General features: G+C 38.0%; 1 protein-coding gene and 2 long non-coding RNA genes across 20 annotated transcripts; 2 read left to right on the top strand and 1 right to left on the bottom strand.

The window, feature by feature from the left end:
• Positions 1–34,980: 34,980 nt before the first annotated feature.
• ZEB1 (zinc finger E-box binding homeobox 1) lies at positions 34,981–106,664 on the bottom strand. 7 transcript variants are annotated; one of them, XM_058184330.1, is made up of 9 exons: positions 106,569–106,664; positions 59,504–59,698; positions 58,678–58,740; positions 54,434–54,592; positions 50,147–50,349; positions 45,373–45,478; positions 42,601–44,405; positions 39,875–40,055; positions 34,981–37,441 (listed from the first exon to the last, which is right to left on the bottom strand). In XM_058184330.1, exons 1-9 carry the CDS (start codon positions 106,624–106,626, stop codon positions 36,894–36,896), a joined length of 3,318 nt encoding a protein of 1,105 aa, XP_058040313.1. In that variant the 5' UTR covers positions 106,627–106,664; the 3' UTR covers positions 34,981–36,893. The 7 variants fall into 7 exon arrangements, with proteins under 7 accessions (XP_058040313.1, XP_058040310.1, XP_058040311.1 ...); XM_058184327.1 differs by lacking the exon at positions 106,569–106,664 and adding an exon at positions 105,182–105,204; XM_058184328.1 differs by lacking the exon at positions 106,569–106,664 and adding an exon at positions 105,182–105,204 and having other exon boundaries at positions 54,434–54,565.
• Positions 62,581–100,160, top strand: LOC131198958 (uncharacterized). Of its 4 annotated transcripts, XR_009155219.1 has the most exons (4): positions 62,581–63,398; positions 64,876–64,965; positions 85,094–85,155; positions 85,250–87,539. It is a non-coding gene; the product is annotated as an uncharacterized LOC131198958 (long non-coding RNA). The 4 variants fall into 4 exon arrangements; XR_009155217.1 differs by lacking the exons at positions 85,094–85,155; positions 85,250–87,539 and adding an exon at positions 94,596–100,160; XR_009155218.1 differs by having other exon boundaries at positions 85,094–87,539.
• LOC131198957 (uncharacterized) lies at positions 105,528–130,720 on the top strand. 9 transcript variants are annotated; one of them, XR_009155215.1, is made up of 7 exons: positions 105,528–106,315; positions 106,825–106,927; positions 111,533–111,667; positions 115,260–115,373; positions 125,683–125,761; positions 126,683–126,740; positions 128,600–130,720. It is a non-coding gene; the product is annotated as an uncharacterized LOC131198957 (long non-coding RNA). The 9 variants fall into 9 exon arrangements; XR_009155213.1 differs by lacking the exon at positions 126,683–126,740; XR_009155212.1 differs by having other exon boundaries at positions 125,683–126,740.
• The last annotated feature ends 13,459 nt before the right edge of the window (positions 130,721–144,179 follow it).

Raw genomic sequence — 144,179 nt, 5'->3', positions numbered from 1 at the left:
CAAAGCGAGATGACACCTCCGCCTACCAGCCATTTGGAAACCGCCTTATTGACAAACGAGTCCCTAACACGAGGAATGACACCAGACCCACACTCACAAGGTCCACACAGGATGTCACCACTGCACATCCACCCAGAAAGCAGACCCAAACCACACTGATCATGAAGCACGACCAGGACCAGAAGCCAGACCGCAGCTGCAACATTAGCCATTTCAAACCCCTCAATCCATTCATGCAGCAGACCCACTATGAAGATGTACGACCACAAAGCCAAACAACAGCTATGCAGCTCACCAGCTCAAATCCCCTGCAGCACAGACTAGACTGAGCACAACCAAGCCCCACCAACACAGGACACACCCCAGCCAATCAGAGCACAGAAAAACCCCATCCAATCAGAGCACAATAGCTCCCACCCAATCAGTTCAAACCCCACTAGCAGTTAAAAGGAAGAAACAGCTGCGATCACATTGCTCCCAAACCTGAAGCTGAAGCCTGAAGATGACGAATGAGACTTCGTCGAAACGTCGCCAAGACACTTCCAATTTTACACGGGAGAAAACCCGAACAACCAAAGACCTATATACAAACACCCGTGAAAACCTCAGAAAACAAATATATATATATATATATATATACACACACACACACACACACACACACACATACATACATACATATATGTAGGTCTTTGGTTATTCGGGTTTTCTCCCGCGTAAAATTGGAAGTGTCTTGGCGACGTTTCAACGAAGTCTCATTCGTCATTTTCAGGCTTCAGCTTCGTGCTTCTGGGAGCAATGTGTGATTGCAGCTGTTTCTTCCTTTTTAACTGCTAGTGGGGGTTTGAACTGATTGGGTGGGAGCTTGGCTGTGCTCTGATTGGATGGGTTTTTTTGTGCTCTGATTGGGGGGGGTGTCCTGTTTGGGTGGGGGCTTGGTTGTGCTCAGATTAGTCTGAGTTGCAGGGGGATGATACCTCCCGCCTACCAGCCATTTGGAAACCCGCCCTTATTGACAAATGAGTCCCTAACATGAGGAATGACACCAGACCCACATTCACAAGGTCCACACAGGATGTCACCACCACATCCACCCAGAAAGCAGACCCAAACCCACACTGATCATGAAGCACGACCAAGGACCAGAAGCCAGACCGCAGCTGCAACATTAGCCATTTCAAACCCCTCCAATACATACATACAGCAGACTGACACCCACTATGAAGATGTAGCACGACCACAAACGCAAAGCCAAACAACAGCAATGCAGCTCACCAGCTCAAATCCCCCTGCAACTCAGACTAATCTGAGCACAACCAAGCCCCCACCCAAACAGGACACCCCCCCCAATCAGAGCACAAAAAAACCCCATCCAATCAGAGTACAGCCAAGCTCCCACCCAATCAGTTCAAACCCCCACTAGCAGTTAAAAAGGAAGAAACAGCTGCAGTCACACATTGCTCCCAGAAGCACAAAACTGAAGCCTGAAGATGATGAATGAGACTTCGTTGAAACGTCGCCAAGACACTTCCAATTTTACGCGGGAGAAAACCCGAATAACCAAAGACCTACACACACACACACACACACACATAGCCGAAGAGCAGATTTTAGAAACTAACTGGGAATGAATCTGATGTTAGAGCATTTGGCTCAACCTCTAAGAATGGCAATACTGTAATACAATTTATCTAAGCTCTTAGCCCAATTAATCCTTAGAACCACTTCTTTCTATTGCTTGTGAGATACTAAGACATACTGGTTTGTCTAAGCTAAATTAGGAAATTCAGAGCAGAGATAGATCTTATCTAGGGATTATACCCTTCACAATTATAAATAAGTAGATAAATGTTTTACTTCTTGTCTGGCATTACCTCTAAAGTATTAAATGCAAGCAAGTCACTCTCCCTATCAATTCAGAACAGGCTTGTGAAGCCTAAGGAGGGAGAGGTTTTTTAACAACGTTCTCTATACTGTTTCCTAGAAATGGACTCTATAGATGAGTTGATTATGGTGACTGAAAGAATGACTAGAAGACGTATAACTGTGGAAGAAATCACTATGTCTCAAGAATTCCATTGGACTAGGATTTACATTTTGGGTGAATGTAGCAGGGATCCTGTATGAGTTTAGCCATTCCAAGCATCTAATGAAGTCATTTGTACTTCCCAAGAATGTATGATTTAATAAAATATGCTGGCTTGAAAAAGATATTTTTAGAATCCTTTTGATTTTGGCTACTATAGGTTATGTGGCTTTCCTTCTGCAAAGATTTACTTTGTGTCCTCTCTTAGACTACACACTCCTACTGGGGTAGAATTCGACCAGATTGGACCGGATTGCATGTACTGGTAGTGGTGATTTTAAATGGTTCGCTGAACCAGTAAAAATCACTCCTTGTTGGCCTTGCCCCTGCCCGCTCGCTCACCTGCCCACGCAGGCCCTTGACTCCCTTTGCAAGATGGCCATGGGCACCGCCGGGAAGGCCACATGGAAGGCAGGCAAGCAAGCATGTCAGGGCCCCCCAGCCATGGGGAAGGGAGCTAGAAGCCTATTTCCTTCCCCACGGACCTGCCATGCTTGCCTGCCTTCCATGCGGCCTTCCCAGTGGTCCCCCATGCCTGCTTGCCTTCCGAGGCCCGGTCCCATATCCAGCCCATGACAGGAGACACGCCACTTTTGGGTCGGGCCAGCAGTGGGTGGGTGGCCGCTCCTTGGGAGAGACACAGCCACTGTGCTGGGACTGAGAGGGGGGGTTTGCATGTGCAACCCTGGGACATCTACTCTCCCTTCCCGGAGCGCCGCTGCCACCCTGGAGCTTGTCTTTGCCTATGCAGTCCACCGACCCCTTGGGGCAGTGCAAATACCACTTTTGCCCTTCTCTTTCTGGGCACAGCACTTTTGCTTGTTGAGCCGCTTTCCCAAAACCGGCATTTCTGCAGCCAGTTGCTTTGCTTTTTCCTCTTTTTCGGAGGCTTACGGGAGGCTTGCGCAGCAGCACCGGCACCGGTATGGGGGAGGCAGGAAATCCAGGTGCCCTGTGCTGGTGCTTGTTTGGTGCAGCTGCAGGCAAGCCAAGAGACAGTGGGATGAAGGGGCTGGTACAGGGGTGAAATGTTCCCGGTTCGGACCGGGTCAGCTGGTCCAGTAGCAATGGCAGCAGGTGGTTTGGAGAACCGGTAGCAAAAATCCCTGGGCCCCCCATGCCTAGCTGAGCCACGCGATCATCAGAGTTTTTTTTTATTTTTAAAAGCATTTTTTCTTCGGCTGAACAAATGCTTTTAAAAGTAAAACAAAAAAGCCTTTGATGATCACATGGCTCAGCTGGGATCACCAGATCCTTTTAAAACCTTTTTTTTACAACCTCTTAGGCCGAAGAGGCTGTAAAAATGCTTTTAAAAGGCTCTGACGATCCCACTTGAGTTGCCTGATCGCTAGAGCCTTTTAAAAGCATTTTTTTACAACCTCTTGCCTGATTGTCAGAGGCTTTTTTTCTTTTAAAGGCAAAAAAATTTTTTTTAAAGAAAACAAAAGCCTCTGACGATCAGGCAACTCAGCTGGGATTGTCAGAGCCTTTTAAAAGCATTTTTTACTTTTCAGCTGAGTAAAAAAAAAGCTGGCCACACCCACTTAGTCACAAGCCACGCCCACAGAACCGGTAGTAACTAATTTTACATTTCACCACTGGGCTGGTGCATTGGGATCGCCTCTGCCTCCACCTTCTGCTGGTGCCACCATGCAAGCTTTCCATGAGGAAAAAGAAGGAAAAAGCAAAGCCGTGGGTGGCTCAGGCTGTAAGATAGCCTGTTATTAAAACACAGCTGCTTGCAATTACTGCAGGCTTGAGTCCCACCAGGCCCAAGGTTGACTCAGCCTTCCATCCTTTATAAGGTAGGTAAAATGAGGACCCAGATTGTTGGGTGGGCAATAAGTTGACTTTGTAAATATACAAATAGAACGAGACTATTGCCCTACACACTGTAAGCCACCCTGAGTCTTCGGAGAAGGGCGGGATATAAATGTAAATTTAAAAAAAAAGTGCCTGGCTGCAGAGCTGCCAGCTTTGGGCCCAACAGGAAGAAGCTCTGCGCCCAGAAAGAGACAGGGGAAAGTCATTCTGCGCTGAAGCAGAGGCATTCCGAGCCTTCAGCGTATCCCAGGATTGCAACACTCAAATCTCGGAATGGAGCTGTTTTCGTGAAAGGCAGGAAAATGAGAAAGGGGATTTTCCTGCCTGTCATCCATTCCTGAAGCGCAGCACAGACTGAGGGAAGGATGGTAGGCAGGAAAATTCCCCTCCCCATTTTCCTGCCATTCTACTGATTGTATGCATCTCTAATTTATGAAGAAATTAATGGGTTTGTCTAATTGCTGAAGATATGGTGTTTGAAATTCAATATTCACCATAGGATGAATGCTTTAGTGTCTTTTGTTGCACTGCAGTAATTTCACTATTAGTTTTGTTTAGGAAAACAAACACTGATCTTTGAAGATGCCCATGTCTTGGTATTGTTTGGAAATGAAAATAGTTTGGAAATTTAGGGGAAGACAGTGAAAATGTATACTGCACAGTTTTATAGTTGCAAAAACTTGTCCTGAAAGAATACTCCTATTCTGTCATGAATTGTGTCTGAAGAACTCACTTCTTTATTATATCCAAAGAAGGGTTTTAATTTTTAGAAGTCCTTTCTGAGGATTATTTTGAAATGTGGACTCCAAATACTAATGCACATGCTTAAGTGTATGACATGAACATTCATGTAATACAGTGGTGAAATTCAAAAATTTTCCCTACCGGTTCTGTGGGCATGGCTTGGTGGGCATGTGACCGGGAAAACAACTATCACACTTTACAGAAAAATAACACAAAAGCTACACAACTGACTCACAGACAATGCAAAAGCAGCTAGGCTTCACACAACAAGCAGAAACCTAGCAGAGTCACAGAGCGTTCAAAAACAAACCATCACACTTTACATAAAAATACCGGTTCGGGCAATAGGTAGTAAAAAAAATGCTTTAAAAAGTAAAAAAAAAAGTTCCAACAATCGCGTGGCACAGCTGATTGTCACAGCTGATCGTGGGAACTTTTTTTAAACTTTTTATTTATTCGCCCAAACTAGTAGTAAAAAAATGCTTTAAAAAAGTAAAAAAAAAAAAAGTTCTGAGGATCAGCTGTGCCGGAGAAATTATTTGAAAAACCTCTTTCTATGACCCTCTTCGAGCTTGGTGGACAACTGAGGTGACTAGCAGACAGTCCTTCAAATAGACAGGCAAAGATTGGAAGCTATGTGAAGCTAATATATGACTGACAACTGTAAGGCAGAAGGACCATGTCAAACGTCTTGGTGACATTTCCTAAAGCATTGCTACCACCAAAGAAATAACCAAGGCCATGTAGCTGGGCTTTGAGAATATGTAGCGAGATTTTGTGTTTTATGCATAGAATACCCAACTGGTCAACAGCTGATAGTGTTAGTTTCAGTCCCGTTCATAGTGTAATGATTGGCTGAATGCCCAGAACTAGCTAAGCAAAAATCTAGTCATTTAACTCTGGCATACAGTTTTTCTGTCAACCCCTGATGATATATGAATGGCTTTAGCGTGTCCTGTCACCTTTATGATGCTTTGCCAAATAATATAATTAATTCTGATTCTGTTCCACGTGCATAGAAAGTGAGTGGTTTGTATTGATGATGGGCCAAGCAGAAAGTGCAGATTAGCTCTATGTCAGCCCAGGTGGAATCTAAAGCAGCTTCTCAACATGGAGAAGTGAGAAATAAACTTTTAAAATGCCATAGTTAAGCTTTGTTGAACTTGTTGAACGTACTAGTTTCCAAAAATTGATGGAAACTAATAAAGGAGAGAAGCAACCTAGAACTAAGGAGAAATTTCCTAACAGTGAGAACAATTAACCAGTGGAACAGCTTTGCCTTCAGAAGTTGTGGGTGCTGCATCACTGGAGGCTTTTAAGAAGAAACCAGACAGCACTTGTCTGGAATGGTATAGGGCAGCATTGGCGAACCTATGGCACACATGCCAGAAGCGGCACGTGAAACCGTCCTGAGACAAACGCGCATCTTCGCCGGCTCCTCGTCGCGTTCCTGTGGTCACATGTGTGCCGGTCAGCTGGCCATTGTGCGTGCATGGTGCCGGCAGACCGTGCATGTGCAAGGCGGCATGTGTGCCGGAGGTACGCCATCACCAATGCGCAAGGCGACACACGTGCTGGAGGTTTGCCAACAAACATGCGCGATTGACCACCCCACTTCCGGGGTCGCCAGCACTGCGTGCATGACAGCCAGCTGGCTGGCACGTGTTTGACCACAGGAATACGATGGCAGCTGGCGAGGCCGCGTATTTATCTCAGGACATTTTTGCATGCCACTTCCGGCACGCGTGCCATAGGTTCGCCAACGCTGCCCTATACCATTCCAGACAAGTGCTGTCTGGTTTCTTCTTAAAAGCCTCCAGTGATGCAGCACCCACAACTTCTGAAGGCAAAGCTGTTCCACTGGTTAATTGTTCTCACTGTTAGGAAATTTCTCCTTAGTTCTAGGTTGCTTCTCTCCTTTATTAGTTTCCATCAATTTTTGGGCGGCACGTGAGAACGTGAAAGGTTCGCCAACCCTGGTATAGGGTCTCCTGCTTGAGGAGACCGCCAAGGTCCCTTCCAACTCTGTTATTCTGTACCATACAGCTAAATGTTTCTATATACAAAAAGAGGAACCTTTGAAGATGGTTATATCTCCCCTCAGTCATCTTTTCTGTAGATTAAACATTCCCAGGTCCTTTAAGCATTCCTCATAGGGTTTGTTTTTAAACTTGTTCCTTCATTAGTTGGCCTAATTTCTGACTGTCTGGTTTGAATTAGGCACTGCAGGTAATTCTCTACAGGTAAGTGTTTTTGTCTGGTGAGACTGTCTATCAGGGCAACCCGGTCTATCCAAATATGGGACAGAGCTGCTTCTGCTTTCGCCTTTCAGCCCCAATCCAGGAGCCTTTTCTGACAAACTATAGTTGTGTTGAATTTATATTTTACCGACAAAGAAATAAAGGGAGGCTAGTATAGATCTATTTCAAGCTATTTAATTCTCATCAGCTAGCCATACCCTTACTGGGATTTGAACCCAGGATACTTGCATATTAGGTAGATGTATTAACCTCTAAGCCACAGGCTCTCCTCGCTTTGTTGGCCATACCAGGGGAGAGATTAATACTAATTCTCTATAGGTAGTTCTTAATCTATGACCACAATTGAGCCCAAAATTTCTGTTGCTGAGAAAGGTAGCTGTTAAGCGATTTTGCCATTTTACAATATTTTTTTGCCATAGTTGTTGAGGAAATCACAAAAGTTCTTAAGTGAATCATGAGGTTGTTAAGAGAATCTGGCTCCCCTCCACCTTGCCTACTTTTTCAGAAGCTAATTTGTAAATGGCAACCCCAGGACCGCAGGATGCTTCAACTATTGTAAATACATGCTGGCTGACAAGCACCTGAATTCTGATCACCTGATTGTGGGGATGTTGCAACTGTCATAAGTATGAGAACAGGTCATAAATCACTTTTTTCAGTGCAGTTGTAATTTTGAATGGCCATTAAATGAATGGTTGTAAGTTGAGCAGGACAGAGTAAATAGTTATTATCTGCCTCTGCCTGATTGCCTAATTTGTTTCTCCACCGTCCCTTGTATTGTCTCCTTCCTTTCCCACAATCCCACAGTTTCTTCCCTTGTAGGAGGAAAGATGGTTTGGACAAGATAACTCTTCCTAAAAGGGACATGGTGGCTCAGTGGCTAAGATGCTGAGCTTGTTGATCAGAAAGTCAGCAGTTCAGTGGTTCGAATCCCTAGTGACACATAACAGAGTGAGCTCCTGTTACTTGTCCCAGCTTCTGCCAATCTAGCAGTTCGAAAGCACGTAAAAAATGCAAACAGAAAAATAGGGACCATTTTGGTGGGAAGGTAACAGCACTCTGTGAGCCTTCGGTGTTTAATCATGCCAGCCACATGACCATGAAAATATCTTTGGACAGCACTGGCTCTTTGGCTTAGAAATGGAGATGAGCATCGCCCCCTAGAGTCGGGAACGACTAGCACATTAGTAGTGTGCGGGAATCTTTACCTTTACCTTACTTATCTCTTCCTAACCTGCTTTTCTTTGCTGTCCTTCTCAAAAGGTTTTAACTGCAAGTGAACTCATTTCTGCAACTTTGCTTAGTTCATTAGCACCCAGACGCAGTTTGCCTTGCTCTCTGAAATTGGCACGATCTTAAATCAATTTCACCCCAAAGGGAGGGCTGGGAGCAGGGGCCAAGGGATTCTTTTCAGTGTGTGTTCTCCATTTTGTGCTTGCTCACTCTCTTCTAATATCTTCCTTTCCATGAGTGTAAAAACAAATATTGATTTCCCCTTGCCAATTATTCAGAACCAAGGTAATGATTCTAAAGGGTGAAGGAGTGGGTAAAAGGGCTTTAAGATTTGCCATCTTACTCAGCTTCCTCTGGGGTCAAACATAAACCTCCCCCGGTGTTCAGACTCACCCCAACTGATTGGGGTTGCATGTATTTTCTGACCTTGTAAATATTTGTGAGTAATTCCTAAACTTTTTAAAGCTTTATTCAAGTTCTGGCATCTCTCTTGGTTCTCCTTCTTTGGTATCCATCCTGCAATTCTAAATTAAGTGTCAACACAGAGATTAGCAGAAATACTCCCCTTGAACTCTATATTCTTGTTAATCTGCCCCAAAATAGAATTTGCCCTTTTAGCAGCTACATCACTCTGATTACCTGATATCTAACTTTAGCAAGGACACCCAGATCCCTTTCATGTACACTGCTACTAAGCCAAGTCTTCTCCAGCCTATACTTATGCCTGCATTGTTTCTGTCCAGATGCAAAATGTAATTTTTTCCCCTGCTAAATTCCACCCTACTCCTTTCACCCTGCTTGGGCCTTTTGATAACTTTTCGAACCTTCTTTCTTGGATCTATAGATAATGTTCACCTTACAGCCACAACTGAGCCCAAAATTTCTGTTGCTAAGCAAGGCAGTTGTTGAGTGAATTTTGTCCCATTTTTACGAGCTTTCTTGCCACAGTTGTTACGTGAACCCCTGCAGTTGCTAAGTTAGTAACACAGTTCTTAAGTGAATCTGGCTTCCCCATTGACCTTGCTTGTCAAAAGGTCACAAAAACTGATCACATGACCCTGGAACACTGCAACCATCATAGTTATGAGTCAGTTGGCAAGCTTCCAAATTTTGATCACGTGACCATAGGGAAGCTGCAAAGACTGTGTGAAAAACAGTTACAAGTCAGTGCTGTTGTAACTTTGAAAAGTCAGTAAATGAATGGTTGTAAATCAAGGACTACTTGTACTGCAGTAGTTGCTCCTTCACGCTTGGTATACTCTGCAAAATTTAATAATGATAAAAATAACAGAGTTGGAAAGGACCTTGGAGGTCTTCTAGTCCAACCCCCTGCCGAGACAGGAAACCCTACACCATTTCAGACAAATGGTTATGCAACATCTTCTTAAAAATTTCCAGTGTTGGAGCATTTATAACTTCTGCAGGCAAGTTGTTCTATGTTTATTTATTTATTTATTTATTTATTTATTTATTTATTTATTTATTTATTTATTTGTCGTAATAATATATACAAGCATTGCATAAAGGATTATATAATATATAAACATATATATGAGGAGAAACAAGGTACTATAAACATATATATATATATAGGGGAAGAAACAATAGGACAGGAACGGTAGGCACGTTTGTGCTGTTATGCATGCCCCTTAGAGTCCTCTTAGGAAAGTGGTGAGGTCAACCGTGGATAGATTTTGAGTAAAGCTTTTGGGGTTATGAGAAGAAACCACAGAGTCAGGTAATGCATTCCAAGCATATATAATTCTGTTACAGAAATTGTGTTTTCTGCAATCTAAACTGGAGCGGTTGACATTGAGTTTAAATCTGTTGGTAGCTCTTGTGATATTGTTATTGAAACTAAAGAAGTAATTGACAGGAAGGACATTACAACAGATGATTTTATGCGCTATGTTGCTTCTCTCCTTGATTAATATCCACCCATTGCTTCTTGTTCTACCCTTAGGTGCTTTGGAGAATAATTTGACTTCCTCTTCTTTGTGGTAACCCCTGAGATATTGGAACACATGTCTCCCCTAGTCCTTCTTTTCATCAGACTAGGCATACCAAGTTCCTGCAACCGTTCTTCATATGTTTTAGTCTCCAGTCCCCTAATCATCTTTTTGCTCTTCTCTGCACTCTTTCTAGAGTCTCAGCATCTTTTTTACATTGCAGCAACCAAAACTGAATGCAGTATTCCAAGTGTGGCCTTACCAAGGCATTATAAAGTGGTACTTGTTAGATTCGGGCAATAACGAGGCAGGAGACCAGGGTAGTGACAACAGCTCTTTACTATATGGTGAACCCAGCAACCGGGCTGGGGAAAAACCTCTCCTTATATACAGTTTAACCGGCGGCTTCAACCAATCAGCAACGTGCTTGTTTCCCGCCAAAATATTTAAAGATACATTACACTCCTTCCCTCCCAGAAAACACTTTACCTATATATTTACATTATATTTACATATTACTTTTCAACGTAATCACGTAAATAGACTGGGCGTCTCCTGACTCTTTCGGACCTGCGCAGTACAGTCTCTGGGAGTGGGTTGAGTCGACCGGAGGGGCTGTTTGCTCCTCTCGGCTCCTCCTCTAGGCCATCCGGCCCTGGATTATTTGCCGAGTCGTCCCTGCTGTTTTCTAAAGGGACCTGTGGCGTCGCTGGACCTCCGGAGTTCAGTTAAGTCCTGCGATTTTCCCGGGTTTGAGTCAGCTGTTGGTTCAAACATTGTATAGTCAGGGCCTGTTTCGTCTGACTCGGGTTGTTCGCTACGTTTTCAATTGGTCTATATGTCGCCTCCATACTCGGCCATCCTTTAATTCTACCAAGTATGATTTGGGACCTGTTATGTTTAGAATTTTTCCTGCTACCCAGGTCAGGCCTTCACCATAGTAGTGTGCCCATACCCGGTCGCCTTTATTCATTCCTCTTGTTTTTCGAGTCCCCTTGTAACCCTCTCTGGTGTATAGTTGGGATTTAAACGGTCTAGTGGGCACCTGAGTTTCCTGCCCATTAGTAATTCGGCAGGGCTTCTGCCGGTGGTGGCACAGGGGGTTCGGTGTTGGACGGCTAGGAAACTATCTATTTTGGATTGCCAGTCGCCTGGCTTGAGTCTGGACAATGCCTCTTTCGCGCTTCGGACGAAACGCTCTGCAAGGCCATTCGTCGCAGGGTGGAAAGGCGCCGAGAGGGCATGCCGGATGCCCTCCTCTGCCAAGTATTCCTCAAACTGTGTTGCCGTGAATTGCGGGCCGTTATCGGAAACCAATGTGTCGGGCAACCCATGTGTTGCAAATAGGTGCCGTAGGACTGAGATCACGGCTTCGGCTGTCATGGATCTCATGAGAATGATTTCCAGCCATTTGGAGTAGGCATCGACTACTACCAGGAAGGTTTGGCCGTGGAAGGGGCCGGCAAAATCAATGTGGATTCTAGACCAGGGCCCTTGGGGTCTTTCCCATTCCCGAACCGGGGCCGTTGGGGGTAGAGGTCTGGACTCTTGGCAGGCCTGGCATTTCCCTACCCTTTCAGCAATTTCTGAGTCCATTAAGGGCCACCACACATAGCTTCTCGCTAGACCCTTCATCCTAACGATCCCTGGGTGACCCTCGTGCAGGAGGTCCAACACCCTCTTTCTCAATTTTTCTGGGATCACCACTCTATCCCCCCATAGTAGGCATCCCCCTTGAGCCGAAAGTTCCCCACGTTTTTTTACAAATTCTTTAAACGCTCGCCCGGCGCAGCGGCCACCCTCTTGTACCCAACCAGTACAGTCCTCACAATAATGTCCGGTATGATGCCCGAGCCACTTCCTTAGATGTGACTGGGCCAGAGTCCAGAGAGTCAATTAGCAGGATGGGCGTCCCGGGTGGGGTCTTCGATCGCCCCTGGTAGTGGGCATCTGCTTAACGCGTCCGCATGCCCCAACTCTTTTCCGGTCGATGCTGCAGCTTGTAGGAATAGCGGCTAAGAAGATAGTCCATCGGGTCAATCGTGGCGAAAGTGCCACAGGCGTTGGTGATCGCCAGCCAGTATCCCTAACAGTGGTCTATGGTCTGTAACAATTTCAAAGTTTCTACCAAAAACGTATTCGTGAAACTTTTTTACCCCTGACACAATGGCTAGCGCTTCCTTATCCAACTGGCTATAGTTCCTCTCTGTCGAGGACATCGTTCTGGAGTAAAAGGCTATTGGGGCTTCTGTGCCATTTGGAAGTCTGTGGCTGAGCACAGCCCCCACCCCGTAAGGGGAAGCATCGCAAACCAATAATAATGGCAATGAGCTATGATACTGAATCAGTAAGCTATCGCTCGAGAGTAGGTTTTTTACTGCTTCGAAAGCCCTAGCTTCCGACTTTCCCCAAGACCAAACAGTATTCTTTCCCAGAAGCTTATGTAGCGGCTCGGCAACGGTTGCCTTGTTTTTTAAAAAGACCGCGTAAAAATTCACTAGCCCCAGGAATGCCTGTAGCTCTGTTTTGTTTTTGGGCGCTGGAGCCTTTCGTATTGCCTTGACCTTGCTTTCAGTGGGGTGAATTCCCTCCTTGTCTATTCTGTAGCCCAAGAACTCTACGGATTCTACCCCAATCTGGCATTTGTTCACTTTAACCTTTAGACCGCTGACCGAAAATGCCCAGAACTTTTCTCAAACGCTCCCCAATTCTTCTAAATTTTCGGCTGATATCAATACATCATCGAAATAGGGACTACCCTGGGAGCCCTTGCAGAAGTCGCTCCATTAAATTTTGAATAGACCAGGTGCCACACTCACCCCAAATTGTAATCGGGTACACTTGAAAGCACCTCTGTGAGTCACAATCGTTTGGGCTTCGCTGTGTTGGCGCTCACGGGCAGTTGTTGATAGGCTTGAGCCAAGTCTAACTTTGCAAAGACTTGCCCTTGCCCCAGCGAGTGCAGCAAGTGTTGCACCACGGAACCGGTAAGCGCTTTTCTGTAAGGCTTTGTTTAACGTTGCCTTGTAGTCAGCGCAGATTCTAACTGACCCATCTGGTTTCACTGGGGTGACGATTGGCGTCTCCCACTTTGCGTGATCGACTGGCACCAGAATCCCTGATTTATGAGCTTGTCTATCTCCTTGTCAATCTTAGGTTTAAGGGCAAAGGACTCTCCTTGCCTTTAACCTAATGGGGCTACCTGGGGTCTAAGTTGAAGGAAATAGGGGTCCCTTGTACTTGCCCAGGCAGTCCTTGAAGACATCTTGAACTCGTTCATGAGTGTGTCTTTAGGTTACAGTCACTTCTGTAGATGCCAGTCACTCCCATGCCCAATGCACGGAACCAGTCTAGTCCCAACAGACTTGGCAGGGTCCCTTCGACTATCGTGATGGGCAGGGTCTTCTTGTGTGGTCCGTACTCGGCGGACGGAGGTGGTCCTCGAACAGGGATGCGATTCCCTTGGTAGTCGTGCACTCGTAGCCGTTGTGTTTGCAGTTTGCGCTTATTTTTTCGCGCAAAGCTTTGCAAAAGTGTCCCAGGACATGATTGTGATCGCTGACCCTGTGTCCACTTCTAGTCGGCACGGCACTCCTTCGATCTTCGGTCTGGTGAAGATTTTCTTCTCGACGCGGGTTGCTGCACGGCCTATTACAACGGTCGCTCGATTTGAATTCGCGCCTTTTGTTTTGACCAATCGCGGTCGCCTTGCCGATCCTGCGCTCTGATTGGTCGATTTGAATTTTCGGCGGGAAGGTTGGGGTGCTCGACAGACTTGAGCCAGGTGCCCTTCTTCTCGCACCGCCGACATGTAGCGTCCTTGAACTTTCATCGTTGACGCTGGTGTTGCCCTCCGCAACTTCCGCATTCATCCCGGTCTTCTTTGCCCCTTCTCTCGGTGAGGCAAACTCCTTCCTCATCCTCGCCGTCTGATTCGATCTGGATTTCTTCGTTGTGCACCGGGGTTTCTTTTGCACTCGCCGTTGGCGTGAGTGGCTTTTGTAGGGTTTCCGCCGCTTGGGTGGACATCTCATGGGCTCTGGCTTCGTCCAGGGCGTTTGCCAGCGTTAGATTGCTTTTTGATAGCAGCCGCCTCCGCAAACGCATGTCTCTGACCCCACGGATGAGTTGCTCTAGTAGCTCCTCGTCCAAATCGCGGTACCCACAGTCTTTGGAGGCTTTCCTCAGGGAGGCCATGTACTCGCTGATGGATTCGCCCTCTTGCTGTCTGCGCTCTCCAAACTCAAAATGCCGTACGTACTTGGACGGTGTTGGCGCGAAATGGTTTTTTAAGAGATTTTGCAGAGTTTGCCACGATACCGATTGTACCGGCATTGGCTCTGCCAGGGCTTCCGCGATGTCGATGACCTCGGGACCGCAGTGGCTCAAGAAATATGCCCTTTTGCGGTTGTCTGGGACTCCTTGCAGCTCATTTGCCTCCAGGAAGCTCTCGAAACGGGTCATGTACGTTCCCCATTTCTCCCTGGATGGGTCAAACGGTGCGGGCGGAGTGTAGCTGGCCATCGTTGCAATTCTGCCCTGAGCTTTGCTGGGTTCGGTTCTTTCGTGCGTTCAGCTCGTTCCTGGTACTCTTAACCTCGATATCCCATCCTCGTCGCCAGTGTTAGATTCGGGCAATAACGAGGCAGGAGACCAGGGTAGTGACAACAGCTCTTTACTATATGGTGAACCCAGCAACCGGGCTGGGGAAAAACCTCTCCTTATATACAGTTTAACCGGCGGCTTCAACCAATCAGCAACGTGCTTGTTTCCCGCCAAAATATTTAAAGATACATTACAGTACTAACACATCACGTGATCTTGATTCTATCCCTCTGTTTATGCAGCCCAGAACTGTGTTGGATTTTTTGGCAGCTGCTGCACACTGCTGGCTCATATCTAAATGGTTGTCCACTAGGACTTCAAGATCCCTCTCACAGTTACTAACATTGAGCAAGGTACCACATATACAGTAGTATCTGTGCATTTTGGTGTTTGTTTGTTTTTTGCCTAAAAATAGAACCTTACTTTTTTCAGTGTTGACTTTCATTTTGTTAGGTAGCACCCAATGTTCAATTTGTAAGGTTTCATTTTCATGGAATATCTGAAAGACTGTATCTTTTCATTTTCCTTTTGTGTCAGGTATACTTAAAAAAAAGCTTTTTTCAGTTGTTTCACCAATTGGGTCTTATTGTATGAGTAACATTTTTTGTTGTTTGAGCATAAGCCTCCACTGCCCTATGCTACCTCTATCCTTCGTTGCCAACATGTCATCTTTCGAAGAGTCACTATGCCTTAAGTCAAGCCATTGTGGCTTTGACAGATTTTCTTCTTCTTTTTGCTATTCGGAATTCTGTTATTTTGTTTTAGGAGGCAGATGATGCTTGTATTGTGAATAGAAGGATAATATTAGATGCACCATATTTCACAAAAGCAATATGGTTATGTTGTCTCTGCCTTCATCTACAGGGATGGTGTCTAGCTACAAATCCTTCTTCCTTAATGTACATCCTTCCTGCTTGCCAGAGAGAGGCACTCAATTTCCATTGCTTTCAGAGCTGCTATAGTGTCTAATGGATTAAGCCTTGTTTTCTAAAAGCTTGCGCTCCTGAGTTAAGATGCACTCACCCTTTATTTATAAAAAAATAAATAAATCCACAGGGGCTTTCTCTGGAGAAAAAGAAGAGTTTATAACTTGATTTCACACACATCCCCAGACAAGATAGAGCACTGTGTTTCCTTGATTGCAATTTAGCTGTAGGTAATGAATTATCAGTGTGTGGGAGGACAACATAGAGCCAATAGTAATTTGATTGCTGAGCCTGGCACTCAAGCATCTATCTTCCAGGACTTAATTTTACCTGCATGTTTTATTTGCAAGTTTTCCTGAGCCCAATTGTTTCAGATATGTCAAGGATCAGCAGGAAAGCTCTCTGTAACCTTATGACCACGTAGAAGGGTTTCTTTAAGCACTTTCTCCAGCTTTGAAATGTTAGCCTATAACAGGGGTGTCAAACTCGATTTTATTGAGTGTGGCATCAGGGTTGTGTTTGACCTCGGGGATGGGTGGGCGTGGCCAGCTCAACATCACTTGTGTCAGGTGCACTTGTGGTGGCCAGCAAAAACGGACTCCCGAGTTCGGTTTTTGGCTGCGACGGCCTCCTGCAACCCTCTGCCAGCTAAAATAAAGCTCAGGAAAGCCGCATGCAGCCTTCTTGAGCTCTGTTTTTGCTGGCAGAGGCACCGCAGGGCTGGTCCTTCACTGTTTCCAGAGTGGACCCGTGGGCCAGATTTAAGTACCCCGCAGGCTGGATCTGGCCCATGGGCCTGGAGGTGGACACCTCTGAATTAGATAGTTAGCTTTCATGATTGCTAGACAAGGGCAGAACTGAAGTACACCAAATTATCAGGAAAAATAGAGAAAGGGCACGGATGAATGATGAGAAGTGAAGGAAAACAAGGTTTACACATCCTGTCTCAAATCCCACATAATCATGAAATAGGACAAAAGATGGCTGCCATCTATATAGGTACTCCTGGACTTATGACCACAATTGGAAACCGAATTCCCATTGCTAAGCAGTGTTGTTTGTTAAGTGAGTCACACCAGCGGTGAAATCCAGCCGGATCTATCCGCCTCGTGCGAACCGGTAGCACTAGCTGCGGGAGGCTCCAGCCACTCGCCAGGACATTTTGACTCTCTGTGCATGTGCAGAAAGCTCTGCACATGCGCAGAAGAGGTGTGCGTGCGCGTAGTACGTGCGCGCTCCCGCATGCTTCCGTTCCCAAACCAGTAGCGAAGTTAAGTGGATTTCATCACTGAGTCACACCCTTAAAAGTGCCACCTTTTAAGCCATCGAATCACTGCAGTTATTTAGTGAATCATGTGGATATTAAGCAAATCCGACTTCCCAACTGAGTTTTCTTGTGGAAACCAGCTGGGAAAGTCACAAATGCAATCATATAACTCGATGATTCTGCAATTTTGGTCACGTGACCATAGGGATGCCTCACCAGTCATAAATGGAAGAACAGGCCGTAAGCCACTTTTTCAGTACTGTCCTCAAACAAATGCTTGTAAATCGAAAACTACAAGCATTAATACATTAATTTTCTTCTCAGTTGTTGCCTCCATACCTCTACTGCAAGGATGTCAAACTCGATTTCATTGAGGGCTGCATCAGGGTTGTTTTTGACCTTTGGGGAGGCTGGAGGTGTGCATGGCCAGGGTGGGGGGCGGCCAGCTTGATGTCACTCATGTCAGGGACACCTGTGGTGGCCTGAGCGTTCTGCCAGTGAAAACAGGCTTCCGAGCTCCGTTTTTGGTTGCTACAGCCTCCTACAACCCTCTGCCAGTGAAAACAGAGCTCGGGAGGGCCGTGTGCAGCTCTTGCAAGCTCCATTTTGGCTGGCAGAGGCACCGCGGGCTGGTCCTTTGCTGTTTCCAGGGCAGCCCCATGGGCCAGATCTAAGCATCCTGCGGGCTGGATCCAGCCCCTGGGCCTTGGGTTTGACACCCCTGCTCTACTGTAATAAGCAGCTTTCAGAAAGGCTAATTGTGGGAAATCTATATGCTTCTGTATATCACATGGATATTATATTTATTTGTTTACTCCTATTATTTAAACGATCAACCATTAAGCATAGCTGCTTCTCTCACAGCAGATTTGTATGTACGGCTCTATCTGTGATAGGAGTACCCCACATGATGTTGCAGTGCCCATTTGAAAGCATATTTTCTGTGTTTTCACAGTATTAGCATGGTTGGACTGTTGAACCAACTAATTTCCAGCTCAGCCCCAAGATATTCCAAACAGCAGCAAAGCTAATATTTTCTTTTGGCCCATTTTGAAATTCAGAGGTTTCAGGGGATCAGGAATGGCTGACCCTCTTGATTTTCTTGACTCCAAACTTTTCTCTTTCTCTTCTTTTGCCATTGGAGTTTCTATTTAAAACTGTCTCTGGGAAATGACTTTACATTTGCAGAGGTCCTTCCAAAAAGAATCAGGACTCAGACAAAAACTGCACACCTCTTTGATTCTCTTTATTCTTTGATGCTTCCAGAATGATATGCAAAGATCTGAAAATGTTTTGGCTCCATTTCTGGTTAGTACAATTGTGGAAGGCACCTGGCAGTCAACATGTTTTCCTGTTGGTTTCACAGCTTGCAATGGCCTTTAAATAGAAACCGGAGGAGTAGCATGTTTGCAACAAAGTCACTCCCTTTCTGCAACTGCTCCAGGTGCTTTGCAAACAGCCAAAGAAATGTTTACAACTTAGAGTAAAAAACATAGATAATGTGACTATCGCCTTCTCCTCCCCTTTTTGTATGAAAAGGCTGGGCAGGGGAAAATATTTTTGTTATTCTAAGAGTTGTTAGGAAGCGCAGACTGAAGTGAGAATAACTTTGGAGGACAATAATGCTGATGTATAGAAATGCTCCGGGAATATATGAACATGTACAGGTAGTCCTTGATTTATGACTAGTTGCTTAGCAACCATTCAAATTTATAATCAATCTGAAAAAAGGAGCTTACGAACCTTCCTGCATATCATGTGACCACATATCAGCAACACAGCTGCATTTACATCCTTTTACAGTGTCCCACAGTCACATGATCAGGTTTTACAACAGTTTTGCTGAAAACCTGTGCTTCCAGTTTAAGCCAGAACTGCACCCATAGTAAGCAATGGGTTCCCACTTATTACTACTGCAAAACAATGCTATAGAACACTGCTCACCAGAAACAACTAGACACAAGAACAGTTTTTTCCCAAAGGCCATCACTCTGCTAAACAAATAATTCCCTCAACACGGTCAACTATTTACTAAATCTGCACTACTGTTAATCTTCTCATTGTTCCCATCATCCATCTCCTTCCACTTATGACTGTAACTTTGTTGCTTGTATCCTTACAATTTATACTGATATTGTTTCCTGATTGCTTATTTGTAGCCTATGACTATTATTAAGTGTTGTATCATTAAGTGTTAAATATGTATCTTATGACTATCATTAAGTGTTGTAAATGTTGTACCTTGATGAACATATCTTTTCTTTTATGTACACTGAGAGCATATGCACCAAGATTGTGTGTCCAATCATGGCCAATAAAATTCTATTCTATTCTATTCTATTCTATTCTATTCTATTCTATTCTATTCTATTCTATTCTATTCTATTCTATTCTATTCTCTTAACAATCTCTGCAAAAAATGTTATAAAATTAGGTTGGTAACGTAACTGATCTGTTTTATGACCGTTATGACTTACGACCATAATGAATGGGCTCCATTATGGTTGTGACATGAAGACTACTTATGTTTGTAAAAGTAGGACTGAAAAATGGAAGGGCATGATGATTCTGGCCCCATCCATTCTTGGCATGAACCAGGACAGTGAATACGTACTGTGCTCTGTTTATAACATTCTGCTGGATGGCTTCAAGATAAATTAAAATACTTCTTATGATGAATGTCGCAAAACACAGAAGCACCAATTAGGTGCCCTGAAATAGCAATATCAGCCTACTGTCGTGTTTTCCTGTGAGCATAATCTATCAAATACATATTTGATTTTGGCTTCCATGGTCCCTACAGAAAAAGGATTTGGACAAGTGATGGGGTAGAGCAAGGGTGCCAAACTCGTGGCCGGCGTGCCCACCCCCATTTTAGCAAGGTGGGAAAGTTGCGATATGTCACATGATGACAACCGCAGGCAAGTTTGACACCCTGGGGTAAAGGCCTTTGGGTGTAATTCAGAAAAAAGGCAAACTGAGCTGCATTGCATGGTCAGGCAAGAGTCAGTTTACTCATATGCTGATTTTAAAATAGATACATACACAAATCCACAAAGGCACTTATCTAAGGAGGATACTGATCTGCGCATAAATATGTGCTTCACACAGGAGTGTTCATTGTTTGCATGCTTGTGTGTGTCAAAAAATCAGGATAATAACTTGGTACAGTAGTTTTTGACTTACAACTATTAATTTAGTGACCATTCAAAATTACAGTGGCGTTGGAAAAAGTGACTTATAACCATCCTGGCATCCGCACACTCACATGAACAAAATTCAGATGCAACAGGCAACAAGCATGCATTTTTAATGACTGCAATATCCTCAAGTCATGTGATCACCATTTGCAACCTTTCCAACAAATAAAATCAATGGGTGAAACTAAATTTGCTTAATGACCATCTGGTTCACTTAACAACTGTACTGGCAATTGTTTGGTTATAAAATTGGGTGCAACTCACTTAACAACTGCCTTGCTTACCAGTAGCAATTCTTGTACCAATTGTGGTCATAAGTTGAGAACTTCCTGTAATGTCTATTGCATGTGTGAAAGGTATGGGAAAAATAAGGACAGGATTTCAATTGCCATCTTAATATTTTAAACTTCCCTACTGGATGGCTCTGCCTTCATTGTTCATCTTGGAACAACTTCATGAAAAGCCAAGAGACAATTAAAAACATAATGACAAAATTATATATGTAATAAAAGATTGTGACTCCATAAATTCTACACAAATATCACCAATTGCAGGGGTGGGTTCTAAATTTTTTTACTACCGGTTCTGTGGGCATGGCTTGGTGGTCATGTGACTGGGTGGGCGTGGCCAACTTGATGTCACACACATCAAAAGTTAGGGTTAGGGTGCCTGGCCTCTGCTCGCCTCAAAGTCTCAATGAGATACAATTTCCCTGTCTATTTATTTACTACTACTGAACATCCAAAATACACTATTTAATACTATGTATATATGCCATATGTGTACATACATATTACATAGTATAGTGTGTATAGGCACACAAAAAGATACATTATCTACTATATATACTGTATGCACACACACACACCTCTTCTAAAACTACACACATTCAACCTCACTTACTACATTTGGAAAAGCACACCCTGAGTCCACTTTCTGCCACATTTAATTATAACTTCTGTACATTTAGAACATTGCACATACCTTCAGATGTTCTTCCCTAACTTGCACATGACTGTTAGAGACAGGAGAGATCATGGATTGAATAAAATGTGGTGAAACTCATTTAATAATGCTCTTGCTTAGCAACCAAAATTCTGGTCATAAATCAAGGACTATCTCTGCCTTCCTTTATATGTCAGTCTTGTCCTAGTAAACTCCTTCTCCTTTCTGGCAATTTCCTTTCTGTTAGAGGCACTAAAATAATCCAGAAAATGTAAGGTTTCCTGCTGGAGAAGTGGGTTGGACTAGATGGCCTCTAAGGTCCCTTTCAGCCCTAGATTGTTGTCTGTTTCAAAGCATCTTCTGAAGTCTAGTGTCAGGGTTTGTGGTCCTTCCTTCCTATTCTCTCCCTCTCTTTCTCTCTCTCTCTCTCTCCCTCCCTCCCTCTCTCTCTCCCCCTCTCTCTCTCCCCTTCCTTCCTCTTTTTTCCTCTTTCTTCTTTCTTTCTTTCTCTCTCTCTTTTTCTCTGTCTCCCTTCCTCTCTCTTTCTTTCTTTCTTTCTTTCTTTCTTTCTTTCTTTCTTTCTTTCTTTCTTTCTTTCTCTTCCTCTTTCTTTCTTATTTCTTTGTCTCTCTCTCTCCCTTCCTCTTTCTTTGTCTTTCTTTGTCTTTTCTTTCTGTCTCTTATCTCTCTCCTTCTTCTTTCTTTCTTTCTTTCTTTCTTTCTTTCTTTCTTTCTTTCTTTCTTTCTTCTTCTTCCTTCCTTCCTTCCTTCCTTCCTTCCTTCCTTTCTTTTTTTCTCTTTTTTTCTCTTTTTTCTCTCTCTTTGTCTCTTTCTCTCCTCTCTCCCTCCTTCTTTCCTTCTTTCTCTTTCTTTCTTCATCTCTTTCTTTCTCTCTTTTTCTATTTCTCTCTCTCTCTCTCTCTCTTCCTCCCCTTCCTCCTGAAATGCTAGCAAAACTTTGCTCCTAAAGTGGGCTAAGTCAGGGGTCTCCAACAGGGATGAAATGTAAAATTTGTTACTACAAGATCTGTGGCATGGCTGGGTGGGGGAATAATGTGACTGGGTGAGCTTGGCCAACTTTTTTTTTAACTTTTAAAAGCATTTTTCTACAACCTCTTCAGCTGAAGAGGTTGTAAAAAAATGCTTTTAAAGGGTTCAGACGATCCCAGCTGAGCCGCGCGACTATCAGAGGCTTAATTTTAACTTTTAAAAGCATTTTTTTGGCTAAACAAAAAATGCTTTTAAAAGTAAAAAAAAAAAAAACTCTGATGATCGCGCGGCTCAGCTGGGCATGCGGGGGCAGGGATTTTTGCTACCGGCTGAGGCTTTTTCCTTCTTTTCCCCCTCCTGCAGCCGCTTTGAGGGCTTTGCAGCGTGGAGAACACCACCTTCCAAGGTTTGGGAAGGGAAGCGGGGCTCGTTAAAGGTAAAAGGGAAGCGGGGTGGTGGTGGGTGGCAAGCTGGCCACTGAGACGACAGCATGGAAGGTAGGCAAGCATGGCAGGGCTTCAGGGAAGGGAGAAACCTGCTAGCTCTCTTCCCCACAGCCGGGTGGCCCTGCCATGCTTGCCTGCCTTCCTGGCAGTCCCCATGGCCGGGTCTGCTTGCCTGCCTTCGCAAGCTGGTCTCAGGGACACTGGGAAGGCTGCATGGAAGTCAGGGAAGCATGCCAGAGCTACAGGCTGTGGAGAAGGGAGTAGGGGAGGCAGGCTGGGATGGTTGGGGGGGGCAGCTAGGTAGGCTGCAACTCACAGGCTTACATGGCAGTCAGATCAGGGCCTCTCAGTTGGGGTGTAGTGCTTCAGGCAGGCAAGCTGCAAGCAAGGACTCACACAGTGTATGTGAGGAGTGTCTGGGTGGAGGGGGGTGAGGCGAGCAAGTGTCGGGTGGCTGGGGTGAGTGAGCGGGACCGGTTTGGGGGCATGGCCAGCCAGCAATTACTAATGGTTCTCCGAACTAGCCAAAATTACCGCTAACGGTCCTCCCGAACCAGTGTGAACCGGTAGCAACCCCTCCATTGCCCCATTGTATTCATGAAAATTTCCTGCTTTTGGTTACTTGTCCACCATAGTAACTGTTATAGAGTTGAACTATGATTTTTATACTATGTTCAAGAAAACCTAACAAATGTCAGAGAAACTGATATGGGAAAATATGAGATGAAAATAGCACATTGGATCCTGCTTTAAATATAGTCAAAATAGATCCATTGGAGTATTTATTGACTTAAGTATCATTAATCTCAGTAGATTCAATAAGCATATCTCAAGCTAATCCTGAATTAATTAATTATGTCCCCCAAGTATGGAAAACTTGGATGGCTTACAAAATTCATAAAAAGATCAAAACAACTAAAGCCCACGAAAAATAGGCAGCCTGAACTAAAACAATTACATAGAACAAAAATGCAGAAAACAATATGATGGGGACTTGAACAATAAATCACACCCACATAAATCCCAGGCCTGGCATCTCTTAAAAGAAATAGCATCTTAAAAATATTTTTCTGAAGTACTAGTTATATTTCCCACCTGTTTTCTCTCATTTAATATCCAGAGTGCACTTCCTCCAAGAAAAGTTTTCTTTGAAGAATTCATATTTTTTTCACCATGTCATAAAAGATTACTTCTCTTACTCTTTGTGTTAAGATGAGTGACTTGTGTGAAGCAGATAAATGTAGGTAATTCTTGAGTTGATACAAGATTAGAAAATTCTGACTCAAGTTATACAGCTCATTGAAGACATGATGGGTTAATCCAAGCAGTGTATTTAATTTATGATTCAGTAAATAATATGATCTCTGAAAACTGCAAGAGAGATTAGGGCAAGATTATAAAACTTGTTCTTCCATTAGGATAAACAATAGGAGTGACAGACGTATCTGAATGGTCTATCTAGAATAGTGTTTCCCAAATTTGGGAACTTTTAAGAAGTGTGGACTTCAGCTCTCAGAATTCCCCATCGAGCATTGCTGGCTCAAGAATTTTAAGTTGATGTCCACAAACCTTAAAGTTTCCAAGATTGGGAAACACTGATCTAAAACTACTCTAGGTATCACTGCCTATATTCAAGTGAAAATAAATAGATTGGGGAAAATCAGGTTTGATAGCAGTAACTGTGAGAGGGATCTTGGAGTCTTAGTGGACAACCAATTTAATATAATTAACAATGTGCAGTGGCAGCCAAAAAAGCCAATCCTAAATTGCATTAGCAGAGGAATTCAGTCAAGATCACGTGAGAGACTAATACCATTCTATAAAGCCATAGTAAGATCACACCTAGAGTACTGCATCCAGTTTTGGTCATCACACTATAAAAAAGATGTTGAGACTCTAGAAAGAGTGCAGAGAAGAGCAACCAAGATGATTAGGGGACTGTAGGCTAAAACATATGGTTACAGAACTGGACATGGCTAGTCTAGCGAAGAGAAGGACCAGGGAAGACATAATAGCAGTGTGTCAATATTTGAGGGGCTGACAACCTCCAAAGCACGTGAAAGCCAGACAAGAAATAATGGATGGAAACTGATCAAGGAGAGATTCAAACTAAAAATAAGGAAAAAATTCCTAACAGAACAATCAAATAATAGAACAGAAGTTGCCTTCAGAAGTTGTGGGAGTTTCATCACTGGAAGCTTTCAAGAAGAGACTGGACTGCCATCTGTTAGAAATGGTGAAGGGTCTTGTGCTTGGGCAGTGGGGGGGTAGAGGGTTTGGACTAGATAACTTACAAGGTCCCATCCAACTCTGTTCTTCTGTTATTGTTCTGTTACTGAAAACATCTCAGCAGCTGCGTCTCCTTATAGAGGTTTTCAAGAAAGATCAGAGCCAGCCAGATCATAGATGTGGTTCCCATCCAATTTAAGTTCCCATCCTTTTGAAATGTGCTGATAAGATGTTCAAAAGGGACAGAGCGTGTATTGCTAGACTCTGCCATCTGGCTGATTTTGACTCCCTCAGTAGATGTGATGCTTCTGTTGAAAGTTTACTGAAAATAGGGAATAGTTCTTCTCATCTCCAACTGAACAACTTTTTAGGCACTTGTGCTGATATCACCACAAACTATCTCTTTCTGCTGCCTTATTGAATTAAGTAACAAATGGATATATTCAGAAGTCACAGAGCTCACAGTGGAAACCATTAAATGCAGCTAATAAATACGATCTGCCTTAGTTTTCACTAACAAGCTGCAAAAATTCCATAGATCATGTACATTTCTACTTTATGTGCTATATGTGCACATATAGCACACAATGTGCTATAAAGTAAAACTGCAGCTAATTCCCTTGCAATTCAATAAGGATTTTTTTTAAAAAAAATACTCATGTATATTTCTTGGGGGGAGCATTGTTTTAAAAAAATCAGGTTTGGCAGCTGAATTGTGGTATTATTGAGGCTGCGTATTTTAAAACCATCCAATAAAGTCTGATTTAACATGAAGAAACTATGTTGAAGACTTTGCTATGAAAACTTTGTGGCTTGTGGCTTTTACTCTGGAATTTATTTGTTTCATTCAGTATTGCAGTATTTTTCAAGTTTCATGCATTCAGCTTAATTTCCGTGCATTTAGCTTCGGGGAATGGTGCAATTACTTGGCAGAGTTTAAAAGATGCAATTAAAGCTCTGTTTAGAGGTATGTCACATCTGGGGTGAATATCCTGGCCCGGAGAAGCAGCCTTTTCTGTTAATACATTGTAATGATATCAAAGTCCTTGGGCAAAGATGTTATGCTAAATTTTTAAATTTAAGAATCATCAGGAGGATGTTACAGAAATAATCCCAAACAAATAACAATGCAGCTAGAAGCAATTATTTACATATCACTGGTTACACTCTACAATTAACCCAGCTTACATCCTATCTGATTATTGCAAATTGCATTTTTTATCACTGCATTTGCAGCCCTGAAAGGACATAGACTATGGAATCTTCCTCTTTATCATAACATAGTGTATCCCATTGGCTTACTAACATTTTAAGCCAAGCTCCATAATATTTCTTCTGTGCAGATGAAATATTGCCATGCATATGCTAGCATTGGACTGTACAACTAATTAAAATTAATTTTCTATATAAAGATATAATGAAGCATACAAGCATCTCTTTGATTTATAGACTTCTCTTGTGATGACAAGAGTAATGCTTCTAATGTGATGCAACAATTGACATTGAGAAAACACCATGGCTTTGATAAAACTCCATCCTCGGTAAAATGGGATAAATATCCTTCCTTACAATTGTAGGAGTTCTTATATGAGAGATCTTGGAAGTGCTTGATCATTACAGCTCCTATTTTTGATGGGTGAAAGCTTGTTTTGTGGAACATGAGCAGAATCCACAACAATAAGCAAATAAAAGCATTAGTTGCTGTTATGAGTTGCTGTTATTAGTTGCATTAGTTGCATGCTTTATCAAAGGGATTTTGGAGCATTAATGTCAATGTATTATTTCCTTTCTAGACTGGAAAGTCACATTTTCTGTATGCAGATAGTGTAGCATTGATATCATACTGTTATGCAATGCCTTTCTCTAATTTGCAATGTATCGAGAATTCTGAGAATTCTGTACCTACCAAATGTGGTGTGGGGGAGGGGAAATGCATTTGAAAGAAGGCAAAACCAACTTGTACCTGTTAAATGCAATGTGGATGGCTGGCAAATTGCAACTGAGAAAGCAACAACCTCAGTGGTCTTTTTTTGTTTTTAAGCAGGATTGGATTATTCATATGAGAGAGAATTCACAGCCGTAAGATTTTGCATTTTTAGTGTGATTGTAATAACAAATGTGATAGACAAATTAGCTTATTATATCACATTATGGTGTATTTCAATAAACACTGCATTTGGATAAAGATACAGAATGGCAAAACACTCTTTAAAACAGAATGTTAAAACAGGAAAAAATGATGAAAAGAAGATCTAGGGGTGACATGTCAGCAGTGTTGTGATATCTCAGGGGTTGCCACAAAGAAGAGGAATCAAGCTATTCTCTAAAGCACCTGAGGGCAGGACAAGAAGCAATGGGTGGAAACTAATCAAGGAGAGAAGCAACCTAGAACTAAGGAGAAATTTCCTGACAGAACAATTAACCAGTGGAACAACCTACCTCCAGAAGTTGTGAATGTTCCAACACTGGAAGTTTTTAAGAAGAGATTGGACAACCATTTGTCTGAAATGGTATAGGGTTTCCTGTCCAAGCAGGAGGTTGGACTAGAATACCTTTCAACTCTGTTATTATTCTATTCTATTGCATGAATGAATTAATACATGCATGCATGAATGACTAAATCAACAATCAATCAATCAATTTGAACTTTTGGATTGCTATTCTCTTTTGGCCTGTGATGTTGGGGAAAAGAAGAAAAGTATATTTTTATCTGAAGGCAAGGCAAATTTGCAGTTATTGAGTTCACTGCTCTTTTTAATCTCAAATGCTAAAATAGTTGACATTAAGGTCTAGTTTGGATGGGCCGCATAGTTGTAGAATGATACATCAACTGAATTATTTGATTGGAAGAAATTAATAAAGAAGGGTCTGAATTTTGATCAGGTGACCATGGGAATGCTATGACAGCATAAATTCAAAGACCAGTTGTAAGTCATTTTTTTCAGTCTGTTGTAACTTTGAATGTTCACTAAACAAATGCTTCTAAATTGTATCTGTATATATATATATATTTTGGATTTAAACAGACACCTACAACTTTTCTTTCCTGTCTCAAAGGAGCTGCATCCAATGTGTTTGAAAACTTGTACTGATAATAAAACATAAAATATATATTTATTTTGCCAAGTAAATGTTATTGTAGTTGGGAATTTGGACTGTGTGTTTTCTAATCTGAAAAAGAGAAATAGTTAACATAACGTAACATAACATAATAACAGAGTTGGAAGGGACCTTGGAGGTCTTCTAGTCCAACCCCCTGCCGAGGCAGTAAACCTACACCATTTCAGACAAATGGTTATCCAACATTTTCTTAAAAATTTCCAGTGTTGGAGCATCCACAATTTCTGGAGGCAAGTTGTTCCACTGGTTAATTGTTCTAACTGTCAGAAAATTTCTCCTTAGTTCTAAGTTGCTTTTCTCCTTGATTAGTTTCCATTCATTGCTTCTTGTTCTACCCTCAGGTGCTTTGGAGAATAGTTTGACTCCCTCTTCTTTGTGGCAACCCCTGAGATATTAGAACACTGCTATCATGTCTCCCCTAGTTCTTCTTTTCATCAAACTAGGCATACCCAGTTCCTGCAACCGTTCTTCATATGTTTTAGCCTCCAGTCCCCTAATCATCTTTGTTGCTCTTCTCTGCACTCTTTCTAGAGTTTCAACATCTTTTTTACATCGTGGCGACCAAAACTGAATGCAATATTCCAAGTGTGACCTTACCAAGGCATTATAATGTGGTATTAACACTTCACGTGTTCTTGATTCTATCCCTCTGTTTATGCAGCCCAGAACTGTGTTGGTTTTTTTGGCACACTGCTGGCTCATATCTAAATGGTTGTCCACTAGGACTCCAAGATCGCTCTCACAGGTACTACTATTGAGCAAGGTACCACATATACGGTACCTGTGCATTTTGTTTTGCATATTACTTTTTGGTATGGGTGGAAAAACATCAGTTATCTGTCTATGAAGATTTTATTTTATTTATTTATATATTTGTCAAATAATTATAAGATAACATATATAAGTATAAACATGATTAAGAATACAGGATAAGGATACGAATAAATGAGGACAGTAGGATGGCGATGATAGGCATATTTGTGCTCTTATGCACGCCCCTTACAGACCTCTTAGGAATGGGGTGAGGTTAACAGTAGACAGTCTAAGGTTAAAGTTATGGGGTTTTGGCGATGTAACCAGAGTCAGGTAGTGCATTCCAGGCATTGACCACTCTGTTCTTGAAGTCGTATTTTCTGCAATCGAGTTTGTATCGGTTTACCTTAAGTTTGTATCTATTGTGTGCTCGTGTATTATTGCGGTTGAAGCTGAAGTAGTCATTGACAGATAGGACATTGTAGCAGATAATTTTGTGTACTACTCTTAGGTCAGACTGAAGGCGGTGGAGTTCTAAATTGTCTAAAGCAAAGATTTTAAGCCTGGTGGCATACGGTATTCTGTTGTGAGCAGAGGAGTGGAGTACTCTTCTTGTGAAATATTTCTGGACTCGCTCAGTTGTATTAATGTCCGATATACAGTGTTGGTTCCAGGCAGATGAGCTGTATTTGAGAATTGGTCTAGCAAATAATTTTGCTGAGATGAGCTCAAATAATTTTGTATGCCCTAGTTTACAATACAATATTACCGGAAAAGAAGCTTCGCAAGATTAGGTTAATAACTCTTAATGCCATTTTGGCAATGTTGCTGCAATGAGCTCTGGCACTTAGATCATTTGAGATGAGTACTCCAAGGTTCTTGATAGAGTGAGGATCGTCTGTGAGGTTGTATCCAACCAGCATGCAATGTTGTCATTCATAGATTTAAGCACCAAAGGTGCTTTTTTTCAAAAGGCAACTAGACTTTGTTTTTCTTGAAGACATTTTGCTTCAGAATTGAAGAAACTACTTGGATGAAACATGAAATGTCGTAAAGGAAAAACAAAGAAAGTCCAGTTGCCTTTTCAAAAAGTACCTTCGTACGTCAAAGCTATCACTCTCAAATAAATAATGACAGCTTGACTATTTCCTCTGTGCAACTAATTTTTAATAAGAAAATGCAATTATCATCTTTTTTGTTCTCTGCAATTCTGTTTCTTTGGAACTTTGTCTAAAGTTTAAGAAAGGGAGTTTTTTGAAACAATAAAGAATGGCTGTCATTAGTTTTCCTTCTTTTTTTCCCCTTTAAACTTTCAGATTGGATAAAATGTCTGTACGCTTGTAAATGAAAATATATGAAGAATGGCAACTGTGATTAAACTTTTAGTTATTAATATTCTTCATATCAGGAACAAATCACAGCAAACTCCAAGATTGGAATAAACCTTTGCGTAAATGTAACCTTACTTAGAATGGTATGTTCTTAAATTTAATTATCAATATATCTACCTAACAAGAAAGTTACTATGACCAAATTAATGTAATGAGAAAGAATAGTATTTTTTATTTTACTTTGTATTATTCGACCAAATATTAAAAAGTTTCTACACCATAGAAATATTAATTTTTAACTCTATCAAACCTTGTTAATATTTTCCTTTGAGAAAATACCATATAATTAGATCTTATTACTTCAACATTCTTTTATTTAAATCTTATTTTCCTTTTTTTTACAAGCTTTTTATTTTTTACAAATATATCAATGCATGAACAGTCTGGCACCTGGGTGTCCAACATTCTAATACAAATAAAACTAGTAGAATTAATCATGGTTATTACATTCAATCAACTTATATATTTCTACTAATGATACACATTTATATTAGGTTGCAATCTGTCATTATTCAATTATTCCACATTTTCTCGTTATTACTTTTATTTTATTATACAAAAGTGTCTATACTAATATTTCCCCTTCTTATTTCTATCATTATTCTAACTTTTAAGCATGTCACCCTTTACTAAAAGATGTTTTTTTTCTATCCTAACTTCGAGTCATGTCACCTATCTAAAAAAAGAAAAGAATGAGAGAGAAAAAGAAGAGCAAATCAGAACAATGACAAAAAAGAGAAATCATCTATCAATTGTCTCTTGCCCGCTTCAATACATTAATTGCTATGCCTTTTTTGACTTGCCTCCCAAATTCCCTTCTTGTCTGCATCTCTGTCTGCATCAGCTTCTTGGCTATTCAATTTAGGTATTTCTCCTACCTCTACCTTCTTCCACTGCTTAGTTTCCAAAATTTCTTCCTAGGGCCCTATCTCCCTTTTAAAAGTATCTTCCAACTCTCTTAATATATTTTCCCCTTGATTTAATTCATTGGTCACTGTTATTTTCATTGTTGCCTCCTCTTTGTCTTTTTCTTCCTTCATTTCATCTGTTGACTCCTCTCCTTCCTGGGCTTCTTGGTCTTTACTCATCATCCCTCATATGGTATTTTCCATTTTTTCCGTAATCTCCTTAAATCCTTTCTCCATGGTATCTTTTGTTTTGAAAAAGTAATGCCATCTCCTTCAAAATTCCACACATTTCTTCGTTATAAAGCATCTTATTTTGTTTTAAAATCTTATTTTCCTAATAACTATGTTGCCTGATACAATTAAAAGCATTACAGATAGTCCTCGACTTACAACCGTTCGTTAATGATCATTCAAAGTTACAACAGTACTGAAAAAAAAAGTAACATGACAATTTTTTACACTTATGATCGTTGCAGCATCTTCATGATCACATAATACACCAACTTTTCAGATGCTTGGCAACTGGCATGTGTTTGACAGTTGCAGTGCCCAATGCTTCTATAAGACTAAATGTAGGAAAATTATTCAAATACAAGTAGTTTGATGTTAGGCATAGCATCAAAGCACCAGTAAAGCATCAGTTAGTGAATGAGAGTGGAATACGACAATTTAGTTAGAAAAGTTCAATGATTGTTCTTTTTTTTATCCTTTAAAAGAAAAGCAACCAAGAAAAATTTTTAGGAGAAAAAGAGAAAACACTAACAAGGAGTATTTAAGTCCCAATAGTATTTGTCTAAAAAAAAATGGAGCCTAAATGTTCTTAGATTTGCCGAGTTCGAATTGCTTTGGTTGATTTAGAACAATTGTAGAAAATTTGGACAGATTAAGAAAGATGTTAGGAAAAGTAAATTAGAGCTTTTGGAATAGTGTTTGTTATTTTTACAGGAGGAGGAGGAAGGTGAAGTCAACTAGATTCTGCTTTGCTCCTGAAAATAATATACTGAGCTGCTGCTGTTAAAGATGGGGAACAGCTGCTGGCCTGTCATAGCAGGACAATGAAACAATGAGGAGGCCACCATTATAGCACAGGTGACTATTAGTGAAGAGATGATGAGATAGAACAGCTTACATCCAAGCCAATAGTGGTGGGTCCTCAGAAAAGGGAGGTGGAAGCAGAGACAATGATATGGAAATGGAATCTTGGAAAGTGGTGGTGTACAGATGACAAAGAGTGACTATATGTAGTCCTTGACTTATGATCATTTGTTCAACCATTTGAAGTAATGATACTTTTGAATGAATGGTGGTTATGACCAGTTCTGGCTGTTCCATGGTCACATGATGATGATCTGAGGACTTGGCAACTGGATCATAGTCATGACTCATTGCAGTGCCCCATGATCACGTAAATCAGTTTGCAAACTTCCTTGAAGGCTTCTCCAGAAAATCATTGGGAAGCCGTGAAATTTGCATGTCATTGGAGTAAGTCTGCCCCCCACCAGCACATCTTCCACCAACCCATCATGTTATCTTCTTGTTGGACCTTCTTCATATCCCCGCACATCCCCTTGTATCCTCCTGACCCTTGCAAATACCCTCTTGCTCCCCACACCCAGCAATAGCTGCTTACCTGCTTGGCAGACTTCTTGCAAACTACCTGGAACTTGCAAATTACTACTGGTTTCCCTATGGATTTGATTGTAGGAAGCTGGCAGGAAGTTGCCTCATCTAATTACTATGGGATTCAGTTAACAACTGCAACCAGATTGTGGTTTTGCCTTATCGCTGCATTGCATAGCAATAGAAACTCCAGTCCCAATTGCCCATTGTGGTTGAGGATTATGTATAAGCGGTCATAAAAGAATGCTTTGGAAGTGCCCACTGAAACAGTTGGTGCTGGTGAAAAAAATGGATGGTGAAGTCCAATGAGATGGTGGAGGACAGATGACTAGAATGAGATTCTGGGGATGGACTAGTGAAGGTTTTTATTGAGACCAGGAAAGTACAGTGGGGCTTAGTTTCCAGGAAAAGGGAACCAAGTATTAGTATGGCTCTCTTAATACCTATTGGCCCAATTCTGGAACATCATGGACTCAAGTGGCTCTTGATATATGGCATGTCTGCTCTCAGTAAGACTGTTTCCATCCATAATATAATGTGAGGTTGGATAGATCTGGCATGTAGTACTGACACTAGGCTGGGCAACTATGGGGTACCTTCCTGAATTTCAGGGGCCTGTAATTGTTACTCTATGTAGCCCCATAAAACCCAGATACTCCAATTGTACAGCATATACATTTTCTAATAATAGGTCGCCTTCTATTTCAGCTTAGTTAATTGTATCTTTCAGGACAGTGAAATTTTAGCCATGTTTTGCTGTATATCCATTATTATTGATGCATAGATTCTTGACTGCCATGATTTTAGCACTGTGTGCAAACTGTTATGAGCTTGAAAGGCTTTTTGTACATTGCACCAGTGGTGGGCTGCTGCCAGTTAGCACTGGTTCAGGTGAACTGGTAGTTCTGATGATCAACTGTTGACCCACCCACCCCTGCTCTATCCTGTCCTATATTTATTTCTTTCTGGCTCAGCTGCTTCATGAAAAACTCTGATTTCCATGCCTCCGCTGTTCTATTTTTCAGGGCTGCCTTAGACGGTAAGCAGCTGAGCTTCAAATTGCTGTGTTTTGAATGCTGCGTGAAACATGTTAGGCGCACACGTGTGCAAAGCGTGCGCTCACAGAACCGGTTGTTAAACAGGTTGAAGCCCATCACTGCATAGAACCCCATTTCAACCCAAGTTCAAAGTAATGGCTTCAGATTCACTGATTGTTTTGATTATGCTTGAAACAATTATTTCATATTTGAAGTACTACTGTTTTGAACTCTGAACAATTCTGGAATGATGATGTTTCTGGCAGGATCAGTACCGCCTACTTTTATGTATTAATACATTTCTACTACTCTTAGCATTTGAAATTAACAAAATTTCTGAAGTATGCAAAGTAAGCTAATAGAAGGTTATATACATTCCAATGGCAGAGAATATTTGTAACTCAGGATTGGATGTGGGGTCCTTGGTATTTACTGAGCTCGGTTGGTTTTTTTTGCAGATGTTTCATTATCCAACTAGGTAATATCATCTGTGCTAGTAGGAAGTGAAGTTTGCTTTCTGTTTATATATGTCAAAGATACCCAGACAAACAATTAAACTGTAAACAACAGCCTAATCAAGAAATTACGAAGAAAACTCCCAATACTGATAGGGCAAACCATTTTGTATATAAACATGGACCAAACCCGGTGGGATTTAGCCAGTTCGCACCACTTTGGGAGAACCAATTGTTAACTTTCTGAACAGTTTGGTGAACTGGTTGTTGGAAGAAATCATTAGGGCAAAGAACCGGTTGTTAAATTATTTGAATCCCACCACTGACCAAACCCCACTCCCTTCTAGTAATGAAAATGTTAACTAGTTAGGTAATGAAACATCTGCAAGAAAACATCCAAATTCAGAGAGTATCAAGGACCCCATAATATACATTTTTGGAGGATGCAGAATTACTTGTAACACAAGTCCCATCTCTGCAGCATCTATGGAATTGCTTTTTACTATTTCAAAATATGACCAATCCATAGCTGCATGCTGTATAGGACAGTTTTGTTATTCTAGGGTGGCAAAAATCAGGATGACTAGTAGCAAATTCTCTAACTAATAAAATGTTTTAAACGGAGTAAGCTGTAGCTCAAAAAAACTTATGCCTTTTTATTCTATAAGACACCACCATACTCTTTAATTTATAGCAATATGCACACACACTATATTTCCTCTGGTATAAACCAGTGTGGCTGATTATGCACTTGTTTTACTTTTGTGGAATTCAATGAAAATGTTCTCATTAGGAAGAAAACCTGATACTTTTCTCTTAGGACACCTTCTCCATATCCATTATAGCCCCTAGGTCAGGCAGGAGAGTACTTTGAGAGCAGTAAAGGGGGAAAGAAATTTGGTGATTATTGTTTGGATAAAACCTCAGTGATATCCCATAGAAATATATTAAAGGATAAACTTCATTACCACAATAATGACAGTAAATCAGGCTTATTGATGATTTTTATTGTGAGATGGGGAGTCTGGTAAAAAACTAGAAAATGACCATGATATAACAAGGAACTTAAAAAAAATGAAGCTTCAGATTTGTAACTCACATATATGAATACAGGAACAAATTGGCACAGAAATGTTAAACATTGTTCCCACACTGTTTAGAAGATTACTCTAGCTCGGTTTCCTTAAAGAAATGAGTGTTTTATGGTAAGGTTAATAAAACTGCAGAGCATCATGCTATTTAGTCATACAGTGAATTTCAAAATGTAAGAGCTTTATAGTAAAAACTGGGAAAAGGTGAAATGAATTGATTGCAATTGTAAATTGATACATTCCCATTTTAATTCTCCTCTTCTACAGTCCAAGGCAAGTATAAATGTTAACATAACACTGTTAAATCAATCTCAATGCAAGAGAACCAATTGCCTCTCTACTTTAAATCTTATCAACTTTCCAAATTTTCATACTAAAATATATTATTGTATTAATACAAACTACTGTATTATATACTACTGTGTAATAAATAAAGAAATATAAAAATAAGACACATAAATATAAAAGTTTTCTAAACCTAAAAGGTACATATGTCAGTAAGAAGGGTATTAATACTGCCAGATTTGAAAACATACAGTACAAAATGTTGCACAGATCTAAAACTAAAAGAAAGAAAATAATACTGATAGGTTAAATCAGCTAACATTGTCAATAAATGGGGTCCAGAATAACTAACATTTGGAAACATATGAGCCCAATAATATATCATGTATTTGTCTGAAATAAAGTGAGCCAATATAATAGATTAGAAATTTCCCTTCATAATTATTGTAGAGAAATTCTCCAGATAAGTAATGAAAAAGCAACAACTAAGAGTGAAGAATTACTTTATGAAATGTACCAGTGCTTTTACTTCTCTGATGGCTGGGTTTTTTTGTCCCATGATTTAGTTTACTGAAATTTAATACAAATCAACAAATGCTAGTTATTTAGGCCACACATTGGAGAAAGGCTGGTCAAAGCCTTTTAAAAATACTGAGAAATGGCACTTACAGCACACAGGGTCTTGCATAAGGCCAAAAGAGATTCAAAGCTTCATGTCATATCCTTCATATTTTTTACTACACACTCCAGACACAATTATAAACACTGATTTTGACAACTTGGCTGTCCTCACCAGTATTAACACTGTTAATCCCTGCAATCAGAAACCCACCACAATCTTTCTTTTCAAACTATATTTTCAAGCACATGAGTAAACTTCAGTCCTTCTATCAGCTGCTCCCTTAAGGCTAACAATACACTTTAAATGAGAACATGTTCTACTAACAACATCTAAATGTTATAAACTGCTACCTTCTAAGCTGAATTTACAAAGGTAGTCAAATACTGTTTGGAACTGTGTCATGTCTTTCTGCTTAAGGGAAGTCTGTAGTGCAGAAATTCTCACATTTTAAACCTATAATACTGAATATTGAATACTGAAGCGGAATTAGCAGAATTGTTTCACTGATAGAAAAAAAAAGGAACATAAAATATCTCCCAATTGTACAATCAAAATATTAAACAAAAAAGAATACTGATGGTAACAAATTGATGTCCAACACATACCGAATGTTTCCTGTAACATGTTAATCTATTTGCTTCCAGAGTCATCATTTTCTTCCAATCTGTTTCAGGTCACAAACTTGTTTCTAAATTTGAAAACTGTGAAAAATTACGAGATTTGAGATTCAGGCACACCTGGATATATATATATATTTTATACTTTCTGTTTTTTAAATTTTTGTTACACAGTAGTGAACAGGAATCACAGTGCACAGACTACTGTGCTTCCATAAAAAGCATGTAGAGTATAGAACAACTTTCATTACTAATTGAGATTCTTTCTCTGTGTACAAAATCTCATCCGTTAAACTTTACTTGTTGCTGCCTCTGACATTAGCTCTTCTTTTAATATAACTTCTGGCTGAATAATGTTTCCTTCATCTACAGCTTCTTCATCCTTCATGCTTTCTTCAGTTATTTCTTCCTCTTCCTCCTCCTCTTCTTCCTCCTCCTCTTCTTCCTCTTGTAATTTTCCACATTCTTTTTCTTTTTCCTTCATCTCTTTGTCTTCATCTTCTTCCTCTTTTTCACTGTCTTCCTCCCCTCTTGTGAAGCTTTCTCTCTCATCTAAGTCAAGCTGTGAGGGAGAAGCTCCTGCCCCTGCATTCTCATTCCCCAGGTGCTCCTGTGCGACTCCTTCTATTTCTGTGCTGTCACGTTCCTCAGCTTCCCTTTTACAATAGGAGTAGCGATGATTCATGTGCTGAGAGTAAGACCCCGAGTGAGAAAAGCGTTTGCCACATTTGTCACATTGATAGGGCTTCTCTCCAGAGTGCAGTCGCATATGTTCAATTAAATGATGCTTATGTTTAAATGCCTTTTTGCAGATTCCGCACTCATGAGGTCTTTTACCTGAAAAATAAAAATGAAATTATTTCCCTGGAGTATATTTTGCTAGAATGTGGACTTGCTCATTGCACCTACACTGCTGAATTTTTTTTAAGGGAATCTCAAACAAAAATTAGTTCATCAGAAGTTAAAAGTGGGGTACTGTTCTCAACAACCATTACAAGAGGCCCCTTTCTAACTTCTCATCACAAACATCAGGAGAGAGTGAGAATTGTTGGATTTGTTCTTTTATAATGTAAGTAGGAATTGGTGATTTGTAATTCTATCATAGTATTATAGGTACCACACTGAAATTTGCAGGCTCTTAAGTTTTCCAAAAGTTCTAAATAAGGATCTGTAATGGGGCATATGTTATATGAACAGATATGTAATTCCTAAGGAAAAAAGTATGGGTTTTTAAAGTGGAAAATTAATGGCATTTTATGGCATCTTAGTAGTTAGATGGAGATAATAATAATGATGGAAAATACTAGTTCATAAAATCAAACAACTGTTAGTAAGTTATTGACTCTGTTTTCAGACAAATCTACAGACTTAGTAAGTTAAGGATTCCATGTCTTTTAAAAATGTGAATAGCTGACAATCTCTTATAATTAATATTGGCATAAACTTCATCCCCATGCTTCCCTTCTCAGTCTGATTTTTCGTATAGTTTTAAAATTTTAATGTGTATGGTTTTAATATTTTAATTATTTTTCTATTTGTCTTTTTATTTATCTCTAAGCTGCAGAGTTACCTGATAGGGAAATGGGTGGCATAAAAATATAATTAAATAAATACATAAATAAACTAATTATTGGGAACTAATGATAAAAGCTATTTTAATATCTAATATGAAACTGGAAATTACACTACATATTTTATTTCTATGCAGGATTCCTATCAAACAGACTATCTTTCTTATCAAACAGACAACAAGTGGTCAAAATAGGCAATGCTCTATCAAATCCTGTTCCTGTCAAGAGTGGCGTTCCCCAAGGCAGCATTCTTGGACCAACACTCTTCATATTATACATTAATGATCTCTGTGACCATATCACAAGTAACTGTGTTCTCTCTGATGACGATGTCAAACTATTTAACACCACCAACAATACAACTCTCAACTCTCTCCAAATCTCAACCAGCAAATGCTCAGTCTTACATATTGGAAAGAACCCAAACACTAAGTACAAGCTTGATGGACATTACCTTACAGATGACCCCCACCCTGTTAAAGACCTTGGAGTTTTAATATCAAATGATCTAAGTGCCAGCCCACTGTAACTACATCGTAAAAAAGGCTCTAAGAGTTGTAAATCTTGCGTAGCTTCTTCTCCAAAAACACTACACTACTAACCAGAGCATATAAAACATTTGCTAGGCCAATTCTTGAATACAGCTCGCCTGTCTGGAACCCATACCACATTTCTGATATCAACACAATTGAACGTGTCCAGAAATACTTTACAAGAAGAGTTCTCCACTCCTCTGAAAACAACAAAATATCTTATACCACCAGACTTGAAATCCTAGGTTTAGAAAACTTAGAACTCCGCCATCTCCAACAGACCTGGGCTTAACTCATAGAATCATCTATTGCAATGTCCTTCCTGTTGAAAACTACTTCAGCTTCAATTGCAACAATACAAGAGCAAACAATAGATTTAAACTTAATGTTAACCGCTTCAAACTTGACTGCAGAAAATATGATTTCTGTAACAGAGTCATTAACACTTGGAACACACTACCTGACTGTGGTCTCTTCTCAAAATCCCAAAATCTTTAACCAAAATCTTTAACCAAATACTATCTACTATTGACCTTACCCCATTCCTAAGAGGACTGTAAGAGCACAAAAGTGCCTACCGTTCCTGTTCTATTGTTTATTTTCATTATATTCAATTAATATAGTTATTACATACTTATGTTAATATATATGCTTATTTATTATATAGCTATTTCATTTCATGTTAATGCCTATATATACTGATATGACAAAATAAATAAACAAATAAATAAATAAATTAGAGTTGTACCATGATCCATCTTTTACAAAAGGAAGTTTATGTTAGCAATAACTTATTTTTTCACTTTTTTTGTTTCTTCTGACATTTTTAGCTCATTTTCCTAATCCTTTTCTTGCTCTAGATGTAAATGGGTCAGACATATGAGCCACAAATGTGGGTATCCCAATCACATCTCAATTATCTACAACAGCTCAAGAGTTACTTCCTAAATTTTAGCTTCCTTAATGGAGAAAATATTTGCAATATTCTATCTCTAAAGTAGAATTTAAATTAATAAATTAGTTACAACTTGTTCCATTTTTCAAAAATGTTCCAGACTAGCAAGGAAAATGTCCTTACAATTCTCTGAATCTATGATCGGTACCAAGGTGTATCTGGTAAAGTCCCGAATTAAAAATTGTGATAATTTCATTTTGTGTTCACATACCTGTATGTTCATATTTATGTCTTAAAAGTGAACTACTCTTCTGGAATATTTTGTCACACAAATCACATGCATACATTCCATTTTCTGATTTTCTCATCTTTTTCTTCGGGGGTGTAGAATCAGAATCATTTGGATCCTCTATATTTGATATTCCTTCTGAGCTAATCTCTTGCTTTTCATCCTAAAAAAAATCAAGGGACAGAATTCTTAATCTGTTAAAATATAAATTGGTAATAGGCTATACAATAAAAAGCAGTATCAATGTTTACTGCACTTTGGTAACTAATTTAATCTCAACTATGTCATAATCATAAATACTGTTCTGTTAATAGCTAGAAGGCCATGAATATATGCATCTTAGCATAAGAGATATTTATGTTCAAGACTGGCCCAATAGACAGACTGTTGGTTAATCTAGGGAATGCTAGTATAAAATAAAAGTTTTTTAAGAAAAATATATAGATTGAAAAATGCTGAAGGCAGTTTCATTAGTATTTTGTAAACATTCATAATATTTATGCTATAAAGATCATTAGTATGACAGGTAGTCCTCATTTAGTAATACCCTTTTAAATGACTATTCACAAATATCATGGTGATAAATGGTAATAATTCCCCCACCACCAATATGTGCAATTATGTTCAAATTTGTGTCTGACAATGCATACCAGAGTAAGAGTAATGCTAGTGCTGCTGCACAATAGAGCTTTATCTAAATGAGATGGTTTAGAGATGATTGATCTAAACCAAATATCTTTGTAGCCTCCATCACACTGTTTGCTTAGCTACCATGCAATCATTTTGCCAGAACCAATTTTGATTGTCTGTTCTGTTCTAACAATACCAACAAGCTTAAAAAAGAACTTTGTTAACAGTTTTTAAAATAATATGACCACAGCAATTTACAAAGTGAATTTTCCTTAGTAATTAAGTTTACATTTAGATTTGTATCAATTACATAATTATTGTTGCACTAGGTCTGGATGGGTGGAAAATCTGAGTAATTTTGTGATGACATTAAGAATTTCCCAATCAGAGAACATGAAATACGAAGTCATTAGGAATGTTTCACATGTATACATGAAGAACGAAAGACAACAGCTCCATGTATACAGAATATGCCATGAGTTTGTAAGATTACTAACAACATCACTCCACATCAAACCATTATATGGAAATAGGCACCTCTCTTTTTGTCTTTTAGCAAAACAAGTGTTCCGGTCTGCTTTGTTTTTATACAGCAGAACAGATTGGAGAAACAGGTGGACCCGAATTTCCATTGACCTGAGGTAGCAAGTGAATTTAGTTCTCAGCATTTGAAAGGCCACAGATTTCTCACCAGGCTATAGAGATTTCATGTAAGCAGCAGCTTAACGGTTTCCATAAGTCAGTCTAAAAGGAGGGGTGGGGGAGAGGGAAGGCATATTAATGGAGACTTCACCAACTTACTCCATATTGGGATGTCCAGGGCACATCTTACCAGGGGTGAAATGCTACCGGTTTGGACCAGTTTGGGTGAATTGGTAGTAAAAAATGCTACCGTTCGGATGAACTGGTATTTCTGACGATCAGCTTGGCGATGATCAGCTGCAGCGCGCAATTTATATTAGCTAGACTCATCAGATTTCCTGCTTTCTAGCTAATCTAAATCGCATGGCACAGCGGATTACCCCTCCCTCCGCTTTTCTACTTACCTCTGCAGACTCAGATGCTTCAAAATGTTCCTTTTTAAACGCTGTGCGCCTCAGGTGTACATATACGCAAAGCGTGCGCTCGATAGCAGACTCACAGAACCGGTAGCAGACTTCAGAGTATTTCACCCCTGCATCTTACCAATCATCTTGCCACATTGCATTTAATACAATTACATTTGCTGTTCCCTACATTTGATTTAATTCAGCCTTATTGATATTTTTTTATCTAATTGGTAAGACAAGAAGACAATGTTGTGGATAAAATCAGAATGCTATACCTACTGTGAAAACTTCAGGAATACTTTTAAGGTACACTTTAAGGTGTGCTGAAAACTATTAAAGGAAAATACATGATGCATATAACAACTGAAGCAGAGAACAACAAAGGGGAAGATGAAGAACAGAACTCTAGGTAGACAAAAAAAGCAACTAAAGGATTATTGCAGTACCCAAAAGGTGGTAATATATTGCAACTATTTAAAGGAAACATTTTTCAATCATATGTTCCGATAGGCCAAATAAGCAATACTTTTGATAAATATCCATCTTCAAAAATATTTGACATAGTATTAACTTGTCAATTGTTTTCATAGGTTCAAAAACAATAACATGCATCTTCAAAATTTTATTTATATCTTTTCAGAAATATACTATAATGTAAAAATGCATGCTAGACATGTGTATTACACTATTAAACATCACAATTTAGCCAGGTTTATAGAGAAAACCGAAGCAATGGCAGCATCACTCACGAAGTTTTGATTTGAGCTGTTCACTCTTGGTTGTAGGCTATGTGATACAATTAAACATCCAGGAAGTGATATGAAAGATCCTTGTTTATAAAGTATTCAGCATAAAGTACTTACAGAGGAAGTAAAAAAATGTTTTGAACTTTATCAGCCATATGTGATTACTCAAAGTATCATATAATATTAGCAAAACTAAGATTACGTTTTCCATATCATGTCTGGTATTTTTTTGATAACATTGCTAATAAGATGAGCAGATATAAATGGATATAAATTTAAATACCTGATTTCCGCTGACCTGCATCTGTTTTGGTGTTTCTTGAACTGTAGGGTTGTTAACTGTGGTTGAATAAGTATAAGCTACCTGTGGGATCAGAATGGTTTGCTTATTGGAAGCAAGAGCTCTTAAGCATGGAATGCTGTTCTGGTCAGCAATGGCAACAATTGTAGGTAGCTGGGCAGTAACTGTAGGGATAGCAATATTAACGGGATTGGCACTTGGTGGGATTACATTTACAACTGGTTCAGAGTCTATAATACTGCTGTCTTTTTGTGGTTCTTTTTTTGCACAAGTTAAGTTCAAAGGTTCTTCCTGAACAGAATATGCACTGTTCTGGTAAACACTAGTGGATCGTTCCAATGATTCTCCATGTTGCTTTGGTAATGAAAGGTCAAGAGGTTCTATTTGTGGCTCTTCCTGGGCACTCTCGTTAAGGTACAAGAAACCCTGTGCATTTCTAGATGAAGAGAGGTTAAGGGGTGACAGGGATGGTGTGTTATGCTGCGAGCCATTATGAGCTGATCCTGTTGATATAGTCTGTGGTTTATTGGTTTGAAGAGGACTTACAGCATTAGACTGGCTGTCCTGGTGATCATTTTCAGCTGTAGGTACAATGTGGTCATCATTATTAACAGAGGTTTCTAAATCGTCAGGTTCAGGGGAAGACTGGCCAGATATTGGAAGACAAAACTGGCCAGCTGCCATTTTTCTAAACCACCTTCTAACAACATTCAATGGCAAATTGACTGAATCAGCAATTTTGGAGAGCTCTTCTAAGGTTGGTTGTGCATTTAATGCATGATAGGCTTTAAGGAGAGATAAAAGGTTTCTTAAAGGAGAGTTAACAGGAGGTGGTTTAAGCTGCCATGCATCTGATAAAACAGTGAGTCCAGATCTTGCAACTTCTGCACCACTGAACTGAGGTGGCTGAATGGAATTTTTGATATCATAGTGCTTTGATTCTTGAAGTGCATTAGGTTTCTCTGGACAGTTATCATGAAAAAGGCAAGTGCTATCATTGGTTTTTCTTTCAAAACTTTTTTCTTTTTCAGACTTCATTCTGAGATCTTCTGGTAGTTTCTCAGTTTTGCAGTTGTTATTTGGGGCAGAATTTTCTTTTTTCAGATTCTGTGGTATTACCTGAAGAGGGCTAGGTTGCTCCAAACTGTAATTAATAATAATTTTGGTTGTCCCATCTTGATCAACCAAAGGAAGACTGATAGCTGAAATAAGGGAATGTCCAGCTTGTTGTATGGGTGCAGTGTTGATTGTTTCTTGTTCTTTGGATGTAAGATTGGTGTGACTATTCTCCAATACTTGCCTTATTACATTACCATCAACTGCAACTTTAAGTACATTCTGAATGTCACTTAAGTTGATGCTTATTGGAGATACCAGACCAACAGTTGGCAAAACAACAGCTTGCACCATGCCCTGAGAAGAACTGGTTGCCTGCAATTGGCTACCACCACTAAATACCCCATTTTGCAAAGGGGCTGAACAGTTGATTCCTGATGCAACCACTATAGGTTTGAATTCATAATCCACAGGTTCAGTTTTAATTTGGTTTACAGGGAGCTGTTCTTGTAAGGGCTTATTTTCTATATTTTGTCGTACTTGTGGTCTTGTTGGGCTACCCGGGGATGCAGAAAGAGAAGGAGAAGAGCACTGAGATGTCTTGATCCCTGATCGTGCTCGGCCATTCACAGGCACCATTCCAATACATTTCTTACTGCTTATATGGGAGCTGTAGGAACCAGAATGGGAAAAACGTTTCTTGCAGTTTGGGCATTCATATGGCTTCTCTCCTGGATACATACATATATAAAAAAGAAACATTATAATATAGAAATGTTACTTAGAGTTATAGGATGGATTTACAAAATTAATACTTAAAATATTCTACGAATAAAAGATGCATTCCTGATGAGCAAAGAAGCCTCTAATCTCCCTGATACCTATATAGCAACACCTTCAGTTTTCCAGATATAGAATTAACATAAGTTGATTGATATGTTATTCAAACGTTGTAGTGGATGCAACACAACTCCTACCCTCTCAAAGGAATAGTATTTACACATTCACAGTTTGCTTTCTTTCTACTGCTAACAAAAATATTCCCATTTTTTCTGCAAAGGATCCCTGTTTCTTGTGTTTATACAATATGTACATTGCATAAAATGCTTTCAAAAGCAACAATTTATTCACTGGCCTTTTGAATATCAGTAGTTCAACTGAACCACTAATATAGTATGGTATACAGTATATGTGTCAAAACATTTAAATGGTAATCTCTAAGACAAATGAATGATACAAAGAAGGCATAGTACGCATTCTGTGTTGGAGGCAAAGAACTCATTGGGAGGAAAATTATGTCAAAGCATTTTACATCATGTAAATGCTTATACATGGAGTAATTCTAATCATTTTGACAAGAAAGTAAAAAAACTGGTGTATATGAAATTTCTGGGAATTAATATAACTTTTCTTGAAACAGATTAGAGTGGAAATATAAAATAGCCCATGCATAGACAATATATTTTGATTCAATCCAAATATTAAATGTAAAACCAATAACAGCTTAACCCATAAAGTAATAAGATTAAACTACTTCAATATTATTTGAACACTAACTGCCTATTTAATTTTATTTATATAATTTTATTTTATTTTAACTATTCGCTGAAAAAATCATATTCAAAACAGACAAAATTTATGCTATGGCACAAAAGTTAAAAATATGTACAGTGACAAACAAAATACCAGGATATTTACCACTGTGAATTCTTAAGTGTTCCTTTAAGTGATGTTTATATTTGAAAGCTTTTCCACATTCAGTGCACTTGAATTTTCGATTACCACTAGATTGTGTCACATGTCTCTGTAAAACAAAATATGAAAATTAATCAGAAGACTAAATAAGAATAATGAAGTTTGCATGTGCGAGAAATCTCTTATTTATAATAAAATATAGTGAATTTTAACTGAATTAAAAAATCATTAAATGATTGAGGATATTGCTTGTGAAAAAAGGACAAGGAAAGCAGATGAGCCATATTAAATAAACAAGCCACAAAATCACTTTATCCTCTATATGAATTTCAGGCAGAGATGGTGTTTCCATTTTACATCGCTAGGAAATAGGCATTCTGTTATCTATAAAGAATCTGAATAAAGAACATTATTTTTAATTATTGGGATTGATTTTTCTATTTACATGCTTCTTAATCTTACTCTTGGCCTTGAATTCCTTTATGCATCCACATCATCCACCTGTTCTAGAGAAGATGGTCCAGTCACAAATATATTCAGTCACAAATTATTCTCCAAATAAATGCACATAAATCTTATTTCAAAAGTTAGCATAATTCAAAATTTAATAATCAGTATTCCCAAACAACATTAAAATGACTTTAGTATAATTTTATAGTTACTATAATTACTGTAATTTTTAAAAAGAACTTTTTTGCAATAAATATAATGTAAGTTTTTGTGACCTTCCTGTCTTCTGCAGGAAATGGGAGAATCACATAGAAAAAGTTGAACAAAAACCTATTACATAAAGTAGATTACACAGATGAGTGTCATGAATGCCAAAAAAGACTTGCAGGCAGTAGAAACAAACCTGCAGAGAAGGAATCTAGGGAATGTAGTTTGGCATCTTGTTAGTTCTCCCAGGAGTTGCAAAACCCTCCTCCTAAAATATGCTGTCCCCTCCCTTCCCACAGCTTGTGGGGCAAGTTGACTATAGAGGTTGTCATCAGCCACTTCACTTGAGAAAACTCCTCTCTGCCAGATTTACCAGGAGATTAAATGGCAATCCCTTAGCCAGAACCAGAATCTGGACTACTATCTCATTAAGAATTGAAATCTGTGGTACATCACAGTAACACTGAACGATTAAAAAAAAAAAGGAAAAAGAAAGAACTACTTTCTCAAGAGGATGATCTTAATCCTCCATTCAGAAGCTGCTCCATTAAAGCAGGATTTCTCAAAAACACAACGCATGTGAGAACAACTCTACCAGCTTAGATTGCAGTTCTTGAAATAAAATAGATTCTATAGTGCAAATTACCGTATTTTTCACTCCATAAAACACAACTAGGTTTAGAAAGTGTACTAGGGTGTACAGATTAATAAACGTCTCTTTAAAAATTAGCAATAGTTGATTGATTACAGCTATCGAGCAAGAGCCTTCCTAATTTATCTTCCATAGAATATCTAAAATGATTTCTCAGCAAATTTGACAGGTAAGGCTGAAAATAATTCTACCATTAATATTCAGTTTTAGACTGAATTTATTATGTCCTTCATATTCATATTTGTACTGGCTGACTCATATCAATATAAATATTGATATTAAGCATACTTTTTATTATCATGTGAAAATGTAATTATCTTATGCTTCAAGATATTTTTTTAAACATATATTGGACTAAATTCATTGTATTCTAAGAATTATTTCATAAACCATCCTGATTCTTAGCGTCTGAAGAAAATAACAACAACCATGCATCAAGGGGCTTTCCAGCTCAATAGTTCATCATTATTTGAATCAATAAACTTAGCATTTCTCCAAATTCAAAGATTCCTAGGGATCAGATAGGCATTTTTATGGTCTGACTGTATTTAAAATGAAGGACTGCATGAAATTCTGTCTATGCATTGGATGCAGTTTTATTTTCCAGTGTATGGCAATTAATTACATTCCAACTGCAGGATATAATAAAAAAAAATCTATTTGTGGAACAGAAGAAAGTAATTGAGTACTATATAAATAAATGCTATTCAATTCATGTCAGTATTCAGAAAGATTGTGTTCATAAAGGGAAATAATATGTATTAATAAGTGTTGGTTACAGTAGTTACTCTTATTTTGCAGATAAATTTAGTTAATCTAATTAATGTTTTATAGAAGTTCAAATTGATTTGACAAGTTAACTGATTAGTTATTCTCTTGAATGAAACTTGTCAATCCTTCTGATGATTTCAAGCTACGGATCGTATTTGAAAAACTCTACATTTGAAGTATTTGCTTCTACCAGTCCTGGCTAGGATTTGTATACAAATCTGGATATTGGGGCCAGAGACCAGTGGCAAGGCTATAATAAGGTAGAAGAAGCAGCAATGAAATGGAACCAGGAACACGGAGGCTTTGGAGACTGGTGATAAATTGGGAAAGAAATGAAGAAGGTATGTTGGATCAGTGATTGTTGTCATTTTGAGGATGAGGCTGGAATTTGGAAGGGAAGGCAGGGTTCAGGTATTCAAGGGGAAGCTGTGGTAGAATGAATAAGAACATTGAAGCTAGGAATTTAGGAAAAAATGAAGAAAGTATGAGGTTGGAGCAGGAAAGGCAGATAGATGGAGGAATGTGGAAGAAAGTTTTGCAAACTGTAGAAAGTAGTATAGGAAGATTAGGGTGTAGGATTCATTGGATTAAATGGGGCAGTATAAGTATAAAAGTGTAGTGAGGGGGTACAGTAATGAAGGAGAAACCAGCTTAGAGGTAAATGCAAATGTGGTTTTTGGAAATGACTTTATCTTGGAATATAACTGGATGGTGAGCAGAGTTAGAGCCTAACCATTTCTCCAGACAGATACTGGTTAATGGCTGTAGTCCAAAAGGTTCCTAATGAGAGTTTTGATGACTGCATATGGTATAGTGCAGCCTCATGAGATCTGCCTGGGTTATTGCCTTGGACCAGATCTGAGTCATGCACTGGCTTTACCCTCAGTGAGTTTCAGCTACTCTAGATCAGGAGGGTCAAACTGGCGACCTGCGGGCCAGATGTTTCACATGCAGGCCATGCCCACCCCAGTTCCGCAAAGGTGAAAAATGTACACATCACATGATGGCAATGCGAGTTCTACAACCATGCTCTAGATGGACTAGATGAGGAGCCCTGAAACTATTTTTTATTGAGATTGGTTATAATAACACACTATAGCACACTTAATTTTTATCATATGATCTCTATGGCTGAGAGCAAGTCAAGGATTCCAAATCAACAATCACTACCATACGTGCCTTATAAAGATGGACATACTAATGTCTTTGACCATAATTCTCCTTGAACTCTGAACTATACAGCCAGCAAGCCAATTGAAAGTGTCAATGAAGTAGAGACAAGTCACTAAATCATCAGCTACTTTGCTATTTTCTTGCCCTTTCCATACCTATCCCCCCCAGTATGGAGAAAGCCATGCCATGTGCATGTATTGCATTTTAGACATGCTCTTTTAATATATCATTACAGAAACAATATACAATATTATTCAGATTATATAAATTTATATACACTGATATCTATTCAACATTTTACCTGTTTATTAAAATAGTCATATTTTAAAGAGGCAAAGCCTCTTTAGGGGACATTTCCCTTCTAAAAGCTAATAGTTCGGAACAATTATAAAATATATGCAGATTATTGGACTTCTGTAACAAGACATATGAACTTCTATACTCATAATTACAAGAAATATTACAGGCCATTATAATCTAATTATTCTTCATCTTGCAGTTTTCGGTGTATGAAGTAAACATATCATTCCAGCTTTACAAAATGTAAACTTCTAACTGAAAAATAAAATTTATCAATACTTAAAATGGGACATGAAATAATTGTTCCAAAATATTTCATCAGTAAGTAAATACAAAATGTAATATTTAAAGTTATGGGAAGTGCCAAAATACCTGGTTTTATGCTAGAGTTATATCCTAGAGTTATAGAGTTATATAGAGTTTTGGGATATAATGTCAAGTTTTAAAATCTAAATGCTTCGACAATTGTGCTCATACATTTTTAGAATCTTACTCTGAAACACTACATTATTCAAACATGTTTTCTTCCTAGTTTCATGTCCTATTGTATGAACAATAGCATTTTCTCCATATTTTCTCCATCTGGATTTATAGTATTATTATAGTAAACAAAGAAGTAGAGGTACCTCAGCACTACAAAATTTAGCATTCTTTATAATGTTGCACATATTAAGAATGTTCCCAAGTTAACAATTATTTTAGCGCTGGGAATCCTTGACTAGTCTTAGTACAACATAATATGCTGTTATGAGGTCTTTTTTCCTTTTGGATAAAAAGATTGGACAAGATCTTAATGGTCATTTTAGTCCCATAGTATCAGTGATAAATAGAAGTAAAGTAGATAAAAGTAGAGGATAGATAAAAGTACATGAAGGAATGAGGACAGAAAGGGATTTTGGTGGGAACTGTTCAAATAGTTTTGATCGCAAGAAGAACTGGAATGTTTCCAGATCTTTAATACAGATTGATTAAGCTGGGATAACTCTTCTTGGATGAATATGATTAATCACAGAATACAGATTCACAGAAAGCAAGGGGAATATTTATAAAGCTTGGAAGCTGAAAAAGTTAGCATAACACTATCTGAAAAACCTGTGCTTGAAACATAAAATAGTGCAAGAAAAAACATTTGTGCACAAAGTCAGATTCAAATTCAAACAAAATGAAATCCATCTAAAACAATTACTAATATGGAACAGAATGACCGTGGAATTCATTACTCACTTGATCTCTTCCTGATTTATGTGATGTCATATGGCGTTCAAGTTGTGTTCTGTATGCAAATGTGTAACTGCATAAGGAGCAACTAAAGTTATCTTCATTTTTTTCATGGCGATATTTTATGTGTTCTTTCAGAGAGGTAAAGCGTTTATACCCTCTATCACAGTAAGGGCATGTGAGTAACTGCGAAAATGCATCTGGTGTGCCTGAATGAGAATAACAAAGGATTATTTTGTTGATCATTATTACAGTCACTCTATTTCAGAATTGGCTTTTCATTTTCATCAATTCACCTCTAGTCAGGACCAAGTGGTGGTAAAAATCTATCTATGCTTCACAGATATATTCAAGTTTCCTGTCATTTAACTCAGTGTAAAAGCATAAAACAATCTTTTGCAGATCAAATAGCAAAATTAGAGATAGTCTATATCTGCAGGAGTGATGACAGCTGAATTATTACCTGTTCCTGATCAACCTTATACCATTCTCTATTATGTATTTCTTCTCTAACAGCTGGACAGATTGATTTGAACTACTGTCACACTTCCAAGCTATTGTGAAAAAAAGCATAAGGACACCTTATTGAACAACTGTGGTGGCACAGTGGTTAGAATGCAGTATTGCAGGCTAATTCTGCTCACTGCCAGCAGTTTGAGTCTCACCAGCTCAAGGTTGACTAAACCTTCTGTCCTTCCAAGGCCAGTAAAATGAGAACTTATATACCGCTTCACAGTGCTTTACAGCCCCCTCTAAGTGGTTTACAGAGTCAGCATATTGCCCCCAACAATCTGGATCCTCATTTTACTCACCTTGGAAGGATGGAAGGCTGAATCAACCTTGAGCCTGGTGAGATACAAAGTGCCAATCTGCAGGCAAGTGACAGTCAGCAGAGGTAGCCTGCAGTACTGCATTCTAACCCCTGCACCACCACAGTAGGTTTCAAGTAATTTACCACAGGTAGTTCTTATTTAATGGCAACTTTTTCAGCGACTGTTTGAAGTTACAACGCTGAATAAAGTTCAGCTCATGTAGTCATGAGATTGTGATCCAGGTGTTTGGCAACTGACTCATGCTTATGATGGTTGCAGCGCCCCACTTGCGTGATTGTCAGTCAATGGGAACCAGCAGGGAAGATTGCACGTGATCTGATAAGGTCCTTGCATTCTTCCCTATCCCTGCCCTGATGTACTTGTGAAGTGCTTTGCGGGTTCCCCATGCATCCTCCCCTGTCTGGCAACAGACACCTACCTCTTAGCCTGTTTGCAAACTGCCTGGTATTTAACAACTTATTGTTAAGCCTGGTACTTAACAACAACAATTCTCGCTCTAATGGCAATGAGGAGTGCTGCAATTGATTGTTATTAAGTACTGTAGTCATGATATGCTTTATGACCATATCACTTAGCAACATTGCAGTCTCAATTACCATCATTAAACTATCTGTGTTGTACTCTTATATAATGTTTCTTTATGTAATGTTACTTTTATAATACCTCATGACAATTAATTACTATTTCATTATGACATCCATACAAGTGCTGAATTTTTAGTGAAATGTACTACTGCAACAAATCATTAATTTTAACAATATCCAAAATATAGTAAATACAGCATTTGACAAGGATTATGCCTATAATCTTATAAAACCCAAAAGATATGACATTGAAATGCCTAATATTGCTTAACACAGTGTAAGCCGCCCTGAGTCTTCGGACAAGGGCGGGATATAAATGCAAATTAAAAAAAAATCTCTCTCCTTAAAGTAGCCAAGGGAAATAAGGGCCTAATTTTCACAAATTTTTTTGGCATTGATATACATAGTGTTTCCAAAGCTAATTTCTCAAATTAAAATATCTATCAAATCTGCAATTTATTACTCAGTGGAGTGTAAAACAGTTTCATTGGAGCAAATAAGTGAAGTAGTTGGTACAAACAAAGAGCTAAGCACTGAAGCAAGAATGCTAGTACATAGATTTAAAGAGACAAAAAAATCTAAAGTTATGATTATTAATTTTCTACATTATGACTTGACTTAGCCCAAAGTTGGATATTAAACAAGAAGAAAATGGGAATGGAATGGCAGAAATAGAGTGTTCTAGTAAACGTGGTGGGGTTTTTTTCCCATTTCTTCTTCTGTCAAACTTGATTCTTGCTTTTCAGAAAAGATCTTTTTCTTTTCCAGATACTTACCAGATCATTTCCATCTGATTTTACTCTATCCAATTTTCACTAACTGAATTCCTCATCAATTCTTTCACCAGTGTTTTTTGTTTAAGGAAAATTTTGAGTCCTCTGGGGATTCTATGACTTCAATATTTTAGGCATGGGTAAAGTATGTTTTTTCCCCAAAGCTAGCTGCCTTTTTGTTTTTTTTGCTTTTCTGGAATGAGCACTGTAATAGAAACAGTATATATATATTTGAAACATGTGTGTTTTATTTTTATTTATATATTTATTTATTTTGTCAAGCATGTATTAGATAACAGATATAAGTATAAACATGATTATGAATACATGAAATGGATACGAATAAATGGGGACATTAGGACAGGGACGGTAGGCATGTTGGTGCACTTATGCATGCCCCTTACAGACCTCTTAGGAATGGGGTGAGTTAACAGTAGACAGTCTAAGGTTAAAGTTTTGGGGGTTTGGGGAAGAAACCAAAGAATCAGGTAGTGCATTCCAGGCATTGACCACTGTGTTCCTGAAGTTGTATTTTCTGCAATCAAGTTTGGATCGGTTTACCATGAGTTTGTATCTATTGTGTGCTCGTGTATTGTTGTGGTTGAATCTGAAGTAGTCATTGACAGGTAGGACATTGTAGCAGATAATTTTATGTACTATTCTTAGGTCAGACTGAAGGCGGCATATTTCTAAGTTGTCTAAGGTCAAAATGTCAAGCCTGGTGGCAAAAGGTATTCTGTTGTGAGCAAAGGAGTGGAGGATTCTTCTCATGAAATATCTCTGGACTTGCTCAATTTATTAATGTCTGATATGCAGTGCGGGTTCCAGGCAGATCAGCTGTATTTGAGAATTGGTCTAGCAAATGTTTTTTATGTTCTAGTTAGCAGTACAATATTACCAGAGAAGACGCAATGCAAGATTAGGTTAACAACTCTTAATGCCTTTTTGGCAATGTTGTTACAGTGGGCTCTGGCACTGAGATCATTAGAGATGAGTACTCCAAGGTCCTTGACAGAGTGAGGGTCGTCTACGAAGTCATGTCCACCCAGCTGGTATTTTGTGTTCTGATTTTTTTTTGCCAATGTGTAAGACAGAGCATTTGTTGTTTGAAATTTGAAGTTGCCAATTGTTTGACCATTCTGACACATAGTCAAGTCTTTTTGAAGGGTAACAGCATTGTCGGTGGTGTTGAATAGTTTTACATCATCAGCAGAAAGAAAACAGTTGCTTATAATATGATCGCAAAGGACATTTATGTAAAGTATAAAGAGTGTTGGTTCTAAAATGCTGCCTTGGACTGCTGTTAACAAGTGCAGGATTTGATAGGGCGCTCCCTATTTTGACCATTTGTTGCCTGTTTGACAGGAATGCAGCTATCCAATTATGTAGGGGTCCAGAAATGCCATAGTATTTTAATTTTAGAAGTAGTTTGTCATGTACCACTGAATCAAAGGCTTTACAGAAGTCTATGTAAATTGCATTTATCGCTTTGCCCTGATTGAGTTGTGTAGTCCATATGTTTTTGCAGTGTAATAGTTGCAGATTACAGGACAAATTTTTCCTAAAACCAAATTGTCTGTTAGAGAGTAGGTTGTTTGTCTCTAAGTGGAGGGTAATGAATTGGTTTATGATTGATTCCATGGCTCTCTCTCTCTCTCTCTCTCTCTCTCTCTGTGTGTGTGTGTGTATATATGTGTGCATGTAGAAGGGAATTTGATTCAAGTCTGTGTATGTTCACTTATTTATGTATTATTTTACAGAAACTTCTTTTCTGTACAGTGTTGATTGTTGCTGGAATTGAAAACATGACCTCAAAGGATTGCTTGTTAGATATTATAGAGATGCAATGCTCTCACAGATAGGTTATATAGCTTTAGATCAGTTTTTTTTCAAACCTTGCAACTTTAAAATATGTGGCATGCTGGCTTGTGTGGGAATTCTGGGGGGTTGAGGTCCAGACATTTTAAAATGGCTAAGTTTGAAAAACACTGCTTTAGATCAACTTATTCAGCTCTTGCTTCTAATTTCCATCATTTTAGAAATTACAGACTTGCTTCTAATTACACAATTTGAAAAATTTACATAAAGTCAAACAGGGCTTACCATTTTCATCCTGACCACTAGCCTCAGGTGTACCTTGGTGTTGTTCCTCCTCAGGTGCTTCAGGGTAAATAACTGCTGTATCTTCTTGTTGCAAAAATTCTTCAACAATCGGGTCATGATTTTGTTCATTTTCTGCATCAGAATCACATTCATCTTTTACTAGAAACGAGGATTGATAATATTCTGTAATTCTTTTTATTATGTCTTTATAAGCTGACTCCTCAAGATCAGGGCGGGTTCCAAATCCCATTGCCACTGGTTGGCTTGCACGCGCTCACGTACAATAGGGGGCACTTCTGCGCATGCGCAGAAGCATCCAGGCGGGTGGGTGGAGCCTCCCGCTGCCACCGTTACCGGTTCGCCCAATCCCGTGCAAACCGGTAGCAACCCACCACTGCTCAAGATGATCAATAAAAAATAAGGTAAAGAAACAACAAAAGAGTAATTTAACATTAAGCAAGGGTGGCTGTGTGTTGTGTGTCAAAAAAGTGAAGATAGTGGTCGCAATAATGCAGTCAAAGGGCTGCCCCTTTTTAATTATACCCTTGATAAAATACTGAAATTTTAACACTGGTTACCAGAATCTACCTCTGTATTTTTATCTCAGTGTTTACACGTATCAAACTTGTCCAAGATTGGAAAAAGCTATCATATTTACTATTGGGTATCCACAATGAAGGTAAAAACCATGCAAGTGAAGCCCCTCCCCCTTTTAACATGTGTTGGGTATAATTAAAAATACAGAGGTGGATTCTGGTAACCAGTGTTAAAATTTCAGTATTTTACCAAGGTTTATTTTAACATGCTATAGTTGGATGTACAGATCACTCTATACAATCCCCATCATATTCTCTACTTACACCATCTTAATCTTTCCTTTGACATTTGAAACATTTTAAGAACTACAGATGCAATACTTTATGTAGAGCTCTGGATGAAGTTCCCCATCCAAAAATACCTTTTATTTTTGGACAAATATGATCCTTCTACCCTGAATATCTTATATTTTGGAATTATTCCGTGATATTTAATAGTTCAGATAGCAGTTAGTTGAAATTCCAGATGAAAAAAGGGAAAAGTCTGAGTTTAAATTCTTATTTTAGCTTTATAAATAAGAACATTTCAAAAAGAATAGAAAAACACAAAATGACTCAGTAGCATAAATTTAGCAAAAAAGAAAAAAGAAAGAAAAAGAAAAGAAAAAGGAGGCAGATTGAAGAAGGATCTTAGTTAATGTTGAAAACTAACTAAAATTGATGCCAAACTGGGAAGGAAAATAATTGCTTTATCAATTATGTATAAAAAGTATTATATTTTCATAAAAGTATGCTTCTTGACCAGTTTGCCTCACTCTGAACAGGGCTTTATTCGATAACATTATTATCATCCACCAAATTTAATTGGCTATGTCAATTAAGTTTTATCACATTTTCCAGCAATATGATTTACATTGTTTTTTTTTAAAGTCAAAGTAGCACCTGGATGGAGTACATGGCTAAGGATATGATAAAAAAATGGAAACGGTGAGAAATTATTTTAGGCTGTTCCAAAGTGTAGTATTTGTCTTCAAAATTTAAACAACTTTCAGCAAGTTCTGTATTTTAGACATATATTATAGCATTCACAATTTCATTTTGGAATGGAAGTTTCAGTATATTTTCCATTTTAAAACATGTATATTTAAATTAAACAGGGTTTTCCCTTTAAATTGCACTTCCAGAGGATAGAATTATTTTTAAAAAGCATTTATTTGGACACAGTGAAAATTGCAAAAGGATCTAATAAAGTGGTCCATAAGCTGATTTGATAGGATTTTTGTTCTTGGAGGTATCAGTCAAGTGGGAAAGGAATCTCTGGAATATGGAAAACCAACCTGTCAAAAGGAAAGCAAATTCTCTTGCCCCACCATAAACTCTAACTAGATACTAATTTCCACCTCCTCTATTTCTTTTCTCCTATTACTTGTTCCTTGTCACCTTCCTTTTTTTTCCAGACTGTTGGACAAACTTCCAAAAACAAACAAAACAAAGCCAAAAAAGTAGAGTTGCACATCAACTTTTTTTCTAAAAAAAACTTATAATAGTGATGGTTAACCTTTTCCAGACCGAGTGCCAAAAGGGCACCCGAATCACCAAAATGCAATGCACATGCGGGCCCTGTGCGTGCACCTCACCACCCATGCATGCGCGCACGGCCCCCTGCATGTGCCCCGCTCCCTGTGCATGCACACCCCATCCCCCGCACATGCATGGCAGAGACCTGAAGAGCAGTTAGCTGGCGGGAAGCATGTGCACATGCGTGGCGGAGCTGAACTGGGGCGATGGCTTACGCACTCATAGAGAGGGCGCTGTGTGCCATTTGTGGCTCGCGTGCCATAGGTTCGCCATCACGGGCTTATAAGGTTCATTTGGCACTTTGAGTAATTCTTTGAAATAAAGGTGATGCCTCACTTGTATACACACACACATATATGTATGTATTGCACTTATACTGTTTTCCCCCAAATAAGACATCCCCTGATAATAAGTTCAATCAGGCTTTTGAGCACATGGCAATAAGGCCAAGAGCTTATTTCAAGGTTAAAAGAAAATATAAGAAAAGATCTCATTTTTAGGAAAACATGGTACAAGTGAGGCATCACCAGTATCAAAGGGGATTTCTACAGGAAGAATTTACTGTCTTCTTCCTGCCTCTATCCTGGATACAGGTTGCTGTTGTTGTTAGTTGCGAAGTTGTGCCCGACCCATCACGACCCCATGGACAATGTTCCTCCAGGCCTTCCTATCCTCTACCATCCTCTGGAGTTCATTTAAGCTCATGCCAACTGCTTCAATGACTCCATCTAGCCACCTCATTCTCTGTCGTCCCATTCTTCTTTTGCCCTCAATCTTTCCCAGCATTAGACTCTTCTCCAGTGAGTCCTTCCTTCTCATTAGGTGGCCAAAGTATTTCAATTTCATCTTCAGGATCTGGACTTCTAAAAAGCAGTCAGGGTTGATCTCCTCTAGGACTGACTGGTTGATCGTCTTGCAGTCCAAGGGACTCGCAGGAGTCTTCTCCAGCACCAGAGTTCAAAGGCTTCAATTCTTTGGCGCTCAGCCTTTCTTATGGTCCAACTGGATACAGATATCCCTTGCTTATAGTAGCACAAACTAGAAACAAACTTTTAAATTTGCCACTTGAGAGTTTCTTTTGATTTCCCCAAAATGTCATCTATATTGTAATGCAAATGTAATCTAAATTGACTTGAATATATTTTGTTGACATATAACTTTTAAATGATATTTGTATTTACTGTTTTATTGCCATATATTTTAAAAGAAGATAGTTTGAAAGTTGGCAAAATAGTTTTGTTGCTTCCTTATTGTCAGAAATGGCTATTGAAAATTTACAATTACTCTTAGCATCTGCCATTACATCTATAGAAATTATGAAAGGCATCATAGTATCGTAATGCAAAATCTATGTTCATTTACACAGCATTTTCTGTGTAAACGTGTACAAATTTGCACAATGGTAAAATAATTTCGTTTTTTTTTGTTCTTTATTTTTCATTCTTTAAGCTTGTTCATTGAACTTTTAAATGCACATGTTATAGGGCTATGACAGTAACAAGAGGTTTCAAGATGCACAGAAATTCTAGGTGATCACATATATCAAAGACATGTCACTTACTCCAGAACTATGATATGCTGCCAGTATAAAATCTTATACTGTACAAAGTAATATTTTTTCATGTGATTAAAATATGAATTGCAATGTTTAAAACATCTTCTTGTTATATCATCAATCATATCAACTGATTTTAAATACATGGCTGAAGACAAATCTAAATGAAAAGGGTAACTGTTACCCTTGCTGTGACTCATAATCTTGCATTATAATCTTACAACAGAACCCAAATAAATTCTTTATCCACTGTTCTGCTAAGAATAACAGCCAAGAAATTGCAGAGATACTGCAATCAGGGGAAGTAGCTGTTGTGCATAATTTATCAGCAACACTTTTAAATTGCACTATTGGGAGCCTAATCTGGTCATTTTCAGTAACTGGATATCCATAGTTTAAAGCATTAAGTGCAGTGCATGTAGAAAGGTGCCAGACAGGGGGAAAAAAAGATTAGAAGGAGAAGATACAGTAGTGGAAAATAAATAATTTCCTTTTTCAAAAATGCATAGTTCTACTAACTTGAAGAATATTCTAAAATATATATATAAAAAAATTAAGGAATCTGATGACAATACCTGGACATCCAGATTCATCTATCTGAGCTTCAGGCCCCAGGATTTCCTTTGCTTCTTTTTTACCTGCAATATAATAGGATACAAATGAAGACCAATTATTTACTTAACTTATTTACTTCTAATCATCTGAATCACATTAATAAATATTTATAATACTGTAATATGATATTGTTGCTTTTAATTATTCCAATGTAGTTCCTACTGTAATTAAGCAATTATTATTTCAAAGAGATTATTATCTTGCAATGGGTGGCTATTTGGTAAATAAAGTACTATATGCATTCACTGGGAGTAGAAAGCCTATGGTACCTAAAAATTTGAGTTAAAAAAAATAACTAATGATAATAATCTTCAAGGCCAATTCTTCCCAAATGCACAATTTTAAAACTTCTAACAGGACTCCTATATTTTAAAAGCCAGATAGCAGATAGAAGATAAGTTACTGAAGTTCTATGAATAAGGACAATGCAATGAATAAAGAGAGTGAGAAAACTTCATAGGGTCTGCATTTTGCCATCTTTCTTGCCACTAAAGTATTAGTTGGAAAGGGAGGCACACTTGCATGTTTAGCGAGTTCCATATTCTCACTACTGATTACTGATATTGTAATATTTGTGAATGTGTGTTGAGAAACAATTATCATTAAGCTGAATGATAAAAGTTCCATAAACAAAGCTTGTGCAATCAACTTATGAACTATAAGAGTTTGAAAGATTAAATGACAATGATACTTTCCTAGGGTATAAATGTCTGCGGTACGCTGTTTCTAAAAGAGATTAATGCTTTATTTCTAAGTTTACGAAGAGATACATTTCTTGATTCCTACCTTCATCTTCCCAGTTTGTACTTCCTTCTTTTTCATTATGTTCTGGTAATACTGCATTGTCTTTTGGCAATTCATCGTCTGGCACGCTATTATCACAATCTGTTCCATCTACTACACTTTCTTCTTCAACAATGTGCAATTTGTCTTCATCATCCGAATCTGAATTCGTTTCTACAGCATTATTGTAATTGGTAACTGTGGAGATACAAGGAAAAAAGATCAATGCATCTACAGTTTAAGAATGATTCATTGTTAATAAAAATACTGATAGTAAGGTATAACTACTATACCAAATTCAGCTCTCATTTTTAAAAATACTGAAACATACTATAACTCTTATTGAGATAAATAGTAAAAACTATTGTGTAATGTACAGTAGTTTAATGTCTTACAGGTCTGGTAAATAAATAAATAACTTTGTCATTTTGTCTAGAAATGAGACCATTCATTCAAACATAACTCCATACTAGCTATTCTTATAATCTGTCCTTTATTAATACATGCTTCTTATAAGTTCATAACTTTATACTTGAACTCCAGGAAATAATATTCCTAGAAAAAATAAAATACACTCAACTCTGTCTGTGAGTTTACTCTGGCAACATCAATACTGGATTAGATTTTGTTTATTTTACTTTTTTTAATGACTGTCTACTCAGTATATTCTAGGCAGTTTACAATGCAGTTAAACATAAACACAGGTATCCCAGACTAAAAACAAATCAGTAATAGAAATACGCCTGCTCTTCCACTCAAAAGCCTGGGATCTGACTGCATCACTAATCAAGGAAACTTCCACTTTGTAGCATTGAAGGTAATGAAATGTCTGCAAGAAAACTACTAAACTCAGAGAGCACCAAGAGCTCCACAGTTTAATCCTCAGCTATAAATATTCTCTTCTATCAAAATTTTCACCTAGTCATTCCATAATGTACTCTATGCTACAATATCTCAGCAATGTATGTTCCACCATACAAGTGAGACCTTGGTACCCAACCTCTTTGAAACTCATCAAACTTGGTACTCAATGCATTTTGGTGTGAAAATTTTGTCCCAGCATTCATTGTTTGTTTGGTACTCAATGCACAAACTAGAATTTGTCATGTTGGCTGACTACATTATTCCCTATCGGAAAAAATGGTTTGGTACTTATCATTTTTGGTACTCAATTTGCCTCTTGTAACCAACTAACAAGTACCACTATACCACTGTATTTTACATTGGACTAATTGATCAATGACTACATAACAGCAAACACAGATATCAATTCTAAATTGGAAATACCAAAACATAGTGATATTTTGATTCCCCTGGATATTCTGTAATTGATTTCAAAGTATTCCTCTTTAGAAAAAGAATCAGAAATTCTAATTTCATTGAAAACTGAACTAGATTATAAGATCTAACATCATTTCTTATTGATTAAACAGTAGCCAAATTTTATTATCACAGCATGTAATCTTATAAATCTCAAAGAACACATGTACTGTATCAATCCCTAACTACTTCAGTGTTAATGATAAAGTCATCACCTGGCATCTTTCTCTTTATCATTCAGCTCCCTCTCTATTCCCCTTCTCAGCAGACACACACGTACACATCATATTCCCAGAAATGAATATATAAAACTTGATATCACAACAACTTTATTAAAAAAATAAAGTAAAAGGTAAAGGTTTTCCTGTCCAGTCACGTCCAACTCTAGGGCGCAGTGCTCAAACTCTGTTTCTTAGCCAAGGAAGCCAGCATTGTATGATGATATTTTCCGTGGTCCTGTGGCCAGCATGGCTATATGGCAAAGGTGCATGGAACGCTCTTACCTTTCCACCAAAGTGATATCTATTTATCTACTTGCATTTGCATGCTTTCAAACTTGGTTTGGTGAAGAGCTGGGACAAGAACGGGAACTCACTCCATTGCACAGTATTCAGGTCTCAAACATGGGCTCTCAGCTTTCCAGCTGACAAGCTCAGTCTTTAACCACTGAGCCTTCATGCTTCTTTTAAAAAAAAGTACCAGCAAGATTTTCACTGTGCTAGCAATGATGTAACTGTCAAGTTAAGTTTACTTTATTGTCATTGCACCTTCTGCAACAAAATTAAATGCCATCTTCAGTGTACATTATAACTATAAAAATAAAACACAAACACACATACTTCACATTCTATACAGTTGAATTGAAAACCTGATATTGCATTAGTATTGCACTATACAGTAGAATTCAATATAGTTACTGCCCTGGGATAGAAGCTGTTTTTCAGCCTGTTTGTCTTTGTTTTATTATCCTGTACTATCTGCCAGATGGTAAAAGTTCAAAAAAAGGGTGCCCAGGATGAGATGGATCTAATATGTCCTGCTCTATTTGTCTTTACTATTGGCTATACAAATGTTGAATGTCTGTATGTGGAAAGTAGTTGGGTGAAGTCCAATTCATACTGTAGAAGCTGAATTTTGAGAAGACAGAAAAACTTTGAGTCAGTGTTCTTATTAGTTCTTGGAAACTGCTGTTAAAACTATTTTGGAGCACCATATACTTGATCTCAAACTATAGTACACATGCTATTGTCTCTTATCAGTTTTGATTACTTTGTTAATTGCTACCGTATAGTGCAGGAGTGTCTAACTCAAGGCTCGCTTAGATTTTGGCCTGTGGGGCCACCATGGAAACAGCAAAGGACTGGCCCGTGGTGCCTTTGGCAGCAAAAATAGAGCTTGCGAGGGCCGCGCACAGCCCCCCTGAACTCTGTTTTTGCTGGCAGAGGGTTGTAGGAGGCTGTCTCGGTAAAAAATGGAGCTCGCGAGGGGTGTACGTAGCCCCTCCACCCCCGAGCTCCATTTTTGCTGGCAGATGGCTGCAAGAGGCCTTCCCAGTTGCAAACAGAGCTTGGAAGCCCGTTTTTGCTGGCAGAGTGCTTCGGCCACCACAGGTGCTCCCCGACATGAGTGATGTCATGCTGGCCACACCCACCCCACCATCTGAGGTCAAACACAACCCTGATTCGGCCCTCAATGAAATTGAGTTTGACACCCCTTATATAGTGGCAAGCTTTATTATAGTCGCCCATTCCTTTGATATGGTTGGACTGCATGAGGGTCTCTTGTAAGATACTAAAGGTAGAAAAATCAAAATTCAGGCTGTGGGTTAGCTAAGTGAAACTTAGCATGAAGCAATGGACAACTACTGACGATCCAGCAACCATACAGTTATTAAACTGCAACTTTCAGGATCTGTCACCATTAGCCATGTTATAAACTGCAATTAGTAACATCAGAGTTACATGTATGGTTCCTATCCTACATTCTATTTAATGTAGTAATCCTTGAAATAAAACCCCTGGGAAGTTCTGGGATTCCAGTAACCTCTTTTGATGCCGAATAACCTGGGATTAAAATCTTTTAATGATGCTTTGAGTCAGCCAGCAATAGAAATGCATTATATATGCATAAAGCAAAAAGACCTTTTCTGTGGTGGACCGCAGCTGGAATACACTGTATTTTTTAAGGAATTTGGATAGGCAACTTCATTGCAATCTTTTCAATACTGGATCAAAATATTTTTAATTGCCTGGTTTGAGGTAATGAAGTTGGGGTTGCTATCTGCTCTTTTCAAAAGTAGTTGCACTGAGGCAAACAAGCTCCCTCCCCCTTCCTCAAGCATTCATCCATTCCATCAATCAACTGCCCTCACATACCAGCCGGTGTTCCAGCTGCTGGCTAATTAAGCCACACCCTTGTGTTTGCAAGCACCTGCAGAAATCCAGAGGCAGCCTTATCCCACACAATCTTTAACCTTACAAAGCAAAAGTTAAGTCAAAGGGGAAATGTGTAGTAGGAAAGGTGAAAGCAAACAGCTTACAGATGAGGAAGTGGATGCAACATCAGGCAGAGATTACAGGTAGGCAAGGGACTTTCATTCAACTGCCAGGGCAACAATCTATGGTGACCAGCATATCCTGGTAGCAGTCCTGTTTGGAGCTTTGGCTGGAGCTCAGCAGCAACTAAAAAAGGGGCAACCACACTGAAATAGCACCTCATCCCATCCCAGTGCAAGAATGTTGGGAGAAAAGCAAAGGTTGTATGCTATTTTAAACCTTTGAGACTTTTCTTTGAATGGAGTATTAACAGACTTAGTATTAAAAACATAGTCCTGTGGTCACAGAAACTTGCAAAATCTAGAAAGGTAAAGTTAAGATAAAGTGATAGCCTATTGTTGGGAGGAAGATATGTGCGTTGCAGTAAAGCATGGTGTAGATTTGCTACACTGTGTTGCGTCCAGTCCCTGTAAAGCAAAGAACGCTACATATTTAATTTATTTAAATCATTTCTATGGTCTCTTAATTTGAACAACACAACTCTGAGTGGTGTAGAAAAACAATTAAATAAAAATGCAAAAAACCAAAAACAAACACCAAGCAAGTAAATAGAAATAAAACTATTAACTGGTCCTTAGAAACTCAAATGTAATATTCCACTAGAGGGAACTCTATTTATCCTGTCCCAAGTAAAACAGTTCTAGTGTCTAATTCCTCAGACTTCCTGCTGCTACAAGTCTGCTTATTATACTGCTACACTGTATTTATTAAAATGCTTTAATGCCTTATATATTGCCAGAATGTTTTTGAATTGCAATTGTAAAAAAAAAAAATCAGAATTGCAAAAATCATTTTCAGATGATTAAACTGGTGTGGTGGCATATAAAAGAATTAGTCCAAAGTTAATATCTGGGAGTTTTAGAACTGCTTTAGGCATGAAAGCCAGCTATGTGAACTTGGATCAATCATTCTCAGTCTTGGGAAGAAGATATTGGAAATCACTTCCAAGAAAATATTGGAAGCAATATTAGCCTCCCAAAAAATAATAATGATAATGTATGAATTTGTTCCTATGGTCACCAGGAGTCAAAGCTGAATTGATGGACCACTGCAACAACAAAGTTGCTCTCAGCAGATGAGGAAAAACTACTCTTCAGAACCATACATCTTTTAAAAAAACTAGACACTGTTAGAAACTTCTGGCCTTAACATATTTATAAAGCTCAGTCTATATCCAGAGAAAGATGTAATGTCAATTAGAAATCTTGTACAGCCCTAGAATCAATTTTCATAATAAGGGGTAACATTTTTTTATTCCACAGTTTTATGAACTGCTGTATCTGTCCATGTACTAGGTGGGTACATTCCATTATGTTATCAAAAATATATACCTGGTTGAAAGATCATTGTACCTCCTGTGTAAGGTAATTGTATAGCTTTGTATTTCAGTAATATTGTGTAAATCAGTACTACAGGGTTTTCAGCATGTAATATTGCAGAAAATATACAATGTCATCTGGAGAAATAATAAAGGTTGTTTAATTATTCTTTCTCCAACAGCACATTACTTTCCATGGCTGAGATTTTCCATATGTTGGCTACGTTGGACCACTGATTGTTGTGCAGAGCTCCTGGCTTCTATCACAAAAGGTAATTCTGTGTGAGTGTATGTATGAAATTAGAAACAGAAAGGTGAACATCATCATAAAACTTTAAAATACAAAGATAAAATCTACAGTATTAATTGTTTGGTTTTGTTTTAGCTTCACTCTTAAAGTGAGATTTTTCCAGGAATAATTTATTTATAGTTCCTTATTATTCTGATTAAACATACGTGAATTTGATTTAAACCAAAGATAATATCTCAACCAATATCTTATCTCTATAAAGGATAAATATTCCCAAATTTGTGTACAAATTCTTCAAAAAGCAGATTAAAAGCTGGAGACTATGAGAATCTATGAGAATCTCATTAGAGATTCCTACACTACTGAGCAACATAACTTTTGCTATGATTGTGTGCAGCAAATTGCTTTTGTGTAATTAGTAATTATTACTAATAGTATAAAGAGAAATCAAAAGTACATATTGATATTCTTTGGCTTATTTGGTAAAAGTATCCATAGCAATTTTGGAAAATAGAGTAAGAATCAAAAATATACTAAATGAATCTGTCTCTGAAAGTCATTAATTTTTTTTCTTGCCCGTGTGATTTGAGAATAGATTTTTATGGACATTTGTCAGTAAAGCTGTAGAGCAGAACAATTTCAGAATGGCGATCTCTACAAAGTCTATATAAGATCCCTGCCCTTTTTTCTATGTGGTCATCCTCTTTTTCAGCTACTGCTCTTTTGCAATTTTCCTTTTTCTTGAAAACTTTTAATATCAATATCCCAGTTTTGTGTCTAAAGTTTCGCCTTTTGGCTCTTGCTTACTTTGTTAATAGCAGATTCTTTCCTTGGCGTTGTTCCTGGCATTAGGCCTGGGTGAAGGGCAAAATATCAGAATCTTTTTTTGCTTTCTTCTTCTCCTATTTCTCTTGATCCAGTTTCTGAAGCTATCTTCAGCTCTTGCGGCCATTGTAGTTATTCCTTCTTCTTGTTTTGCAGTGCTGAATTTTTATGAATCAGTTGCCCATAAACTGGCAAGTCAACACCAATAATTATTTCGTAAGGCAATTCTTCAAAAATACCATCAGTGATTTTTTTTGCTTTTACTTTCAGGCCTGAATCCAGACTTTAACCAGAGGACTTCTCTAGTTTCTTGAAAAATATTAATGATGGCCTTTGAATTAAATAAAGTCCTATTGCCAGAGTATAAAAATTCTTCTGTTTTTTGACCTCTACTATTATAATTTATTTTTAAGAGGGAATTTTGCTGTAGAGTTGAATTAGTGGGGTTAGATCTCTTTTGGATGGCAGGCTATAACAGGAAATCTTTACTCCCATTTTTCTTGCCATTCTGCTTCATTTTTGGGGATTTTACTTGCTCTTTTTCTGGCACTGCCCTGTAGAAAGCTTAGATTTTTAAAACTTGACTTCAAATTTTAGTTAAAAACACATAAAAGCAGAATATTAAAAATTAAAAACTGACCAATGCTGTTTAAAAAAATCAAACAGTAAATTGTATGGTGAAAAGTATGCATCTTTTTAGGTTTTCCAAATATTGACGAAGTGGCGATCAAATGCTATTATTAACAAATTAGATCCATAGAGTGCAACAAAAAAAAGGCCATTTTAATTGAGCCAGAAATATGGAACTGACAATGGAGAAGCTTTCTCAAGACCTCTCCAATGCATCTTAATGGAATAGATTCATAACAGGAAAGGCAATTTTTTAGATGGGTACATTAATATCAGCATTTTAATTTGTGAAACTAGGACAGATCCTTCAGTACAAGAATAATATGTTCTCTGTAATTTTATCTGTCAGTAATCTAGATACCACATTTTTCACCAACTTCTTGAAGTGTAACTGAACTGCAAAGTTACCAAGGTCATATTTACCATATTTATTTTAAGGTTTCAGTCAGAACAAGACCTTCCTATTGTTATTCACATAAATTGTCTCAAGACAAGTTATTTGGGAGAAGTATTCTCAAATCATTATTTGAATAACGTGTCAAATAGAGTAATGCAACTATATCTTTTAACCTGAATTGTTTTATTAAGTTTGTTTAATCTGGTTATTTGTATTGTGGAGCAGCACAAGCTATAGGATTCTAATCTATATAACAGAGGAACTGGGTTACTTTGAGCCAGTCAAAAATAGTTAATCTGCTTTATGATAGATTTCTTGTTGACAGGAAAGGAAAGATAATATAGAAAAGAAAGCCTGATACATCATCAAGAACTCTCTGTAAAGGGCAAACTTTATCTTCCAGTCAAACTTCCTGTTATTACTGCTCCTTTAGTTGTTCACTTTAGAGATGTCCTTTAGCCCAACAAGCATTGATTGTAAACTAAAATGTATAGGTTTTAGAGTAGATTGCCCTCTTCAAACTTTGTAGCACTGAACAAATTTTATAATTTTTAAATTTTTAATCATAATACCATTTGAGAGACCTCAAGACACAGAATATTAAATCTCATGATGAAAGTTTTCAAGACCTGTGATGAAGTTCCTCCAAATTACCTGCTATCTGAACATTTTAACTGGGATAGTCAGGGTTGGACCTATGGCATATTGCATGCAAAGCATGTGTTCTGTCACTGAGCAACAGATCTTGTTCCTGTTTGCAATGCAGGCACATAGTTGTACATCTTACAAAAGATTATGAAAAACACCATTGCACAATGGCACTATAACTATGTAAAAGGCTCCCCTTTCTATTCTAATTCTGTCATCAGGGAGGCAACATCACCTAAGGTCTATTTTCATGGCAGGATTCATATAATTTAACAACCGGTTCTCTGTCCTAATGATTTCTTCCAAAAACCAGTTTCCCAAACTGCTCAGAAAGTTAACAACCGGTTTTCCTGAAGTGGTGCAAACTGGCTGAATCCCACCACTGTCTATTTTAGCTCGAATTTGGAGGAACCAGATGTGATGGAATGTGCAGTTGGTGAAACAGTTGAGGGAATTCTTAGCAGCATAGAGTTTTCCCAGAGAGAAGGCAGTTCATTCCAGAGAGAAACCCAAATTAAGAGGCTGTGCAGTCCCTGGATGCATGAGGGAGGGGGGAAGAGGTTCAGGTTAGCCACACCTAGAGTCTGTCGAAGATATATCTATAGGGCAGACGGCTATAGCTTTAGTTAGGAGTTTCTGCCCATTAAATGTATGCAATGACATGTTATGATCCATAGGATTGTGAAGATTTGGACATGACTTAACAAATGAACAATAACAGGTGTAAGCAAATAAAGAATGTAATCAATTTGATTTCACTGTATTGTCTTCAGGCTTGGACCTGATATTAAAAGAGGAACTAGTAACAGGAAATACTATACCGTATTTTTCGGTTTATAAGACGCACCTTAATTTTGGGGGAAGAAAACAAGAAAAAAAAAGAATTGTGCCTCTGCCTATCAGCATCAGGATCAGCGGCGTCCTCACTTCCATTCGGATTTTGATAACGGGTAGCACAATTTTTTTTATCAGTTTAAAACAAATCCTATCAGTCTATTTAACTGGAGTAGGTGGGGTGGGGGATGATTTTTATGGGGCGGAAGAGGGACTTGGCACTGAAGGCTCCACTCTCGAGACGCCCCGTCTTCCTGCCTAGCACTTCAGTCCTCCTGGATGCTGCCATCACGTAAACACAGTGCCAGGCTTCCCAGTGCCGGGCTTCCCAGCAAGCTCCCTGCGCCTTTGCTGCCTTGGTCAGACCCTGATTCTGGAAGCGGCCTGGGGAAGTGCAGAGGTTGGGATTTGCTTGGCGAAGCAGGCGCTGCGCAGGGGGCAAAAGGCAAGGCACTGCCACCCAAAACCAGTGTTGCTGTGATCTCCACCACCTGGAGATCTCCGCTGCCTCCCCAGTTCCAAAAATGGGGTGTGCAGAGGCAAAAAAAGAGCATCGCGTTTTTGGGCGGTTCCAGGCAGCAGAGATCGTGGCAACAGTTTTCGGGTGGCAGCGCCTTGCCTTACACCTCCTGTGCAGTGCCCAGCAAGCCACCAGCAGAAGCCAACTTCAGAAAAGGAGGAGGAGGGCGCACAGCTTTGTGAATTGCTTCGGGCAATCAGGGAGGAAAAAGAGTGTTGCCTCCCTGCATTGCATTTTCCGGCATTTTTTCCCCTCAATTCTCCGAAGCAATTTGCAGAAAAGGAGGAGGAGGGCGCACAGCTTTGTGAATTGCTTCGGGCAATCAGGGAGGAAAAAGAGTGTTGCCTCCCTGCATTGCATTTTCCGGCATTTTTTCCCCTCAATTCTCCGAAGCAATTTGCAGAAAAGGAGGAGGAGGGTGCATGGCTTTGTGAATTGCTTTGGGCAATCGGGGAGGAAAAAGAGCATTCCCTCCATGCATTGCGTTTTCCTCCTCAATTCCCCAAGACAATTTGCAGAGCCTCACACCCTCCTCCTCCTCCTTTTCCACAGTCTCACTTTCTCTTTCCTCCTGGCTAGATTGGGGGGAGTGGATGGAGGGGGCTACATTCGGCATATAAGACGCACCCAGATTTTCACCCTCTTTTGGGGGGTAAAATACAGTAGTCTATTCAGAGTGACATTTAACTTGACAAGGTCCCTATTACTTATCTCTTGGAATATCACTGAATGGAATAAAAAGAGAAACAATGCTGCATTTGTAGATGCTCTAACAAAATATGATATAATTCTCTTGCAGAAAATTTGCCTTTTAATTATATTGGATTTATTATATTGCATATAGTAAACCGATTAAAAATATCTAATGTCAGTGTTCCAGAAAACCCCACAGAGGAGAATTGTGGCAGTGTATGGAAGCCTTCAGCCTAGTATGGCTTCCAAAGCTGACATCTAGTTTCATAGGTTTACTATATTACATTTACTTTAAAGGCAACCTCAACCAGAAAAAAAAGACCAAGTGGGAATTGGGCATAACGGTATCTACAGCTTTACATGCTAAGCTCCATCCCCCCCCCTCTTGCAGACACCCAATGATGACTATCTGTTGTTATTAATATTGGTGCTGTTAGTCTTTTCATTTTCAATGTCTGTCAATCTTTATCACCTGTGTGATAAACTTGAAAATTCTATTGGTGAAGATATACTTTCCTTTCCTTACTCCTGTAATTGGTGAAGATTTCAATGCCAAATTGTATGCAAATTTCCACCAGTGTCTGCAAAATTAGTATTTGTATAGTAAAAAGCAAATTTAAAGATAGAATCTCCACCTTTTCTGGCTTCCCCTTCTACTTAACCCAACTAATCTACTGTTTAAATTTCAGCACTCCTAATGGAACAACAGAAGGTAATTTCCCTAAACAATTTGGAATACTTAACTATATTACTGTATGAAAAAATGTGCTTAATTTAGTAGCCTAATTTCAGGTAACAACGAGCATTCCGGATAGTAATCCTTTCCCATTACTTTAAATTGTTTCTTATGTTTCATGAAACATATTGACAAATTTCATCAAGTTGATTTAGGAGGGAAAAGAGAGGCAGGAGAGCAAAACGGACAGAATGCCTGATTAAGATAATCACTCAATAGTTGCATTCTAACCAGCTTAGCAAATTTGTTCGAATTTAATGGATTTAATGAGAATAACAAGCTAGCTGATTTTGATAGGGTGTGGGGGGTAAATGAGCAGGAGGCTAGCAATGTACCCTACTTTCAAGATGGTAAAAAGTTTTTGTAAGGAAGGTGCAACAACTAATAAATCAGCCTTTGGTAATGACTTTGGCCCTGCTTATATGACTATAAGGTAGTCCTCACCTTAATGACCACAATTGAGCTTAAAATTTATGTTGCTAAGTGGTAAATTTGTTAAATTAATTTTCTCCCATTTTATGACTTTTCTGGCCACATTTCTTAAGTGAATCATGGCAGTTAAATTAGTAACAGAGTTATTAAATGAATCCAGTCTACCCAATGACTTTGCTGGTCAGAAGATTGCAAAAAGTGAACACATGACCCCGGGACATTGCAACCATCATAAATGTGAATCAGTTGTCAAGCAGCCAAATGTAAATCACATGACCCTGGAGATGCTGCAATTGTCATAAGTGTGAAAAATGGCCATAAGTCACTTTTTTCAGTGCCATTATAACTTCAAAGGTCACTCACTAAGTGAACTGTTGTAAGTTGAGGACTACCTGTGCAGTAACTGGTCGACTCCATAATGGCAGCACACTTTACTTTTCCTGACAATTTGACTCATATTCTGAAAGACTGGGCAATGGCAATTATTTGTGCCAATCTATAAAAAAGACCCTACATTGCTGCCTAGTCTCCTGAACATAGTCAGCAAAATGTACATTAAATACCTATACTCAAAATAATACGACTGGATATAATAGGGAAATAGCTAAGAATAGCAATCCAGTTCCAAGACTCCCAATTCTGATTTTAGAACTGCAATGAAAGTATGTTTAGGGACTTGCAAAACTGATTCCAGAAATTTGGGTAGCATCCTCCCTCTGCTGAGGTGAAGAATAGGGACCCGTTATATAGTAACTTTGCCATTGCTTTTGCTTAATTTTTTTTTTTTTTGCTGCAGAGAAATATTGCCCTGCCTTAGAATAAGAATAGGTCAGAATAGCTGTGGTGTTTTTCTGTATTAGACATGGTCTAAAAATTAACATTTACTTTTAATATCTGATATACAGTATTTTGCAATTCTATGTATCGCTGAACAATGACCATAAATTAAACATTACCTAGTTAATATTCAATAAAGTTGGGCCAGACATTTCCTATTTTAGGAAAAAGGTAGATACAATCATAGATTGTGAAAGGTCTGGGGTCAGAAACGTCACTGGTTATCTTTGTTTACTTAGGAAAAATATTAAGTAGAAATCAGTGCTTCCTGAATAGCTAAAAAACACTGAAGAAAGACATATTTATCTCTTTCAATGTGTCTGTGAAAAAGAGAGGGTTCAGAAATATAATCCAGAGTGTCTAAGGTAAGAGCAATATTATTTAAAATTATACCTCTCTATAGAGATCAGATGTAAATGGATCTTTTAGAGTATTTTAGTCATGGGTCTATTTTTACCACTCAAAAATGGCACTCTTGCATTTTAAAACATTTCTGCCTAAATAAAATATCATGCTAAAGAGAAAAAAATCTATTTCCTCCCTGTATATTTTGCTATACAGAGAAAGTTCTTTACATAGGATAGCAATCTCCAGTTTATAAGATGATATTGCACAATCAGGGAAAAAAATTACCACTTAACTGTGATATTGATTTTGTAATCTGTACCTTAGCATGGACATATCTATCTTCACTTTGTGACAATTGTTAAGTTTATAGTGATCAGGAGATGTAAGCGAAAAGCATGTGTGAGAGTTCTAAGAACATGGTGAATCCTTAGTTGTTTCAAAATTCATCCAATTGGAACATATACCCAATGAGTCTGCTCTCTTCATATAGCAGTTGCTATTGTAAAAAGAAATAAATAAATCAGAATCCATTATTTATTATGCAGTGCAATTTGATGTTCATTTATTGAAAAGTAAGCCCAATTAAATTCGTTGGAGTATAGGCCAAAATAAGGAAAATATGCACTTAATTATGTTAGTTTCCCTAATTTTCAGAGTCTGCCTCTTACTTCTATCATGTATTCAAAACTTTACTTCCTATATAGCTAGATATAGGAATATTATGCAATAACATTGCTTCAAAATAATGTATTGTTTAGAAAATGGATTTTACCATGGTTTTGAGTGCTTCGATATAAATTCTGATATCAAAATATTGGTTTCATACTTGAGCACATTTTAAGTAATAAAATTTACTCAAAATATTTCTGATAAATACATAATTAGAAATGATATATGGGTGCCCAGGGTCACCTGTTTGAGATGGGCTGCTATAGAAATTGAATAAATCAACAAATATTACCCGTCAACTCATAAATGAAGTATGATTGTGAAATGCTCATGTAGAATGATTTATGAGTAATTTACTAACTCAAAATTCAGTGGCCTCCCAAGAATACATAACATTAGTAAGCAGATGCCAAATGCAGATATTGTCTTACAATAAATGAGGTAGGATTGAGCATCATAAATGTGCTAACGGCAGACTAGCAAACAAGGAGCTGTCAACATTTTCTAACCTATTATTCACACCTCTTTAATCACTGCCACAGAGTCAATTATAAATAGCCTCATACATTTTTAAATAAGGTCATTCCGAAATAAAACAATGGTAGTAAATATTAATATTAAAAATCAAGTTTAAAAATGCAGGAAATTGAATATTTTAACAGGGGAAAAAAGTAAATAATTCAGATTAAAACACAAATAAAACAGAATTGCTAAGATGTTGTCACTCTTAAAACCTGCAGGTATGATCCTTTTAATGTAATTAAAAGATTAATCCTGACAGTAAGTCTCATGGATTTCAAAAGATTCAAAGGGAGGAGTTTGCGTCATGGAACTACAATACTCATTTTGTTATTGGCTCTTTTACCCATCCCTCCATCTAGATACTCGTGACTGACTAAATTTAGTAAAACGTTAGGCAGGTTGATATCTATCTATGCTGAAGCTCTAAGAAATGAACACGAATCAACATCCGTAATTGCACTACTGAAGTTTGTAGAAAAATTACTGTATAGATTTGAAAAGAATTAATTGATAAAGACTTCAAATAAGTTAATTTATATTTAAAGTATAGGAACAACAAATGCCACTCAGATTAAAACAAATGGTAAAACTTCAGTTTTTCTGACTTTGTGTTATAGATGCTTGAAATGCTCAACAGAAGCTAAGTGAGGATTTAAAGTCTATTGTGGGTATTCACCACTTTGAGTTATTTATAAAAATAATAAAAGCAGGATATGAAATAAATAAAAAATACTGCACAGAAAATGATTAAAATATATAATCTCAAAAAATTAAAACATTTTGTTACTTTATTCCTTCTATTACCAAAGCATAAAAATCAGCAAAGATATTTTCTAAATCGAGAATATTCACAACTTTTACTATACTATGAACATAATTGTAAGGATTTTAGAGATTAATGTTTTTTCAGGGGCATGTCTAATCCTTTTTGATTCCTCACTTCCCATCTTCCCAATTAGCAGAATAGCTTTTAACACGATAAATAGTTATATAAAATTAATTTTATATATTATATGTAATTTTAAATAATGGAATTCGGATGAAGGATTTTTAACAATAGTCACCCAATTCTTAATTAAATTTAAGATATAATTACTCCAGAAAGACATTGGTAAACTTTGAGTAAATAAAAATGTAGGGTAGAAAGTTTATTTACAAACATTTCTAAATAAAAACAGTATTTAGGAGATACATTTTGAAGGTTATGTTCAAGTAGATTATACAGATTATATACAGTACATTATATTCCCCATTAATCTAATGTATAAAGTGACTGAATCAGAAATGTATTAGTTATATGCAGATCTGAACTGAAAGAAGTGAACAGTGGAGGGCAGTGTAGATATTCCTATATTAATTCTTATGGGTTTATGAAACCTTAAAAATATTGTTAGAAGCCATTTTCTTTATGTACACCAGAGAACGAGGTGGCTGGATGGAGTCACTGAAGCAGTAGGCATGAGTTTAAATGGACTCCAGAGGATGGTAGAGAACAGGAAGGCCTGGAGGAATGTTGTCCATGGGGTCGCGATGGGTTGGACACGACTTTGCAACTAACAACAACAACTAAATCACCCTGGCATCATTTACAGTATTAGAAGGAACTATGACAAATTCTACAAACAGAAACTGGCTAATATAAACTGAACAGGTGCTTACTCTATACGTCCAAGTGATCATTGTGAATAGCCACATTCTCACTTGCTAATATAGATACAGCAGTGGCAATATATGAAAGCCAAAGATATCATTGCAGCAACAGGTGATACGAAGGAAACGATAAAAATATTGATGAAGATTAAAATAAAATTAGAGGTAGTCCTCAATTTACAATCACAACTGAGTCCAAAATTTTTGTTGCTAAGTGAAATATCTGTTAAGTGAATGTCTACAGAGATTCTCAGTCATCCATGGGACATTTGTTAAGTGAGTTTTGCCCCATTTTACAATCTTTCTTGTCATAGTTGTTAAGTGAATTTGGCTTCCCCATTGCCTTTATTTGTCAGGAGGTCGCAAGGGGGATAATAAACATGATCTCAAGACAAGGCAACCGTCATAAATATGAGTCAGTTGCCAGGTGTCTGAATTCTGATCATGTGACCATGGGGATGATGCAATGGTTGTAAGTGTGAAAAATGGTCATAAATTACTTTTTTCAGTACTATTTTAACTTTGACTGGTCACCAAAGGAACTGTTTTCTGTCGAGGGCTACCTGTACTTTGTGCTGAGACAACTATTTTATCTATTTGTTTTAATAACCACCTGAACATTTCTGAGGAATATATGAAGTCTGAAACTAGGCTGTTGGTAAGGAGAGTAAATACACATTGTAAACCTATTTTATACTAGCATCCTAATACTTATTTACAAAATATTGCTTATAAAGTATGTAAAGGTTAAGAATATTTTTCCAATAATTCTCTTCTGTATAAACATTGAAATTAAAACATGACCATGAAATTAAATCTAGAAAGTAAATTAGCCACCCCAATATAATGATAGTTAATCAAACTTCATTCAGAATGGATGAAGCAACTTGGGAGTTCTCCTGGACTTGCAGCTCCTGCTCGAGAAGCAGGTGGCATTGTGGTTAGGAAAGCATTTGCACAACTTCGTGTTGTGAGTCACTTGCAGCCATTCTTGGATCAGGATTCCCTGCGCTGTCATTCAGTCCCTGGTCATCCCATAGTTGGACTATTGTAATGTGCTCTAAAATGGGCTACCCTTGAAGAGTATTTAGAAGCTACAGCTGGTGCAGTGGAAGAAGTTTTAGGGCCCCCCAAAATGGCCCCTGTAACACCACTGCTCTGCAAGCTGCATCAGTTACTGGTCTGTTTCCGGGTGCAATTCAAGGCCTTGGTAAACAGTTGGCTTGGGAATCCACTAGGGGAATAGCACAGTAGAGGTGATTGATTGAATAATAACAGATCCCACCTCACACACATTCCACTCCATCCCCATGTGTCCTTAGGTTTTAATGTTTGATTTTAATTTATGTTTTAGTTGTATATGTATAGACATATTTTTACGATTGTAAGAGTTATCTGGAGGAACATACTTTTTATAGTATTTTAAATTAAAAATTCAAGGGTTTGATCAGTATATAAGGGTGATTATATGCATACATACACACATACACGTCTTTTTATGTACACTGAGAGCATAACCAAATGTAATTTGGGGTGTATATTGGAATCTAAAATTCTCCATTTATCTACAAGTATACTCAGTATCTTTTAATTGTATCATTTGTCTGAAGTGGTGTAGGGTTTCCTGCCTAAGCAAGAGGTTGGACTAGAAGACCTCCTAGGTCCCTTCCAGCTCTGTTATTTTATTCTAGCTTTATTTTAACAATTAATGTTATGAAATGACTAAGTTGTTAATGTTAACCTATCTAAAAATCAGTAAGTAATGAAAATAATTAACTTAATTCTGAGAGGCAATAGCTGATATTAGAGGACCCAATTAAACACAGACATAATTTTAGAAATATCATAAATATTCTCATAATTTGATAGACATAATTTGATTTTAAAAACTCCCTTTAGCAGAAAGACACTAATAAGTTATAAGAAAACCTGTTCATGACTCTAGGCATGTTTTACCTACAGTAGAGACCTGAGTATTTTACTAAGCAGAATCTGCCATAAAGACGTACCATCTGATAGATGGTCTAGAAATCTGTCAAAACCCACCCGCTCTCTTAGGCTGAATGATGGATGTTTCTCCCATTAGCAGCTTATGCCAGGGAAATGCACCAATCACTTTCCTTAAGTTGTCTTACATTAAATATGTGAGGAAAGCAGCAACTGCTGGCCTCATCGCTGAGGCAGAATAGGGTTCAGCACTAAAGGAAGTACAAAAATATGCTGGTATATTGCCTAATAGACCCGAGGAAAACAAATTCATTAACCCAGTGCTAAGGAATAGCTAGAAGACTTATTTGGAAAAGTAGAAGGCTACAGCCTGAGTTTTTTATTATGCAACACAACACATATAATTTATTACATCTTTCAAAGCTCAGAATCGGGTAGAACAGAGGTCCCCAAAAGAACTAGCAACTTAACATTGTAAGCCTCCCAAAGTCACCTCATGATGACATGAGTGGCAAATGAATTTAATAAATAAAATTTATTAAATTCTGCAGGCACAATAATGCTCATGAGTACCCTGCTGGAAGTTTCACATTTCAAATAGTCTTCAACTTACAACAATTCATTTAATGACCATTCAGAGTTAGAATGGCTGTGAAAAAGTGACTTATGGCCATTTTTTACACAACCATTGCCACATCCTCACGGTTACATAATCAAAATTCAGATGCTTGGCAACTGCTTCAAATTTATGACGGTTGCAGCATTCCAGGGTCAGTCACATGATCTCCTTTTCCAACCTTCTTACAAGCAAAGTCAATGGGGAAAGACAGATTCCCTTAATAAAATGTTACTAATTTAATAGATGCATGTATTCGCTTAACAGATGTGGCAAGAAAAGTCGTAAAATGGGGCAAAATTCACTTAACAAATGTCTCACTTAACAACAGATATTTTGGGCTCAATTGAGGTCTTAATTCAAGGACTACCTGTACACAAATTATTTAGCCAATTCATATTATCTTTAAAGGTTTTTAAAAATCTTGAAAGAGTTTCATCAATAAAAACCAAAATACACTTATAATTACAGTGATGTCTATCCCCTTTTACAGTTTAGGACTATCCTTCCTTATCTGGAGCAGGGTCTATCCTATGGCAAATATTAGCTGATCTTTACAGGAGTATACGTACCCCTAGGGCATTGGAGCAATGAATCTTCATTGCTCTGGATCTTTTCATCCAACAATGGGGCAGACATGCAAGAAAACTATTTTCAGATTATAAAATCAGACAAACACATTCTTTGTTACAGAATGAAACAGAACTGAATATTTGAACAAAATGTTGTTATTCTTGTTTGCCAAATGATATAGCTTTGTTATGAAATTTATATGCCACTGAATTATATTAAGCAATTTTTTCAAGATCTTTCAAAAATGCAAAATTTTAATAATAGCCAATTAGAATGAATACATTCTTGAATGCAGCAGAAGAGAGTATATCAATTGCACTGAGTGGAACAGCTGAGTTACTTTCATCTAACTGCCATTCAGATATTAACAATTATGTACTATTATGAAGGTTTAGTATTTACTCCAAATTGTCATTGCTATTCATGTTCATATTTCATCCTACAAAGTGTATAAAAATTTTAAAAATATAAAGGCTAGCTGAAATATTCAGACATGTCTTCTATAGAATGTTTAAATATAAATAATTTTTGAAGTTTGAATTTCACTTTTTACTTTCTTATCTTGTGGATAATTTTTTGGTCTCTTATGCCATATTTAACATACTAAGCTAAGACATAGTAGACAAGACAAAGATATAAATAGAGGGTAAATTTTGCCCTCTTAGATACATGCTTTTAACAGAGTTACTTTGAAATCATTGATTTTGGTTAAGCTGTGTTAAGCCTTATACCACACTTTCCACAGACTTCCTGCCTCAAAATGGCAGAAACCACCAATTATAGTCAAAGGAATTTTGAGGTTGCCCATCCCTGACATTGATATTTCTGTATGTCAAAAGTATACAGTGGAGATTGATATGACAAAATATGATTTGCATATGGTGAAATATTACCAAGATACATATGCAAGAAGTACTTTAAATACAAACGGTAACTTTCAGGTTTATATGACTATTATGTTAGCTAGTTAAATTATACCACTTGGATTCTTCTACATAGAAATGCAGAAGATAGCAGTGTTCCAGTATCTCAGGGCTGCCACAAAGAAGAAGGAGTCAAGCTATTCTCCAAAGCACCTGAAGGCAGGACAAGAAGCAACGGATGAAAACTAATTAAGGAGAAAAGCAACCTAGAACTAAGAAGAAATTTCCTGACAGTTAAAATAATTAGATCAGTGAAACAACTTTCTTGCAGAAGTTGTAAATGCTTCAGTACTGAAATTTTAAAGAAGAGATTGGATAACCATTTGTCTTAAATGGTAAAGGGTTTCCTGCCTGAGCAGCGGGTTGGACTAGAAGACCTCCAAGGTCCCTTCCAACTCTGCTGTTCTGTTCTGTTCTACTCTATTCAAAAAGAGATCCATATATGAAATTTTCAACCTTGGCAATACCAATCTGTCTAATATTGATTTAATATGAAGCTGGTTTATGTATTTCAGAACATATTAAGAAATATACAATTATAGACTGAATAGTCATGTCCTGTATTGTATTAGAACTATAGTTTGAGACATGCTGTATTAAATGCAGCATGTGCTTGTAAAAAGTAACCTGTGAGATTCAGACCAAAAACTGTTTTACGAAACCTTCAATTATTTTTTTTTTTTTTAACATTTATATCCCGCCCTTCCCCGAAGACTCAGGGCGGCTTACATTGTGTAAGGCAATAGTCTCATTCTATTTCTATATTTATATACAAAGTCAACTTATTGCCCCCCCAACAATCTGGGTCCTCATTTTACCTACCTTATAAAGGATGGAAGGCTGAGTCAACCTTGGGCCTGGTGGGAATCGAGCCTGCAGTAATTGCAAGCAGCTGTGTTTAATAACAGGCTATCTTACAGCCTGAGCCACCCACGGCCCTTACTTTTATTTTATTTATAAAATAGAAAAATAAATCTAAAATTTAATTGGGCTTTTGTAACTTACGTGGTGGCTCAGTGGCTAAAACACTGAGTTTGTCGATCAAAAGGTCAGCAGTTCAGTTTGAATCCCTAGTGCCGTGTAATGGGGTGAGCTCCTGTTACTTGTCCCAGCTTCTGCCAACCTAGCAGTTTGAAAGCACGTAAAAAATGCAAGTAGAAAAATAGGGACCACCTTTGGTGGGAAGGTAAGAGTGTTCCATGTGCCTTTGGCGTTTAGTTATGGTGGCCACATGACCATGAAGACATCTTCGGACAGCGCTGGCCTTTCAGCTTTGAAACGGAGAAGAGCACCCCCCCCTGCTAGAGTTGGGAACGACTAGAACATATGTGCGAGGGGAAGCTTTATCTTTAACTAACTTACATATTTAAAGAACTCTTGGAAGATTCTGGGATTTTTGCCTGGATTAATGGTTCAAAAACAAGAAAGCTCAGATTCACATTTATTTGCTTCCAGGAGAGACATTATTTAATTAGAAACCTTCGGGAATGTGTTTTTTAAAAATCAAAAAATATTGCTCTCTGGAAAATAGGAATCTGAGCAAAAGAGGGTGGATAGAATATTTTTTAGACCACAATTAAGTGTGGAGAAGTAAATTGGAGATACATTTGGAGAAATATAAAATCTCTATTCTTACTTACATATTTAGCTTGAAAGACAGTTTGGTTTAGATATAGCCATTTTAGCATATATTATGAACATCTTTAAAAATGTGTTTTGTTAAAAAAATAACTGATATATATAGATATATATAATTTATACATTAAATATAATATTTATAATTCTCCAGTTAATCAGTGAGAAGTTATCCAAATATTCACAAATCAGTTATTTTTAAAATTTATTTATTTATTTATTTTATTTATTTGATTTCTATACCGCCCTTCTCCCGAAGGACTCAGGGCGGTGTAGAGGCAAGAATAAAACAGACGGTACAATATACAAATTTAAAATGCAGTTAAAAAACTTATTTTAAAATTGGCCTGAGAAGTAAAATATATAATAAGCTAAAAAACCCCATTTAAAATTAATTTCTAAGAATTTAAAAATTTGTTAAAATCAATTTAAGCCAGCCCCGCGCGAATAAAAAGATGTGTCTTCAGTTCGCGACGGAATGTCCGAAGGTCAGGTATTTGGCGTAAACCCGGGGGAAGTTCGTTCCAGAGGGTGGGAGCCCCCACAGAGAAGGACCTTCCCCTGGGGGCCGCCAGCCGACATTGCTTGGCGGACGGCACCCTGAGAAGTCCCTCTCTGTGAGAGCGTACAGGTCGGTGGGAGGTATGTGGTAACAGCAGGCGATCCCGTAAGTACCCAGGCCCTAAGCCAATGATCTTCAACAGCCAGAAATCAGTTGAAGTACAATTAAATTTTCAAGCAATGCAGAAATTCTATTCACAATTTACAAAGAAAAAAGGCAAAAAAAAAAAAAATATCCCCAAAATCTACTCTTTTATACTACAAAGACAAGGTACCAGCTAGAAAATGGCAGATTGTGAGTTCAAGTTCCCCCTTAGCCATGAAAGCCAGATAACTTTGGACCAGTCTTAACCTAACCTATCATAGGGTTGTTGCTGTAGGGAGAATAGAGTAAGGTATGTTGGATATGTTCATTGCTTTGAATTATTAGTAAAATTAATAAAGTTGGGATACAAATAAATAAAATAAGTCCACTTTAGCGCTCCAAATTATTGTACCATTCAAGCACTTTCAGCCATTTGTACAAAAGATGTGGAGGAAAGATCAAGATTTATAGCACCATTAATTTAAGATGCTCTTCTAAGTGTACATAAATAGAAGCTATCATTTAAGATAAATGTTTTGTGTGGTTATAACTTATTTAAAACCAGTGAACTGCTCTGAGAATCTTTTGGCCACACACAGGTATAAGCTTAATTATCTTTTGGACCTAACTTTGCCACGTGTTTTATTTTTCACTGTATTTTCCATTTAACATGCATTTCCTTTACTGTTTCAATTCTACCTTTGCCATTTTATATACATTAGCCCAGGAGTGGGCTTCAGATTCTTTAGCAACAGGTTCGCTGCCCTGTTGCTGGGTGAGCATGGCCTAGTTGGCCACTTGCACCACAGTGGGGGAGGGGCACTTTTCGCCCTCCCCAGGTTCCGGAGACTTTTCTCAAGTCTCCGGGAGAGCGAAAACTGCTTCCCCTGGGGTCCGGAGGCCCTCCAGAGGCTGGAAAGAGGCTCGTTTCCAGACTTCCAGAAGGCCCATTTTTCTCCCTTCCCAGGCTCCAGAGGCTTTCCTCAAGCCTCTGGGAGAGCGAAAACAGCTTCCCTTGGGATCCAGAGCCCTTCGGAGGCCAGAAACAGGCCTATTTCCAGACTTCCGAAACCCCCGATAGGCCTGTTTTTTTGCTCTCCCAGACCCCCTGCATGGCCCCTGCACTTACCTGGAACGAAGAACGGCTTGGAGACACCTGGGAGGGGCGGGTGTGGCCAGCCAGGGGTGGCATTTGGGGGTTTGCTGAACTCCGGCGATCCTTGACTAGAGGATCGCCCGAACCCTATCACGTTGCCATCACATGGAGGTCATCCCTACTTACGTTATATACACATAACAATTTCTGTATAAATATTTTTTTATTCTTTATAAATCTCATATGATTTATTTTATACAAATGGAGTAAACTGAAGAGTTTGCAAAGTCCTTCAAAGAAATTCCACTTATGTTTGGATTTAAATCCTAAGGACAGGCAAATTGGCTTAGGAACAGGTGAGGTCCAACTGCTGAAAAGCACTTTCATATACAGGTAGTCCTTGTTCAGCAATCACAATTGAGACTGGCAACTTGGTCATTAAACGTAGTCTTTGTTAACTGAAATTATGACTATACTTATGATCTTACTTCAGCTTCATTTGCTTTACAGACTTGTGAAGGCCATAAATGGGAGGATTAAAGGCAAAATTACTTTTCATCACTTTCATAATTGTGAATTATTGTGTATGAGGCAGTTGTTAAATAAGGACTACATGCACATTTAAATCTGTGCTATTGGAATAATTGTTCTTTTTAGTCTGCACAGTATGTTTTAAAATAATACCTGTACTTTTATTACTACAAAATGACAGTATTCTGAATCCACGATTTAAACAGAAATATATTTGGACAGAAAATAGGGCTAATTTCTTTAAAATACCTGTAAGAAAGTTAATAAATTCAGAATAAATGTTTATTTCGCATCAAATATCTCAGGGAATTTCCCTACATATTCCAAATATTAATCTTTTTTTCATTACATTTTGTAAATATAAATGTCCTTCTATTCTAAATTTGTAAAAAAATATCAAAATTGCTGGTACCATAAAAAGTTAACTTTTTTGTTATTATATTAAAAAGCCACTTTCTCTTACCTACAGACTTAGCAAGGAACTTGCTGTTTCCTGGGGCCCCCTTGTGGACTAATATGGAATCTTTCTATTTTATATTCTTCGATAACTGAATAGCAGTTTATTCTACTTACATATGCAAAGGAGGGTATGATTTAATGCATTCATAGTGTGAACTATAATATCAGCTGGAATTTTACTTACTTAAAACAAAGTTGAATTTAATTTTTACCTGGTAATTAAAAATTATTTTAAATTTATATTTGAATTATTTTTTAATCCAGATAAAGACTTTTTTTGGAATTTAGGAACTTAACTAAAAAACTGGTGAATTTATAGAACTAGCAACATATATGATAACATTTCTAATGATTTGTATATCCAATTTTGCTGAATAATTAGTTTAATGTAAATGATTAAACTCTACACCCATATACAACTGACATCTGATATATTAGAGTGGAGTGAAACAAATAATTAAGAATTGCATGTGGAAGTCTAATTGGAAGGGAGGGAGGGAGGGGAGAAGAGAATCTGTTTTTCCCAGAGGTATTTGCAGCCCTTTTTCTAAGGTATGTGGCAGCTGTTATGCTTTCAAACAGTTCCAAGTAGCTATTACATTTTAAAAGAAAAATAAATGTAAATGTAGCTCTTAGATTAGGTTATAAAATCTGAGAAAAGTTTTGCTGAGGGATCATCTTCCAATACCCAAATTCTGAAGAACCACATCAGGGGTGAAATGTAAAATTTGTTACTACCGGTTCTGTGGGCGTAGCTTCGCAGTAGGGATAGTGTGACTGGGTGGGCATGGCCAACTTTTTTTTTTTACTTTTAAAAGCATTTTTTCTACAACCTCTTCGGCCAAAGCGGTTGTAAAAAAATGCTTTTAAAGGGTTCTAACAATTCCAGCTGGGCCACTCGATCATCAGAGGCTTTTTTTCCTTTACTTTTAAAAGCATTTTTTTGACTGAAGAAAAAATGCTTTTAAAAGTAAAAAAAAAAACCCTCTGATGATTGCGTGACTCAGCTGGGCATGGGGGGGCAGGGATTTTTGCTACCGGTTCTCCGAACCACCCGCCGCCATCGCTACCGGATTGGGCGATCCAGTCCGAACTGGGAGCATTTCACCTCTGAACCACATTCCATCTGGGAGATACAGCTCCCACAAGTTTGCTTTGAAATACAACTGAATTTCTTCATTATCTTGGATAGTTTCCTCTTTTACTTCCATCCTATTCACCATGCATTCTATTTATCCCCCAAATAAGCAATACCTATGTACTATACTTTTAAGAATTAATGGGATAAGATAAACACATTAGTATGTATGTGATATCAAATAAAAGTGACATAAAAATTAGCCAGGTACATGACAGAATTTATCTGAATAAATTGAATATCTGAATATCTCTATCAGAAAAGATCTGAAATGAATGGGACAAACTATTCACCTGTCTTGGTATGAAAAATAGAAACTTTTTCTAAGAATAAATGCAAACTTATTCCCAATTATTAATATAGCATAATCAAGTGATAATAACAATACCCACTGTTTGCTTCTAATTATCATTGATATTCAAAACTTTAAGACTTCTCATTCTTCAGTTCTTCTTAATCTCTAGGTCAGGATAAAAAATTGCCTAGCTATCTCAAAAAATGAAAAAAATAAATCTAAAAATCGGATATAATTAATTGTCTCAGAAGCTCCCAAACATTTTTGGGCTTGTTTGACATTGTTTGAAGAGTTCCATGGACACATATATAAAAGATTATCATGAGAAAATATCCATTCAAAAGTAAATGATTGCACTGGCACACGCATAAAGAAAAAAACAACAGGAGAAATCTAAATTGGAAAAAAGATGCACATAAAAAATGGAGATATGCTATGCTCAACTGATTTATCTTCTTTCTCTTCACCCACCCTGCTTAGGTTGCTCTTTTAAAACACCTCTAACACTTTTTTATTGCATTTCCTCTTTTATCTTTCTAAACTTTATTAGATTGGAAATTCTGAGTCAAACTAAATCTGGAAAGACATTTCAAATTGCTGGGCCACAGATAAGTACGTTACCGTATGTTGTACTGACTTATAGCAGGAAAGCCATCTTTGTCAATGTTTCAGAGATGATCTGTTATTTTCTTTGCAATCTCTTCAGGAAAAACAAAAATCCTTGGTATCCCATTCAGGCTGAAGACAGGAGGGGGAAGAGAGTCACATTTCTTTCCCATTTCGCAACAGGGGGAGGAAAGAGATGGAGGACTTCAATAGGTCCATCTTGTAGGACCCTCTCATCTTTCTGCTGATGACTGGAAGAGAACTGTACATTAACTCTCTGTGAATTGCCAGGAAAAAGTGTAATTTGTATATTTGCAAAGATTAGAGGCTTTTCACAAAAGAGATTGAGGGATGTTATTTGAAGTATACCTAGATTAGTATTGCCTAGTCACATCTACTGTAATATCACTCTTTATCAAGCCAATAAATATAAATTTCCCTATTTATAATTCATGTATTTCCCAAACAAATTCTGCTTTCAATAAATATAAATTTCCCTATTTATAATTCATGTATTTCCCAAATAAAATCTGCTTTTAAAACTGTCCGCAACCAGGAGGAGGAATATATGGAAAACAAACACATGTAATACAGAAAGATCAATATTTTTGCAATTTAAATGATATTATTTAAGCAATATTTTACTATCAATATGCAAATCATGAGAAAGTTTTAACTTGTACAGCTATAATCTCACCTTTCCCTTAAAAATATAAGGAAGTAGAAATACCAATGATTAGATATAAAATACATGAAAATGAAACATGTAATGTGTTCTTGAATATTAATCTCCATTTAGGGTGGATACTGTACAGATAGTCCTCAACCTACAACCACAATTGAGAGCCAAATTTTTGTCACTAAGCAAGGCAGTTGAGTTGTGAGGGATTCTTGGTGCTAGTCTCTCTCTCTCTCTCTCTCTCTCTCTCTCTCTCTCAAGGCCTCTTAAGGGCTGTTGTGCTGTCTGTAATTAAGGAGCGCGAAACCACCTATGGTCTCCTTGAAAGCTGGAAGATGAAGGAGCCCTCAGTGGCTTGAGCTGAAGCTCTTACCACTGAGGGAGATCCAGCAACTCTACCATTGAATTGGGAGTCAGCCGGATGACAACTCACGGAAACGTCCAGAAAAACCCCTTTCGATCCAAGGCATCCAGGAATGTCCTTAAGGAACAGAGAAATTTTTGACCTGTCTGTCCTAGCTGATGGACTGAGTCAAAAGCTGGGGAGTGTTAACAACTGAGGCATATCCTCACAGCTCTGACGGACTCAGTCCAATCAGCTAACAAATAAGGTCAACTCATTCCTGGATGCTATCTCCACCAGTATCGAGAACTCCCCATCTACCACATACATCATACTCAATTATATCAAGTTGCCCATATCGTACTGGACTAGAATAGTCAAGGATAAAGGTAAAGGTTCCCCTCGCACATACGTGCTAGTTGTTGCTGACTCTAGGGGGCGGTGCTCATCTCCGTTTCAAAGCCGAAGAGCCAGCACTGTCAGAAGACATCTCCGTGATCATGTGGCCGGCATGACTGAACGCCAAAGGCGCAGGGAACGCTGTTACCTTCCCACCAAGGTGGTCCCTATTTTTTCTACTTGCATTTTTACGTGCTTTTGAAACTGCTAGGTTGGCAGAAGCTGGGACAAGTAACGGGAGCTCACCCCGTTACACGGTAGCATTGGGGATTCAAACCACTGAGCTGCCGACCTTTCGATCGACAAGCTCAACGTCCTACCCCCTGAACCACCGCGTCCCCTATACTCAAGGATAGGCTTGTATAAGAGAGAAATTATATCTCTTCACAGCTATCTTTGACATCAAATATATTTTATTGGTTATTTAATTATAGCAGATTTTAGCCTATTGGCTTAATAGTGTTGTGATGCAGAGATAGATTGGTACTATTTAATAATGGTTTGTTTGCTGGACGCCCGTGCCTTGCCATGAAACTATGTGCTCGGGCTTGATAAATTGACACTTGCAGCCTGAAATTTAATATAGAATGTGTAACTCCGTAGTATCAGAATGTGTTAATATAATGCAACTGGCAGTTGGAACAGAGGGGGAGGGAGAGTAGAATATCCCAGCCCGCAGCATCCATCAATATTCATCTGGCTAGCAACCTGTCAGTGTGTGAGAGAGTTGAGGGGTGTTTGGAAACTCAAATAGTATTTGCTGTGTTCTGTAGTAAAGCTGCTTGCTGCTGTGAATGTAAAACTGAAACTGAAAGTCCTGTGTTTTGCATTTGGAACAGATTTCTTTTGAGGTGGGGAGGGGGAGTACAACTCCCTAGCATCAGAGCATGTTAATAATAATATAGGAAATACTAATGCTCTGATGGTCATTTCGAAAAATCCTTTCTTAGTGAGAACCTAGAAGCCAAGAGGAACATACATGGCAAATTTCAAGTTTGTAGGTTTTATGGTTTCGTGATTAATTTATGAATGGTTTTTGTTTTTAGATATATATAGATTTATATCAGGGGTGAAATGCTCCCGGTTCGCACCGGCTCCCCCGATTAGGTAGCGATGGCAGCTGCTGGTAGCAAAAATCCCTGGCCCCGCCCCCCTGCCTCTGCTGAGCCGCACCATCTGCAGAGGTGTTTTTTTTAAAAAACGTTTAAAAGCCGGTTTTGCTTCAGCCCAAACATGCCTTTAAAAGTAAAAAAAAGTCTTTGAGGATCCCACCCCTCAGCTGAGATTGCAGAGACTTTAAAAAAAAATATTTAAAGGCTACTCTGGGGATCTCACCTGAGTTCCTCATCAGCAGAACCTTAAAAAACATGTTTTCTGTAGAAAACATGTAGAAAAACTCCTTTTAAAAGTGTCTAAGCCACTTACCTGATTACTGATCGACCTCATGGCTTTTCTCGCAGCCGGAAAGCCCCAGTTTTGCTTTTAGCACCAGACAGAACTAATCTAAACTTAGCTAATCTATTTCATCACTGAGTGATTAATGCTGTCTGGCTTTGCTTGCTGAGGAACTCTGGGAATTGAAGTCCACAATAAAATAAAATAAAATAAAATAAAATATTTCTGCAGCTTTCTGAGATTTGGTGTGTTTCTGTAGTGTTTTACTCTAACTACACAAACACACAAAATCTCAGAAACCTGTATGTAGTATTTGTGTGTGTGTGTGTGTCAGTTGTGTTGTGTGTGTGTAAAGTGTGAAAGTTGGTTTTTGAGCTTTTTGTGGCTGTGCGAAGTGTGAAGTGCAGCTGCTTTTACACTCTGAGTCAGTTGCGTTGTGTTGTGTGTGTGTAAAGTGTGAAAGTTGGTTTTGGTACCTCTTATTGTTTTTTATACTTTATTATTTTTATTATTTATTGTTATTGGCCATGCCCAGCCATCCATCTGATCACCAAGCCACGCCCACCAATTAAGCCACGCCCACAGAACCGGTAGGGAAAATTTTTAGATTTCACCTCTGATTTATATCAAGGATATATTGTGGCCCAAAAGCATAGAAAAGGAAATAATAGTAATCTTAGAAGATAAGCACATAAGCAAGATATAACATTTAAGTTTACTGTGATAGGTAGAGATTACAGAGAAGAATGTCTATGAGCAAGTCTTTATTTCAGTTCATATCCCAGTGGATTAAGTTTTGAGCTCTGTGCCAGTTACAAAACAAGGAATATATGTTACTCTTAGTAACATGGATTCTTTATACATATATAGATTATATATACTAATGCTTATTGGATGTAGAATTTAACTGGAAAGCAATGTGTGAGGACCACTTATGTTTTCTACTACACAAATAATCTAACACCATTTTAAGTAACTACTCATTAAGACAAGTAAGAACTTGTATACATTAAAAGAAAATTTAGCCCATCATTGTATAGCCTGCATTGCCACCCAAATGCTTTTATCAACTGAGAATAAAGCTGCAATAGCATTCCCCTGTATATTTTCTTCAGCACTCTAATAGTAGAAGTTAAGAATGTCCAAAATGTTTGATGAACGCACATTCTTTTGCATGGAACAGAAGATTTCAAATGGTCCATAGCTAAACAGAAATATGTGTGTTTTGAATGGTCTGTTCCAGATATGGACAGAAATGTGGCCTGATTTATTTTTTGATCTGTGATTATCTGGGTACAAGTGTTTCAGGTGTTCCATTCTGTTTTAGCTGCTATGATTGGAAATTCTTGCAATTGGGATGTTGTCTGACACAGAGGGAATCATTCTGCACCTAGCTGAAGATAAAATGACTACAAAGTGAACAACAGAAGCAATTGCTCTGAGGGACTATTGGTTTCAGCTCAGGATTAGTGTTTTCTCTTATAATGGTCTCAAATTCTAGGGAAGCTATAAAAAGTCTGGCTGCAAAAATACACATGTTCATTGGATGGCAATAAAAAGTTTAAATTTTCTCTATCTCTTTACTGCCATCTGGTGTTTGTTCATACACATGTAATGTAAGAACTTATTCTGAATCCTATTTCCCATGACCAAAATATCTGAATTGTTTAGGTATTTATTTCTACTGCGATATTTAATTGTTAATTTATTTCAGGTTTTCTTTCTGCCAAACCTCAGCCAGGCTGAAATAGCTCAACAGAACTTTTGAGAGGCATTGATTTGCTTTTGAGTTTGAAATAAAAAACTTTTTCCATTTTGTGTGCACCTCTATTGTAATTTATAATGTACCTAATTGCACAGTAGCTGGATTCATACAACATACTATGCTATAATTGGCTTACATGTGATTTATATAATAACTACGGTCAGGTAGTCAAAACCAAGCTATATTAAAATTTAAGATTTTGTGTGACTCAGAGTTCATTGATAACATATCCTCCATGGATGCATTGAATTTTCTTTAAAAGTAATTCAAGCTAGCGGCCATTATTACATTTGTTTTCTCTTATTTCAATATGGATTAATGAACTAACATTTTATTTACCCTGATTTATATATTATCTGGCAATAGTAGTTCGTAAGAAACTTATACCATAGTCATCAGTTTCTCTTGCAAATTAAAATAAGCTAGACAGAAAGACAGACTGATAGGAGATAGGTAAGTAAATATGTAAATTCTGTAATAGGCAAATCTCTTGCATTTATGTGATTTCCCCTCTCTTTTTTAGTAAGGAAACTTATCTAGCCATGATCTCATCAGCTATATAAACGTATCAGATCCGAAATATAGCAAGTACCAGAAACGTTTAAAAAAAACCTCCCTATTTCTGCACAGATTAAAAAGTAGTTTTCTTTTAATTAGAATGGTGTTATCTTTTTGATTATTATTAACATACTATATTCCTAAGAGCAAATTAATTTCATGTTCAATAGCCACAGACAAGACACTTTGGGCTTAGACATCACAATGATTCAAAATAAATTTTATATGTTTGATTTAAAATGTTTTATGACACTTTTGCAGTTATTAAATTAATAAATTACAATGATATGGCTACATTGGATTAGACCAACGGCCCATTTAGTTTAGTATCCTATTCACAGTGGACAACAGAGAGATAGAACTTTACAAACTTAGGAAGGTGATAGATCTCTTCCTTCACTATTTCTCCTTGATGGATGATGATTATATGCCATCAAATTTGTGTCCAGATAAAGTGCTTGTAACACTGCACCCACTGCAAATGCAAATGCAAATGAGTCCATCTACCTTGCTGTTGGTCTCTTTTTCTCTTTCTTTTGTCTTTCCCAGTTTGATTGACTATTCAAGAGAATTAGGCCTTTCCACAATGTGTCCAAAATATAATTAAAACCTGAACATTTGTACCTTGAATAAAAATTCTGGACTGCCTGTTCTAGGATTCATTTGTTTTTTAAGCTATCCATAGTATTCTCAGACATTTTCTCCAACACCAAAATTCAAAAGCGTAAATACTCTTTCTATGTTGCTTCTTCAAAGTCCTTTTTTTTGTTTTGTTTCTGCAGGATGTTACAAAGAAAACAACCGCCTGCACAATTTTGATCTTGGTAGCTATAGACACATCCTTGCATCTCAATATCTTTTCTAATAACTTATTTGCAACTCTAACAAGTGCAACTCGGCAACATATTTCTTGACTGTTGATTTCGTTAATGTTGACAGTTGATCCTAAAAGGCAGAAAAATTTGTTGCGGTATATATGGTTATTAATTTAATCTTTATATTTAGTTTCCAAATAATTTTCGAGTGTCATAGTAGTGTCATTAGTATAGCTCAGGTTTGATGTTTCTTCCTCTAATTTTAAAACAACGCTTATCGCTTTTCAATCTAACTTGCCTTAGTATATATTCTGATATAAATAAGAATATGCAGACTTGATTCATTTCTTTGCAGACCAGAGTCCAGTCTGTTTTGTTATTTATTTCACACAACTGCATGTGAATTATACTTTTAGAGCTGTGTATAGGTTTTGAATGAGGACAATGAAATATTCTGGGATTCCCATTTTCATAAGCACATTCTATAGTTTGTCATATAGACGCTTGTCAACACTCATTGAATCAGATAATGATTTTCTTTTGATATTCCGTGTTGTTCCTCAGCTATTTCTAAAGCCATCTCCTTTTTCATGTATGGTTCTAACTTGCATGGGATAATTCTAAACATTATTTACTGGCATAGTATACAAAATTAAAGCTATTGTACAATAGCTTGCTTACTCAGTTAAGCCTTTTTTCTTTTGATACTGTTATACAAACTCATTTCTTCCAATCTGTTGGCTACTAGGTCATACTGTACATTTGCTGACATAATTTATAAATTAATATATTTATAGATTCCTCTATTACTTACAATATTTGTACAGATATATCATAAATTCTTCTAATGTCCGACTTGGACTGGAGTGTTGATTTATCTTCTAATACTGGAAGTTCTTGTACTTAGTAAATATTTTTTGAAGGCTCTTGCATGTTGACATGGATATTCCTTCTATTTCTGTTTGAACTTTTTTCAATCAATTATTATCTGCCCACTGACATCCTTTAGCATATTAAATTGAGGTTGGAACCTCACTCTGAATTCAGAAATGCTTTGAAAGGCTTTTCTTTTTTTCTATCTTCAGTCTCTTTCTATACACAGGCCCTTTACAGATGTTGTAATACTGCTTCTTCTAACAGTTCTCTGAAATCTCAATATCGCTTCCAAGATCTTTCTTGGCTTTGGCTTCTTTTCTCTTCTTGGCAATTTCCACTGTTTGTTCTGAGATTCAGTTGGCTTTTTTTGGTTGTTTCGATTTTTGGCTGCCTTTTTTAGATTCACCCTGAGCAACTTCAATAATACCTCTGATTCCTTATAAATGCGGTTCAGGAGTCAAATGTGATTCCTGATGCTTTCCTTGAAATGGCAGCTATATGCACAAAGTGTGAAAAATTCCTCTACTTTAGCTTGACTTGGAATTTGCATACAAGAAATTTCTGATCTGTTCCATTGTTAAGACCCTGGCTAGATATTTTCTCTTCCACTCATAATATGATCAGTTTGATTTTTTTTTACTTCATCTGGTGATACCTGTGTGTAACCTAGTTGGAATTGTTGGAATGTAGAAATAATTGAATTTGAAAAAAATGATAAAAGAGTTTCTTGCTTCCTACCAGATTCCTAGGCCAAACAGTCCAACTGTTTTCCTTAATATTTCCGGCGTTGATATTCTTATTTTATTTATTTATTTATTTACATTTATATCCCGCCCTTCTCCGAAGACTCAGGGCGGCTTACAGTGTGTAAGGCAATAGTCTCATTCTATTTGTATATTTACAAAGTCAACTTATTGCCCCCCCAACAATCTGGGTCCTCATTTTACCTACCTTATAAAGAATGGAAAGCTGAGTCAACCTTGGGCCTGGTGGGATTCGAGCTGGCAGTAATTGCAGGCTGCTGTGTTTTAATAATAGGCTATCTTACAGCCTGAGCCACCACGGCCCAGGCTGTGTAGTCTCCAATCACAAGTAGTCTACCTTGCTTACCTGTTTTGTTGGTTTTAGGTTAAACCTGACTATAAAATCCATCACTGTCCTCTTTTTCTGCATCCACTGTTGTGGCATAAACTTGGGTAATTGTTATACTAAAGGAATGGCTATACCAAATATAATCCTTGCTATGAAAGCATCACCCTTCATCAGTGGTGGGATTCAGCCAGTTCACACCACTTCAGGAGAACTGGTTGTTAACTTTCTGAGCAGTTTGGCAAACTGGTTGTTGGAAGAAATCATTAGGGCAGAGAACCGGTTGTTAAATTACTTGAATCCCACCACTGCCCTTCATTCTTTGTTTTTCTTGTCCTGAATATTAAACAGTATGTTCTTATGACTCTGGACAAATCTTCAGTTCCAGTCTATTTCAATTTACTGATGCCTAAGATGTCAATGTGTAGTTAATTCATTTCATTTTTCACTTAACTTCTTACATTTCAAGTTCCCATTATAATTCTGTCCTTACAGTTTTGGATTTTCTTTTTCTGTATGGCAACAGGAAAGGACATCCTAAAGGCTTTAATCCAGCCAATACCATTAGTACTGCAAAGATACAGAGCTCTTCCTTAATAGCATGTTGAGTGCTGTATAACCTAAGGGATCCATCATCTAGCAGTATATCTTGTATCATTTTATACTATCTGTTCATGTGATTTTCTTTGGTAAAAATGCAGAAAGGGCTTATTGCCTTTTCCTGCACAGTATAAAATGGTGTCTCTGCCATGGTCACTAAAATGATCATCTTCCTATATTGCTCTACCCTGCTTGCTTTAGTTGGGCATTTAAGATGATCTTCACACCTTGGGTGGCTATACTGAGACTATATACTTTTGCCAAGAGCATTTCCTGTTTTCTTTGCTTTCCCCTCTTCCCAGCCATATTGAGGCAGCATAACAGAACTAGGGGTCTGGTACTTAATGTGTGCTACTTGCAATTCAAGACCTAAAGAGCTAATCAAGATTAGTAGCCACTGATAGCCACATACATTTGTCCAGTTTTCTTTAAAATGTTTAATATTAGTAGCAATATCACATTTGAGAGCAAGTGAAAGCCACAGTTCAGTTAGGTGTTATGATAAACTAACTAACTAACTAACTATACTGATTTTAGCCCTAAATGTGGTTTTTATATTTAATTTTAATAAATTTGTCAATGTGCAAACGTAGTTATAACTTAATGTTCAAATAAACCAGTATAATTCCATCGTGTAAAGACTACTTCTCAAAGTTTTTTTATTATTTTCCATAGTTCAAATGGAGAAAAGTAAGCTAACCAGCTCTAATCTTTATGTTAATTTGTTCTATTTAAGCAGCAGCAAAAGATTCTAACACATAGTGATTTTTCTAGGGCTACAACTTTTTGTAATATATTCCCATTAACTCACAAATACCAATAGTTTAGCACACCTCTTAAGTGGGAATACAGAACCAGAAACCAAAAAGCAATATGAAATTTCCAAAAGCTTTGATATAAGCTCAGTGTTGTTTTTATTTTGGCCAGATTCCTTGTTTGTCCTAATCCTATATAGTCTTTAAAATGTTGGGACTATGATGCCTTTAAAATACATGCACATCTTTCAGCTGGAAAAAAAATGATACACCTGTATTAAGGTAAGTACAACCTCAGATATTTTCTTAACTAATATTGAGCATATTTCCTCATTCAATAGATATCAAAAACTCCTTAAAGTAGATGTAACAGGGATATTTAAACAACTTATCTTTTTGCCTTAATAAAATATAAATCTTTTTTTAAAAAAAATTAAAATCCATCTTTACTATTTTTATAAATAATTCATGATGATGAATGTATCTACTTCTCCTTCCTCTTATTTTCCTCACAACCACCCTGGGAGGTGTGTTAGGCTGAGGAGAGTTATTGTCTCAAGTCACCCAGATGGTTGTCATGCCTAAGGCGGCATCAGAACATATAGTGTCCTACTTTCTAGACTAGTGCTAGAAAGTAGACCACTCTCTCAAATCTTAAAATTATTGATGAGGTTTTGGAGTACCATAGCAGCTAAGCCATATCCCAAATCGTGTAACTACCAATAGTTATAGATAGATAGTTCCAATATGTCCACAGCTACACACCTATTATTGTATTGCGTATTTATCCTACAAGTAATCACATATACTTAAGCTTATTGACATGCTGAGGCTAACTGTAGCCTTATTAAACATCAGGGATTTTATTAAATGAAGAAAAAGATGCATACATTAAAAAGCAAATGTAAAAGACACTGCTAATAAAAAGGAAAAAATACTGTGTTTCCCCAAAAATAAGATCCTGTCTTATATTTTTGAACGCCGAAATAAGCGGTTGGCCTTATTTCTGGGGAGGTCTTATTATTTTGGGGCGCATGGAGCAAGATAGGGATCCTCTTGCCATCTTACCTGATTTCCAGCTCTGTCTCCCTAACCCTAATCAGAGGAAATGGCTGCAGATGCGTTTAAATATTTTCAGAGAGGGCTTATTATTCGGTGAGGTCTTATCAAGGGAGATCTTATTTTCGGAAAAATACGTTAGTGAACAAATGAATTGCCTCAACAAAAATTTTCTCCCTAATATGAGCAAAGGAGAATAGCCTAAAACTTTTTATACCACAGTATTGACAATCTGAAATCAGAAAAGCATGGTGATAGTTTATATAATATATAATCCCAAATCCTGGCAAACAGTAACATTCTTCCTTAGTTACCATCTTCAGCTAAACAAGAGCCCAACAAGTAGCAGCTTTCTGTAAGTCGGTATCTAGTTGCTTTTAAAAAAGAAATAATTAAAATTAAGTCATTACTGGTAAACATTGTAAATTTCACATTCATTTTTGTTTTTTTCACTGATTAATTAACTTACAAGTGCCACTATTTACAATGTGAATTGGTTTCTTTCCCTTAAAGTAGCTGTCATAATTTAGATAAATGGATTTAGGATCTAAATAGCATTCTGAGTAGTGAAAAGATGTTTATTATTATGTAACAGCTACTGGGAAAGTCCTGCCAATTAGTTTTTTCTACTAGCATTTTTTCAAAGAAAATAATGGGCATCATAATGTATCTCAAATCAGTCTACTTGTTCAGTCTACTTTTCCAAATGCATGGAGAATATAAGCCAATTGTGGGAAAAAGAATGAAGGTGTAAGGGAAACAATAGTAATTGTCCCTTGGGATTAGGCCCATAATTATATAAATATATGCAAAATCTTAATGTTAAACAAATGTTATACCATCTAACCAATTAAGGTAAAATTGCTTCTAATTAAATGGTCAATGGATAGACAATAAACTTCAAGGAGTCAACTGCAAGCTCTTCAGACCCCCGAGATCAATCAGGTAACACAGGGGTGAAATCTAAAAATTTTCCCTACCGATTCTGTGGGTGTGGCTTAATTGGTGGGCGTGGCTTGGTGGTCAGATGGCTTGGTGGGCGTGGCCAATAACAATAAATAATAAAAATAATAAACAAAGTATAAGAAAACAATGAGGTGCCAAAAACCAACTTTCACACTTTACACACACACAACACAACTGACTCACACACAATGTAAAAGCACCTGCACTTCACACTTCAAACAGCCACAAAAAGCTCAAAAACCAACTTTCACACTTTACACACACAAAACTAACACACACACACACACACTACTGCTTTCTGAGATTTTGTGTGTTTGTGTAGAGTGAAACACTACAGAAACACACCAAATCTCAGAAAGCTGCACAAATATTTTATTTTATTTTATTTTATTGTGGACTTCAAATCCCAGAGTTCCTCAGCTAGTAAACCCAGCCAGTTGATCACCGAGGAAATAGATTAGCTGAGCGATTGATGCTGTCTGGCTGAAACTGAAACTGCTTTCGGGCTGTGGCTATGCGTTCATCAGTAATCAGGTAAGTGCCTTAGAATCTCTACTCTTACTTGTAGAAAACATGTTTTCTACAAGTAAGAGTACAAGTAAGGTTCTGCTGTTTTTTACTTTTAAAGGCCTGTTTCTGCTGAAGCAAAACCGGCTTTTAAAAGTAAAAAAAAAACCTCTGCAGATGGTGCGGCTCAGCAGAGGCAGGGAGGGCGGGGCCAGGAATTTTTGCTACCGGTCCTCCGAACCAGCAGCTGCCATCGCTACCGGATCGTGCGATCCCGTCCGATCCGGGAGCATTTCACCCCTGAGGTAACAGCTTCCATATATCACCCCACTCTCCAGTTCTATGCAGGGTGAGCCATTTCAGGGCAAATTAAGTTGACTTTGTAAATATACAGATAGAATGAGACTATTGCCTTACACACTGTAAGCCGCCCTAAGTCTTCGGAGAAGGGCGGGATATAAATGTAAACAAAACAAAAAATCATAGGTATGGTCATCACAGTTTCTATTGCTTGGAAATATTCTTATACTTTAAAGGTGATAATAGCCTTTTGTTAAAGACAATAAAACTTACACAAAAATCAAACTTTGTGTTTATTGATCTATTCAAACAGTACCTTTGTGAACAAGAATCTCTACATCTGAGTAATATTCTAACACTTTACATTTTTATTATGGCAACAAACTTCATCTGTATAATTAATAAAATAATAAATAAATAATTTCCCTTTCAATCTGACACTGGAGTGTGCTGACTGGTGTTCATTCCATTGATCAAGCATTTTCATCCAACAGGATCCAAAAGCAAATCTTCTGTTGTGGCACCTGTCCTCTGGAATGGTGTCCCCACCCCCCAGCTCCCCAAAGATCTGGATGGTTTCCAGTCTGATGTCATTTAGGAAACTGCCCTGAAAGACCCCATCCCATCACTGGGAGTCCAGGCACTTCAGTGAGCGGCGCGCTGGATTCATATTAGTGGTCCACGGGATTTAAAATTATGAATTTAGTGGCCCCTGAGGTCCGAAAAGTTGGTAACCCTGTACTAGAGAGCTGGCTACGGGTGGTCCTTCGCTTACAATCACAACTGGTACTAGAATGTCTGATTCTAAGGAAAGCAATTAAATGAATTGTGCCTGATTTTATAACTTTTTTTGCCACAGTTGTTAAGTGAATAACTGCAATTGTTGAATGAATCACATACTCATTAAGTGAATCCGACTTCCCCATTGACTTCGCTTGTAAAAAGCTGGGTGTGAAGGTAGCAAATGGTGACCGTATGAGCCTAAAATGCTGCAACTATTGTAAATGTATGCCAGTTGCCAAGTACTCGAATATTGATCACACTACCCTGTGGATGCTACAATGGTTGTAAGCAAAAGGACCAAAGGATAAGAGTCATAATGGATTGAAATGCATGAAAAATATTCAAAGAATACATGCAATTTTACTTATATAATATGTAGGAGAGTAAGCAAAAAAAAAAAAGGAACAAATACTATATAGAACTAATAAGAATTACTCTTTTTAAACTAATTATCATACACAACCATAGTTCTTCCAATGATTCCTCTAAGTTTTGATGGTCTGTGTGCTCAACAAATATATTTTGTGAAATATTTTGGAAACAGAATTTTAATTTGCATGCTGTGAGGTAAGTGCATAGTAACAAGTATAATGCAATTATTACATACTTTATAGATTTTTAAAATTTTATTTAAACTGGAAATAATTTTACAATGCCAAGCTAATAAAATACATTCTTATATGCTTCTATACAGCCTATTTCGTGGTCCTGTGTGAAAAATCACATAAAGAAAGAAAAATATTATAGCTTTTCCCTATGATACTTAGCATCTGCTCATGCAGAATAAACTCTGTCCAGACCTAGTAATCTTTCATCAAGTTGAAAAGTCTTTGGCCTTGACCAGGGCCAAACGATCTAGTGAAAAATTGATAATTTTTAGTGTATTCATTAAGCTGAAGCAATGCTCATAATGTACACGAGATTCTAAAGATGTTCTTCCAAAACTCACTCACTCTGGCAAATCTTGAAACCGTTCTCTCTGATGTGTGAATGTCACCAACCATATAATTTGAGACAATTTTCATTGTTATCTTTTTTTCACTTAATTGCAAACTTGATGCAATAGTCAAAGGATAGGAAACCCTGTCTTTTATGTTATATTGGATTCATTATCTGTATCTATATGCACCTGCACAAAGCTTGGATGGAACAAGACCCTTCCTTCTGGAAAGACGAGATATGGAATAAAAAATTTCCAGGAAGAATATAATATATATGGCTGGCTACTAAAAACTGAATGGAGTTAAATAAGCCCTAAAAGTATCAATAAAATACTAGGGTTCATACACTTCATGGTCAGTACTATGTATCATACATAGATTTCCTATGCGCTAATATATTGCACAGGTGTTCGTTTATGTTTAATAACTTCTACCCGTTTTATCAAGTGAAGGGAAAACATCAGCCTGTATTACTACAACAATGTAATCTTGGGTTTACTTTGCTAACAGTAAACTTTGCACTGTTTTTAAATGTTTGAAAATAACTCAAGCAATTTATCTAGAGTGTTCTACAGATACTACTGTTGGAATGATGTGAGCAATTTAAATTTCTTTTGACTAAATTCGAATTAATTATTTCAGATTGGCATCAAAATATATAGTGTGCACCAATGAAAGAATTAGAAGAGGGTAATTGACTACTTTGAGACTATTAATTGTATTTCCTTCATGATACACCTAAGAAATCTTTAAATGGTATAGAGATTTTCAATGAAACATTATTAAAATACTAACTTGAAGGATGTCACTGAATTCAGTACAATGCAAGTACAGACAAAGCTGTGCATTTAGAATGCCTTACTACTAACCATATGTTTTCCAGGAGCAGGAAATATGACAAATCTACATGCCAAGCAATATCAGAAACTGCCAATTTGTTTAACAAATTAATACAGAAATCAGAAAAATTATGGAAAATTAACATTTGTGTTATTATGTATATATGTAACTCTACAATCTGTTTTTCCACATTCTGCACAAGGGAACTATAACCTCCACTTTCCTAATCTTGTCTAAAAGCCACTATGAAATTATAAATATTTATGTGATAGAATGAGGTTCATGTATGGTCAAAATATGATTATAACATAATTTAATCCCCCCCCCCGGGTCTTGTTCATTTGCAGAGTACAATTCCTAAATCACCAAAGGGCAAGTATGGATCTTACCATGAAAAATTTTGCATGCTCCTTTTCTACAAAGATATAAAGGTAGTCCTCAATTTACAACTACAACTGAGCCCAAAATTTCTGTTACTAAACACGACAGTTGTTAAATGAATTTTCCCCAATTTTACAACCATTCTTGTCACAATTGTTAAGTGAATCACTGCAGTTGTTTAGTTACACAATTGTTAAATGAATCTGGCTTCCCCATTACTTTTCTTATCAGAAAGTTGCAAAAGCTGATCACATGACTCCACATAAATACATGCCAATTGCCAAGTGTCTGAATTTTGATCACATGACCAGGGTGTTGCTGCAGAGTGAAAAATGGGCATGTCACTTTTTCAGTGCTGTTGTACAATCAATAGGTCACTAAATGAAATGTTGTAAGTCAAAGACTACATGTACTGATTTTTAAATTTTTTTTTTTTGAAAAACAATAGGAATTCCTAAGTGTGTCATCATTTATCTGCCTAGAAAATTACTACCTAAGAAATTACTATCAATTTAAGTTCTGAAGGACAATTGTAATTATTAGTGTGGTTTAGCAACCCAGCTGTTCAAGGCTCTCAAATAAACAGTTCATTTCCATAAATCTGCCTGATCTCAAATAATGTGCTAAGCTTTGGTTTCTCTAACAAGATATTGTTGCCAGAATATGCAGCACTAACCCATAAACCATGGCTTATAAACCATAATGATTGATTGTGTTTCCATATATAATGATGTAATGTGAGGGGTGAACATAACCACAGAAAGTCAATCCAAAATTCTAATGATCTCCCTATATGCTTTACTACTATTGCGGTATTACTGTATATGCATATTAGACCACATCCACAGAACAACTGAATGCCTCCAAAATTTTATATATAAGCAAATTATAACATATTAAGTCATGTATATTAATAATAGTTAAACAATTTAACCAGCAAACATACTTAAAGTAATACAGTCAACGTACCAAATATGATCTTGATATTTTCACCCTTTGCCTAAAACCCTATGCTGTCAAGGTTGCCTGCCACATTGTACTCATGGGCTTGATAATAAAAGACCAATCTCCTAACACTTCATTCTTAGCTCAACATCTCAGCTTGTCCAGGCAAAAGATTCAGACACATCCTGGTTAGATTAGAATCACTACTGCCAACAAGAATGAAGCTGGCACTCTATTGCAATGCTATGAAATCAGAAACTTCTATATATTTTGCAAGGATTTAAACTCATGGGGTTTTCCTCACATACTTTCAAATTAACTATAATTGATACAGTGCTTGGTGGCCCTGAAGTCAGGCTGTTGCAACATGCTTATATAAAAGCCATTTACAACCTGAGAACAGCTGGTTCCTGTGACTTCAGCCTCAGTCTTTAAAACACCTTCTCATAATACACGTAGTCAAAATCTTAAGATTCTCCCTTGGAGCCCTGTAGCAATCAACAGGGAGATAGATGAAGATAAAAGGTAAAGATTTTCAGTAGAATAGGATGTGTTTTGGAAAGGAGTTCTTGACTCCTTGTCATTTGTTTTTAGGCTCACGGCATTCTTCCATCTGACTACTTGGCTGTGAGGTGTTAATGTCATATTTGCTCAAATTAAAGCACTCATTTTTGTATTTACAGTTATACTAGATTATTATTAACGTATTTGTTAATATTATTTCCCTCATAAACTGAATCAAACTGAAATTCCCCTTGGGCCAAATTAAGATAAGAGGAATTAGAGTGAATTGTGATTTGCTTGAGATTTGATAGAGAATATATGGTACAGAATTATTCTGTACTGTTATATAAATTTCATACAACATAATATGGCAGCATATCAAAATGCATAGTTAAGGTAGGCAATTAGTCATTTGACGGAAGTTACCTAGAGTAAAAAATAATACTGACCTACATGCAAAGAAATATATAGTTGTTTCTTCTTTGGCTTAGGAAGTCTCCTAAAGTCTTGTTGAAGCCCCAACACTTCCTCTTCTATGTAGGCCTAGTATATGCAAATGAAGTACTCAAATACTCCAGACGGGTCATATAAACTATACTGTGATCTCAGGTCTGACACTATGGCTGAAGTTATTATTTAGATTTCTATTATGATTAATAAACATATATGCAGACATATATGTTCATCACTTGGGTTACTTAGAAAGTAATAAAGGCAGGATAAAAATATAATAAAATAAATAATAAACATTATTGCTATCAAGCTGACTATCCATAGAAAGAACTTTCCATTATAAGTAGTACAAATTTAAACACTGCATCAGTTCTAGTACTAAATTTGGCTGAGAAAAGTGAGATAAGTCTAAAAGGGGGACATGCCTTGCTCCATTACCAAGGCCAAGACAGTCTAACTAGAACCTCTGTAGTCATTAGACAGTCCCCTTGGGGACAAGAGCAATATAGCTATATTTGGAAGTTTAATGACCATAACAACATAAGTTGAAATTGTACTAGAATAAAGTGATTCCAGTCCATCCCTATTAGAAAGATCAAGAACTCAACAGGAGATAAAGTTTAATAACATTTTATAAAAAGTGACTTTCTTATAAAATGAATTAAAAAGTCATACTTTGATGCTATTTTTATTTTGTCTGAGTACACATAAACTAATATGAAAAATACTTCTCAGATTATGCACATTTTCAAATTCAAGTGGTTACATTTCCAGTGTTCATATTTAAGACTACTATTCATAAGCATTTGGAATTGTTAAAGAAATATGTAGTTAACAAATTTGATTCAGCAATTTCAGGTCTTTTTCTTAGTTATGCATACACTATGCCTGTTAGAAAAAATAAAGCAACTTTCAGTTAGTCAGCAATATCTAAAGAATTTTTCCATTCTTACATATATATTCTATAAAATATACAACTACAAGTACATATTCTACTAAACAACAAATCAAGCTACAACGTGGGAAAAATTCAAGCAAGCAAAGAAATCTGTATTGTTAAATTTTCATTGAAAATTCTACAGAATTTCTTACAACTTTGGTTAAGAACTTTTCACATTGCATATAGTTATAGTTTGATTATGGGGTTATATTTTTATCAAGAATATGGAATGAATTTACTTTGACAGAAAATATCAGACACTTTAATTGGCCTCTGGTGGTATTAAAGTATTTTTATTAACATGCTCTACATACCAAGCAAGAAGAGAATATCACAGCAATTATATTTAGAAATTAAAATGGAAGATAGTGAATATATACTTAGGTTAATGCACAAAAGGGTATACTTTTTTAACTGTCAAGGAAGCAGCAAAAAATAGTTGAGGTATCAATTTACCATCAATAGAGGCAAAGATGAACATAATCTTTAAAATAATATTGTAGTCCATTAAACAATGATGGTTTTTAATCTGTGATGCAGCTAATAAATGTACTTTGGTAAGTCTGTATGCCTTAAGACTAATGAAAGAGAATTAAAACACAAGATTAGCAATAGAAAAAATACCCATTAATGGCATCTTTATAGAAGACATAAAGAATTGAAATAATTTCAACTGCTTATTTGCAAGAAAGGATTAAGGGTTAACTTCTCCCAGTAATTTTGATCAGTAAACATTTGCAAGTCAAACAGGATTCTACTGCTGAAAAATCTCTAGTATCCAGCATCTATTATCTAGTCTTTTCCAGTGATGATCAATGTATAGAAGTTATTTATTTTAAAATATAATTAGAAGCAACCATAGATCAAAGATTTTGCTCCTGAACACTAGGTGAGATATTTCCAATCAAAAATCACATTTCAAATACCTGGAATAGCACATATCCTACACACCTTTTGTTTTCTACAAATCATGCATGCTGCAGACGAATCATTTGTGCTAAACATCCTCAAATCTGGTTTTCTAGTATTAAGCACAAAGGAAAAACACTGACAACAAGCATGGTAAATAAATCCCTCCCTTGAGAATGAAAGCAGCAGACAGAAGAGGGCTGACATGCATGCAAGAGAAACCTCACACACCATTTTTTTTCTACCTGCACAAGTTGCCATTTGCTGCAGCCCTCAGAGTCGTTTTTCCCAGCTGGTCTCAAAAGCAAAATATTCAGGCACTTCTCAAGGCATCTGTTGATAAGCTTTACAAATATAATATTCCAACAAGAGTATTTTTAATAGAAAATGCATTTTCTCTCCTGCTCAGGTAAACATGTTTACAGATCCTGCCCAGAGACTGGGTGGTTCAGACTTGCATGTCACACGCATGTCGTCAGCAAGAAAAGCCCCCTTTTCTCTATCATTAACATTTTAAATAAGGTACGGTAACAACAGAGCGGCTCTTTCCAAACTTACCTATTATATAGACTCAACATGAAATATACACAGGTCTAAAACAGGAAAATAACTACACGCACACATACACACTCTTGTGCTATAAATAAACCCACCAACAGAGCAAGAAACTACTACTTCAGAATCAACACCAGGTCAACTTGCTAGTCGGTTAGAAGGCCGGTGTTTATATGTGCATTTCGCACGTTAAGATTCATAACCAATGGCGCCCTCCCGCCCAGGGAACGATAATTCCTTCTCCGGGATATCAAAACCCGATGCAAAACGTCATGATCTTGGACCAACCGCTAAAAACCTTCCTATCCATAACCGTATACAGGAAATGCCAGACGAACACACACACACACAAAAACCTGCCAAGAAAGGTTACAAAACCTCCCGTTTGACATCCTATGAAATCACCAGGTTTCCCGTTATTTTCTAGAAGAAATAAGGGAGTGAATCCGACAACACGGAACTTTAGTGTGTTTATTTCCCTGTTTTCAAGTCGTTTCTTAAAAAAGAAAAGAAAAAAGAAAAGAAACAAAAAGAGACAAATGGGAGAAGTAAGCCCCATTCCTTATATAGGCTGTTAACAGTTCATTGCGAAGAAGCGGGGGAAGGAGAAAGGGAGGGGGGCGCATCGGCCAAATCGTTACCACCCATTATTATGATTATTATACAAACAGGTACCTCGAAATCCAAGAAGAGGGCGACAGAAAGAGAAACTTGGCTGATTCACGCTCCCCCCCCCCAACCCACAGCGAAGAGAGCTTTTCTTTCCCATCGCCTTGATAAAGGGGAGAAGATATTAGGCAAAAAGAAGAAAAGGAAGGAGGGGAGGGGGAGCCCACTTCTAATAGTTCTGCCAAGATCTTGGAGGTTGGCGGGGTGTAAGAGGAGAAACAATATGTTCAATGGCTACGGAGATAAATCAACATGCACTGCAGGCACTAAAAGAGGCGGAGGCGAAAGAGTGGGGGGGGGAAGCAGAAGAGGGAGGGGAGGAAAGTGAGAGCGAAGGAGGGGGGGTCCCTTTCAAGGCGATGTCAGGGGTGCGCATGTGGCGCGTTTCCCTTGCAAAGAAAAATAAAATCAAATCGATACACACTGCAGCAAGCAACAGTGCTTCCATCTCCTCCTCCTCCTCCTTCTTCGTCGGGGCCGAAACACGCCACCCTCCCGGACACCCGAGTCCCCATTACAGTCCTCCTGCCTCGATGTTTCGCTGCCCGAAGAGTTTTTGCTTAGTTAGCGCGCACTCCTTCCCAACCTTCCGCTAAAAAGTGCTCAAACCCCACCGATCCTCCCCGTCCCCTCCCAAGCACCCCAAATGTGAGGGGAAGGGGCGGTGGGGGAGGGAGGGAGCGAGAGCAAGGGGAGCGCTAAAGGGGGTTGGGTGGGTTCCCCCCCCCACAAAGCACTGCGTCTCCCCCCGACTTTCCTGGGGTGAGAGGAAGAGACGGGAGCCAGCTCCCCCTTTTCCTTCAGCAGCGCTCGCCCAGAAAAGTTTGGGGAGCGGGGCGATGCGGCCTCCCCCTTTTCGGAGCCGCCGGGACCCGCCTCAGCCCAGGTAATAAGTTTGCAAGTTCGGGGCTGCGGAGGTAGCCGAGAAGAGAAGCAGCGGCCTCGGCCGTCCCTCGTGGGAGATCGAAGCTACCCAGCCACCCCTTCAGTTCTCCCACCGGAGAGGGAAAACGGGGCGAGCGGAGCCGGCGGCCGCCGGCGAAGCAGGAGAAGGGGAGACAAGGTGGCTGCGGACGGCGAGTAACGGTCCCCGGGCAAGAGAGAGGCATCCGGGCAGCAGCAGCCGGCTGAATCGAAAAGGTACCGCTAGGCGGAGAAGCAGCAGCCTGGCAGGGAGGGAGCGCAAAGCGGGCGAGAGAGGCAAGCGGTCGGGCAGGCAGCAGGTAGCGGATCTAACGGTGCAGAGGGACCGGACTCCTAGGGACGAGCTCCCGGGCAATTACTTTCTACTTCTCCCCTTCTTCCCCCTTCCACCCCAGTTCAGCCCGATCCAGCCCGGAGCCTTGAGTGGCCCCAGCCAAGCTCGGGCCGCTGCCCGGCGAAGCTGACTGACCGTTATTGCGCCTCGGGTTCGCCTGCTTCCTGCGCTTACACCTGGGGCCATCCGCCATGATCCTCTCGCTTGTGTCTAAATGCTCCAGTCACCTCCTCCCGCCTCCCTCTGCTCTTCCCCCCCCGCCCTCAGCCCCCGCCCGGACCTGGTTTACGACACTGGGAGGTTTGGTGCGAGTGCGTCTGGGTGTGTGTGTGTGAGCGCGTGGTGCTTTTTTTTTTTTTTTTACTTTTTTACATCACCTTCCTACACCTAGTGCTCGGCCGCCGGAACCTTGTTGCCAGGGGAGACGCCAGCTTTACGGCAGCGCGTTTGAACCGGCAGGAGGGAAAAGTTTTTCTCAGCTCGCCAGTAGGCAGGTACTGTTTATTGCGGGGGGCGGGGGGAGAGGGGCGGGACACCCCCTAAGGGAGCGGGGTGGGATCGAAGGGACACAGAGGAGTTTCCTTTCACAGGAGGGATACCCAAGGGGAGGGGCGAGGAGCGGAAAGTCTCCTCAGGCGCACCAAGCCAGGCTCCGCGCGGGAATGGCCCGTGTGGAGTTGCCGCCGAGAAAGACGGACGGATGGACAGGGGAGGGGCGGGGGGAGAAGGCAGACGGCCACCCGAACTCCGTTAGCGAAGTTTTCCTTCTTTTCTCACTTTACTTTCATTTTTTTAAAAATAAAACGGAGTTCTAGCGCGTGAGGAAAAAAAAAATGCGGAAAAAAGTTAAAAGGAAGGCAAAAAAAAAGAGAAACATTCTAAAAGAGCGCTCTTGCGAACGGGCTCGATTATAACGGCACGAACTACCCTATGCCACAACTTCAGCCGTGGGGTTCATTACTCTTACCCTTCCCCCCAAAAAACACACCATACGGCCCCCTATATTAGTATAGTATACTAATTCCTATATATTAGAAAAAATGTACGGAGTGGGGTACTAAGTCCCGTTCCAAAAAGAGGCATTGAAGAAACAAAAAGAACCACATACACAACCTTTTATCTGTTTCTTTTGTTATGTTAACAACAGAGTGGAATCTGATGTTTGAAATGATAAAGGAAAGGGAAAGTAGCATTTCCTGCAGGTAAATAGAATACACTTCTCAGACACCACATGGATTCAAGTCCCTAAAAGATTATGCCATGACAAATACAGACAAAGAAATGGTTGTGGTATGTCTTTTAAAAGGCCAATGGAATTGGGAACAAATTGACATCCTTGAATAAATATAGATCATTAGAAGGGGCAACCAACATTGTATTCCACTTGCTGTACATTTGGGTGAAATTATATCCCATTTCTGAACAAACATTCCACAGTATATAACAATACTAAAGTGATTATCAATAAATAATAAAATATCAAACACCAAGAATCAGTAAAATCAAAATATAATAAAAACTGTCATTCTCACCTGTGGTGCAATTTCAGTCAGTGCCCTGGTACATACTAACATAATTTTAAAGGATTGGTCAGTTTCTTCATATATTTTCTGATAACACATACAAACTTAGAAGAAAATCTTTCTGAAGTAATGGGTTTTAATTCTAATTAATATGGATAATACAAGTAATCCTTGACTTACAACTATTCATTTAGTGATGGTTTAATGCAGAGGTTCCCAATCTTTTTCGGTTTGCGGCTCCCATAACACTTCGGATTTTTTCCGCGGCTCCCTTAATAGGTACATCCGATTTTTTTTTTAATTTTTGTCTTTTTTTCTGAATTTTTTTCTGAAAGCTGAAATCTTTTCTGTTAACTTTAAAATGTGCATATTGCCTCCTTGTAAAGAGAGATTCAACACATTCAACTTTTCAAAGATATCACATAGGTATGTGAGTTTAATCAAAAAGTCTGTTTCTACAAAGTGTTTGGCATACTCATGTTTTGCTGATGGACGCCATCTCCTTTGATGGGAGCGGCCTCTGTGGAACTTTCCCAGGCGTGGGGTCCCTGCTTGGTCTCGGAGTTTGGCCTCGCGATCCCCTTGTTCCCTCGGGTCTCCGCCTTGTGGAGGAGGTGGCTGTTCTCGCCTCCAGCCTGGCTCACCTGGGAGGAACTAACGGGTGGTTTTGCTATTTTCGCGCAGCCCTCTTTCCCGATGCCGTCGGCGTGGTGGCGCGGCCGTGTTGGGCAGCGTGTCGGGTGGTCTGGGAGGCCAGTGGCGTCGCGGGCAGACTGGAGGAGGTGGCTGTTCTCGCCTCCAGCCTGGCTCACCTGGGAGGAACTAACGGGTGGTTTTGCTATTTTCGCGCAGCCCTCTTTCCCGATGCCGTCGGCGTGGTGGCGCGGCCGTGTTGGGCAGCGTGTCGGGTGGTCTGGGAGGCCAGTGGCGTCGCGGGCAGACTGGAGGAGGTGGCTGTTCTCGCCTCCAGCCTGGCTCACCTGGGAGGAACTAACGGGTGGTTTTGCTATTTTCGCGCAGCCCTCTTTCCCGATGCCGTCGGCGTGGTGGCGCGGCCGTGTTGGGCAGCGTGTCGGGTGGTCTGGGAGGCCAGTGGCGTCGCGGGCAGACTGGAGGAGGTGGCTGTTCTCGCCTCCAGCCTGGCTCACCTGGGAGGAACTAACGGGTGGTTTTGCTATTTTCGCGCAGCCCTCTTTCCCGATGCCGTCGGCGTGGTGGCGCGGCCGTGTTGGGCAGCGTGTCGGGTGGTCTGGGAGGCCAGTGGCGTCGCGGGCAGACTGGAGGAGGTGGCTGTTCTCGCCTCCAGCCTGGCTCACCTGGGAGGAACTAACGGGTGGTTTTGCTATTTTCGCGCAGCCCTCTTTCCCGATGCCGTCGGCGTGGTGGCGCGGCCGTGTTGGGCAGCGTGTCGGGTGGTCTGGGAGGCCAGTGGCGTCGCGGGCAGACTGGAGGAGGTGGCTGTTCTCATTTAGTGATGGTTTAATGCAGAGGTTCCCAATCTTTTCGGTTTGCGGCTCCCATAACACTTGGATTTTTCCATGGCTCCTTAATAGGTACATCCGATTTTTTTTAATTTTGTCTTTTATTCTGAATATTTTTCTGAAAGCTGAAATCTTTTCTGTTAACTTTAAAATGTGCATATTGCCTCCTTGTAAAAAGAGATTCAACACATTCAACTTTTCAAAGATATCACATAGGTATGTGAGTTTAATCAAAAAGTCTGTTTCTACAAAGTGTTTGGCATACTCATGTTTTGCTGATGGACGCCATCTCCTTTGATGGGAGCGGCCTCTGTGGAACTTTCCCAGGCGTGGGGTCCCTGCTTGGTCTCGGAGTTTGGCCTCTCGCGATCCCCTTGTTCCCTCGGGTCTCCGCCTTGTGGAGGAGGTGGCTGTTCTCGCCCAGCCTGGCTCACCTGGGAGGAACTAACGGGTGGTTTTGCTATTTTCGCGCAGCCCTCTTTCCCGATGCCGCCGAGCGTGGTGGCCGCGGCCGTGTTGGGCAGCGTGTCGGGTGGTCTGGGAGGCCAGTGGCGTCGCGGGCAGACTGGAGGAGGTGCGCCGCTGTTTCGCCAGGCGGCGGGTCTGGGCGGGCGCTGTGGTTCAGGCGGGCGGGCGGGCCGGAGCTCGCGCTTCTCCTTTGGTCCGTCGTTGGCGTCTGCCGTCTTCCTGCCTGCTGTGGCCTGCCCCGGGGGTGTGGTGCGCTGCGGGGTCCCTTGGCTTTGCTCCCTTGTGGCGGTGGCGCGGCTCCTGGGAGCCCCGGCTCACAGTTTGGGAATCACTGGTTTAATGTTACAGAAGCACTGAAAAAAGTAATTTATGACTGTTTTTCACATGACAGTTACAGCATCCCCATGGTGATGTGATCAAAATTCAGATGCTTGACAACTGGTTCGTATTTATGATGGTTCCAGTATCCCAGGGTCATGTGATACCCCTTTATGACCTGACACGGTTAATGGGGAAGCCAGATTCATTTAACAACCATGTTACTAACTTAAAAACTGCAGTAATTTACTTAACAATTGTGGCAAGAAAGGTAATAAAATAGGGCAAACTTCACTTAACAACATCAACAGAAATTTTGGGTTCTGTTGTGGTAATAACTAGGACTAGTTGCAGTTGTACAAATTCTGCAACTATTATGAATATTGTAAAATATTATTACACATATTTATAATCAACTTGTTTGTCAATCAACCTCCATCCCAGAAAGTTCCTATAAATTAAAAGCATTATACATTTTATGCAAGTATACAAGTATTAAACATATCTAAATTTAAAAGAGTAAAACAATTTTAACTGTTTTTATTATTATTGTATTGTATTATTGTTATAAGCTGCCCAGAGTTGATGGGAGTGGGAATCTATAGTACATTTTAATAACAATAGTAATTTAAAATTACAATTTGATCACAGTTAAAGACATGATAAGAATTAAACAACGTATAATTCACTATAAATAGAAGAATTTTTTAAAAAGCCAACTAACAATTGTGTTGTAAATGTTGTACCTTGATGAACGTATCTTTTCTTTTATGCACACTGAGAGCATATGCACCAAGACAAATTCCTTGTGTGTCCAATCACACTTGGCCAATAAAAAATTCTATTCTATTCTATTCTATTCTATTCTATTCTATTCTATTCTATTCTATTCTATTCTAAATTGTCTAAAATTAAAGAAAGAAATGGTCAGTTTTAATCTCTTGAATTAGAAAAGTTTGCAATCGGGAAAATATACTGAAAAGAACTTTCCCTGTCAACCAGTTTTTTGATATAAACATTCTTTGGAATGGATCCCAAACTATGGATAGATTGATACAGGAAGTAGTATGTCAGATATTCTAGGTGAAAGTGGAATGGTTTGCTTTTTCAAGCTATTTTTCAAGATGAATGTTAAGATGCAAACACACACACACAAAAGGACAACTAATTTGAACCTGTATAAAGTTATTTCTCTTTTTTCTTTATTTTCAGTGACCAATATGCCAAAATAATATTGAATATGATAGTGATCTTAATGTTAAAGAAAACTATTAAATGCCTAGTAGTGAAAAATAATCTTTTTTTACAGTGAGAGTCTTTGGGCTTAAGAAAAGAAAATGGAGAACGTTTTCGGAGATTACAAAAATCTTGGAATAAAAAAAAAAGCTGGCACACTTCTGTCTAGGACATCTATTATTAGAGATTTCCCAAACACAATGTATACGTAAGTATATCTTTGCCAACAGAAACAGCCACTGTTTTCATGCTTGAATGGTACTGAAAATTATGGTTGCTAGATTACGTTGAATTTTGGAATATCCAGAAAGGCAATTGAGATCTTAAACACACTTTAAAAACTTAAATTCTAGTGAAGTAGTTTGGAATAAATTGGTATCAATTAGAATATACAAGGGTAATGAATTTCATCTATTTACAAGAATGATAATAGAGTTCTTCTGATTAAAAATCTGGGGATTAGAGTGCCATTCCTTTTTCCAGCTCTGTAATACTTTACATCTTCATTTTGTCTAATAGTTAGTTCCTGCCCCTCTACAGATTAGTGACAGCAATTTATTTTTCATGTACAGTAGAACCTCTGGTCATGACCATAATTCGTTCCATAACTTTGGTCGCAACCTAATTTGGTCATGACTCAAACCTAGTTTTGGAAACTTGGTGCTTACAAAAAAAATGGCATGGAAGGAAAAAGTGGCAGTGGGAAAAAAGTGGTGAATTTTTTGGTTGGAACCCGATTTGGTCGTGGTCAGAAGCGTTCATAATCAGAGGTTCTACTGTATTTAAAAATAGATTATACAGTAGAATAATTTGCATAGTCAATACTAATTATTACCCTACAAGAGTTTTGAAATGAACTAGAATATTGTTGGTAGCCGAATATAAAAGCTCATGTACATTTAAGTCCATGTCCTTCAATTTTTTTAAGAGAGTGTTCTTTCCCCTAGTGTTTATCGTTCCACATATTTCTGTCTTTAGTAAATCTGATTATTCATTATTTTTGCCAGACTCATAGACGATTAACCTTGATTATGTCAAGACAGCACATTTGTTTTTCAAAACAATAAATGTGCATGGTCATTTGATAATGTGAGCTCTGCATTCTTGTTTTTGGGTCAGATGTAAGAAGCAGAGTTTGTGTCACAATGACATTTTATTTATTCATTGAAATACTTTACTTGGCCATCCATCTAACTGCAACTCTAACCCTAATGCAATGATTGTAGAGAATGGGAAAGATGACCTTCATGGAAACATGCAGGAACCATTCGTAAAGCTTTTTGAGTCCTGAACATCAAGATAACATTTGAGAACAACTTAGTTCCCTAATTCTCTGAAATAGGAGGAGGAAGAGGAGGAGGTAGTGCACAATCAGATTTGCAAAAGTCTATGATTGTAGCCAATCTCAGTAAGCATGCTTTAGCGTATTGTTTAATCAAACATAGGACCCAAAGCAAATAATCATCTGTCTTTTGTCTTTTTTCTTTTTTATCTTTTTATTAATTTATAATATAAAATACAAAAGCAAATAAATATGGGAAGGAAAAGGGAAGAGAGAAGTATAAAGAAGAAGGGAAAAAGAAACAAAAGACATTGACTTCCGACTCACTTTGGGGCAGAAGAATAAGAAGTAACATCGAACCACATTTTTTTTTTAATTTTTACCTAATAGTATAAATTAGCCATTTTCTACAACAACAAATCTAATCAGTAAAATTCAAAATCAAGGTCTCATTTTTCCCCCACCTCAAACGTCCAGAAGCTGTTTCCATGGTAGAAACAAAAGGATTTGTCTTTTTTTCTTTTATCAATTTAGTCATCTCTGCTAACTCAAATCAGCTTTTGCAACCATTCATCCATTGGGGGAATCAGAGTGTCCTTCCATTTTTGTGCATAAAGTAATCTTGCTGCGTTCAACATATATAACATCAACCTTCCAATTTTTTTCCAGGTCTTTTTACATTAAACCCAAGAGAAAAGTTTCTGGCTTTATCTTTAGAATCTTCTCTATTACTTAGAACACTGAAGGATTGGAAGGGATCTGTTAGGATTGGAAGGGATCTTCTCCTAGTCCAACTCCCTGCTCAAGCAGGAGACCCTAAACCAGGGGTCTCCAACCTTGGCAACTTTAAGCCTGGAGGACTTCAACTCCCAGAATTCCCCAGCCAGCAAACCAAAGCAAAGTTGGCTGAGGAATTCTGGTAATTGAAGTCCTCCAGGCTTAAAGTTGCCAAGGTTGGAGACCCCTGCCCTAAACCATTTGTTCTATGGTTCTATCATTTGTTCTGTGCAAGGGCTTTCCTCGGTATAGCAGAAATCCTTGCTGCCCAAAGAGCCATTTCTGCCATGAGAAGGAAGCTGCAGACCACTGGCCCAGACGAGCTCACCCAGCTGTGTTTGGACTCAAGGGTGCCTTGGTGTACAAGGTCTTTTACTGTAGAATATGAATTCTACTCCAGTATTTCTTTGCTTTATCACATGTCCACCATAAATTATAAAAAGTCCCTTCTTTATATTTGCATTTCCAACATTCATTTGAAATTAGACATTCTTGACAACTTATCTGGTGTTAAATACCAATGATACATCATCTTAAAAAAAATTTCTTTTAAATTGTAATTTAATATAAATTTTAAACCTTTCGTCCACTTATTCCCCCATTGTTCAAGCTTTACATTGCATCCAAAGTTCCTTGCTCATTGAATTATACAATCCTTTACATATTTACTTTCCAAATTCAAATTCAGTAACGTTTTGTAGACTTTAGCAATAATACGTTCATCACTACCACACAATAGGATTTCCAATTCATTTTTAACAGAGTCAAACCCATAGCTCTTTTTGTCTAATTTAAATCTTTCTTTTAGTTGTAAATATGTAGACCAGTGGCAGATATGTCCTGATTCTAGCTCTTCCTTAGACTTGAGGATAGGATCACCAAAATTAAAAGTTATTATTTAACATAAGTCCATCAGTCCAGCTTTGCCACCATATCTTTGTTAAAGAAAAGCTTCCTGGGGGACACTTATCTAGTATTTTTGGTGATGACAGCAGCATAGAAGAAGTTAAAACCAAATAATATTTAAAAACACAATAATCCATATAAACAAAGTTTGGGGTCAAGAAAAATATTTGAGCAGATTACAAATTGTTAAAAGAGTAAAGACAAGAAAATAAAATAAAGTATAGATGAGAAATCAGGGTAAGAATAAAGAACAAAACACATACAATCTAAAGAGGATTTCTTTAGACCTGGGCAAAAGAACCCCAGGCTGTTCAAACATTAGTACTCTAGATTGGGAGCCATTCAAATCTTGAGGGAATTTCATTTCAGAGAAGCTACAGAGTATATAAATAACTGCTACCATTTTCACATAACTATTCTCATAAATGCTCCATAAGGAAAAAAGTTATAATAAAATATTTATATGGTTTTTCCCAATGTAAAATTTTAAAAATTTGATTGACATAAGCATTTTTATGTAAACTTTCTGATCAGCATAATTGTTTATCTCTTGAGGAGTTAATCTGAATCTCAGATTATAAAAAGATAGTTGAACTTTGTTTTGCATACTGGAAATACAGTACAAATTTACCAAATTGCTCTTAAAATGCAATCTGACTGCAATTTCATTATATATCTGCTTCACATAGTATTTATATTCTTTATCTCTTTATGTAATATTTATTATATATTGACAAACTAAATTGGGTTTGGCAATCTCATATGTAACTAGCAACTTGGTCATTAAGTAAAGCAATTACTAAGTGACTCTTACGATTGTGCTTACTATCTTCAGCTTTCCTTGGCTTTATAGACCTACAGAGATTGTACAGTACATGCGAGGACTGATTACAAAGTTACTTTTTCATCACCATCATAAGTGTGAAGAATCACTAAAGGAAAACTACAGGTATGTTAGACATACACACACACACACACACACACACACACACACACACACACACACTGATATGTAAAATATTTTATTTACTTCAGAAGAACCTAGTTCCTAAAAACCTCATTTATAATATATATGTGTTTAATTTTCTTTAGATAATTTAAAAAAATATTATTTTGGAACAGATGTTATATGTTGTTTACCTAAATGGATAAACTGCTGACTGGTGTAATTGTTGAGAGATGTATAAGACATGTAGAGCACGCTATTATCACTTTCTCCTCTTATACAGATGCTGTAGCTAGCCTTAGACATTTTAAATACAATGAAATATTAAGTCTGTAATTTTTTTTAAAAAAGTATAGGATTATGGTTAAATTTGACTTCAAATTTGAAAAATTTCTACTAAAAGTTCTACCATGTCAAATGCAGCCATATGCTTATACTCTGAACACAAGTTTACTAAACTTATTCCCAAGTGAATGAATAGAGAATTTCAATGCAAGTTATAGAACTAGCTTTCTCAACTTTTCATGCCATCAGATGTGTTAAGTGTGTGATTTCCCAGAATTCCCAGTCAACAGTCATGGCTCCTGACAAAATAGTAATAGCAAACTATTGGAAAACTTCTACAGTGGACATTATCTAAAGGTTACACTTCACAGTTGAAAAATAATAGAATAGCTTTATCATTCAAAGCCCTTGAATAATATTTGCTGCTTTTAAAATATACTATATCCTGGTTGAAAGTCAATTTGGTATAGTGGTTGAAATATCAGGCTACAAACCAGGGATTGTGAGTTCTGGTCCTGCCTTGGGCACAAAGTCAACTGAATGATTTTGGGCCTGTCACTTTTTCTTAGCCTAGGACACTGATAGTGAACCTTTTAGACACCAAGTGCCCAAACTGCGCACGCCCAAACTGAAAAGTGCACATGCATGCATGTACATGCACATGCATGGACATGTGCAGATGTGTACATGCACGGACCTCACATGTTCATGCATGAACATGTGTGCATGCGCAGCAGGGACCCAAAAGACCAGCTGGCCGGCAGGAGGTGGGGCATCCCAACACGGGTAGCGTGGCAAGAGATAAGATCTTTTTCTTTTGTGAGCTTCTGTTTCGTCGTTTGCAGGGAAACAGAAGCTCACCAAAGAAATGCCACGGAGATCTGACCTGGGGCGATGGCGTGCATGCCAGCAGAGAGGGCTCTGCATGCCATAGGTTCCCCATCATGGACCTAGGAAGAAGACAATGGAAAACCACTTCTGAAAAGCTTTTTCCAACTTTGCCTCTGAGAATCAGACATGATTGAACAAAAGAAAAAAATACTATACATGAAGCGATTTGTTCACTTGAATAAAAGACTACGTTAGCCTTTTGACTAAGACTTTTGAAAAATTACAAGTACCATTTGGGAGTACTTGTTTATAATGCAAACTAAATTAATCCCATCTGTGGTATACTACAGGTAAAATATTTTTGCCATTGTAAGAATACATATAAAATGATATTGTGTGAGATTACAGAACAGTCCTAGGTAGATTTGTTAAAATGGTAAGGCTAATATATGTATAATACTTGAAACTGCATCTTAAAAATAATCTGGTAATAATATAAATATAGCATGTAGAGATGACATAAATACTACAAATTATGGCAACACAATTAAAACCCACAATTTTTGGATTAGACAAGACTGCAAAATATTCCTCATTATATTATAGGATAGCTGCTGTAAGCATTGCCAAAGAGTTTTTTTGTGGGCTGTGCAGTACTTTAAACATGCATAGGCAACCCATGAGGCACCTGTCAGCATCTTCTTAAATCATATGCATCTTTTCTGGAGAGCAATAGCTGCGAAGGGTAACCATGTAATCTCAAGCAAAGGCTCTACTGGTTTAAGTAGTTGTCAAAAGGTGCTACACGATCCCCCCATATGCTCTGAATCACTATACTGCTCCTGAATCAGTTCTGTCTGTATGATCTTACACTGTCATCTCTTCTATTTGGCAACTGAATTGATTTATTTTTGGCTCAGCTGCAATAGAGTACAGAAAAACTAGTCTGAAACTCGTGACTTCCCTGTTTGGAATAACTTTTGCTTCTCTATGACTTCCACCTCCTGAGCTAAAGTGAATTAAGAGCCTCATAGTTTCTTATGATTCAAGAAACTTTCTTTTTTGCATCTGATCAGAGAAATGCACATAACATTAAGTGAGGATATGAAAGTGCAAGTAATTTATTTCCTTTTTTCATGTTGAAGGGAGTTAAGGTATTTCTTTTTTTTTTAATTCTAGGACCAATGGCAGCTTAGACATGGCAATGATTTCATGATAGTCTGTATTTCCTGTTCTCTATATTTCAAAATCGGGAGAAGTGAAGATGATTATGGATGATTTTCAAATTGCTTTTGGTAAACTTGGGGATGATATAATTGCAACTTGAAAGTGCTCTGCCTCTTTTCAAGGAAATTTTGAAGTTGGAAAAGCCATTCTAGATCTTTACAGCCATGCCTACTATTCCCACCTTGTCTCTTTACATGTTATCCTAGAAAAAGCTAGAGGTCAATCTGTCTATCCCATGTTTTTACAAGTTAATAGAGCTGATGTAAATGAAATCTGATGCTCATCTTGTGCATTAGCTGGATTACACTCAAATGCATTTTCCAAAATGTGCTTTACAACTTAAGCAGGCTCTGGGCTTTAATATACACAACTGCAATGAACACAAATATATGTGTAGGAATATTCTTTGTGAAAAGCAATACATGTGAAATAAAATGTAAATTACATTGGCCCAAATGTAAAATTAATGCCTTGGGCATACCTGCACTTATATTATTGGAATTGTTTAATGTTTTAATATATAGTTTAAATAGATCCCTAAAGATAGATAAATCATGAATTAGTGCATTAGTGTTTTACACTTATTTATTTATATCCCACCTTTATTATTTTTATAAGTAACTCAAGATAATAAACATACCTAATACTTCCTATTATCCCCATAACAGCTATCCTGTCAGGTGAGTTGTGCTGAGAGAATGTGTACATGGTAATTTAAAGGAGCAATGCAAACAAAAAAGAAACATATACTTTCATGGAACATACTTACCAATAAATAGGGCTTGGTCAACTTTAGATTATCTCTTCTACTTAGTAAATGGCTCAGGAATAGTAGATGATGTGGAATTTTGAAGCTAATTAAGAAATTTATGTATGAGGCTATCAAATTTATGTATGAGGCTCTTCAATAGCAGGGAATTAATATAATAAACATTTGGTCTTATCCTGATCAGGCACTTACCCAGATAATTAGTTAATAGAACTAAGTGAGAAAAGAACTATTACAATATTATTTTGTATGTTAAATATAACTTTCCTTTGGCAACAACAGCGGCCTTAGTTTTCTTTGTTCAGCCTATTGAATTCAGCGCAAAATTGAAATTTAACTTTATAGGCATCAGAAGAGTATGGAATCTTAGTTGTATTTTAATAAATATATATGTCTGTGCATGTATGTAAAATTAATATTTTAATGAAAATAATGAAAAATGAATGAAGAAAAAAAATGTTTGAAATATTTCCTATCTATTGTTTGTTTCCTCCCCTTCATTTTTTAAAGACTTAAATAGAGAAACATTTCCTTACCCCATGAATTCTATTTGTTTGGGTTACATTGTGTGGTAAATGAACAACATTCACAAATGTCATTCTGAAACTAAATCGTTTAATATATAACATAATTTTAAGTACTATCCTAGACTTTAGTTATAGCAGTTTTATTCTACCCAAAAGTGGTAAAAGAGGAAGTAAATAGGTTTTACTGTTGTGAGTCTCCTTTTTTGATATAAAATTATCCTGATCTATCCATCTATCTACCTACCTACCTACCTACCTACCTACCTACCTATCTATCTATCTATCTATCTATCTATCTATCTATCCATCCATCCATCCATCCATCCATCCATCCATCCATCCATCCATCCATCCACATATACACACATAAAACACATATTAAGTTGCAGCGAAGTAGTATAGATAATGAGGTAGATAAGTATATTTGAAGGTGGGGTCAGAAAAACTGGAGTAGAAATATAGATTTATAAAAGTTGATAGATTTTATTTTACAGTGTATTTTTAGAGTAATATTTAGCAACATTCTCTGAAATATGGTCAGATTGATCTGATAACAGAACTTAAGATAGGAGTTAGAGCAACCAAATTTTAGCTAGAAATAGAGAGAGCATCTCTTGCTAAATCAACATATTATGAGCAGCTCCTCCACTGCAGGGACATTATCTCTACTTACAGATTTTTTAAAAAATTAATTACATTTTACTTGTCATATATATATGGCAATACATCTTATAGTCAAGTGATTTTGGATGGCATAAAGCAAAGTTAAAAACAAAATGTAGCATTAGCATTTAGACTTTTTTTAAATTTGCATTTATATCCCGCCCTTCTCCGAAGACTCAGGGCGGCTTACACTATGTTAGCAATAGTCTTCATCCTATTTGTATATTTATATACAAAGTCAGCTTATTGCCCCCAACAATCTGGGTCCTCATTTTACCTACCTTATAAAGGATGGAAGGCTGAGTCAACCTTGGGCCTGGTGGGACTAGAACCTGCAGTAATTGCAAGCAGTTGTGTTAATAACAGACTGTCTTAACAGTCTGAGCCACAAGAGGCCCTTATCCCAAAGATGCTTTTTTTCAACAGGCAACTGGACTTTCTGGTTTTTTCTTTGATGAGTTTCACTTTGATGAGTCCAAGAAGCTTCTTGGATGAGAAGTGAAATGTTTTCAAAGAAAAACCAGAAAATCCAGTTGCCTCTCGAAAAAGCATGGTTTGGGACAGCCATGACCTGGATGACTGAGAATCTCCATAGACACCATAGACCACTTCACAGTGCTTTACAGCCCTCTCTAAGCCATTTACAAAGTCAGCAACAATTGTCCCCAACAATCTTGGTCTTCATTTTACCCAGGATGGAAGGCTGAGTTGGCCTCGAGCCGGTCAGAATCAAACTGCCAAACTGCAGTCAGCCGGCAGTCAGCAGAAGTAGCCTGTAGTACTGCATTCTAACCACTGCCCACCATGGCTCAGTACTAGGGTACAAAGTGTACAAGTATTTTAATCGTTATTAAAATCTTTAAAATTATAAAATGCCCATTTTCAATGTTATAACAGCTGCATATACCCCTGCAGTCATATGATTGCATTTTGAACATTTAGTAACTGGATCTTTTATGGCCATTTGTGGTGTCTTGCGGTCACATGACCATGATTTCTGACTTTTTTGCCAGTTTTCAGTGTGTACAGGTGAAACTCGAAAAATCAGAATATCGTGCAAAAGTTCATTTATTTCAGTAATGCAACTTAAAAGGTGAAACTAATATATGAGATAGACTCATTACATGCAAAGCGAGATAGTTCAAGCCTTGATTTGTCATAATTTTGATGATTATGGCTTACAGCTCATGAAAACATCAAATTCACAATCTCAGAAAATTAGAATATTACATGAAATCAATAAAACAAGGATTGTACATAGAACAATATTGGACCTCTGAAAAGTATAAGCATGCATATGTACTCAGTGCTTGGTTTGGGCCCCTTTTGCATCAATTATTGCCTCAATGCGGTGTGCATGGATGCTATCAGCCTGTGGCATTGCTGAGGTGAAGACCAGGATGCTTCAATAGCGGCCTTCAGCTCTTCTGCATTGTTCAGTCTCATGTCTCTCATCTTTCTCTTGGCAATGCCCCATAGATTCTCTATGGGGTTCAGGTCAGGCGAGTTTGCTGGCCAATCAAGCACAGTAATCCCATGGGCATTGAACCAGGTTTTGGTACTTTTGGCAGTGTGGGCAGGTACCAAGTCCTGCTGGAAAATGAAGTCAGCATCCCCATAAAGCTCGTCTGCGGAAGGAAGCATGAAGTGTTCCAAAATCTCCTCGTAGACAGCTGTGTTGACCCTGGACTTAATGAAGCACAGTGGACCAACACCAGCAGATGACATGGCTCCCCAAATCAACACAGACTGTGGAAACTTCACATTGGACTTCAAGCATCTTGCAGTGTGTGCCTCTCCAATCTTCCTCCAGACTCTGGGTCCTTGGTTTCCAAAAGTTGCTCTCATCAGAAAAGAGGACTTTGGACCACTGAGCAACAGACCAGTTCTTTTTTTCTTTAGCCCACGTAAGACACTTCTGACGTTGTTTGTTGTTCAGGAGCGGCTTGAAGCCCATGTTCAGGATCCGTCTGTGTGTGGTGGCTCTTGATGCACTGACTCCAGCCTCAGTCCACTCCTTGTGAAAGTCCCCAACATTTTTGACTGGCCTTTTCCTGACAATCCTCTCCAGGCTGCGGTCATTCCTGCTGCTTGTGCACCTTTTTCTTCCACACTTTTCCCTTCCACATAACTTTCCATTAATGTGCTTTGATACAGCACTTTGGGAACATCCAACTTTTTTTTAATTTACATTTATATCCCACCCTTCTCCGAAGACTCAGGGTGGCTTACACTATGTTAGCAATAGTCTTCATTCTATTTGTATATTTATATACAAAATCAACTTATTGCCCCCAACAATCTGGGTCCTGAGTCAACCTTGGGCCTGGTGGGAACAGAACTGCAATAATTGCAGGCAGCTGCTGTTAATAACAGACTGCTGCTGTTAATAACAGCATTAGCAGCCTGAGCCACTCAAGGACCCAGAAGTAATTGCAACTTCTTTTGCAATTACCTGTTGAGGCTTTCCCTCCTTATGGAGGTGTCAATGATGGTTTTCTGCACAACTGTCAGGTCAGCAGTCTTTCCCATGATTGTGATTCCTACTGAACCAGACTAGGAGACCATTTAAAGGCTCAGGAACCCTTTGCAGGTGTTATGGCTTAATTAGCTGGTTAGGGTGGGACACTTTGAGCCTAGAATATTGAACCTTTTCCCAATATTCTAATTTTCTGAGATTATGAATTTGGGGTTTTCATGAGCTGTAAGCCCTAATCATCAAAATTATGACAAAGCAAGGTGTGAACCATCTCACTTTGCATGTAATGAGTCTATCTCATATATTAGTTTCACCTTTAAAGTTGCATTACTGAAATAAATGAACTTTTGCACGATATTCTAATTTTTCGAGTTTCACCTATACTTCCAGTTTCTGGCACAAAACAAATAGCTCATAGAGAAAATTGATTCATTTAACTATTTCCACAAAAAAATGTCCAAAAAGTCAGGTCACATGATGTGCACACATACACAACACACACACACACACACACACACACATACACAGAGGGAATTGGTATCTCCCATCAGTAACAGGTGTTGGGAAGTGTTGAGTCTAGCCAGACCTAACACCCTTTTACATTTTGGTTGAGATACCTTGCTGACTGAAATGGGTGAGAAGAGCGAAGAGCTTCTTCAAACAAGGTTTGAATCAATTTGTGGAAGTCATGAGAATCAATAGCTATTAGTCTTGACAACAAGGTGACTGCCTCTGAAGAGCATTTCCAAGGAGACTAATGGACTTCCTTGTGCCATTAGTTGGCCACTGCAAATATAGACTAGTGGAATAGATGGGCCAGGATCCAATCCAGTAGGACTCTTATGTGTTGATCTCATGTGGCACTCGTTTCTAGGCAAGGCATGTTGTATTAGTTGCAAAGTTGTGTCCGACCCATCACAACCCCATGGACAACGTTCCTCCAGGCCTGTTAGTTGAGAGCAACTAATGAGTATTCATAGCCCATCGGGGAGAGTGCAGCCCTCAAAAAGCTGACGATTTGTAATTTCTTGTAAAATAACTGACTTCAAAAAGAATTAGCTTTCCACCAGGATTAGAGGAGCCAGACTGGAAAGAATAGTAACTTAATCCAGTAGGAAAAAAATGTATCCAATAATATATGCCTGTTTTAGGTAAACTGACTTCATGACACATCACCATGTTAGAGATGCAGAAGGGTGCTTGATAGATTGTCCTTAGACATTGGGATTGTACCCTTTCAAGCAGGGGGAATGATCTAGCTTAACTCTGTTTGATCTTCTGGGGGTAGGCAGAGATAATGGAAAGAGGCAATCCTTTAGCTCTTTTGCCACAAATTGTTTCATAGATGATAATCAGCACCTTAAATTTCTGGTAACCAATATATCTCATATAGCAGATAGGTTACATGGGTGTACTAAAGTGTGGCCATTACAACTTGTGTCACTGCATTCTGAGTGTTCTTTAGGTTTTGCATTTCCATACAGATTTTATTGCAATTACATTGCAATTATCATCACTCAAGATGGCTAAGATATGAGTGATTTAAAGAGATAGTCCTGAAATGAGAACAATTGGTGCATTAAATAAATCTGTGCAAAGCCGCCTTATTTACAGTTGCTTCTTTAGAAAGAAGCTGTAATCAAGAAAGACTGCACCCGACTGCCAAAAATACTGCATGGGTAAGTGCCATCCCATAAAAACCAGAGATGGAGAACCATGAATGCATAGTGACTTGTTCTAGCCAGGACTGAATTTAAGCCTGCTCTTCTCCATTTAGATTCAAAACAGTGTCCAAGCACAGGGACAGACTTTGGCATCAGTACGTGGTTGACAGTGTCTTGTGAGACACTCTTCAAACTGTGGTTTTTGATATGGGCTTCTCGTTTGCTAACACTGGCAAAAGCTGAGCGTAAAGATAACCCCTCTCAAGTCCTGCAGACAGTCCAGGATATCTTAATCAATGACACTGAAAGCAAGAAGAACCAGGACAATTTCATGAGCCATATCCTGATTCTGCAAAGGACAGAAATATAAATAAGTATAAACAAGATTCTTCGTATACTGCAACCTGGCATGAAACAGTACTAAAGGGGCCCAGATGATTTGCTTCTTCTGAGCTCTGCTGGAGCTGTCAATAAATGTATCCTAAAGTAGAAGGTTGAAAACTAGATAAACATTGCCCAGAATTGTTGGGTTGAGCAAAGATTTCACAAACAGAGGGTGAACTACCACTTCCTTCGAGAAAGGCAGACCCATCTCCGTTCACAGATGAATTTACTTTGAGTGAAGTGAAAATCCACCAGATGGATTTTCTACAGTTCACCTATAGATACATGAATCTAATGAGCAAGTAACTAACTTATATAAGGAGCCTGTCCATTTTCTCAGGAGTTAGAGGATCAAACATTTATCAGGTAACAGCACATGATCCAGCTGATCCAACAGTGCCTGTTCTAATTCAAAGGTGATCTAAATAAATTGATTCATCGGATTTATTTTATTTTTTAATTTAACAAATTACGTGGCTGCTCATTTCAATCAATGTGATTTTGAGCAGTGTACAATTAATAAAAAAATATCAAAGCTATTAAAAACTTTAAATAAAATAAAGATTCCTAAAGTATTATTCATAGTAGCCCTGTAAATATTCTTGCAACCTATCTCTCCCCAGCTTGGGAATGGATCACTTTAAACAGGGCTGTTAACTATTTGTGTATGTGATAAGAGTGGATGAAAAGCTATCTTTAGCTGTTCTTATTGCCACAATATAATCCTTGACATGGACTCTTACCTGTGCTTGGTTGAATTGGCTATTTGTATTTCTCCAATGGTGTATTTTTGTTGTTTCATCTTCTGAAGTGCCATGAAAAATCAGAATCCTGCATGGGATCAAAGAACAAAAGAGGCTGCATAGGGGGAATTTGATTATGCACTCATTCAAGGCAGGGATTGCTGTCAAGTGTTTACCAAACCCCAAGAAAAACCTCAAACTCTTTCTGAAATCAATTCAAATTCACTAGGTGCTACAGTAGATTGATCAAATAGGACCGAACTGCTGGGGGTGGAGGGAGTACAAAGACAGCGTCAACAAGCCAAAAAGCAACCAGAGAGTGACTTTATCATGACTAACGAATAGTGGTAATATCCTCTGCATTTAGTTCATATTTCAGCTTCCCTGAGATTAAAAAAAACAGATCTAAAACAGATCTGATGCCATATATTATATTGGACCTTCAATAATCTGGATCAGATCCATTCCTGATGTTGAGAGTAAAGAATATTACTTCAATGGAGATACAGAGTTGTTTTCCCGATCTGGTCTCATTAGTGGAGCTGACACTTGACATGATGGTTGTGATCTTTTGAGCCCCACTATGCTTTACACCATATCAGGGCAACTTTAACTCTCCCAGAACTACCAGTTTTGGAGACTTCACTACCAGCTACATGATAGAATTGGTTAACTTATACATAGATCAGCTACTCTTTAGAGCCCAACTTTAACCGTATCGTCTCACATCTGGTTTTCAGGAACCTGCTCAGGCTTCCCAGATGACAACTGTCAACACATTCTCTGGTCCTGAAATTTTAGATGATGAACAGAATCCAGGTATGCATCTATGGATGAGTCTCAGTAACACGTGCCAAGTTGACTGTCTCATCCATAATAAGATCATGGATCTTTGTCTTGCTACAAAGCAACATGTCATTTGACAACACCAGCTGGAGATAAAGGCCACTGAGGATCTGCTGACTTTGCAGCAGGGATGAGACTGGGAACGAGAAAGTAGAATTGGTATCAAATACTTCATGCTGTGTGTGGTCTGCTCCCAGATTCCTACCACTTTTCCCTATTCTAAAAATACAAGTGCCAAAAATATCTTGAAGAACATTTTAAATTGTATATATACAATGTGATCCATACATACCTACTAAGTTATCCCCATTTAGTTCAGTGAAAAGTAATCTGTGGGAGTCCATGGAGGATTGCAACTAGGGAAATAGCAGAGCAAGTATAAAGATCCAGCCCCCCCCCCCCTTGCAGGGTTTTCTTCTTCTTTCCCTTCTATTTTAATTGAATGAGAGAGGAAATGATCTGGTTCATGATGTTAAACCACAGTTGATGATGACCAGTCTAAACCAAACAAATCCCGTACAGCGTAGTACCGGGTGTGAACTTGGTAATAAACAATTTGAGTTTCAGGCTGACTTAAATCAGAAAGACCATCCGGAAGGTTATAGGAGAAATAGAATGGTTTTGAATCTAGGATTGTTCCAGCCATCCTCTTTACCCTCACTGTACCCTGTTTCAGCATTTACTTATGGCAAGAACACTATCATGTTGCTTCTGTGTCTGTAGAATTTATGTTGGAATCCTGGAGCCGTGGGAATGCAGATTGTTCAGCTCTGAAATAAGGGTTTGCCTATAAAAAAATCATGCCAGAAGAAAATAATGAGTCTTTAATGTATCATAGTTTAGGAATGAAAATAATGTTTCCCTTCCAGCCTTCTTGGTTTTATTTTTCCACAGTGCAAAAGAGCATCTGATGTCCCATACCTCAGAGTAAGCCTTCTCATGGATTAAAACGGTATATTATAATAAATACCTCAATACTTCTGACACAAATTATTTTCCAAATAGGTTTCCTGATGCATAACAAATGTTTTTGTTTTTTTGTTTGCTATGATTGCTATTTCCTTATTATTAAACATTAATTTGTTGAGAATGGCTGTTTTCTTCCATATGGCGTATTTTATTGCCTTCGGTAGTATATGTGCTGTTTTAAGTTTGCTCTTATACACTTTATGCTTTTTCTGAATATTTTGTTCTTGTTCATTTTGTGTTCATTTGGAGATTTTTCTCTTAGTAACAGTCTCTATACAGCTGGCTCACTCCGTTCTGTAACCCTTTAACAAGATTTCTCTAATTATTTTAGCAAACAGGATTCTTTTTCATGTTTATAGTTTTATTGTAACCACATGTCACTGAAGATGTCATTCATCTGTTCTAGTCAATTTGTCTCTTCTGTTTTACATTGCAAAAGTATTTTGGATTTTCAGAGCATCAAATGTACTTTTAGGAAGTACTTCTTAGAAGATAGCAATCCACTTTCATACAGAAATGGAATGGAATGGAATGGAACAGAACAGAACAGAATAGAGCAGAACAGAACTTTCAATATTTTTTTTTTTGAGCCATCAGTTTTGAACTGTATAGCAGTGTAGCTCTAAAGACTGTGATTAAGTGCAAACCCTTGCTTATATAGATTCCTCTGTACCATCTCATTCCCATTCCCACTGTCATCCTATATAAACATGGGTGGTATATCTTTAACCAATACAGTAAAATAATCATTTTTTTCAAGTAGCAAGAACAATGAAAAGAATGGCGAAATGTGTACATCATGCATCCTTTGGCTTATTTGACTTTGGGTTACTGTATTGTGGTACTGTACTGTATTGTGGTACCCTAGCCACTAAGGTTTACAAATCATGAGTTTTGATCGTATGGTTTATTCAGTAGATCATGGTTAACTGTGGTATGGCATATTGTGAGAGCTCAGTTAAATTAAAAACTCTTCTCATTACTATTATTCATTCCTTGTTTATGACTATTAAATTGAATTGCCTAGGAAAAGTTCCAAGGATAGAAATTACTAGATGCCCAATTCAGGAAATTGGCTTGAAAATGCTCACTTCTGAAGTAATATTGCATGCTTTTTAAAGAGTCCATGTATATTATTACTTCTTTGTATTTTTTTAAATATAAATGTTTTATCTCCAAGGTCTGAATGCAACAATAAAATTGAGAAACTTATCTGAATCAGTGGGTGAAATGTTAGTAATATACAGGTAATCCTTGATTTACAATCATTCGTTTAGCGACTGTTCAAAATAACAATGGCCTAAATTCTTTCACTTTCAACTGTTTTAAATGCCAGTTGCCAGGAGTTGAAATTTTGATCATATGACACCTCCCCCCACAGTCACATGATCAAAATTCAGGCACTTAGCCAATGGCATATATTTACAAAGATTGCAGCATCCCAGGGTCATATAATCTTGATTTCTGCTTCTGAGAGGAAAGTCAATGGGGAAGCTATATTTGCTTAATCATGTGATTCACTTAATAACCATGGCAAAAGTCATATGATCAGATACCATTAATTTAACAACTACCTTACTTAGCAATTGAAATTCTGATCCCAATTGTCATCAGTCAAGGACTACCTATAGAACAGCTTTTAATTGATAACCTTTTTTTTTCTTTTTACTTTGTCATCCTGTGACAACAGGGTATTCAATTACTGCTGGGGAAATCTAACAGTAATTTACTACTATTTCATTCAGCATTTTCAAACGAAACAATTCAATATTTCTGAAATGAGGAACAACTGTTTCACTTTCTTAGAAAGAAACTGTTCATTTTGTTTTATTTATCAAACAGATTTCTAATCTGTCTTTTTGCCACAACTGGGATCAAAAGAAGCATGTTCCTTTGGTCAAGACTATGAGAAGAATCACTTGTTTTTTCTCAGCTAACAAAGCAATCAGATCAGAACATCAGCAGCTAATTCACCTCTGAAGTGACTAGATGACTAGAATAAAAAACGAATTGCTACTTTGTAAGGTAGGCTACTGTATGTAATCCTATATATGTTTACATATTAAAAGTTCAGTTGGGTTTACTTCCATGTAAATATGCACAGGATGGGAACTGACTTTTCATCTTCTCATTAGGTTCAAGTTAAGGATTTTTGAAATAAATATTGCTAAAGCCTTCAAGCATTTGGTTCCATCTTGCACCAGATTCCGTTGCAGTGGCAAAACTATTGACTGAAGTGAATTACTGAAAGCTTGTTCTGTGTTCAAACACTGTAAATTAATTATATATTGTTCTTTTAAAGGCAGCCTAGCTTACAGGCTTCCTCACCCTCTTTAAACTTGGAGAAGCTTTGTGTGGGCATATTTTAGGAATCTTGTCTAAGGGCCATGTTCTATTTATCAGGTATAGGCTGTCTGAATCCCTCTGAATGCTTTAGATCCGTGATGGCGAACCTATGGCACACCTATGCCACATTTGGAACCATATCTGTAGGCACATGAGCCATTGTCCTAGCTCAGCTCCAGCACACATGTGCACGCCAGCCAGCTGATTTTCAGCTGGCCCAGACCATGCCAGCCCTCCCCTCCCAGGAATCTCCACGCGGCCTGTTTTGGATGCCAGGTAAGCACCGGGCTCTCGCGGAAGGAGTGAGTTTTTGGCCTCTAGAGGGCCTTGGGGGAGGTGGGGAAAGGCCATTTTCGCCCTCCTCATGCTCCAGGAAAGCTTCTGGAGCCTGGGGAGGGTGAAGACAGGCCTACCGGAAGTCTGGAAATGGGCCGTTTCCGGCCTCTGGAGGTTTCAGGGAGGCCTGCGAGGCCCAAAATGGGTCATGTGCATATGTGCAAGGGAGCGTGGGGAGGGTCACGCATGCATGCGTGGGGGGGGGCCTGGAGGAGGCATTGAGTTATTGGTGTGGGCACACACACGCACAACCCCCCCCCCGCTCTCCACGCTTTTGGCATGTGATGGCAAAAAGGTTAGCCATCACTGCTTTAGATGATAATCTCTATAAGATCTAATTAATGTGGGCAGGGATGCACACGTCTGCTGTGGGGCTACCAAATTTGAGCTTCAATTTTCTCCATCTTTTTCCTGCCATCTAGGAGAGGTTTTTAATTTAATTTTTATATATGAATATCTGTAGGAAGGGTTATATTACATTATGGTGATATTTCATTTGATTGAGATCTGAAATGGGTTAAGACTATTTAAATGATGAGCAAGCTTACTTGGGATACTACACTGAGTTTCAGTTTAGTAAGATAGATTATTCATCTAGCATGAATATAAAGAAAAAACCCAACACTCAGACGAATTGCTGTTTCTCAAAAAAGAATAATCTGGTTGTTTGTTTTTCTTCCAACAGTTGGAGAATTAGAAAATATTGAGCAAAATATCTTTTCTTTTCTCCCCAATTTTCACAAAGTCTGAAAATTCACACATAGACTAAATTTTGTTCTAATTTTTCAAATTAATGTGTTGCTTCTCAATAGTATGTGTACATGTCTCTCTCTGTTATAATGAATCCTCCATGGTAGACATACCATGAAGAAGCCGTGAAAATATTTACAGATCCCTCACATCCTGGACATAAAATGTTTCAACTCCTACCATCAAAATGACGCTACAGAGCATTGCACACCAGAACAACTAGACACAAGAACAGTTTTTTCCCGAAGGCCATCACTCTGCTAAACAAATAATTCCCTCAACACTGTCAAACTATTTACTAAATCTGCACTACTATTAATCTTCTCATCGTTTTCATCACCAATCTCTTTCCACTTATGACTGTATGACTGTAACTTTTTGTTGCTATCATTAAGGTTTAAATTGCAACCTCTGACCATCATTTGTGTTGTAAATATTGTACCTTTGATGTATTTTTTTCTTTTTTCTTTTTATTTTATGTACATTGACAAATGTACCAAAACAAATTCCTTGTGTGTCCAATCACACTTGGCCAATAAATTCGATTCGATTCGATTCGATTCTTCTGTGATGCAGTTTCTCGAACTGTTTGTCAAATTGCCAGCCCTGCATTGGAAGCTGTCAGGGCTCTTTCTCAACAGTAGTGGCAGTGGCTCAAGTCATAACCCAGGACAGGGCTGACTGTCTGTCAGTGAATCACTATGGTTAGGAGGTGAGTCACTTTGTGAAAACTTAGTCATTAATTCTATATTTAAAAATATATAGATTAAAAATTAAGTTTTTAATTTTTAAGTTTTCCCCAACAGCTGTCTTTAAGATGAGGCTCACAAATAACCCAAGTATTTATCACCGGGGGAATAAGCAGAAAACTGATAGGAACATCGTTTCTGTTCTGTTCTACATGTGCTTTTTCTATTACAGCAACTGACTTTTTTTCTCATACAAGTAGTCATCGATTTACAACTATTTTGTTTCCATTTGAAGTTACAGCAGCACTTGAAAAAGTGACCTACAACTGTTCCTCACACTTATGACAGTTACAGCATCCCCATGATCAAAATTTGAGTGCTTGGTGAATATAGAATGCATTTATGACGGTTGCAGCATCCTGGAGATGTGTGATTGCTATTTGCAACCTTCCCTGCTGGCTTCCAGCCAGCAAAGACAATGGGGGAAGCCAAACTTGCTTACCCATATGATTCACTTAACTGTGGTGATTTATTTAACAACTATGAGAAAAAAGGGGTAAAATTGAGTGTGATTTACTTAACAACCTCCTTGCTTGGTCACCAAAATTCTGGTATCAGTTGTGGTTGTAACTCAAGAACTATCTATCTCTAGGGAAATCCATGCATTTGCCTGAATGCCGCTAGTGATCACTTAATTAATAAATATAACACCGTTTATTTGGAACATTGGAATGTCTAGTGGTAGCACTTTTGGGATTTATGTTTGTCAGAGGTATCCTGTGCTTTTAAAGGTGATAGAAATGAGTAGAGAGTATTCCAGTATTCCAGGAATAGCATTATTGCATTAAGTCATTATAGTGTGTCATTCATTTGGAAAGTGATGTTCCACGGGTTATGCAGGCACCACTTTGGGAAATGAAAATAATAGCCGCCAACCAGGAGCCACTGAGAAGTAGCATACTACTGTCAGCACTGTCAAAGGGGCTTAGGTGAGAGAAAGGTATAGTCTATTCAGCTGACTGCTTTCACAACAATTTTTGGGACAACCATAATGTCAGTGCTAGTTTCTAAAACAGCAGCACCAATAGAGGAATAAAAATGTTATTTTAAAAAGTTTGTATCCAAGTACAGGAATCTCTGGAGAAGAGGCTCTAAGAACAGGAAATAGATACTGCTTTTCAGTAAACATCTCTTGGAGACAACTCTTGGCAAGACCAGTTTGTTCTAAATTAAACTTGCTATAAAATCTTATATGCTTCTTTCCATTTCTTTATACCAGGATTTATTGATCCACAACTGCATAGTATAATGGAAATTATAGTGTATTGAGCAAAAACAAGATCGTATGAAAGGAAAACCTTAACAAAGCAAAAATGAAAATTAGGATGCTAGTGCTTATCCATGATTGCTTAGAACTATTGGACCAGGTAACTTCCAGTAGGAAAAACAAATACTTTCAGTGGGAGGTAAATGAATTCTTTGTAGCTTTGTCTGCATGAAAAACAGGATAACTTGAAAATGTATGATGGTTATGGTACTGTTAGGTATTCTATTAAAATAAATAAGTACAACTGTGTTATTAACTTAACAATTACAGTAAATCACTTAACAACTGTGGCAAGAAATATCATAACATGGGGCAAAAATCACTTCACAAATGTTTCACTTAGCAACAGAAATTTTGGGCTCAATTCTGGTCATACATCAAGAACTACCTGCATATACTCTTGGGATTTCAGTGAATATTGAGTTGTTTGTAAAAATAGCTTGAAAAAATGTTACTAGCATATAATCTCTGAAAGAATTTAATTCAATCTCAATTCAACCTTTATTGTCAATGCACAACATGTGTACAATGAGTTTGGCCGAACCTCCCTTCGTGCACACGCACCCCAACATAAATACATATCAATAACTCACAGTGGAAGAAAGAAATTCCCATACCCAATAAATCATACTAACAACACACAATCCTTTCTCTCTCTCTCTCTCTCACTCCCTATATATATATATGTTTTCTGAGGTTTTCACGGGTGTTTGCATGTAGGTCTTTGGTTGTTCGGGTTTTCTCCCGTGTATATATATATATACACACACACGTAACATTGCATTATAATATATTGCACCAATATGGACATGTTGCCCTCGCCCTGCAAGTCTGTCATACTATGTGCTTATGATGTTATGTTACATTCAAGAGTCTGACAGCCCACAGATAAAGCTGTTCTTCAGCCTGTTCATATGACTGGCTATGTTTCTATATCTCCTATCCGATCATGGGAGAGTAAAGAAGTGCTGACCAGGCTGTGAGTCATCCCTGAGGATTTTCCTCACTTTTCTAAGGCAGCAAGTCCTAACGATTTCATCTAGTGATGTCAGGGGAAGCCCATGATGTTTTGCGCCATGCTCCTCACCCTCTGTAATGTCTTCCTCTCCGTGGTTGTCAAGCCAGCATAGCATATTGTGATGCAATAAGTGAGGATGCTTTCTATTGTGGACCAGTAAAAGGAGGTCATCAATTGTTGTTCCACCTTGTTCTTCCGCAAGACCCTAAGGAAGTGGAGTGGCCACCTGGGTTGTGTTGTTTCCCCAGGTGAGATCTTCGCTAAGATGGAATTTGAAGGAGGGGACTATCTCCACATGAAATAGTCTCCTTGATGTAAAGTGGGGCAGGTTCCTCTCTCTTCTTCCAGAAGTCCAGCACCATCTCCTTCGTCTTGTTGATGTTCAGGTGCAGGTTGTTTTCTAAGCACCATGTGGATAGTGAAATAGCATATAAGTCATAAACTATAATTCAGAAATATGGCACTCAGATCAGAAGTATGCAACCTGATACTTATGGGCATCAATATATCCTTCCTTATAAGCTATCCAGGCTCCTGTCCCACCTGACTTTGTTTTCAGTTGAAAAACTTGACATAGGATACATCTTTTCCAGGCTGGTAAGGAGTATTGGATGGGAGAACAATAACATGTTCCTCTTCTGTCACCAATAGTAAAATAGGTGTTTTATTACTGGTCGTACTCAATGTGTCACTATAAGAATAGGTAATGATTTACTGTAAGTGTCCGCAACTTGATCTAAGTGGGACACGGGCCCACAACATCATCAATCTGCTTTAGATAAGTTATATCTATCTCTAGACAGATCAATGGTTGAGGATTTTTTTTTTTTAAATAATGGCCAAGGATTCCTAAATCCCCAAAATTATTTTATGTGACCATTTTAAAATATTAAAGGATTTGAGAATTATTTTTTAATGGGTAAAGGGTTCCTAACTCCTATCAATTAGGATAATTTCTATGATCATTTAAAATTATAACAGAATCTGAGAATTAAGTTAATATTATAACTTTCCTTAAACAGTGTGCTAGGAGTGTAATTGGCTGCAGCACATACAGTTTCCAATTAAAGCCATTTGTCTAAAACTGGTAAATGTTATTTGAGAATGCTTGCTTGAGGACCATTTCTGTAGCATGCTGAGTTACTTGATGGTGTAATAGAATAGAATTTTTTATTGGCCAAGTTTTATTGGCTACACAAGGAATTTGTTTTGGTTGCATATGCTCGCAGTATACATAAAAAAAAAGATACTTAATCAAGAATTCTAAGGTATAACACTTAATGATAGTCATAGGGTACAAATAAGAAATCAGGAAACAATATCAATATCAATCGTAAGGATACAAGCAACAAAGTTACAGTCATACAGTCATGAGTGGAAGGAGATGGGTGATGGGAATGATGAGATTAATAGTAGTGCAGATTTAGTAATAGTTTGACAGTGTTGAGGGAATTTTTGTTTGCAGAGTGATGGCGTTCAGGAAAAAATTGTTCTTGTGTCTAGTTGTTCTGGTGTGCAGTGCTCTGTAGTGTCATTTTTAGGGTAGGAGTTGAAACAGTTTATGTCCAGGATGTGAGGGGTCTGTAGATATTTTCATAGCCCTCTTTTTGACTCATGCAGTATACAGGTCCTCAATGAAAGGCAGGTTGGTAGCAATTGTTTTTTCTGCAGTTCTAATTATCCTCTGAAGTCCATGTCTGTTGTGTTGGATTGCAGAACCAAACCAGACAGTTATAGAGTGCAGATGACAGAATCTATAATTCCTCTGTAGAACTGTATCAGCAGCTCCTTGGGCAGTTTGAGCTTTCTGAGTTGGCACAGAAAGAACATTCTTTGTTGTGCTTTTTTGATGATGTTTTTGATGTTAGCTGTCCATTTTAGATCTTGTGATATGGTAGAACCTAGAAATTTGAAGGTCTCTACTGTTGATACTGCGTTATCTAGTATTGTAAGAGGTGGAAGACTTTAGGAGTCTACCATCATTTCTACAGTTTTGAATGTGTTCAATTCCAGATTGTTCCGGTCGCACCACGAGGCTAGTTGTTCAACCTCCCGTCTATATGCGGATTCTTCATTGTCTCGAATGAGACCAATCACTGTTGTGTCATCTCCGAACGTCAGTAGTTTAACAGATGGATTATTAGAGATGCAGTCATTGATATACAGAGAGAAGTGGGGAGAGCACACAGCCTTGGGGGAGGGGCTGTGCTAATTGTACAGGTATCTGATGTGATTCTGCTTAGCTTCACCTGCTGATTCCTGTTTGTTGGGAAGCTTGTGATCCACTTACAAGTGTGTTCAGGTACCTGTAGCTGGTTTAGCTTAGTTAGAAGAGTGTCTGGAATGATAGCATTGAATGCTGAGCTAAAGTCTACAAAGAGGACCCTTGCTTAGGTCTTTGGAGATTCAAGATGTTGTAGGATGTAGTGCAGAGCCATATTAACAGCATCAACTGTTGATCTATTTGCTTGGTATGCAAATTGCAAAGGGTCTAACAGCGGATTTGTGATGGTTTTCAAGTGGGCCAGCATTAGCCTTTCAAAGGCTTCTTCGGCACTGGGATGATGGTAGAGCGTTTGAAGCAAGAAGGAACATATCATATCTCTATATTATAATATACAATACAATGAAGGTAACAAGGTGATGACTAATATTCTGATTTTTCCTAAGATTAATTCTTTCTTTCCCCCTCCCATCCCAAGTATTTAATTTTGACTTAGTCCTCTTGATTCTGTCTTGGAACAATTTATCCTCCTGCTATGCCCTGTAACAGAACTATTTATTTTCTGTGGGGAGCAGGTTGGCAGTTGTTACTCATCCACCTGTCTCCTTTAATAAAACACTAATACATAAATTGAAATATGTTTCTTTTGGAGGTAAGTTTTAGATGAGAGAGCACAATGCTGTACTGGAGAGCCAAGGGTCTGGTGTAAAGCCAACTGAAACCAATTATTCTTCCTATTAGTTTCAGAGATCGATGGTGTGCACCTCAAACACATCTGCTCTTTCCTCTGAAATGGACACTAAGAGCAATGAGGCAGGGGGTTGCTTCAATCAGCTATAGGAACAAATCAGGCAAAAAAAAATCCTAAATCCACAGATAGAACTGAAATAAATGAATAGATACCCAGTTTCAAATTCTTGTACTGTACTTAGTAAATAACTGAATTCTTTTTAATTAATACAGGAGCGTAAATGAAACTAATGCATTTTTATTTCACATAATAAAATTATCTCTTTTGCTTAGCAACCAGTTTTCCTTTCAGTTAAAAAACACAATATCTAATTAAAGAATATTACTGATAATGTAAAATTTCAATTCATTGCTACTCTTCCAAGTGTTCCACAAAGAAGAGTGAGTCAATCTATTCTCCAAAGCATCTGAAGGCAGAATAAGAACCAATGGATGGAAACTAATCAAGGAGAGAATCAACCTAGAACTAAGGAGAAATTTCCTAACAATTAAAACAATTAATCAATGAGACGACTTGCCTCCGGAAGTTGTGGATCCTCCAACACTGGAGGTTTTTTAAGAACAGATTGGACAACCATCTGTCTGAAATGGTATATAGATTCCTGCTTGAGCAGGGGATTGGACTAGCAGATCTCAAAGGTCCCTTTCAACTCTGTATTTTGTTCTTCATGTTTTGCTTCTTGACTCATGTAGGTGGTTCAGCACTCATGAATTTTGCTTTGAACAGGATTGGTAGCCATTGCTATTGTGTAATTAATTAAATCTGCCCTATTCAACTGCATCCTTAACGTACTGTATTTGATCAAAAGTATTTATCACTGAATTACAGGAGTTACCTCCTAATCCTATTGTAAACAGCTATTTAGCAGTCTGAATCCCACCTGCTTCTCAATGCTGGAATTAAAAACATTCCCAACAGATTGTTGTCCAGCCTTTGCCTAACACATCTAGCAATTAGGAGTCTACCAACTCCTTAAGTATTCCACAGTGGAACTATCCTTATTGTCTAGAAAATGTTTAGAAAATGTTCAGTATGAATTTGCAATTGTACCTTAAAACCATTATTCTTTGTCTTTCATGTTGGAAATATCATGAAAGATCATGGTATTATTCTGAGATACATGCTTTCAGAACATGCTTTTCTTAAGGCTATACATATACATTCCTTTAATCTGCCTATTTATAATTTAGTTTCCAATCTCCTTATTGTTTTTGTTGTCCTCTGATTCTGTTTCAGTTTGTCTCAATCTTAAAACATCAGAATCTTGCAATTTTATGCACCCTTTCTTGATTCCCCTTTCATTCAACAACATTCCCTGCCAAGTAGAGTGAATGCACATATGTATTGCACTTTTAGTCACAAAAATAATCTCCATCAAATCAGGAATCACACACTGCATGTTATACAGAATAGTACTCCCTAGCTAATGACATAACTAAAGTTTAAGTGAGTTAAAATAATAGTAGAATTATTATAAAAAAACAAGCACTTAAAAGTATTGTAAGAGAAATGAAAAGTACTGAGTGTCTAAGGAGATTCTCAGTCATCTAGGTCATGCTTGGATGCATTTTCAAAAGGTAACTGGACTTCTTGTTTTTGCTTCAAGACACTTTGCTTCTCATCCATGAAGCTCTGAAGGAATGGTGGAGAATGGAAGGATTTATATTTCTTATAGTCCTCTGGTTGTTAGCACTCTTTCTGAAAGTTGTTGGGGCCATTTGGAGGTTTAGCTGTGCCCTCAGGATCATCTTAATAGTGCAAATGGGGAGAGAACCTTCTTGAAACTGCTGAAAGGACTGTGTTGTAAATAGGAGATAGATGTTTGATGAGGGAGGGCTGTTCAATCTTAATGTAGATTACCTCTTTGACCTCTCTTTCAAACCAGCAGTTCTCTATGTCCAAAATGTAGCCTTTGCTATCTTCAAAACAATGACCTACATTTGAAAGACAAAGTTCACGCTAGGTTGGAGAGATCCAACCCAGAACTAAGGATATTTTTTTTTTGACAGAACAATGAACCAATGGAATGGTTTGCCTCCGGAGGTTATGGATACTTCATCACTGGAGGTTTTTAAGAAGAGATTGTACACAGCCATTTGTCCGTAATGATATATGGTATCCTGATTGAGCAGGGGGAAAGGCTAGAAGATCTCCAAAGTCCCTTCCAAGTCTGTTATTGTGTTAAATAGGTTTGCAGTGATTAGACAATCAGACAATTAGAATAGGCAATTGATTATTCAAAATCATAATTTTTGAAGTGTATGCTGAAAATATATCTTAGAGCTAATTAAAACAAAGTAGAAGTTAGATTATCTGTGTACACATCACAATGGTATATGTGCTGTTTGAAACATCGTGCCCCTCTGAGGTGAGAAACACACCCTCCTTTTTGGCCTTCTGAAAGGTCCTGAAGCTTAGCCCTCCCAAATGTTCTGTGGCCCCTAATGGGGGGATCTTATTCTGAAAGTAGTTAACAGATTAGAGAAGACCCCACCTCTCCCCTTGTATGTGTCTTGATCTCTTCTTCACGTTTTTGTCCTTTTTAAATTAATCGTATTATTAATTGTAATGCTTTTTATTGGTTTTTAATGACTGTAAGCGCCTGAAGTCACTTCTAGATGAAGTGTGCAGCATATAAGTTACATGAATAAATAAACAAACAAACAAAACAGCATAAACTTGAATAAATAAGATTGGAAAAAACAGCAATTTTGCATGTTTCCATCTGGTTTTCCAACTTCGTTAGGGAACTTCTAAGGCATTCAAGGTAGACTAAACAAGAAACCTGAACAATAGATTGTTTCTTTAGTTTTAAATGCTTAAACTGTAAATTTCTGAACACTGTTCTAATTAATAAACAAACTCAGTGTGGATTCAATCTCCTTTCTCTGAATCAATAAACAGAGAAGTCATGAGAAAAGGACCTTCTCCCTTCAGGGAGTCTTTTTCTTTTAAATGTTAACTCTTATGGTTAATACCCTGTTTCTTTCTATTTCTTTGTAAAATCACCCCCACAGAAAAACACCTCACTTATTTTTTACACTGCCTTGTGCTTTCTGTTGGTATTTTGCTTTCATGTGTTTATCTATGCCAAAGATGATAATTATTAGTTGCTAAAATAAACTTTTAAAATGGGAATGGGAAAATGTTCACTGCAAAGTCAAGTCTGAAAAAATTAAATAAGAATTTCAAATGACACTTTAATTCATGATTAGATACTTGTTAGAATCACATGCATACACAATCCACTTTTCAGAAACAAAGAGAAGAAAATAACATTAATCTGGGGGAAGATGCACACTTTAAAATAGATATCTCTAAAATGGCATTTTTCAGTTATATTGGGATTACAAATCTCATAAACCCAGATTCATAAAAACGCCAGGTTGGTGCACTTGATTTATATCACTATCTGCATAAACAGCCAATATCCAGAGAATGAAACTGGTGGGGACAACTAAAATCTCAAATATTTATCCATTGTGATACATCATCAAGAATTTCAAAAGATGTATATGGTTGCTTATTTATTTTCAGAGTTATAACCTGTCTTTTGAGAGAGTGAATTCTAACAAGGCTACTTATTATTAATTATTACAAGAAATATATACAACAATATGAAAAGTGAAACAATCAGACACAATAAAACAGAATAAGCTAAAACAACAAATCCGCCTATAATATACTGAAAATGATTAAAAACCCTGGGAAAACAATACGCTTTGCAAAGCACATTTGTAAGTATCTAAGAAGAGTTACGGATGAAATTGCGAAGTCTATGAAAGATTATTTGGATGTTTATGAAAAGATTCTATTTAAAGTAGAACATGAAATACAGAAAGCATTGAGGGGAAGAAGACCCTGAGCAGTTTATATTTTAATATTTAGTATGTATGTACATGTTTGTGTATGTCATGGGTGTCAAACACAAGGCCCATGGGCTGAATTCAGCCCGCGATGTGGTTGGATCCGTTTTTTTGGGCTGTCCTGGAAAATGTAAGGAGCTGGCTCACATTGTTTTGGCCCAGTCTACGCAATGTGAAGAGGAAACATCGGGCCTGCATTGCTTCGGTCTGGTCTTCCCAGTGCAAAGAGGGAACATGCCAGCAGTTTGGGGAGTGGTGTCAAACTGGCAATGCCCACCCAGTTGGTCACACTCACCCAGCCACGGCCACAAGGTCTCCTGAGGTCAACCACAGCCCTGATGCAGCCATCAATGAAATTGAGTTTGGCACCTCTGGTGTATGTGCTTATATAAAAAATAAATTACATTGTAACATTTAAATAAAATATTATAAACTACAAGGAGAATCATATTTACTGAGCACAGTTTAATAAACATTTTGGATTTTTGACAACATGTAATAGCGTTATTTTGCTATTATGAAAAAAATTGTTTTGTGTACTTTTCATATTATCTATGTATTTACATTTCTTCAACATGTCTACTAAATCAGTGTTCAATTATTCTTTTTTGGAGAAAGAAAAGTGTATGTATTTCAATGGAAAGCAACTTAAATTTTGAATGAGTTTTGAGATAGTTTCACAGAAAGGAACTCATTTAATAATAGAATCTTGCAATTTGTTTAAAAGAAAGACGTAATTTGATATTTTTATTTTAATAAAAGATCCTGCAGGTTATTTCTGCATCCACAGTTTATCCATAATCCATATTCACTATTTCCAGTGAATAAAGAATATAATTCTTCATTAGAAATGAAGTTTCCATTTATATGTTCCATTTTCTAAAATGATGTGCAATTTGTTGAGATGAGCTGTTTTGCTGTGACATTTCTATACTCAGTAAAAAAAAAACCTACTCAGCATGTTGTATGTAGAGACTTAAAACTGCTTAAAATGAATGTGAACAATTCCATAGTTATTACTTCTTTAACTATCATATGCTGTTTTTTAATCCTTCCTTAGCCCAAAGAATCCAAGATCTATAGTTAAGGGTGATAGAAGTTGCAGTGAATATCCATTGGGCTATAGATTCTCTAATCAAATATTGTATAGCTATTAACTTCACACAAAGAAAAAAAAGTAAAATATTATAATTGGACAATTTACTACTCATGGGCTGCTCTGTGCTATATGTACAGACTGGAATAGACAATTCAATGTTCTCCAAATGTTGAAATAAAGTTTTTCAAAGCCTTGTTATTGATCTTGCTGGCAAGGAGTTGAAATCAAAACTTATGGAGGAACTAGCTGGACAACCTCTGGTAATGGACTTCTGTGCATCTGAATCTATGATACAGATGGTGACAAGACATGATAGAAAAACTGAAAGAAAGCTCCATATTATGATTAAGTTAAACCCAAACAAATCATCTTGTGGTTTAGAGTGATGCACAGATATAGTCTATACTTGTGATGGTGAACCTATGGCAAGCGTGGCCTGTTTGTCTTCTGGGTTTCTGGCATGCATGCACATGTGCCGATCAGTTGTCCTTTGCACGCATGGCAGTGCTGAAAACCAGCCTGCGCAACCGCTGGCCAGCTGATTGTCTGGTGTGTATGCGTGCTGGAACCCAGAAGTTTGGCTTTTCCAAAGTGTAGCCCTGACAAGCATGCGTGTGCACACATGATGTTTCCACGCAACCTTTTTGGCACTTGGTGCCGAAAAGATTTGCCATCACTGTTCTATACATTCCACCTTCCCCATGATGTTAAGAAAACAAACCTATCTGCATTAGAGTAAGTACTTCCAACCTTTTCCAATTACATCCTGCAAATTAAACTAAACAAGACTAAGGGTGCATAGCCAATGTTAGATCAGAACATAACTGTAGAGCAGGAATGTCAAACTCTATTTCACCGAGGGCTGCATCAGTGTTGTGTTTGACCTCGGGGGGGGGGCATGGCCAGGGGGGCGTGCCCAGCTAAATGTCACTCATGTCGGGGGTACCTGTGGTGACCCAAGCGCTCTGCCAATGAAAATGGATTCCCGAGCTCCATTTTCGGCTGTGATGACCTTCTGCAACCCTCTGCCAGCGAAAACGGACCTCGGAAGCTTGAAGCCCTCCTGTGCTCCGTTTTTGCTGGCAGAGGCACTGCAGGCCAGTTCTTTGCTGTTTCCAGGGCGGCCCTGTGGACCAGATCTAAGCACCCCGTGGCTGAATCTGGACTGCGGGCCTTGAGTTTGACACCCCTGCTGTAGAGTGTATAGTATTCAAACCACGGGCTAAGATTTCAATCCACTGAAACCAGTGCTGCATATGCAAAATGTAACTAATATAACATATTAACTTTAATGGGACTAAAGCAAAACTAGGTTTATCACGGGATAACTCAGGACCAAAATGAGCCTGGCCATTGGTCAATTTCTCAGCACAATTCAGAGTGTTGATATGTGCTGTTAAGCCTTGCCAGAGGCCCTTCTAGTTTTAATGTCAGACAGATGGCAACCTCAGAGATGCCTTCTCAGCAGTGTTGTCCTGTCTCCTGAGAGAGTGCCTGATTTCAAAACTGGGTGTCTTTTCAGTACTAACAAAGGCTTTGCTCTATTAATACATGCTAATCTGTGGAATACTTAGTTTATTAAAGCTACAATTGAGTAGTTTTACTCAAAAACTACAGTACAAACTTTAACTGCATTAAAAACATTTTCAGGATTTTATTTCTGTTATGCTTTTTTCTGTTTTTTGGAATGTTATTTCACATTTAAACATAATTTATGTCACTTTTAGGGTTTTGTAAGTTTTTAGTAGCATTTAAAGTTTACCAAAATTAATATATTAATCAGTCATTTTTGAAGAACATTTCTTACAAGAAATACTAAATAATGGAAACATGCTTTACATGTGTCATATTTCCAGAAATTTACTTGAAGGCTAACATAGATATAGGCCTACGATTAGATAAATTCAAGTTTGAGTTCAATTGCTAAAGAGAAAAAACAGTCAAACTTGTGGACTTTTTAAAATGACTTCATAACATCTGTAGAAATGTTACCTCAAACTAAGCAGAATTCTCCATTTTTTATTCCAATAATTGGGCTCAGTTTTGATTCTAGCCTAATTTAAGTGCAGCCTGTTGAGATTATAGGTGGGGAATAAGTTTAGTTTTTCTTAAAGCAGCCTGCTGTTTAGAGAGAAAGATGGTGGAGATAAACTTAAAAAAAAAGGTGAGTGAAGGAAGATAATGAGCAAATGTTACAGGCTCCTTCACACATAAAAGACCTATTCCTGTTTTAAAGCAAACACAACATAGTATTCTGGTGTAATACATTGAAGATCTTTAAATGTCCGTAGAGTAAGCTCTACTGATTATAATGACTATGTTGTATTTGCTTCCCCTCCCCCCAAAAAGTAAAAATTATGTCTGCTTTCTCCAACCAGTTGTGTTAGAACACCTTCAAAATTCCTAGCCAACCATTCCAAAAGAAATTCGAAAAATCCAACATCTTTGAGATGCACTAGATTTGGGGAACACAGGATTATCCTGTAATCATGGTTTTACCTGTATATGCAGGACTGGGATGGCTATCTGTGGAAGACATCAAGATTAACATTAGACCAACAAGAAATAATACTCCAATCTCAAGGAACTACCAACTCAAACAAACAATTTCACAGCAAACAACAGCCCAATCAAGGAATTTCCAAAACTACAGCCACCAATACTGACAGGACAAGCCATTAGAACAGAGTTCCCCAAGCTTTCTGGCTTTGTAGATCAATGGGGGAGGGAGGAGGAATGCTTCTGTCCTAGTGGAGGGCAAGCATGCACTTGCATGGAGCTTGCACAAGAGGGGATGTTTGTGCATGTACTCCCCTACCACTTCTGCAGCCCGGTTCTGAATGGCTTACAACTGGTACTAGGCCAGAGGCCGAGGGTTGGTGACATCTGCACTAAAACATAAAATGAGAGCAAACCCCACTTCTTACCAGCACTGATTATATTACCTAGTTTGCCACAGAAATGTCTGCCAAAAAACCGAACAAACCCCAAGCTCAGATCACCAAGGACCCCACTT

This window comes from Ahaetulla prasina, chromosome 4, assembly GCF_028640845.1.
Source record: "Ahaetulla prasina isolate Xishuangbanna chromosome 4, ASM2864084v1, whole genome shotgun sequence".
Lineage (NCBI taxonomy): Eukaryota > Metazoa > Chordata > Lepidosauria > Squamata > Colubridae > Ahaetulla > Ahaetulla prasina.
The sequence above is the reverse complement of the archived record's forward strand: the minus strand, read 5'-3'. Positions and strand labels throughout refer to the sequence as shown.

Bases quoted from the DNA above. Each gene is read 5' to 3' on its own strand.
- ZEB1 (XM_058184330.1), bottom strand. From the start codon at position 106,626: ATGGCGGATGGCCCCAGGTGTAAGCGCAGGAAGCAGGCGAACCCGAGG. The intron at 59,699-106,568 runs GTCAGTCAGCTT...GTATCTCCACAG, and splicing joins GAACCCGAGGCGCAATAACG to TTACCAATTACAATAATGCT. The intron at 50,350-54,433 runs GTAAGCCCTGTT...ATTCTCATTCAG, and splicing joins TAGTGGTCAGGATGAAAATG to GCACACCAGATGCATTTTCG.